This window comes from Panthera leo, chromosome D3, assembly GCF_018350215.1.
Source record: "Panthera leo isolate Ple1 chromosome D3, P.leo_Ple1_pat1.1, whole genome shotgun sequence".
NCBI lineage: Eukaryota > Metazoa > Chordata > Mammalia > Carnivora > Felidae > Panthera > Panthera leo.
In genome coordinates, this window is record NC_056690.1 from 89,706,428 (window position 1) to 89,850,606 (window position 144,179).

At 44.0% G+C, this 144,179-nt stretch overlaps 2 protein-coding genes and 1 long non-coding RNA gene across 10 annotated transcripts; 2 read left to right on the forward strand and 1 right to left on the reverse strand.

Annotated features, from left to right (window-relative positions):
• Positions 1-1,849: 1,849 nt before the first annotated feature.
• Positions 1,850-46,489, reverse strand: LOC122203736 (cytochrome b5). Its single transcript, XM_042910796.1, has 5 exons — positions 46,209-46,489; positions 10,703-10,831; positions 8,562-8,591; positions 3,960-3,994; positions 1,850-2,223 (listed from the first exon to the last, which is right to left on the reverse strand). The coding sequence occupies exons 1-5, from the start codon at positions 46,335-46,337 to the stop codon at positions 2,142-2,144; spliced, it is 405 nt and encodes a 134-aa protein (XP_042766730.1). The 5' UTR covers positions 46,338-46,489; the 3' UTR covers positions 1,850-2,141.
• A 13,831-nt stretch (positions 46,490-60,320) lies between these two features.
• Positions 60,321-98,054, forward strand: CD3H18orf63 (chromosome D3 C18orf63 homolog). 8 transcript variants are annotated; one of them, XR_006195331.1, is made up of 15 exons: positions 60,496-60,586; positions 62,284-62,452; positions 64,472-64,550; positions 66,382-66,438; positions 68,531-68,642; positions 69,221-69,262; positions 70,830-70,906; positions 76,096-76,205; positions 77,027-77,123; positions 77,236-77,321; positions 78,496-78,679; positions 87,884-88,909; positions 89,098-89,187; positions 96,073-96,246; positions 97,494-98,054. XR_006195331.1 is itself a non-coding variant. In XM_042910856.1 (14 exons), exons 2-13 carry the CDS (start codon positions 62,319-62,321, stop codon positions 89,152-89,154), a joined length of 2,061 nt encoding a protein of 686 aa, XP_042766790.1. In that variant the 5' UTR covers positions 60,321-60,347; positions 62,284-62,318; the 3' UTR covers positions 89,155-89,187; positions 90,511-90,921. The 8 variants fall into 8 exon arrangements, 7 of the variants coding, with proteins under 7 accessions (XP_042766790.1, XP_042766791.1, XP_042766788.1 ...); XM_042910856.1 differs by lacking the exons at positions 60,496-60,586; positions 96,073-96,246; positions 97,494-98,054 and adding exons at positions 60,321-60,347; positions 90,511-90,921; XM_042910857.1 differs by lacking the exons at positions 60,496-60,586; positions 96,073-96,246; positions 97,494-98,054 and adding exons at positions 60,381-60,461; positions 90,511-90,921.
• A 7,320-nt stretch (positions 98,055-105,374) lies between these two features.
• Positions 105,375-108,220, forward strand: LOC122203875. Its single transcript, XR_006195372.1, has 4 exons — positions 105,375-105,475; positions 106,765-107,005; positions 107,694-108,014; positions 108,133-108,220. It is a non-coding gene; the product is annotated as an uncharacterized LOC122203875 (long non-coding RNA).
• The last annotated feature ends 35,959 nt before the right edge of the window (positions 108,221-144,179 follow it).

Sequence of the window (144,179 nt, forward strand, 5' to 3'; positions counted from 1 at the left end):
GTTGGCAACTGCCAGCAATGGGACTGGGGACAGGACTAAGCCAGCAGACCCCAAACAAATGGAGAACTCTGGAATGAACCACCACCAACATGGAATCTGAGATTCAAGCAAGGGTAAGGATTCTGACCAGACAGGGAACTGCAGTCCCGACTGCCAGCACTTCTCAACATGGAATCAGGGACCGGAAGCAAACGACAGCTCAGAGAGCCAACAAGGTCAGGAGCTTGACACAGAGAGAGCAGAGCTCAGAACCAAGAAGAACTTACCCACGGCCCTCCGAAAGGGCTAGAAAGACAGAGGGTTTGTGGGTACGCAGCCTGTGTTTCTCGCCCCCAAAGCCGTGAGAGGCTTCCTTCAGATCCCATCCCTGCCACCAAATCTGTTCAAAGCCAAAATTCACCTGAATAAAATTTAAAGATCTTATTAGTTTTATTCAACAATTCACGACTGGGGTGGTACCCCACCTGGCACATAGAAAGAAGGGCCCAGGAGCTGCAGAAAACGTTAGAGTTACGGGCAGAAAGAGGTGGGACAGGGAAGTTATTTCAGCAGAGCCATCTTCCTTTGAGGGGACCGCAGCGGGGAAGAGGGATCCATCTCGGATTATCTCATTAGTGCTGGCCAGGTAATTCCAGACTGCCCGGCTTAAGATTCTACTCCTGGGAGAGGCTGAAACTGCAATCCATTTAGGTATTAAGCCTTTGTTTGGTGATGTGGGCTTAGCACCATTTGGGGCCTGTTGCCTCTTTTTAAATCATACTCTGTAATTTACAAAGTCCTTTCCAATGTGTTTTAGTTATTTCTGAAGAACTCCATTGCTTTTCAGTTGGCCAGCATGCCAATGGAAACTTGCAGTCACACGTAACTACAAAGCACTTAGAATCTAATTCGTCCTTCCAGTTTCCACATTCGGAAGAAAAATAGCATGAGGCCGAGGATAATAAACAAAGATGACAGAATTAGTCTCCTGGAACTCGAATGAGAAAATGAACACAGCCATACCAGAATTCCTCATGGCTCATCAGCACCAGCTAACTTTCTTCAAAACTCAGGTTCCAAATGTCCCATATCTCTTTCAAATTTTGTTTTTGCAAAGGAGGGAATGAACATTTTCTTACGTGAGCACATTAACATTTTTGGCCTCTGAAAGAGTAGTTTTTTTAAACTTTAGAACCTATACGACTGTGAACCTCTTCGGAATATTTTCAGTCTGTGAGAAGGGAGGGCTAAAATGTCCTCTCATGGTTCACAGGTTTTATTGTTTATAGTTCACAGGTTTCTTTCTTTTAATCAAAGACGAGATGGTCTCTTTTTTATAGGTCCTATAGGCTACCTTCTCCTTATCATCTGTTTCAAGTAGAATCATTAGAAATCTTACATTTTGGGAGTGCCTGGGTGGTTCAGTCGCTCAGTTAGGCATCTGGCTTCAGCTCAGGTCACGATCTCACAGTCCCTGAGTTCAAGCCCCGCATAGGGCTCTGTGCTGACAGCTCAGAGGCTAGAGCCTGCTTTGAATTCTATGTCTCCCTCTGTCTGCCCCTCCCCCGCTTGCACTCTCTCCTCTCTCTCTCTCTCAAAAACAAACATTAAAAAAATGAAAAGAAAAAAGAAATCTTTCATTTTTTAGACCTTCCTAATTCCCTCGAAAGGGAAACTCTGCTGGAAGAGGCAGAACTGGTTGTTCAGTGAGATAAGGAGGAGCACAAGGAGAGATCCAAGGACATTCCCTTCCTCACACCATAGGGACAACTTGGGTCTGAATGACTAGTGCATTAAATGACTCTGCTGAATAATCAGATTCTAAACGTTAAAGACAATTATGTACCAAATAGACAGACAAACGTGGTGGTATATTTTAAAAGCCAGATATATTTTTAAACGATCATGCCTACAATAAGTAAATTATGTAGTGATGGAACATCAAAAAAAAGTTGATGAACAAAAAGGCACATTCTAAGAGTTCAAGAGTAGAAAGAACAGAAGAGTTCCTTTTGGTTTGGTTCTAAGGTAAGAGAAAAGAGAAACAGGTGTACTAAAATGATATCTCGGGTGAAGGTTTCTGTCAGCTGAAGCAGTTAACATTGGCGTCTTTCTCCCTGGTCCGAAGCAGTCTTTTCTTTCATTGACTTCTGAGAGTGTGTTTAATCTTCCTTTGTGTACAGATGGTACATCAGGGCTACCACCAGCGCTGAGATGGCGGGGATCACCCAGTTGGTCCACCAGCTGGAAAGAAAGGGTAATGATGCTTGTACAGTGCTCGATACACAGGACTCAAAACCTCTGCTCTTCTGATTACCATGAAAGCCACTGTGGCATGTTTTTATTACCTCTCTAACGTACCTGGATGAAAAACCAACTAACTCGTTAAAAGAGACATGAGCACATCACATGCCCTAATATACCAGCACCTGCTCAGCTTTATAAGAAAATGAACGGCCCCACCCCTGTTCCACTTAAATCTATTTCTATAAACTTATGCAAAGAGCTATGAACCACTCACTCCCCCAATAGATGCTACCGATAACTAGTGACTTATCTAAGGACACGAACTCTGAGTTACAGATCGCAAGTTCATAAAAGCAAATATTCCTTACAGGTTTTATTCTACTCACATACACTAAGAATTTAAAATAGTACTAAACCGAGAACCAGAAAATCAAGTTTCTCATTTTGGCAGAGGCATCAACAGGTCTATAACTGGGAGAACAGCACATCTCCTCGACTGTGAAGTTAAGGACTTTGAACCACAGGATGATTAAGGTTGCTCTGTCCACCACAACTTTACATTCTCCGACTCTGTTCTGAAAATCTAATCTGTACAAATGCACAATAGACTTAACGCAGGAAGAAACAGCATGCCCAAACGACTTCATCTGTGGTCCACAGGTATAAACCCAGAAAACTCCCTAACTTACACACTGTTTCAGTCCTGGTGCAAAGAACTTCTGATCTACTATAAATGGCAGATGACAGATCAAATCAGGGACAAAGCTAGGATGATCTTCAATTTAGATATGAACCTTTAATTACTTAGAAAATAAAATATACAGCTTGTGGAATGTGAATTAAGCCAGACAATCACCTATGAAGACATACATTTTCTGGCATAAAGTTTCTACCCTGTAAAACTTCACACATCAACCCATACGAAGATGGAGTTCATTAACAAGATTTAACCTGCACAAGGGTTACAAATGCAATTTTCATCTTGGTGGGCTTTTCAGTTTTCATTTAGAAGGAAACTGACCTGCCCATGAAACATAGGATGAAGTGAGTACTAACCACTGCCTGAAGGCAGGTAATGTACTAGAACACCGACAGAGACTGGGGCGGTTACATTTGACAGGGTGAAAGAATAAATAAGCATAAATGTGTGGCTTTGAGCTTGGGGCCAAATATCTCTAGCTACCAGATACACAGATACATATAGTCCCAATTACACAAGTCAATATGCTAGAACTGCCAAAAATGTCAATACAACGTTGGACTATACCACAGAAATCCAGTCCCTAGAACAAGGGACTCATGTTACACCTGGAAGAACACTGAACCATGCCCAGAGGGACCTGATCACTACAATGTTAAAACCGGATCATATACTGAATGAGAAAGGAAAGAGATGTTTGCCTGGAGAGTAAAAGACTGTGCCGGCCACAGGACTACCGTGGAGAAAAGGAGACCCATTTGTTCAGTCGGTCCTATAGGGTAGATATGGCCAGAGGGTGAGATTCGGGGTCGTTCTGAAGAGGGTCCCGAGTCTGAGCTGACAGCCGAAGAGAGAGTGTCCTGAGTCATGTGGGTACCAAGTGGGGACAATCCTGGGATGTCCACTGATGGGGGGGGAGGGGGCACGGTGGACGCCTGCACCTCAAATGGGGGAGGGTCCCATAATCCCACTCTGACTCTGTGAGCCTTCTGATCACAATTACTTTAAAAGAAAACTACCACATATCACGTACCTGGAATTAGAATCAACAGTAGTAATGAGAGTCTCCTGAAACACGAGAGAAAAAGTAAACGTAAAGGGAACATCTAAACATTTATTCAATTGACTAAGGACTTCTTGTATAAGTAGGTCACAGTATTTTACTCAGTACATTCTTCCAAACACATTGAAAGGGAAAATTAACATCATAAACTTCTCACTAAAATGCCCAATTTCACCATTTTTTCAGAAGGAAAAAAATTTTAAGAATCATCTGTATGTAAATTACTTATAACCTAGATAATTTGAAAGAAAATGTTAAAAACAGCCTATATATAAAATATCCTGTACACAGTACACATCTGAATACTTTAATGGAGAAACTGAAAACAGATTATCATGTACACATACACATAACCCCACCACTACCTTCAGGAAGAGCAGTTTAATTTTTTAAAAGCACTGATGAAACATTCAATAAAAAACATTAGTTATTTCATTCAAATTTTATGTGAAGTAAAGTTACCCAAATTGTATTAAAAGACATGTCAAGCAAAAAGAGAGAAGTAAAAACAGTCATTTAAATTATAACACTCTGGGGGCACCTGGTTGGCGCAGTTAAGTGTCTGACTTGATTTCAGCTCAAGTCAAGATCTCAGGGTCATGAGATCAAGCCCCCAGTCAGGCTCTGCACTGACAGTACAGAGCCTGCTTGGGATTTTCTGTCTCTCCCTCTCTCTCTGCCCCTCCCCAACTTGTGTGTGCACACTCTCTCTCAAAATAAATAAGTAAACTTAAGAAAATAATTAAATTAATTAATTGTAACACTGTGGACCACCACCTTTCCTGGACTCCAACTCTGACAAGACGGCTCTAAAAAGATACGGGAGGCCTTAGGGACTGGTCTCTCACACCGTCACTGGCCAAGAGCCCTCTGAAAATAAGGACGCCCTGTGCGTGTGCTGGGGTCTTTCACAGTTGCAGCCTAATTTACCTTCCAGAACTTTCTGAGAGAAGTTCTTCTTGTCGGTACCATGAAAGTGAACTAATTTTGGCTCTGGAACAATACATACTTCCCCAAACAGCTGAATAACTAAGGCCTAAGAAAAAATAAACTGTTCTGGGCTTGAAAACTTAAGAAGCATTCTTTTGAAATTTCACACCAGCAGAAGTATTAGTGCCTCAAAGGAAGGTAAGTAAGGCAGCTTCCTCAGAGAGTTCATCTCCGCAGTTTCCCAAAGCACAAGACAAGCCAGTAGCAAAACAATCAGCAGTCTGCAGTGAGGCAAAGCGACACACAGCAGGGCGCATTAGAGAAACCCCATGAAAAGGCAGAAAACTTTTAGGGAAGGGCAAGCAAAACAGTTAGGAGACCCACAAACCTGGAAACATGGCCTTTAAGATTCCTGACACAATAGGAAGGAAAAAAATAAGTCATTTAAAAAGGAAACTTCACACATCTATTATCTCTTTAAGCAATGTTAAATCTTAGCGACTACACAAAGTATTCATAACAACAGCAAGGCTTTTCAAATTTTGTATATATGAATAAAATTAACAAGGATCACCAGAAGTCAGTGGACTATGCAAAATTATTATTCAGCGATTAGAAGACACAATGAGTTGTGAAAACCAGAGTGCAACAGTTCATTAAAGGTAAAATATTATCGTCACAATAGAAAGTTAAGCCCGGAAGAGTAAAACAGAACGCGAACACAGATCTGTTATTTGCTTATACCAAGTACATGCATTTTACCAAACATGCTGACAACTCTATGGAAACTAGGCTGGCCTGTCCTCACTCTCCAAACACTACCCTGAGTGCTCATGCTAAAACAAAAACTCTTAGGGTGTTTGATCCTCTAAAGAGCTGTACTTTGGGGCGACTAGGTGGCTCAGTCGGTTGAGCGTCCAACTTCGGCTCAGGTCATGATCTCATGGTCTGTGGGTTCGAGCCCCGTGTCGGGCTCTGTGCTGACATCTCAGAGCCTGGGCCCTGTTTCAGATTCTGTGTCTCCCTCTTTCTCTGACCCTCCCCTGTTCATGCTCTCTCTCTCTCTCTGTCTCAAAAATAAATGTTAAAAAAAAAAAAATTAAAAAAAAAAAAAGAGCTGTACTTTAAGAGATTATATATATTTCCAAGTGTTTATTTTCTGTTAGGCTCTTAACCCAGAGGTGCCTGGGAGTTACAGCAAAAGTCTGAATTATCACTTACCACAGTGCTGAAAAAGGAAACTGAAACAGTCTTGTCGATCCAGTGGTCTGAGGGGCCTAAGCTGGGTTTCTATGTGTAACTAACAAATACATCAAGACCAACAGGCAGAAAAGACTATGGCTTTTATTATAGGCTCTGCCACCTGCTCACTCCATGACCTTGAGGAGTTCAACTTCACATAGAAAGGTCAATAATTCAACCAGTGCAAGAGAAGCTCTATATAAAATAATGCAAAGCGCCTCGGGTCTTTGCGAATCAAAGTCCTCTCATTTATACATTCATCTTCCTTAGCCTAGTCCCTAAGTGGAAGGCTTTCCTAACCCATGCCTTTCCCGTGCAGAGCCCACACAAGAAGCTTCAAGAAACCGCACCTGCCAAGCTGGAGATGGGTGCTAGCCATGGTTCTGCAGCGTGTGACCTTTGACAAGGCCAACACTCAGAACAAGGTCTGAGCTTCACTGTTCTCACCCTCCCTGGAAGGTCTCTGGATCCCACAGGGACATCACAAGAACCAAATAAGGTCATTTAAACAGCAATGATTTGAAAACCACAACCAAGAAAAGGTATTGACACTCCTGACATCCTCCGTGTAAGCAAATGTGATAGGTACAAATTTGTTTAGGAACATGTCATTTCTGTCTACAAATATCTTACTTTGGCAACTAAACACCACGTTTTCCTTTGGGCAGGTTCAAACTAGTCATCTTTGTTGCATCTTATTTTACAATTCAACTAGATATTTTAAACAGGCAATGCTGAAAAAATTCAGAGCACAGCTTACATTGATCAGCCTGCAGAGACAGACAGATGGTTACACAGAGACACAACAACAGAAATATCTGAGGACTCTCGCCTGGCAAACTAGAAGCCCCAGAAAGAAAAATCCAGAAATGTGGTCACAAATTTTCCTTCACTGCATCTGCCTGCGGCCTCTAAGGAAGATGGCAAGTTCTCGGCCGCTTCCTCCACTTCTGCTGATAGAAGCAATGTCATGTGTGTTCTCAGAGAGGAAAGAGTCTGTCTTCCAGAAATGCGGCAGCGCGGTAGGGGACCCGCTGACCACCTCAGCCCTAATTTCTGTCTCTGGGCATCGTGGTTTGGGATACGGCTGGATCTACATTAAATCTAACTTGATATAATGAGCCTCATCAAACCTTTGTTTTATTACAGCTGAATGATTTGCCCCGAGATTACTAACATACTGAACACCTAACAGGAAAAAAAAAATGTATTTGTTCCCTGAGAGACTGTGGAGAAAAAGCAAAAACCACATGCATCACAGGATTTCACCTGCCCCAAACAAAAGTAGCCCCTCAAAAGCTGTTAATGTCGTATGAATGAACAGCAGGGACTGTTACAGAGGCAGCAACTGTTACAGAGGCAATTCAAATTCTGAAGTCCATTTCTTATCTTCCCAAGGTATTCGGATCACCAACACTGAACTTAAGCCTTTTGGAATAGGGAAAGAAGAGAATATAAATGAAGGTGCTGTGTAGGAAACAGCACGATGCAAGACTTTTATTGTACTACCTGGGGTATAAAGGTAAGCATGGCCTTCATGCTCTATTGGATTCACTGCTTGGATTTTGCTATAGATTAAAGACAACGTCTCGTCAACAGCAGCTGGTTCTTCATACAAGCCCCATGGAGTCCCACTGTTGTCCTCTAATAAAAGCAAGAGCAGAAACCAAAATGGAAAAACTATCCTTTGTTTCTGTGGCTTAAGCAAAACTTTCCTCCAGATCCTTTAATTACAGGCCAGCAACCATCCTGTCTGCTCGTACTTGTCAGGGATTCTGGTTGTTGGCATCAGTTCTCACTATGGGTTTACCTTCAGAGGTGTGAGATCATCAGCTCACAGAGAAGGGCTAGTGAACCAGGACGTAAAACTAGTGTCCCTAGAACTGTTTTCCTTTCCTAAGGAAAAATGCCCCCAAAAGTTATTATTTAATTTGACTAACATTAAATCCATGCAACCAATGTTTATTTTACACCTACTATGTGCCCCGGGGACACAGAGATGACGACGACACGGGTAGTGTTCTGCAAGGTTCAAGTACTAAGATCTGTCCTCAATCAGACTTTACGCTCTCTGAAAATCAGGTTTGTGTCAAATCTTTCAGATTAGAAGCACAGTGCTGCTTATAAAAAGAAGCTCTTGAAGAGGTAGCTACTGACATTCACGAGGAAAAAATTACATGTTGAGGGTCTTACGAAGAGAACACACAAGCTGTTCTAATGAAACACAATGGCTGATCCACACATGAAGTATTTTCCTGAGCCAACAGGTTACATATTCATCTAACCTAGAGAGACCTATGCTGGCCTCCAATATGTAAAAGACCTCTGTCCTCCAGTTTGACAGACATTAAATACAGTGGAGACACATACGGTCCTGAGACGCTGAGAGGATGCACTTACCGAAGGTTTGATTATCTTTGATCTGTCATCCTGCAAAGGAAAAAAAAGCACATCATGGAATGAAAGAAAGTTTACGAAAGCACCATGTCCAAAGCACTCGGTTTTACTGGGATGTTTTAAAAAACCTTACTCTTCGGTAATTATTAGCAATTTACGTTCATCTACCTAGGTTGTTATTCACATAGTTTGATCCATCTGAGTTGACTGCTAAAATTAACAACTGATTAAGTGATTAGTTTTCAATCTAGAGTTCCAAGGTTTAGAACATCATCCATGATAATTCTATTTCTATGTTGATGTGCATATATATTAGACTTGGATTTTGATCTTCAATTCAGAGAGCAGCTGGGATCTAATCAGATTCTTCTCTTCTATCCTCTGAAATGAGTCTGTGTGTGTGTGTGTGTGTGTGTGTGTGTGTGTGTGTGTGTGTAATTCTGTGTGATATCCTTAGTGAATTCCTGCAATCTCCCAGTTGCAGGGCCGTAATTTTCTTAAACCTCTGGTTGAGGGAGTCCAAATTAAGGGGCATCTAAAGGTGACCACAGAGGAGCCCAGTAGGCAGGTGAGGCAGAAATGCTGTAGTCACAGCCTGAAAACCCACCTGCTCTAAACCCACAAGTTTTGGAAAGGAAAGAATCAAACATTTTAAGGGAAGTCTCTCCAGTTACCAGGAACGTACCGCACTTTGATGAAGTGTGAAGATGAAGATGATAAAAACAGGTGGATGAATAAACTCCCCGAATAAGTGAGGGACACTTTCAGAGCACCACCTCCTGCCACCAAACAGCAAACAAAAAACCCCACCTCTCCCTTCAACTGAAATTGCTCTACAGCACATTTCTGATCTTCAGGCTTTCCATAAAAAGCCTACTTTATCCTTCATCCCTGATCGTCGTAAGAAACGTCAATCAACAAAACTTTTCATATGGGTTTTCATCTGTCAGGGGTCTCTCAGAGTGCCTGCTTGGGCTAGGGCCACACGCCTATGCTGCTTCTTGTTAGCCTGCTTCTAACAGCACCTCAGCCCCCTCTGGATGGCTCCTGGTGAGGCAGCATGAGCTGAGAAGCAGACTGGGGACCGTGCTGAGAGACCCCAGTGCTCTCCAGAGGTGAGAACAGCTGAATGCAGACTGTAGGATCCACTGCCTGCTTGGAGAACGACACTGCTTTTTCCCAAGTGTTCAGCCGCATTCAGATTAGCCGAGTTTCACATGCTCATTTGAAACTGCCACAGAAGGGCCTAAACTCATATTACTCCTCTAGGTTTATATAAAAGCTGAAGTAGGCCAACATTTTGCCAAAGTCAGTCCATGGACTGACACCAAAGGTAACATTCTCAAAGTTCTGGGGTGAAGTGAGAAAAAAAGAGGAGAACGTGTTGGTTTTATACAAGGTAGAGTGCACTCATTTAACAGAGGTGGGTTAAAATTTTTTTTTTTAATTTTTTTAGAATTAAAATATCCTCAGACTAATGAAAGCAGAAGGGAGTTTGTTAAGTAAAATATTTTACTCAAAAAAAACAAAAACTAAAACAAAAAAACCCATGGTGGATCAATGACCCCCCACTTTCTAAAATCTGCTGCTCCAAGGGGCACCTGGGTGGCTCAGTCGGTTGGGCATCCGACTACGGCTCAGGTCATGATCTCACAGTTCGTGAGTTCGAGCCCCGTGTCAGGCTCTGTGCTGACAGCTCGGAGGCTGGAGCCTGCTTCAGATTCTGTGTCTCCCTTACTCTCTGCCCCTGCCCTACTAACGCTCTGTCTCTGTCTCTCAAAAACGAATAGACGTTAAATAAATAAATAGATAGATAGTAGATAGGTAGGTGGGTGGGTAGGTAGGTAGGTAGGTAGGTAGGTAAATCAATCAATCAATCAATCTGCTGCTCTGAGAGACACTTCATAGTCTGAGAGACGCCATGGCCTTGGGGTAGAGAGTCCTGACCCCAAGTGCCAGTGAGAACTAAGCCAGGGAAATACAAAGAAATTTCCAGCTGATTTACGACAAGAATGGTGTTCTAAAATCAGGAGGAACTGTTTTTGCTTTACTCCTTCGATTTCGTAGTACACAAGTCTACCGTTTTGAGCAAGGTCAACTCACAACCTTAAAGAAAAGGAAAGGCCCCCCAAGAAGGTACTTACCGGATGAAGCTCTCCAATGATGTACGTTTTGGACAATTCTCTAGCATCTGTAGAGTGCCCGACATCCTCAAAGTTTTCAGTAGCATCCCCTCCAGCTTTTTCCCTTAGCACTTCTTCTCCACCAGGATGCTGTTTGAAGGAGATACAAAAAAAAAAACAAAAACGTTTTTTCCAAGCAAATGAGTTAAAAGGAAGTGGTCAGTTTATTTAACCAAATAGGCTACTTTAGAAGTCATAGATGACAATGTGTGAGTACAACTCATCCATAATGTGGGTGAGAACAGTATACTCTTTTGTATTCAATTTCCTTCTTGGAAATACAGAAAAACCTTTCTCCAATAGTAAAGATGTCCATTTCCCCAGGTATTCATATGGCAATACACACATTAGACACATATTTTTAATCCTGTGGGAATGTCTTCTTTGCTTTTCCAGAAAGCTCTCAAAATTGTTCTTCTTAATCTTTACCCAACCTAATTTTAATTCAGTCCTATATCCTGACCTTTGATTTCTTCGGTCCAAGTGTAGACTTATGCTACTACTCCTTAGATGATTAACTGTGTGATAATTCATCTTCAAAAAGCACCCCGTCTGCCCACCAAGCACAGGCAGAGGATAGCCTGTTGGACAGGCAAGCACATCCCCTGCCTCTCGCAGAACTTTCTAGGAGAAAGTTAAAGGAAAGCAAGCAGGTGCACCAGTGACTTGCTCAAGCTGCTGCCAGAGGGACAGATTACTGATGGGGACTGCGGAGACAAGGAAGAAAGAGGAGCACTCTACGTGGGGGTCAGGAAGAAGACCTCTGTGGAACGGAAGCATTTCAGTGCTCTTAGTTAGGTGCTTCAAATGGTAAAACAAAGGATGGTCACAAAGCAGCAAGGGGACTGACAAGAGCGGCCAAGGCACAAACACAGATGAAGTCCAGAGATCTTCAGGCAAGGAAAGGAGTTCTCATTCAAGTCAAAAGAAAGAGCTTGGTTATTAGCATCCTAAATACTTTCATCGGGAAAAAAGTCTTCTTAAATTGAGCCTCAGTATTACCTTAGTTCAAATTTACCCCACCCTTAAGCAAATCATCTATAAGTACGTGTCCAATAACTAAACAACTCTCCTTTGCATAACAGACTGCACTCTGTTCTTAATTTCTCCCAAGTGATGGAAAACATAGAGGTACATGACAAAGAAGGGTAGATGATTACTCTCTTTTGAAATCCATTTCTCCTCCTACTTTGTTTAAATATATCTACTGCTATAGAAATCTACCAGTTTTCTTTTCCTCTACTATTGTAAAAGTTATCCATCTACATTATAGAAAAACTGAAAGCACAAAGAAATAAATAAAAATCACCCAATCATGTATGGTCTTGCCATCTCAATAGGGCTGGATATACATATAGGTATATGTGTGAATAATTTTTACAAGAAAACTGTGATCATTACCTTATGCATACTGTTTTGTTAGGTAAAAAGCAGATTACAATACATGGTACTGAGAGCATTGCCTAGTGGTTACTTACTACTACTATGTACACTTAGGAAAATAATGGTATTGATCTCATAGTTTTTGAAGATTAAACATGTTGATATATGTGCCTAGCACATAACATACAACCAGTGAGCATGACCCAGCATTTTTATGAAATATTTTCCCAATGTCATCAAGCATCTTTCCTCAACATGACTTTTCCAACAGCTACATAATACTACATACCGCAGGAATTCCCAAACTTATTTAAATGTCTTCTACTGGGGGCACAGATCAGAAGTCCACTTTAAACAAACATGAGGGGCGCCTGGGTGGCTCAGTCGGTTAAGCTGCCGACTTCGGCTCAGGTCATGATCTCGCGGTCTGTGAGTTCGAGCCCCGCGTCGGGCTCTGTGCTGACCGCTCAGAGCCTGGAGCCTGCTTCGGATTCTGTGTCTCCCTCTCTCTCTGACCCTCCCCCGTTCATGCTCTGTCTCTGTCTCAAAAATAAATAAATGTTAAGATAATAATAATAATAATAAAAATAAACAAACATGAGAAGCCACACCAGGGGTACAGGCAGCTGACTGGCTCACTCTGAGAGCCAATCCGAAGTTTCCCGATGTACCTCCAAGGCTGTAGCAATGGAAACCATGGTCTGTTGATTCTGTAACAGTCTGTTTAATACTGGACATGGACTGAGGAGTACAGAAGCAAAACACAAGAGATATAAAATGACTAACTCAGCACCCACAAATTATGTAAGTTCACATAATATTCTTTCCATGTGGATGGCTGAACTCATGAGTTCCTTAACTTTTGGTTCCTGTTAAGGATATGTGAATATAGACAAATCTCCCAGAGCGAACCACTACTTTCCAGTTATAACCCATAATCTTCAAAGGAAATTTGCACATGAGATTAAAAACACAGACTGGCCTTTAACAAAGCATGATAAAACTAAACAAGTTTTTAAAATAGAGAATTCTGGGGCACCTGGGTGGCTCAGCTGGTTGAGCATCTGACTCTTGATTTCAGCTCAGGTCACGATCCCGAGGTCGTGGGATCGAGCTCCACGTCAGATTCCACACTGAGCATTGGAGCCTGCTTAAGATTCTCTCTCTCTCTCTCTCTCTGTCTGTCTCTGTCTCTCTGTCTCTCTGTCTCTCACTCTCTCTTCGCACCCTCACCCCTCCCCGGCTCACTCACACAAACTCTTAGAGCAACACAACAGTCCTCACCCAAAAAAAAGGGCAAGTTCTCAACTTAATTTCTGACCAAGCAAGGAAACAGGAGAGTATGTCTCTCCATGTACATAAGTGTGCATCTAGCTATGATTTAAGTAAGCTCTGCCTAAACCATCTCTGTGAGGTAGTTTTTTCAGGGGAAAAAAAAAAAGTAAAACATCTTGCGTTCCACTGGTTCCACTGACCACTATTTAAGAAAAATTATAGCATCAACAAACGGACACTAAAATATCTTTGGCCTTACTCTTAAGGATTTTTTAAACAGTAAACAAATACAAAAAACAAACTGGGTGACTCAGTCAGTTAAGCATCCACCTCTTGGTTTCAGCTCAGGTCGTAAGCTCAGGGTTCATGAGTTCGAGCCCCACATCAGGCTCTGCACTGAAAGCATGAAGTCTGCTTGGGATTCTGTCTCCCTCTCTCTGTCCCTCCCCTACTTGCTCTCTCTCTCTCTCAAAATAAATAAACTTTAAAACAAGTTCAAAAGTTGATTTTTTTTAATGTTTATTTTTGAGAGAGAAACAGAGCACAAGCAGGGGAGGGAGAGAGAGAGAAGAGGGAGACAAACAATCTGAAACAGGCTCCAGACTCCCAGCTATCAGCACAGAGCCCGACCCTGGGCTCAAACCCATGAACCCATGGGATCATGACCTGAGCCGAAGTCAGAGGCTTAACCGACTGAGCCACCCAGATGCCCCAAAAGTTGATTTTTTTTTTAAACAAAATAAGTCTTGATAAGACAGCAAAAGATACAGGACTGGCTCATTATAATATCAAATATTTTCCTTGAAACATATTTATGATGTGGGGAAGAGACACAGAGACACACACTTTGTAAAGTAAATCAAGTCTAATCACGACGGTTTGAAACTTGGTGATTCACCGTGTCACTCTCTTCACTCCTGTGAGCAGATTCACGCTGCAGTCTTTTTTTTTTTTAATTTTTTTTTAATGTTTATTTCTGAGACAGAGAGAAACGGAACATGAGTGGGGGAGGGGCAGAGAGGGAGACACAGAATCGGAAGCAGGCTCCAGGCTCTGAGCCATCAGCACAGAGCCCGACGCGGGGCTCGAACTCACAGACCGTGAGATCATGACCTGAGCCGAAGTCGGACGCTCAACCGACTGAGCCACCCAGGTGCCCCCACGCTGCAGTCTTAATACACACACATCTCACTGCACACATCTCATTTTAAGACTGTCAGCATTCTTAAGAGACAGACCTGGGGACACTGGCATTGGTGCCATCTTGGTTTCTCCCAGGGATGGTGTACAGCTATAGTTTCTGCCCAGAAACCCTGAGAAAACTTACTGCTATCTGTTAGGCAGCTTCTAGAACTGGAGAGTGACTCAAAGAAAAGGCAAGGCTTCAAAAGAGGTAAACAGTAGAATTAACAGGTGATGAAAATTATCTGAAGATTTTCTGAAAGATTTACGAAAAAGACCGAAGTACCTAGTCACACACACAGGCAAGATTAGAGGGAACAAAAGACGTGAGGCTCTCCTGAAGACTAAGCCAAGCACTGGTGAATTCTGTAACAAAAGTCTGTCCTCAGAAAGCAGCACTCACTGGGGCTCCCACCCATCCCACCATGTGGTGGCAGTCAGCAGCCCAAAGAGAGAGCGATGGGAGGGAACACCAGGGGTGACAGTAAGGAGGACACAGGAAGGACAGAACTGGGTGCAGCTATGGAAAAGCCAGCCATTTCCACCGGAGCTGGGTCCTTCTGACATAAAGTCTCCCATTTTTCCAGACGAAGATTTCTTTTTCCACTGGCAATATTACGTGCCAAAGTCAATTCACTCAACAAACACACAACAAATGTCTCTATGCGACAGACACCAGACATGGGGAGCAGAGAAGGTCCCAGCTCCTGCCTGGGGAATTTATAAACTAATAGGGACCTCACAGGAATAATCTGCAACTGTACCACTGCAGGTAAAAATCAATGTTCTGAAACAAAAGAGCACACCGCCATGAAGAATACAGCATGGACTCAGGAGTGGCTCCGCTGAGCTAAGATACAGAGCAGGAGTCAGGGTCGAGGAGGGGCAGAGACAGAGGGGTGAAGTGTCCCATGGGGGAGGGAACACAGTGAGCTCTGCGGCAGGGAGAGGCTGGCTCCGGGGAGGGCAGGCCACACAGGGCTCTAGATCTTTCTCCTGCAAGTGATGAGAAGCCATTGAGAAGATCTAAGAAGGGAAGGTGACAAAAGCAGAATTTTTTTTTTTAAATATAACCATAGTTTTAAAAATATAACCTAGGGGCGCCTGGGTGGCTCAGTCGGTTAAGCGTCCGACTTCAGCTCAGGTCACGATCTCACGGTCCGTGAGTTCGAGCCCCGTGTCGGGCTCTGGGCCGATGGCTCAGAGCCTAGAGCCTGCTTCCAATTCTGTGTCTCCCTCTCTCTCTGCCTCTCCCCTGTTCATGCTCTGTCTCTCTCTGTCTCAAAAATAAATAAACGTTTAAAAAATATATGGGGCGCCTGGGTGGCGCAGTCGGTTAAGCGTCCGACTTCAGCCAGGTCACGATCTCGCGGTCTGTGAGTTCGAGCCCCGCGTCAGGCTCTGGGCTGATGGCTCGGAGCCTGGAGCCTGTTTCCGATTCTGTGTCTCCCTCTCTCTCTGCCCCTCCCCCGTTCATGCTCTGTCTCTCTCTGTCCCAAATATAAATAAAAAACGTTGAAAAAAAAAAAAATATATATATATACAACCTAGTCTTCAGAGTGAACAACAGGTAGAAGGGCAGGAGAGGATTCGGGAAGGCAATTCGCCAAGGCCAATACAGTAATCTAGTGAGAGACAGCCTACGGAAGGCTGGTAGCAGCCAGGGACACGAACAGGTGTTAGAAGACACAGAACGCGAGAGAGGAAGGACGTCTCGGTGGAATGACGACGGTGGATGAGAGACAAGATGCAACGCGAGGCCACAGATTTGGGGCTGGCAAAATCGAACGAATGGACGTTGATGCCAACCACCGGGAACGGGAATCCTGGAGGCAGACCAGCTTCGGTGGGCAGGCTGGTTCCATCAGTGCCTCTGCGCACTCACCGTGTCCACATGCCTGGTGAGCCAGTCACCCCCTTGTCTGCCTCTGCAAAGTCTCCACCACACAAGTTATCCAAATACACATCGCTCTCACGGCATATGAAACCCCAGGTACAAACCAGGGAATACCCATAAAATAACTGGACCTAGCTTTTGCTCTTGGCATCCATAGTTGAAGGGTTATCTATAGGAAAATAGATTTGAAAAGATAAAAGACTGGCACAGCCATAATTCAGAAGACATTAACGGCCAGAGTCCCACCCCACTCCCAAGGACACTTTCCAGGAAGTCAAGGTGAACTTCCGTGGCGTCGACAGTAACGCTGGCAACCAGGGCCTGAAATTACAGGCCTCTCTACGGCTCACGGCATAAAAGCCCTCAGCACACGTGGCACGGTGGATGTCTTCATGAAATGCTGGCTTCTCGTGGCTGCTGGGACAGCAGGACCCCTGGCTGCACCCCCACTGGCCACTACTTTCTAGTCTCTTCGTCTCCAAGTCTCAACACGGGAGCACTCCAGGGCTCAAGGCCGTGGGCCCCACCCACTCTCTACCTGTACCAGCTCTCCCAGTGATTTCATCTGGTCTCCAACCCGGAAAATCACCGTTCCCTAGCGCGTGCGTGCAGTGGAATAACACCCGACCTCCCGAGCTCCGGGGTCCTCCCACCTGCAGCGGCCCCCACCTCACACGTGCACTCAGCATGTGATGCACGTCCCAAACACAACGTAAAAACAAATGCGCCGCGTCACAGAAGTTCCGCTCTCGGGAAACAGTGCCGCCATGCACCCAATCGCTACAGTCAAACCTTATTCCTCTTTCGTTCCCACTCCAATCCACCAGCAGGTCCAGGTGGCTCTCTTCAAAGCAGACTCAGGATCCAACCACACCAACACCAAGCGTGGATATCTACAACGGCCTCCTAACTGGTCTGCTTCCTTTTGCACCTTCTACAATCGGCTCCCTCACACTGTCACACCACGAGGGCTTTTAGAAGAAGATTAAGATAGTCCAGGGCGGTTAGTCATGGCAGAAGTGAGGAGAGTTAAAAGGGAAGTAGGAAACAGACACGCTTCGGTGACACGCTGAAGGCAGTGGATCCTGCCCACACTTGCAAATATCCCAAGTCCTTCCATCTTCCCACAGAGAGGGTGAGGGTGAAGTGAGTCCTCCCTCACTCAGTTCCAGCCAGTCTTGGGGCAGGTCCGCAGACTTGCCGAACTAGTTCTCCATGTCAGATCCCTCCCAACTGCCTCTGCTTGGAATGTTCCTCTCCCAACTTCTACGTGATTCCATCTACCCTCATTCATACTCAAGTCGGCTCTTCAGATCCTTCCGGGATTTCCCTATCTAAAGAGCCCCCACACACACCCTGTTCTCTACCCACCTCCTGGTTTGCCTTCACACCATTTATTACTATCTATATTTATATCAATTTCCTCGTAAGATTCAACGAGTACAGAGACTTTAATTGATCTTACTCACCCCTACTGCCCCAAACCCTTGTCCAGTGCCTGGCACGTGGCAGACACGAAGAAATATTTATAAGTAATCGTTGGATAACTAGAGGAGATGAACACAGGTCATTACACACGGACACACTAGTTTTGGAACCGTTACATATAACCAGTTACGTGGTTGATGACAACTTTTCATTTCAACTATTCTCTCTCCTTTTCCTGAACTATACTAGCTCTTCCCATTCAGAAACCATATAAGTTCATATTTAACTGCTGTCTAATTTACTTGATCAAAATATTTACTGTCTACTCTGAGCAAGACATTGTGTGGGACACCAAAAGTACAAGAAAAATCAATGTGACTTGATCCTGAAGAATCATGCACCTAAGTTGAGGTTCAAGAAATAAAATAACAGAGAAAAAACCCTTGGCCTCCATTGATACAGCCTCATGGTTCTGACTAATCATCAATGATCCACCAGGTCCTAAACATGCAGTAATATGCAACCCTGCTAACCATGGACTTGAGTCACTCTCCTTGAGGGTCAGGAGCAAATGAGGCACTTAGCTACTGCCCGGCATCCACAGCACAGTGATTCTGCAGCTCAGTGATTCTCAACTTCTTTTCAAGGCTGTGATTTGTGTCACGTGACAAAAGCCTTCTTCATAACAAGCAGCTCTGAAAAAAAGTCACGGGTTAATAATGGCGATGGAAGTGAAGAGAACATCAAGAGGAGTATAATAAAGCAATGGTTTTGTTACCAGATTTCACAAACGGCTACTGAACACTTGAAATGGGGGTGAGAAACTGAAGGGAAATTTCATTTATTTAAGTGTAAATAGCCACATATGCCCAGTAACTACCACACTGGACGCTGTAGCTACAGACAACACGAACCTTTTCCAAGACATAGAGACAACCTGGGTGAAAACTGCAAAGGCGTTTCATTTGCAGCGAAGGATATGTTTTTATTATATATGTGCGTGGTAGTACACCTCCTCTCAAGGTGAGAAGGCTCATAGGCAAGAGCCTCTGGACAAGAACGAGGGCTCAGCACAAACCAAAGTGCTTTGGAAGAAAAAGCTTTTGTCAACTGATTCATCCAAGAAGGAGAGGCCAAGATAAAAGCTGATAACGACCAAGGACCCAACAACTCTTCTCTGTGGTTTTGGCAGGTTGTAGGATCAAGCCTGACTTGTTTTACCAACCCCAGGGCACTACAGGGTAAGGATACTGAAGTTCTTGTCTGTATAATGACAATGCGATAAAGACTAGGCTCACACAGACTACTTTATTGATTTATGTTAATTTCACACAAATTACCAGTTTATTGGCTTTAGTCCTTTTACAATCACTAAGGGTCTCAGTCAGTCACATTCTATTTAACATGAGAAATACAGTTGCAATTATACTTGTGAATTTGAGGATTTATAAGGGACTCACAAATATATACAAAAATGAGAGGAATAAGGCAGAAAACACAGTGTTAAATAAGTATCAAAATGCAAGGAAAGGGTAGGTCATGCCAGAGGGAGGACAGGCAACAACAGAACCTTCCACGTGCCGAATGGGGATGGTGAGGTCACCCCTCCCTCATTAATGGCATTTGCTCAGCCTGTATGGTACTCGGTGATCTAATAGGTATATTACCTGTTTTCTTACAAATTTAAGAGCTCAAAAAGGGAGAAAATATTACAAACTTGATCAATATTTCTTCCCTGGGCACCAAGTATCAATAATAAGTTAATGAGTATTTACAGTCCTTTGGACAATACTAATAAATAGAAATAAACTCAGATTTTCGTTTCATCTTAAATGAACAGTACCATGGTAGTATTATTATCAGGTAAACCCTGCTGAGTCACGTGCTGTGAAAAATCCACACACTTTGGGGCACCTGGCTGGCTCAGTCCACAGAGCATGTGACTCCTGATCTTGGGATTCTTGTGTTCGAGACCCATGTTGGGGGTAGAGTTCATTTTAAAAAAGAGGGGGCGGGGGCACCTGGGTGATTCAGTCCAATGAGCATCCGACTCTTGATTTTGGCTCAGGTAATGTTCTTATGGTAGTACTATCAGGTAAACACTGTTGAGTCACGTGCTGTGAAAACTCCACACGCTTTGGGGCACCTGGCTGGCTCAGTCCATACAGCATGTGACTCTTGATCTCGGGATTCTTGTGTTGGAGCCTCATGTTGTGACTAGAGTTTATTTAAAACAAGAGGGGGTGGGGGTGCCTGGGTGGTTCAGTCTGACGAGCATCTGACTCTTGATTTTGGCCCGGGTCATGATCTCATGGTTCTTGAGATCAAGCCTTGCATCAGGTTCCACACCTGCTTGGGATTCTTTCTCTCTCAAAATAAATAAACAGAAAGAAGAAAGAAAAGAAAGAAAGAAAGGGTAGATCCACATACTTAAAACCAATGACCAACTTGTCACTCTTCACCTACAGAGCCAACCTAGCCATGACCCCACCCACCCACTCCTCTTTCCAAATATCTCCTACTGGTAAGAATTTGCTCTAATCTGAAAAACACTCAGGGCAGGCGGAGCTCAAGTACTCTTTCGACTGCTTTGCTCAGGAGGGACACCAAGGTTATCAGGGCTAACCCCACACTCACAGCCTCCCTTCAGAAAATGTGATAAGCTTCATTCATAACCAAAGTCTAAATAATCTCACTGAGAAGACATGTGGTCTATTTAACACTAAGCAGCTCAATGGTCTCCACCCCAGGTCATTACAAAAAAGAACGTGACCCAAACCCCATGGCAAGACTCCCATGGTCCACTGATGTCACAGCAGGACTGTTCAAGGGGTGAAGGCTGGTCCTAGGACAGCTTCTTTCTTGCACCTCATCCCCTAACCCCTGGATCTTCTACACTTCAGTAACAACCAGTCACTAGAGATACACATACAACGTGTAACTTTGTTCAAATGAGAATAAGTCTAATTTCCCCACACGGGGGGGGGGGGGGGGGGGGGGGGGAGTATCAGAGCAAACTACAAGGTGCTTCCCCAGAGCCCAACAGGACACACGTATCCGTGGTCAGGTACAGAATAAGTGCAGTCAATGAAGGCCAAGTCTCAGATTATTTGTGTTAAGAGGCCAAGAATTCTAGTATCGACATAATGAGAGCGAGGCCTCAAATCCTTTTTAGAATGAGGCCAAAGAGAAATGCTAAACAAAGGAATACATGCATAATTAGAGGATTTTTTTAAATTGCAGTAAAATTCTATTTCCTATTTAGTAATACACTAAATAATAATAATAGTAATACTATGCTAAGAAAAGGACCTATAAAAAATGGCAAGATAAAAAAGATAAACTTAGGTGCCTCTCCTGATGCAGATGTTTTCAATAAGTAATAAATTCTTATTGGGAAGGCAATAATCTTTTTTTTAAGGCATTCTTTTTCTACTTTTTTTCTCAAGAGTACTTTTTTAAAATTTGAATTTCCACTTTTATCACATGCAATAGCAACATTTTTAGAAATAGCTTAATATTCTTCAAATGATTATTGTCATTAGTTTTTCTTTTGTTGTTATTTAAACTCCATTAAGGTGGAAAGATCTGTTATATCCTTACTATGCCATAGTGTGATTTGCAAATTTTTTTTAGTTTTTATTTAAATTTTACTTAGTTAACATACAGTGTAATATTACTTTCAGGAGCACAGTACAGTGATTCAACATTTTCATACAACATCACAAGTGCGCTCATCACAAGTGCCCTCCTTAATCCCCACCACCTATTTAACTCATGTCCCCCCACCCATCTCCCCTGGGAAGGCAATAACCTGAATGAGAAAGAAAACATAAAATCGAAATCATTCTAGATTCAAATGTGCAGCCTGCGACTACTATTAATTCTTAAACTAATTACTGGTGAAAATACTCTCCAGGTCCATTTTGTGTGCCTACTATTTGTTTCTGCAGCCGTTTTTACAGTTCCTTGGATTCTCCTCCCAGAAAATTAAGATGGGTACAAATTATATTTTTGGGATTATTTTTGCTAGTGCTATCCCCCCTTAATAAAAACAATTTCATAAATGAGACAGTCTTAAGCTTGACACAAAATAACATTTTTGCTTAGTCTTTGACCTTAACTCCTAGAATTCCTATTTGTTAGTCAGTCTGGAAAAAGAAACTGTAAAATTTTGTAGTCAAAAGTTAGGTCTTGTTCACAGGACAGGAAAACCTTGCATTCTTGTAAATAAAACCAGGGATGGCTTCTCATCAAGTTCATGGCTCCAGCCACCAAACTGGTCCTCCTCTCCCCAACCCCTCTCCCATTCTTACCCATCTTCTGTACCACTGCTAGAATGTTCATCTTCAAATACCAACTGTTTCATGTATCCCGCTCCAAAATCTACAGTGGTGAATTTCTGCAGGCAAATCAAATGCCTTTGGAATATCTCAACAAAGAAAGCCTCAACGTCTGCCCAGCACAGGGGTGTCCTCAGCTACACGAGCACGCGTGGGGGGGCCAAAGCGGCTCCCTGTGTCTCTCTCTTCCCCCCACTGCATTTAAACTTTTCACTGGGAGACAGCTACCCAGAATAGAGATTTCGCCCAGCCTCCCCTGCAGCTGTGTTATGCCATGTGCTTAAATTCTGGCTGATGGAGTAGAAGTGGAAGTGTCAGAACCACCTTGTAGAGGTCTTCTCTTTAGAACAGTGTGTCCCTTTGCCCTTTCTCTTCATCCTGCTGTCTGGAATGGGAATGCTACCTTTGAACTGGCAGATGAGAACCAGACCCCTATGGACGGCCCAGAAATACACTAGAGGTATAGTGGTGAGGGCTTGATGGAACACAGCCAGCCCACTAGGCCTGGACTGCAAAGCTTGCTTCTTTATGACAGACGAATAAATTTCTTATTTAAGCACAGTTATTTGGAGTTCTTCTTTTTTTTTTTAACTTTTTTTAATGTTTATTATTTTGAGAGTGAGAGAGAGAGAGAGAGAGAGATGTGAGTGGGGGAGGGACAGAGAGAGAGGGAGACACAGAATCTGAAGCAGGCTCCAGCCACTGAGCCATCAGCACAGAGCCCGATGCGGGGCTCGAACTCACAGACCGCGAGATCATGACCCGAGCAGAAGTCCGATGCTTAACCGACTGAGTCACCCAGGGGCCCCTGGAGCTCATCTGAGATTAATTCTAACCACTACATCCATCATTTTGTCAATACCATGTGCCAGGCACTAAAGTCCTAAAGCATATAAAAGATGTGAATAAACATTATTCCCAGTGTCTAGAAACGTAAAACCAAGTTAGGACAATGATCTTCACATACGGTAAACAATTAGAGCAATATTAAGAGATTAACAGTATTAACTGTTGACTGAACAAAGAAGTCTGGAAAAGCAGGGGTTGTTAAAAAATAATCTAGGCAAGAGTTAGAATTTGGATAAACAGTGGATAAAGATGAATAAGTTTAACAAGAGTATGAATCCCAATGAACGCTTACTGGCTGAAATGTGCATGGCAGGCTTGGGTTTGTGAAGAGATCATTCTGAATAAAGCAAAACGTGTAAGGCTGTGGGATGGCTCATTTTGTGTGTCAGCCTGACTCGTCCAGGGATGCCCGGAGTAAACGGTATTTCTGGGTGTGTCTGAGAGGGTGTTTCTGGAGGAGATGAGCATTCGTATCAGCGGACTAGGGTAGGCTGCCCTCCTAATATGGGGGTGGGTCATCCATCCACGGAGGGCTTGAACAAAACAAAAAACAGGGGAAGGAGGAATCTGCCCCTTTCTTCCACCTCACGGATTGGGCTGAGCCAGGGCATCTCATCTTGGGCCGTCAGACGTGGGCCTTTCCAGCCTCCCACTGCCCTCAATCCGTTACAGCTCCAGCGTTCATAATAAAGCTCTCTCGGCTCCCTGAAAGTCCTGCCATCCTCCACCCTATCGGTGAGCCTGGCATCAAAAGCATAAAACTGAGCTGAAGATCTGGACTCAAAAAAGTAGACTGAAGGTTAAAATCTCAGAAGTGCAAGTCGGAAAGAACCTTCAGAGACTCCACATCTTGAGATTCACAGATGAGGACACCAGAACCCAGAGAAAGGAAGCCCAGCGTTACACTGACAGATCGTGGAGGAGGCGGGACCAGGACGCTGGTGCCTGACGTGTAGTTCAGTCTTCCCCCGCTCTTTTTTGAACATGCCAATTAAATGACCGTCTTTATGTTTCTGATCAGAGTGACCTTAGGTAAGATACCCTTAAAAATAAAGTGTCTCCATAAATTTCTGTTTGGGGAAGTTAGGGGAAAATCTCTCTCACTTTTTCTAGACCCCAAGAGATTCTGTTACCTGCTCCGACTTCTTGGGTTACCAACTAAGAAAGATTCACCAGACACAAACACACTTCTATCGCGGGGTTCTACCCGGTGTGAGGTTATCCCCGACAAAAAAAACTCAGGAGGGTACACGGATCTGCACTACCGAACCACAACGTGTCAGGTCAAAGTCATTCCCTCTGAGAGCTTGCTTAAACAAGCAAAACAAAGGCCATCAACAAAAAAACCCTTCCCACTTAAATGTAATGTTATGTGGCCCCAAAGTCCACCAGTTCTAAAGTTTCAAATAGGATCTCCCAATGCAAACACTTAACACTGCCAAAAAAAAAAAAAAAAAAAAAAAAAAGTCAAATAAACATATTGTCCATAAACAATGACTAGGCAAAAATATTTATTTAAAGAGATTATCTTTAATAATCTTAAAGCTCTTAATAGTTAAGTCAAAAATGAAAACAATTCAAAGGAGTTTGGAACGTAAACAATTTATACAAGATTTAGAAAAAAGAGCCCAACCATATGTTTTCTGTAATTTCTGGACAGTTTTTCTGCACCGCCTAGGGGCTCTCACTGAATCCTCAAAGCCCAGGGACCAGAGGCTTACAGCATCATCTGAATTATTTCTCCTGGTTTCCCTCGAAGATCACGGGATGGAACTTAAAACCAGGCCTATCCCTGTGTTCTCCCGCTAGCCTGAGACCCATCCTACTCACTCAAACATCTGCCAAGTGTCATGCCAAGTTCTGTCGCTTCCAAGATGGGTAAACGATGGCCCCCATCCTCAGGGAGCTACAGTCTAAGTGAGCAAACAGACATGTCGACAAACAGTAGCTAAGCACAGTAAGCACCTGCTACCGTTGCTAACGGCACAGCAGGTGGTGGGATCCCCTCACAGGAGCTGGAGGCCAACAAGGGCGCTAGGTAAGGAGGGATGCGGGAAGTAGGCCTGCGAAGAAGGTTCAGGAGCTGTTCCGCAGGGGCCCCCCGGAGGGACGCTCTATGCAAAGGAAACACAAGGGCACCCTGGAGGGACTGCAGGCACTAAAATAACCCGATTTCACCTGTACAAAGATGCCCTGTTTGATAGTTTTTTCACTTGTGTTTGTTATTGGATTGGGGGAGGCAATTAGAAGAATTAAGCACATATCACCTCCCATCGACTTTATAAATAATCCCTTCCCATATCACTTATCAAAATGCAAAATGAGACCCCTCTTCAGTCCCTGCAAGCCCCTTAACCTTTGTGACACCTCCCTGACCACCTCCGTGGGCTCCAACATCCACCTTCTTATACTCCTCAGGTCCCCATGTCATGGTCAGTATTCTAGAAGTTGTGATTTGTACCCCAGCTTTCACAGTTTCTGTGTCTGGGCAGTACTGTCACCCGCACAAGGTCCCGCTTTGCCACATCTCAGTGACGTGACCCAGGAAGGTGCCAGATCCTTCTGAGCTTCCATTTCCACATCATACATACCTTCCCAGGAGAGCAAACAATACAAGAAGAATGTCCGGCATGTAACAGGTGGACACAGAGAAGCTTGTCCAGAACCTAGCATGGTACCCGGCCCCCGTAAACTGCTGAAGGCCAGTTTACAAACCCAGAAGACCCCCAGCTCTTTCTACCCAGCCCTTCACCTTCAAGAGATTTCTGCGGATTAAATCACAGACGTGCTAAGCCTCACTGTCCGAAGCCATATAACCAAATGACAAGAGTTAACAGAAGCCACATGTTGCAAGGACAATGAACATTGCCTACATGAAAGCATTCTAAAGGTCATGAAGACGAGGACAGACAGGTGGTGCAGCTGTGAGCCTGCGATTATCCCACAGAATGCTGGGAAAACTTCCTCTCCTTGAAGAAAGAGAATGCCCTGTGGCCAATACTTTTCATTCTACCCTTACTAAACTCTCAGCCGTAGAATAAAGCAAGTACGTTAACTACACACGGAGCTAATCCTTGGATCTCTGAAAGGATCCTAAGTCCCTGATTCTGAGGTGAGGACCTCGGGGTAGAGGGAAGGGGCAGGACATGGAGCAAGGGAAAAGAGCGGGGGACACTGAGGCCAGGAGAGGAGTTGGAACAGTATACCGCTTGCCTCGCGCCCCATATGGCCCTCGTGAGAATAAGCACAGTCACCAAGCTTGAGGGCCCAGGGGCAGGCGGGCTGTGATCTGAGAGGCCGTTACTCAGTCTACGGTCTGTGATCCACCTCGGGTTAGAAGAGCCCAATGATGAGATGACAGGACAGCCTGCATCGAGAATGGGGGGAAGGAAAGGAGGGCTGATGGAGGCACCAGTTAGTTCTGTGTTTTCTCATTTTCTCCCTCAAATCCTTGGCCTAGTTTTCCTTTCATAGCTAGTGTTAAGAATGAATTTGGCGGGGCGCCTGGGTGGCTCAGTCGGTTAAGCAGCCGACTTCGGCTCAGGTCATGGTCTCACGGTCCGTGAGTTCGAGCCCCGCGTCGGGCTCTGTGCTGACAGCTAAGAGCCTGGAGCCTGTTTCAGATTCTGTGTCTCCCTCTCTCTGACCCTCCCCCGTTCATGCTCTGTCTCTCTCTGTCTCAAAAATAAATAAACGTTAAAAAAAAAAAAAGTTAAAAAAAAAAAAAAAGAATGAATTTGGCTCAAAGCGGTATCTGAGGGCAAGACAGAAATAAAACAAGCTGCCAGGACAGTATTTAAGCTAGCCCCATAGCCACTCTGCTGTATTTTCTAATATTTTACACTTACAAACTTTTAATTATTCATCCAATAAATACTCGTTGAGTCCTTTCTTTTTTTTTTTTTTTTTTTTTTTTTCAACGTTTTTTATTTATTTTTGGGACAGAGAGAGACAGAGCATGAACGGGGGAGGGGCAGAGAGAGAGGGAGACACAGAATCGGAAACAGGCTCCAGGCTCCGAGCCATCAGCCCAGAGCCTGACGCGGGGCTCGAACTCACGGACCGCGAGATCGTGACCTGGCTGAAGTCGGACGCTTAACCGACTGTGCCACCCAGGCGCCCCTCGTTGAGTCCTTTCTATTGTTGTCAGCACTGTTCGGGTTGCTGGGAAACATCAGAGAATAAGGCAGAAAAATACATGCTCCTCTGTATGCTGGAAAAACGTGTGCTACCAGACTCACGGAGCCCACGTCCTAGCAGAGGGAGGCAGATAAGCGAGACGTACAGTGAGGAAATTATACAGCTTGTCAGAAGGTGATGCAGCACGACGGGGTTGGGGGGCAGGGGGTGGAGGCGGACTTCCACTTTTAAATGGGGGGCAGGTCAAGACAAGCCTTATTGAGAAGGCAAACGGGTGAGCCGCGCAGGTATTCGCGGGAGTAAATTCCAGCACAAGGTACTTAAGGTGAGAGGGGTCGCGGCATGTCCACGGAAGAACAGGGGCATCAGTACACCTGGCGTGGGACAGGACGGGAAGAAGACAGCAGCACGAAAGAGCAGAGACAGAACCTGGCACCGAGTGACGTGGGACCTTGCAGCCATCAAGCAGACTCTGGCTTCACCCATGAAAGAGACGGCGAGCCAGCGAAGGTATTTTCTAACTGTATCGAAATACTTGTCCACAAGCAGCTGTGAAAACAGCACAGAGAGGTGCCACGAACCCATCCCCCGGACTTCTCCAGCGGATGACCTTACAGGCCTACAGAGCATTGTCAAAACCTAGGCTTCCTGGCAGAACACGGTCCACCAGACCGACTCCCAGGGAGCTGCTGCGGGCACTCGTGTGGTCCGGTGCGCCGGCATCCGGCCTGCAGCGCTGGGCCACGTGTCCATTGACGTAAGGCAGAATGGCTCTATCATCACAAAGGGTCCCCCCTGCCCGTCTGGTCACCCCCATAACTTACCGGTTCCTCGCTCTGTAATCAGGTCATTTTGAGAAGGTCCCGTAAATGGAACTGGCCCGTAGGCAATCTTTTGAGACGGTCTTTTTCCGCTTAGCGCACTGCCCTTGAGACCTGCTCAGCTTGCTCGGTTCCCTCTCCAGTGCGGAGTCATATTCTACTCCACTCGTGGAGCCTCGCTCACCAAAGAACACTGCAGTTGCTTCCAGTTTGGCGCTATTTCACATAAAGCTACTAGTCAGTAGCCATTTTGTATCAATTTTCCAATGGTTGACCGTTGCGAACTACGAATTATTCACCTCATAAACGCCAAGTCCTCTCCACACACCAGCGTTGTTCTAGTGGCTGAGACTTGTACACAGGCTTTCATGCAGACACAGTTTTCATCTCTGTAGGACAAATGCCTAGGAGTGTGATCTCTGGGTCACATCATGAGTGTACGTTTAACTTTTCGTTTTTTATTATTTTATTATTTTATTATTTTATTATTGAGAGACAGAGAGAGCGAGTGGGGGAAGGGCAGAGAGAAAGGGAGGGAGAGAGAGAATCCCAAGCAGGCTCTGCACCGTCAGCACAAAGCCCCATGTGGGGCTCAAACTCCCAAACCGTGAGATGGCGACCTGAGCCGAAACCAAGAATCGGACGCTTAACCGACTGAGCCACCCAGGCGCCCCTACGTTCAACTTCTTGAAAACAAGTTGAGTTCCAGAGTGTGCCAGTGTGCATTCTCAGAAGCAATTCCCACTGGAGTCAATACTGCCCCATCCTCGTCGGCACTTGGGTCACCAGTATTTTTTTTTTATCGCAGCCCTTCTAACAGGTTTCTGGTGGTATCTCACTGTGGTTTTAACTCGCATTTTCCTAGGGGCTAATGACGATGGACGACTTTTCGTGTGTTTATTTGCTATCCATCTGTCTTTTTGGAAGAAACGTCTATTCAAGTCTTTTGCCTTGGATTGCTTCCTTATTGTTGAATTTAGAGAATTCTTTATACATTCTGGATCTAAGTCCCTTGTCAGATGGGAAATTAGAAAGAATTTTCTGCCAGTCAGTGGCTTGTCATTTCATTCACTTAACAAGGTCTTTTAAAGAACAAATATTCTTCATTTTCATCAAGTCCCATTTATCCTTTTGTTCCTGTTTGGACCACACTTGCACCGTCATGTCTAAGAACCGTGCCTAAGTCTCTTCAAAATCTTTTACACTTTACATTTAGATCTATGATCTATATTTGGGTTATTTTTTTTTTTTTTATCAAGTGTGAGATTTAAGTCAGGATTTATTTTTCAACTACTGATGTCCAATTGTTCCAAAACCATTTCTTGAAAAGGCTGTCCTTCCCCCATCAAATTGCTTTTGTATCTTTGTCAAACCTCAGTTGAAAGTATGTGCATGGGTCCTTCTCTGGGTTCTCTACTCTGTTCCACTGATCTACTTATGTATATCTCTTTTGCAGGACCGCACTTTGATGGCTGTAGCCATAGCTTCAGTCTTAAATAGGGTGGTGTTATTAGCCATGGAAGGGTTTACACAGGAAAGTGACGTGCTCTGACTTAACATTTTAAAAGGTCACTCTAGCAGCACCTGGGTGGCTCGGTCAGTTGAGCACCCGACTTGGACTCAGGTCATGATCTCTCAGTTCACGAGTTTTGAGCCCCGTGTCGGGCTCTGTGCTGACAGCTCAGAGCCCAGAGCCTGCTTCAGATTCTGTGTCTCCCTCTCTCTCTGCCCCTCCCCCACTCACACACTGTTTCTCTCTCTCTCTCTCTCTCTCTCTCTCTCAAAATAATAAAAACATAATCAAATTAATTAATAAACGGTCACTCTACTATCGTGAGAGTAAGTTGTCCCAGCAAGGGACACCGGGCAAGGGGCAGTGGAGACAGACCAGGGAGGTAGCAGAAGAGGTGGGAAAAATCGGTCAAAACCTGACTACATCATAAAAGTGGAGCCCACAGAATGTCCTGCTGGACTCACGCAGGGTGTGACATGAGAAAAGGGTCAGACGTGACCTCCAGGCTCTTGACCTGAGCCAATGGACAGAACGGTCATGGAATGAAGTGGCTAAGAGTGACAACGGAGCCAGTTTTAGGAGGGACGGTCTGCTCAGTTTTCTTTACATCAGGTGTCAGGAGCCTAGAGGGCATCTAAGTGGAGATGTGAAGCAGGCCGGGAGTAGGAGAATCCCCACGTCTAGGTGAGAGGTCTTTTTGCCCTGGAGGTAAAATGCACAAGCTGCCAGCACGTTTCAAGTCAGGACACTGAATGAGGAGGCTCAGTTCAACACTGGGCCCGCGGGCACTCCCACCCTGAGGTCAGAGGGGACACAGAGAGCGGGGCGAGGCAGGTGGGAGGAAAACCAGGAGACAAGGGGCACCGGAGCCACGTGCAAAGAGCGTCTCCAAGAGAGGGGGACATCTGGTCACGGGGTGCAGGTGAATCGAGCAGAGGAGAGTTGCAAACGGACATCACTGGAGACCTTAGCAAGAACGGTTCTGGAAAATTGTTTAAAAGAGAAGAGCGAAGACGAACTGGGGACAGCAGGCCTAACAACCTTTTCAGAGGGTTTTACTAAGCAAGGGAGCGAAAAGAAGGAGGGCCAGGAGGGGAGCAGAGTCAAGACAGGCTGTGGGAATGTGTTTTAGGACAGCAGCAGTATCAGCATGTGTGACGGCCCAGGAGAACCACCCAGTGGGCCGGGGGGTGAGGGTTGTTAAGGCAGAAGAAAGAGCAGCAGGCAGCTGAAGAGGGAAGTGGGGTCATTAGCTCTGGGCAGGACCATGCCGCGAACCCGCAGCTTTGACTCTCCGCTTTCTTCTCCTTACTTCCTAGGTGTGGTGCTCAGGGCCATTCTTACACTCCACGCTCTGAGGCTATGTCATAATCTGAATGGTCTTAATAAAAACTCACCAGTTCCTAAATGTTAAGCTTCCGGGACAGAATTCCAGGCAAACATCTGTGGACCAAGAAAGGTCCACAGCATAATAAAACTAGTATGTACCATTTGTATGGAAAGAGAAAAAAGAAAAAAGAAGATAGTAGAGAGAATGGGTCTGTGTTCCTCCATCAGGCTCTCTTCCTCCACCCACTTAAGGAATATTTACTGATCACTTACTATGTGCCAGGATGAGATGGACAGGGGCCCTGCTGTCTGCTGGGAAGGGCTACAAACAAGCAAACAAGAAAAACAGCAGATACCGACTGAAGTATTCACAGAGAAGCACAGCCAGGTGAGAGGACAGAAGATTCCCCATCCTGGGAAAAGATACTGAGCTGCGATCTCAAGAGGGTAGTGATCAAGGGAATACACAGCACGCAGAGGGGAAGCCGTACACAAGTTTATAGCAGAAACAAGCCTGACTTTTCTGAGACACAGAGAGCCTGAGCGAGGGGTGGAGGGCAGGGGGATAGTGTTACCAGCTGAGGTGGGGGCCAGATCATGCAGACCTTATTAAACCAGGACACAGAGATGCAATTTTATTGTAAAGGCCACAGAAAGCCATTGAAAAGAATTCAACAGAGAAATGGCAATCTATTTACACAACACGAAGCTTCTGATTTTCTTGTAGAAATGACATCCTCTAATAAAATAACAACATACGTTCCTCAAACGGAAAACTCAAAGCAACCGCCAATTTGGTGAAAGCAGTAAAATCCCGGGGGCTACATGAGGATGTGCTGAGACTCTGGCCAATTCTGCAGCCGCGTGGCAGCTGCAACCGTAAAGGCCTAAGACCGAAGGGAAGGGGCAAGAAAGAGGGAGACCTTCCCAGGGCGGGGGGCCTCCTGTGGCTGAGACACTAAGTGGAAGGGTGACGCAGGCAGACAAGGCAAGGCCGGGTGTCACCTACAGCTCCAAGGACAAGGACCCACGATCAGCCAGGGGGTCGGAAGGGGCAAGGGGGGATTAGCTGAACCCATGCAGGGATTTTATCAGAGTAGTAACCTTATCAGATTTCCATTCAGAACAACCCCTCCCAGGGCACTTACTTAAGAGGCCTTTCCAAAACGACCTTTAACCTCTTCACATACCTAACATAATGTAAACAGCAATCTCTTCCTTAAACAAAAGGACGGGGGGGGGGGGGGGGGGGGGGCACATGGATTTGTAAGACCATCTAGGTGTCATCTGTGTTAGGAACAGAGTCACCTCCTGCGAAAAACCGGAACGGCTGCCTGTTTCCTTCACCTTCTGGAAGGCAACATAGTAAAATGCCAAAAGACGGAAAGAAAGGCACATTTTTGCCCTTGGACCTTCCAAGAGTTTTCCTTTTTTGTTCAATATTTCCATTCCCAACTACTCTCTGCTTTCCCCCTGGCTCCCACAGTGAGCTCCAGACACCGGGTGGAAATCTCAAAGCAAATACAGCAACTGGGTCCCAAATGGACGGCTCCAGTCTTCTAAAGCTCTCCCAGTTACCTTAGGCCCCACGCCCTGGTCAGGGAGTTAGCTGAAGAACGTGGGCTGGGAAGTCCTGCAACCTGCACTTAAATCCTGGCTTTGTCCTCACTGGCCTTGTGACTGGACCAAGACACTGACTCCGCCAGCCACATTTCTCTCATCTTTAAAAAGGAGAGGGGTGCCTGGGTGGCTCAGTGGGTGGAGCGTCCGACCTCGGCTCAGGTCATGATCTCGCAGTTCGTCAGTTCGAGCCCCGCGTCAGGCTCTGTGCTGACAACTCGGAGCCTGGAGCCTGCTTCGGATTCTGTGGCTCCCTCTCTTTCTGCCACTGCCTCACTTGCACTCTATCTCTTTCTCAAAAATAAATAAACATTAAAAAAATTAAGAAGGAGAATACCACCACCAACCCGGGAGGATCATCTTGAGCATTATAAGTGCAAATGCGAAGGAGGGCTCTGTGCACAAAAAGCATTCAGGAGACTCTCTAGCACATGCTCCATGCTAATCAACGTTCGGTAAGTGTCCACGGCTGTCCCTTTTACCGTTAGCCCACTGGGATTTCTACCAGGGGAGGGGGTAGGAAAGACATTTAGGAAACACTTTCTGAAGAAGGAAAGAGAGGAAAGCGCGCTGGGTATATTTTGTGTCCAATTTTCGGCAGAGCTGTGCAAGACTCAGTGAACAGCGTGTTCATGACAAGCAACAGCAGGCACCGCGAAAAGAACACTCCCTCGGCCTTTACTGCCAAAGTGCAACAGGTGGCCACCCCTAGAAAGTCAGTACAGAAGACCCCGGACGGAGCCCAAAGCCATTAATGCCGCCCTCCTCCTCCTCCCCCCGCACGCACTGGGCATCCCGCCCCTCCCCATCAGCAGGGCCAGCTCAGCGCCATCCTGGACACAGCTCTGGGCATGCAAGAAAGTGACTTCTTGCCGTCATCCGTGAGACGTCAGCTGCCACTAACCAGAGGTCGCTTACCAACAGGCTGAGACCGAATTCTACTCACCCTGAGGGAGCTGAGTCCCACATCTTGAACTCACTCTCCTGGTCCCCACACAGGGCTTAGTAAAAGACACAAGCAGCCAGTTAAGAAATACACACGCCAAGGAGGTTCCGGAAGATGGCGGCGTAGGAGGACGCGGGGCTCACAGCGCGTCCTGCCGATCACTTAGATTCCACCTACACCTGCCTAAAGAACCCAGAAAACCGCCAGAGGATTAGCAGAAGGGAGTCTCCAGAGTCAAGCGCAGACGAGAGGCCCACGGAAGAGGGTAGGAAGGGCGGCGAGGCGGTGCGCGCTCCACGGACTGGCGGGAGGGAGCCGGGGCGGAGGGGCGGCTCGCCGGCCAAGCGGAGCCCCCGAGTCTGGCTGGCAAAAGCGGAGGGGCCGGACGGACTGTGTTCCGACAGCAAGCGCGACTTAGCGTCTGGGAGGTCATAAGTTAACAGCTCTGCTCGGAAAGCGGGAAGGCTGGAGGACAAAGGGAGGGAGAGCTGCCGAGCCCCCGGACGGCAGAGCTCAGCTTGGCGGGGAACAAAGGCGCCAGCGCCATCTCCCCCGCCCATCCCCCAGCCAAAATCCCAAAGGGAACCAGTTCCTGCCAGGGAACTTGCTCGCTCCGCGCAAACACCCAACTCTGTGCTTCTGCGGAGCCAAACCTCTGGCAGCGGATCTGACTCCCTCCCGCTGCCACAGGGCTCCTCCTGAAGTGGATCACCTAAGGAGAAGCGATCTAAGCCTGCCCCTCCAGCCCCCGTGCACCTTGCCTACCCACCCCAGCTAATACGCCAGATCCCCAGCAACACAAGCCTGGCAGTGTGCAAGTAGCCCAGACGGGACACGCCACCCCACAGTGAATCCCACCCCTAGGAGAGGGGAAGAGAAGGCACACACCAGTCTGACTGTGGCCCCAGCAGTGGGCTGGGGGCAGACATCTGGTCGGACTGCGGCCCCGCCCACTAACTCCAGTTATACACCACAGCACAGGGGAAGTGCCCTGCAGGTCCTCACCACGCCAGGGACTCTCCAAAATGACCAAACGGAAGAATTCCCCTCGGAAGAATCTCCAGGAAATAACAACAGCTAATGAACTGATCAAAAAGGATTTAAATAATATAACAGAAAGTGAATTTAGAATAATAGTCATAAAATTAATCGCTGGGCTTGAAAACAGTATACAGGACAGCAGAGAATCTCTTGCCACAAAGATTGAGGGACTAAGGAACAGTCACGAGGAGCTGAAAAACGCTTTAAACGAAATGCAAAACAAAATGGAAACCACGATGGCTCGGCTTGAAGAGGCAGAGGAGAGAATAGGTGAACTAGAAGATAAAGTTATGGAGAAAGAGGAAGCTGAAAGAAAGATAAAAAAATCCAGGAGTATGAGGGGAAAATTAGAGAACTAAGTGATACACTAAAAAAAAATAATATACGCATAATTGGTATCCCAGAGGAGGAAGAGAGAGGGAAAGGTGCCGAAGGGGTACTTGAACAAATTATAGCTGAGAACTTCCCTGAACTGGGGAAGGAAAAAGGCATTGAAATCCAAGAGGCACAGAGAACTCCCTTCAGACGTAACCTGAATCGATCTTCTGCACGACATATCATAGTGAAACTGGCAAAATACAAGGATAAAGAGAAAATTCTGAAAGCAGCAAGGGATAAACGTGCCCTCACATATAAAGGGAGACCTATAAGACTCGTGACTGATCTCTCCTTTGAAACTTGGCAGGCCAGAAAGGCTTGGCACGATATCTACAGTGTGCTAAACAGAAAAAATATGCAGCCGAGAATCCTTTATCCAGCAAGTCTGTCATTTAGAATAGAAGGAGAGATAAAGGTCTTCCCAAACTAACAAAAACTGAAGGAATTTGTCACCACGAAACCAGCCCTACAAGAGATCCTAAGGGGGATCCTGTGAGACAAAGTACCAGAGACATCACTACAAGCATAAAACATACAGACATCACAATGACTCTAAACCCATATCTTTCTATAATAACACTGAATGTAAATGGATTAAATGCGCCAACTAAAAGACATAGGGTATCAGAATGGATAAAAAAACAAGACCCATCTATTTGCTGTCTACAAGACTCATTTTAGATCTGAGGACACCTTTAGATTGAGAGTGAGGGGATGGAGAACTATTTATCATGCTCCTGGAAGCCAAAAGAAAGCTGGAGTAGCCATACTTATATCAGACAAACTAGACTTTAAATTAAAGGCTGTAACAAGAGATGAAGAAGGGCATTATATAATAATAACAGGGTCTATCCACCAGGAAGAGCTAACTATTATAAATGTCTATGCGCCAAATACCCAAGCCCCCAGATATATAAAACAATTACTCATAAACATAAGCAACCTTATTGATAAGAATGTGGTCATTGCAGGGGACTTTAACACCCCACTTACAGAAATGGATAGATCATCTAGACACACAGTCAATAAAGAAACAAGGGCCCTGAATGATACATTGGATCAGATGGACTTGACAGATATATTTAGAACTCTGCATCCCAAAGCAACAGAATATACTTTCTTCTCGAGTGCACATGGAACATTCTCCAAGATAGATCATATACTGGGTCACAAAACAGCCCTTCATAAGTTTACAAGAATCGAAATTATACCATGCATACTTTCAGACCACAATGCTATGAAGCTTGAAATCAACCACAGGAAAAAGTCTGGAAAACCTCCAAAAGCATGGAGGTTAAAGAACATCCTACTAACGAATGAGTGGGTCAACCAGGCAATTAGAGAAGAAATTAAAATATATATGGAAACAAACGAAAATGAAAATACAACAATCCAAACGCTTTGGGATGCAGCGAAGGCAGTCCTGAGAGGAAAATACATTGCAATCCAGGCCTATCTCAAGAAACAAGAAAAATCCCAAATACAAAATCTAACAGCACACCTAAAGGAAATAGAAGCAGAACAGCAAAGGCAGCCTAAACCCAGCAGAAGAAGAGAAATAATAAAGATCAGAGCAGAAATAAACAATATAGAATCTAAAAAAACTGTAGAGCAGATCAACGAAACCAAGAGTTGGTTTTTTGAAAAAATAAACAAAATTGACAAACCTCTAGCCAGGCTCCTCAAAAAGAAAAGGGAGATGACCCAAATAGATAAAATCATGAATGAAAATGGAATGATTACAACCAATCCCTCAGAGATACAAACAATTATCAGGGAATACTATGAAAAATTATATGCCAGCAAATTGGACAACCTGGAAGAAATGGACAAATTTCTAAACACCCACACTCTTCCAAAACTCAATCAGGAGGAAATAGAAAGCTTGAACAGACCCATAACCAGCGAAGAAATTGAATCGGTTATCAAAAATCTCCCAACAAATAAGAGTCCAGGACCAGATGGCTTCCCAGGGGAGTTCTACCAGACGTTTAAAGCAGAGATAATACCTATCCTTCTCAAGCTATTCCAAGAAATAGAAAGGGAAGGAAAACTTCCAGACTCATTCTATGAAGCCAGTATTACTTTGATTCCTAAACCAGACAGAGACCCAGTAAAAAAAGAGAACTACAGGCCAATATCCCTGATGAATATGGATGCAAAAATTCTTAATAAGATACTAGCAAATCGAATTCAACAGCATATAAAAAGAATTATTCACCATGATCAAGTGGGATTCATTCCTGGGATGCAGGGCTGGTTCAACATTCGCAAATCGATCAACGTGATACATCACATTAACAAAAAAAAAGAGAAGAACCATATGATCCTGTCAATCGATGCAGAAAAGGCCTTTGACAAAATCCAGCACCCTTTCTTAATAAAAACCCTTGAGAAAGTCGGGATAGAAGGAACATACTTAAAGATCATAAAGGCCATTTATGAAAAGCCCACAGCTAACATCATCCTCAACGGGGAAAAACTGAGAGCTTTTTCCCTGAGATCAGGAACACGACAGGGATGCCCACTGTCACCGCTGCTGTTTAATATAGTGCTGGAAGTTCTAGCATCAGCAATCAGACAACAAAAGGAAATCAAAGGCATCAAAATTGGCAAAGATGAAGTCAAGCTTTCGCTTTTTGCAGATGACATGATATTATACATGGAAAATCCGATAGACTCCACCAAAAGTCTGCTAGAACTGATACATGAATTCAGCAAAGTTGCAGGATACAAAATCAATGTGCAGAAATCAGTTGCATTCTTATACACTAACAATGAAGCAACAGAAAGACAAATGAAGAAACTGATCCCATTCACAATTGCACCAAGAAGCATAAAATACCTAGGAATAAATCTAACCAAAGATGTAAAAGATCTGTATGCTGAAAACTATAGAAAGCTTATGCAGGTAATTGAAGAAGATATAAAGAAATGGAAAGACATTCCCTGCTCATGGATTGGAAGAATAAATATTGTCAAAATGTCAATACTACCCAAAGCTATCTACACATTCAATGCAATCCCAATCAAAATTGCACCAGCATTCTTCTCGAAACTAGAACAAGCAATCCTAAAATTCATATGGAACCACAAAAGGCCCCGAATAGCCAAAGTAATTTTGAAGAAGAAGACCAAAGCAGGAGGCATCACAATCCCAGACTTTAGCCTCTACTACAAAGCTGTCATCATCAAGACAGCATGGTATTGGCATAAAAACAGACACATAGACCAATGGAATAGAATAGAAACCCCAGAACTAGACCCACAAACGTATGGCCAACTCATCTTTGACAAAGCAGGAAAGAACATCCAATGGAAAAAAGACAGTCTCTTTAACAAATGGTGCTGGGAGAACTGGACAGCAACATGCAGAAGGTTGAAACTAGACCACTTTCTCACACCATTCACAAAAATAAACTCAAAATGGATAAAGGACCTGAATGTGAGACAGGAAACCATCAAAACCTTAGAGGAGAAAGCAGGAAAAGACCTCTCTGACCTCAGCCGTAGCAATCTCTTACTCGGCACATCCCCAAAGGCAAGGGAATTAAAAGCAAAGTGAATTACTGGGACCTTATGAAGATAAAAAGCTTCTGCACAGCAAAGGAAACAACCAACAAAACTAAAAGGCAACCAACGGAATGGGAAAAGATATTTGCAAATGACACATCGGACAAAGGGCTAGTATCCAAAATCTATAAAGAGCTCATCAAACTCCACACCCGAAAAACAAATAACCCAGTGAAGAAATGGGCAGAAAACATGAATAGACACTTCTCTAAAGAAGACATCCGGATGGCCAACGGGCACATGAAAAGATGTTCAACGTCGCTCCTTATCAGGGAAATACAAATCAAAACCACACTCAGATACCACCTCACGCCAGTCAGAGTGGCCAAAATGAAGAAATCAGGAGACTATAGATGCTGGAGAGGATGTGGAGAAACAGGAACCCTCTTGCACTGTTGGTGGGAATGCAAATTGGTGCAGCCGCTCTGGAAAGCAGTGTGGAGGTTCCTCAGAAAATTAAAAATAGACCTACCCTATGACCCAGCAATAGCACTGCTAGGAATTTATCCAAGGGATACAGGAGTACTGATGCATAGGGGCACCTGTACCCCAATGTTTATAGCGGCACTCTCAACAATAGCCAAATTATGGAAAGAGCCTAAATGTCCATCAACTGATGAATGGATAAAGAAATTGTGGTTTATATACACAATGGAATACTACGTGGCAATGAGAAAAAATGAAATATGGCCTTTTGTAGCAACATGGATGGAACTGGAGAGTGTGATGCTAAGTGAAATAAGCCATACAGAGAAAGACAGATACCATATGGTTTCACTCTTATGTGGATCCTGAGAAACGTAACAGAAATCCATGGGGGAGGGGAAGGAAAAAAAAAAAAAAAAAGAGGTTAGAGTGGGAGAGAGCCAAAGCATAAGAGACTGTTAAAAACTGAGAACAAACTGAGGGTTGATGGGGGGTGGGAGGGAGGGCAGGGTGGGTGATGGGTATTGAGGAGGGCACCTTTTGGGATGAGCACTGGGTGTTGTATGGAAACCAATTTGACAGTAAATTTCATATATTAAAAAATAAAAAAAAAAAAAAAAAAAAGAAATACACACGCCAAGTTCAAAGGTAACAGGGAATGGGGCGCCTGGGTGGCTCACTCGCTTGAGCGTCCGACTTCAGCTCAGGTCACGATCTCGCGGTTTGTGAGTTCGAGCCCCGCGTCGGGCTCTGTGCCGACAGCTCGGAGCCTGGAGCCTGCCTCGGATTCTGTGTCTCCCTCCCTCTCTCTACCCCTCTTCCGCTTGTGCTCTGTCTCTGTCCCTCAAAGAGGAATGAATGTAAAAAAAAAAAATTTAAATCAAAGGTAACGGAAAAGCAGCGGGCTTCATAAAGACACAGAGAAGGGCGGGGAGCCACTGCTACTGAAACCCTCCTTTAGCCCGCGGCTACCTCCGGCCACTTGCCTCGGGGCTTCAACACGCACAAGTGCTGAAAACACCAGGAGAAACGAGGTGTTACTGGGAACAGCTGCATTTCTAAGAAAATGTACACGCGAAAGGGGGGAAACACGTTTCCAGACACGACCCCTTCTGAGAAAAATACACACCCAAATCACACAGGAAAGGAGGAGGGGGATCTTCCCGGGGAAGGAGCAAAGTCTCCCCGGGGTGTACGCCCTGGTTGTGGCCACGAGGGTGATCACCAGGGGCCCCTCGGGAAGACGCAACCAGACGTGGAAAGCGTGCAACTCTTCACCCGGCAATCCCACTTATAAACACTTACGTGGACAACGAGATGTACGAGAAGAGAGGATTGCTTACGTGTGTTCTAGGACGCGTTTCGGTAAGACGGAAACAACCAGAAAGTGGGATTTGCTGAAGTAGAATGGTGCCCTCCACACACGGGGGGACGGGGACAGATTACAAAACAGCCCCCAGAGTATTCTATCATTGGTGTGAAACAAATCCACGTACAAGGGTGGGTGTGCACACAGCTCGCGGGGACAACGTTCACCAAGACGTTCACAGGGGTCACCTCGGGGAGTGGGACTCTGGGCAGTTTTGATGTTTCCCTTGCTCTTTTCCGCACTGTCCAATTCCTTCAGTAATCGTGTGTTCTTTTCCCCCAAAAGCAATAAAGTCATACTTTTAACAGCTCCAGAAAAGAGATGATATCCCATCAGGCCTAGCACATATTTCTAAAAAAATTATATTTCAAGTGAATTATTTGTACTTGGGCCCATTTTTGCTTTTCACATTATACTTTGATATATGTGCCTACTCCAGAAATATTGGACCATCCACACAACAAAAAATAATTATAATGCTTAACTTATAAGAAAACTTTATCCTAGTCAAAATACTTACTTTTCCAAGTGTTTTCACACATACTCTAATGTTCACAAACCTGATGCAGAAGACAGAATGTTCCCCATTTAAGAATAAAGAAATGATGTAGGGAATTGACCTGACTCATCCCAAATCAGGTCTAGTTTTCTTAACCCCCATCCAACACTTCCTATGGATGTCTAGTGGGACCTGCGTTGTTCAGACCCCATTATAGTAAAAGGTCTTCACTGGTGGTCTTCTATGGTTTGGGAGGACTTTTGGAATACCAGACAGCTGCACTAAGTAGAAAGGAGCGTGATTTGCCCCTTGATTTAGCCAAACTGGCCTGCATAATCTAGTCCCCCTTCCTTTGGAATTTCCATCCACCTTAAAGATAAATAAAAAACAAGAATTACCAAGTGTTGTTCTGTTGTTGTTCTGAATGTTCCAAAATAAAGTAACTCAAGGGCACTCTTGAAACCTCTTCTCAAAAGTAGCAAAAAGTTATCACAAAAAAAATAGAAAACAACAAATGTAGGAATATAAGAGGCTCTGCGCCCAGACTCACATTCCCCAAGTAGCCTTGTGAGATGTGGCTCTCTCCACCTGTTTCCCCAAGACGCCCGAGCCACCTTCACCCCTAAGGATCCCCTTACGTCTTCCTCCTAAAGACCTCATATTTTCTAAGTTTTATTTACCAAACTATGTATGTGAAATAATAACATTCCCATTTTATACTCATCCAAGACGTATTTGCAACCACTGTACCAGATTTAGAATATTATCAAAGTCCCTTGAAAAAAGGAAAGGTACTTAGGATTTTAGCCCTCAATATATATCACCCCATATCAAGGGTACATCTTCTGTGTTTCTCAGAATTTCAAGCACTTACACTCTCTTCCTGGGTCCAGGAGAACTGAGGTCCCCCAGACCCAGAACCACTGATTTCTGCAAAGTAGGTAGCCATGTTCAAAGAAAATAACAAAAAGTAAATCCCTACAACAAAACAAAAGTCTCTGAGCAAAAATGAGCCGACAGCTCTGTGAAGCAGAATGCTGTTAAGGAACATCCGTGGCACAGACACAGAGCATCAGCATCCAGGATGACCAGAAAATGGTCTGTAGAAACAAGTCTCCATTTTGATCCCGTCAAAAAGGGGGCAACGTGACACAAAGACGTTATTCTCTACCACATTTTTCAGGAAGAGATGGATTTCACAAATTAAACATCTATTGACTGGAACCAAAAGCAAGTTAACAGAACTTCATCGATTATCAGATACTTTCTTCTTGCCTCCCACAGCTCCTTCAAAAAAGGAACGCATACTGCCGCCCAAATCACAGAAAGGGAAAAGCAAACCATTTTCTTTGCCTGGCACCAAATGCCTACGTTTTCATTGCAAATCACTGTCCCTCAAAGTTCTATAATCGTTAGTCCTGCGACTGATGTAATCAGATGACAAAACCCAACTTCACAAATATAAATTCAAAAACTAGAACTCAGGGCTGAGAAACAAACAAAAAAAAAACCTAGTTCAAATGGAGGCAACAAAGCTCATAATTCTGTAGGTCAGCATCAGACAGTAACCAAACACCTCTGCTGTTTAACTTGCCATTAATAATGAGCCCGTCTTCCCTCTCAGGTGTCTACCCTCCTCTTGAACAACAAACCAGTTTTTTAAGGCCATTATTTCAAGAGATAAAGCTTGTTACACAACTTAGAAACTTCACCTGTGCCCTCGAGACTGGAAGGCTAGAATTTGGATAATCCTCTCTCATTTCAACATCACCTGCCAGATTTACACCTTTACCTACAATCTCCTATTGACCCTCAGCGACACAGGATACTACAGAAGAAAAGCCACCAGCCTACCCTGCCCCAAACTAGTACAGGAGTCTGCGTTTACCCGGGCATGGCCCATACGTCAGCTGTTGTGTTTTGTGTTTAACCCGAATTGCTGTTTAATTCCTACAATAACCCTGTGAAGTAGACGCTATCATCATCCTCCCATCTCACCTTAAAATAAGGCATCTGAGGCAGGGGGTGGGTGGTAGAGCAGTACCCCCTTCCACCCATCACACTACACATTTTCTCAACATGAATGGAGCTATGCATATAAACGTAGGATGTTCTGAAAGGAGAAGATACTCAGTCATGAAAAGTCTTGCTATCCATATGGATGTGTAAATTCATAGTACAGGGAGATCTCACCCATAATGATGGAAAGTTCCCTTTAGAGGTAGGAAGCCCCCTCCCCTTCCGAAATAGTGAAATACCTTTCATACTTAATACATAAATTAGGGAAAGCGGAACATTCTTTAATTAGCAAACAAAGGCTTCCTGAAATCTGGAACTTTTTAAATGATGGAAGAAAGGGGGCAGGGCAAGGAGGGAAGAGACAGATATCCTGGTCTCCTTTCTATGTCAAAAGGTAGGAGAGGGGCGCCTGGGTGGCTCAGTCAGTTGGGTGTCTGACTTTGGCTCAGGTCATGATCCCACAGCTCGTGGGTTCGAGCCCCACGTCGGGCTCTGTGCTGACAGCTCAGAGCCTGGAGCCTGCTTCAGATTCTGTGACTCTCCCTCTCTCGGCCCCTCCCATGCTCATGCTCTGTTTCTCTGTCTCTTAGTAGTAAATAAACGTTAAAAAAAAAAAAAAAAAAAGAAGGTAGGAGATCAACAGCACTGGCCTAATAAAATGATGGAAATAGGAGGGATCTAGGAAGAATTACACCTGGCAAAGTGTCCTGCGGAAGCTCTCTGAATGAGAGGAATTGTGTTCAAGATGCAGGAAGCTGGGGCGCCTGGGTGGCTCAGTCGGTTGAGAGACTGACTTCGGCTCAGGTCATGATCTCACGGTTTGTGAGTTTGAGCCCCGCGTCGGGCTCTGTGCTGGCAGCTCAGAGCCTGGAGCCTGCTTCTGATTCTGTGTCTCCCTCTCTCTCTGCCCCTCCCTCACTCATGCTCTGTCTCTCTCTGTCTCAGAAATGAATAAACATTAAAAAAAAAAATTAAAAAAAAAAAAAGATGCAGGAAGCAACAGGCAGGGATCCCAGAATGGGGTATCACCCCAGAGAGGCCCGCCATCCTGCCACTGTGTCCAACTTCAAAATGTGAGCCACCTTCCTTGGCTACCTTGATCCAGACCCCGCTCTGTGAGCCTATCTCGTCCTTTCCAGCCTGCCACTGTGGACTTCAGGCCCTGTTACAGAGTCCAAGGCCCCCCCGGGGTCCACTCCTTGCTGAACTAGACTCAAGTGACCCCAGCTTTTTCCTGTGCTATTCCTGTTTCTGCCAACGGAAGCTTCTGGAAACAAAATGATGTCTCTTCCTCTCAGGTGGTAGTCTTCTGAGAGATGTACCTCTAAGAGTCCAGAAGATACTGAACTTACTGGTCAAAAGCAAGAGCATAGCTACCAGAGAGCAGCGGGGCTCCAAACTCAGGTCACAGGCTACAATGGGGAGCATTTTACCAGGTATCAATTGAGAAAAGAAACCGGAACCACCATATACTCGTTTTCATTTACTGCACTGTAAGTAGCTTTTACTTATCTCACTGTGTTAGTTATCCAGTAATAGTGATAAACAGACATTCTCAGGCTACTTTGAGAGAGAGTACTGAAAGCAGGGAAATCATGGAATTGGCCGCCGGCTAACTTACCCACCCAACAGCTTGTGCCCGTCTCTTACAAGTTAGAAAATTTTGTGCAATGTCCTCTTTCCTGCCTCACCAGAATGAAATGTAAGTGGTTTAAAGTTTAATACTCTTCAGCTTCTTATGATCTCCCAAGAAATTTACCCTTAAAGTTATCCAGAATACATTTTATGACAGTGATTCTCCACTGGGACGGATTTGGGAGCATTTGGCAGCAATACCGGAGACATTTTGGTGGTCACAACTGGGGCAGGGAGTGCTGACAAGGGGGGTGGGGAGGGGTGAGCAGGCCAGGGAAGCCACCTGTACAACACAATGTACAGGACCGAACCGCCCAAAATAGGAAAAAGAAAAAATCCTTCAAAAAATATCCCATTACTCTTTCCGGAATGTTCTTTCTTTTACAGACAGAAACAAAGAAAGCACACGCTGAATCGTAAAACTCTTGAAGTACACACATACCATGGGAGAGGAACAAGAAACAGTTGCAAGCAGACCTTTGGCATCAATTAGCTCTGACTTTATGTTGCAGCAAACATGCCCGGGCTCAGTGGAAGGGGCAGATCAGATCTGCCTCCCCACTCTAAACCACTCCTAAATCGGGGCGCTATTTTATCTTCTGGCACGGCACCAAATGGCGATTTAGCAGTAAAATGTCTTATCAATAAATATCAGCTTCAACTCTTTTCAAAAGTTTAAAATATCTTTTCTGCAAAAGTCCTCTGATGTAAATTGTGATCCAGCTAAGACCAGGCCTCTATTTTCATTTTCCCCTCCAACTATATAAAAATGCCCTGCACTAAACATTCCCTGGGCAGGGGGAGATAAAGGAGGGGGAGTGTTGCGTTCAGATTTATGATTCAAACCCCCGCACAGTGACAAAAACAAATCCAGAGGTAGCAAAGAAAAGCGTCTTAGAATTTGCCGCAAAACTTATAACCTAATGCAAAGAATCTTATCAAAGGAATGTTTTCTTTTACGTTAGGCAAACTTATTTTATAACTTCCAAAGCTAAGGATCAAGTCCCACTGGCAGTTTTCACTACCCTATCCTTCTTCCTTCCTTCTTCACCAAAGCCTCCCACAGGCCGCGGGTTGACTTCCTAGTTCCCGGAGTCCAGCACTACCTCGCTGTAAAGTCCTCTCTGGATGCGGTTAACAATCACCGCGCTCCCTCCTGGGGAACAGGGTGGGCATGGACGGTGGGGGACGGGGGGCCCGGGGACACACCCCGACCTCTGAATTCAGGGTCCTCTCTTGTGGGATCCCACCGTTCTCAGGATGGGTGCTATCCAACCGGCCTCTCTCTACTGGAAATCCACTCCCGGAATAACAGAAATAGGACGATCCCTGTCTGCGATGGAGACCCCGTTTATGCAAACTCATAAAAGGATCCCTTCAAAATCCTTCCGCAGCTGCGCCCTCTCCTAGGGAAACAGCTCCAGACCGATTTCGCTTCCCGCTAAGTGCTAAGTGGTGCTTAGCACCCGCGAAGGGAGGCAGTTTCTGCCCGAAGTGGGCACGCCGCGGGCTGCTACAATGGCTCGCCGGCGGCGACGCTGGCCGAAGCGCCGCGGAACGCTCCCAAGTGTGCGCGCACAGGTGCGCAGACTCCGGGGGCGCGCTCCCAGGTGTGGACGCACAGGTATACACACGCAGATGTGCAGAAGCGAGGAACGTTCAGGTGTGCAGAGCCGGGCGCACACACGGGCGAGCACACTCCACACTGCCGCCCGCGTCAACCCCGCCGCGCCGCGAACGACAGACCGGTCGCCGCACGGAAACCCCAAACCCCAGGCGGCGTCACGTCTCACCAACTCACCTCCTCCAAAAACTTGGTCAAATCGTACACCTTGTGGTGCAGGATCAACCAGGTGCTCTTGCTGTGGTTGTGCTTCTGGATCTCTTCCAGGGTGTAGTACTTGACGGTCTGGTCCGACTGCTCGGCCATTTCGGAACGCGGTGGGCCTCAGGCCGCGCAGACACCAGCCGAGCCGGGCGAAGCGGGGCGCGCGTCTCAGCTAGCTGGGCCCGGGACATTCCCGGAGCCCCGGCCCAGCGCCCAGAGCGGGGCGGCCCGCGCCGCGGAGGGGGCGGTGGCGCACGGCCTCCGATGACTGGACGGAATTCCTGTCACTCAATGGGCCCGCCCACGGCCGACAACCTCCGCCAACCCGAGAGCGCCCCCGCCCAGCGCGCGGGTGTTGACTGGCTGCAGAAGGTTCCCTTCCCAAACCCTGTAGCTGGAGCGCGCTGAGGGCGTGGCCAGTGAGGCGGACCGCGCGGCGGGGTGGGGCGGGGCTTCCCGTGCGTTTGCGCAGAAGGCAGCGGGACGCGGGGCGGACAGCGCGGGAGAGAGAGAGTAGGAGGCGCCCGGCGGGAGCGGGGATGGGGGCAGCAGTGCGCGGGAAGATCCGGCCCCGCTGGGTGGCCGTCGGAGGAGGGTCAGCCAGGGCCAGCGCACTGCGCATCACTGCGACTTCGCCCTCGGATCAGATCAGCCAGTCCTGGCTGTCACTGTGTAACAAAGGCTCTCCGCAGCGAGTCTGTTAACTATTAAACTGTTAACTAGCCTCGGGGACGTAAAAACACATAGTGCCATCACTCCGCCTCAGCAAACAGTGTGCTGGCCAGAACCGTCGCTCTGTAATTTTGCTTGACACTCTCCGCACCCCAGGCTTGCCCATTTCTCACAGGGGAAAAAAAGGGGGGGGGGGGGAATTATTTGTTCTATACAAAGCAAAAAGTCCTAATTATTCCTAAAGATCTGAAGCACTTCTCCGCTTCAGATAGGCGAGTACTTGCATGAATGCCCTGTCTTGTCTCAACAGTATATTGTTTACATAAATCCTAAAGGATCCATAGCACTTTGAATGGACTCTGGAATACCAACTCCCTAGCTGAGCACTCCTAGTAAGATTTACAAACGTTTGATTAAAAAAAAAGGGGGGGGAGGGGGACTTGAAATCCCAGCCTGTGATAAAGTAATCCGACATTTATTAAGGCCCTTTTCAGCATTAATAGTTCATTCCAAAAAGACCTACACAAGTTACACATCCAGGTCATGGTTCTAGGGACTCAACACAGCTCTTCCACATTAGAGCCTCATAAATGTGAGTTCCCTTCCCCCCTGCTTACCTCCTCCATAGGAATACATGGCCATGGAGAAGGAAACACTTTTCCAAACATTCCAAACATTCTTTAGCCTTTACATATGACAGAATACATTGGATTTCACATATTGAACCATCCTTGCATCTCTGGAATAAACCCCACTTGTTTATTGCTAAATTATACTTTGTTAAAGAGGTTTTGAATCTGTGTTTATGAGAGATATTGGTGTGTAGTTTTCTTTCATGCATTGTATTTGTCTGGTTTGGGTATCAGAGTAATAGTGGCTTCATAGAATGACTTATTCCTTTTTTTCCATTTTTCTGGAAGAGATTGTGTAGAATTGGTCTTATTCTTTAAAAGTTTGGTAGAATTCTCCAGCGAAACCATATGGGCTTGCAAATTTCTTTTTCGGAAGGTTTTAATTCATGAATTTAATTTCCATAACAGCTCCAGGACTATTCAAATGATCTATTTCAGACTGGGTGACTTGTGATAGTTTATACTTCTTGAGGAATTGATCCATTTCACCTAAATTGTCAAATCTATGTGTGTTGTTGTTCATAATAGTCCCTTACTATCCTTTTAATGTCTGCAGGGTTTATATTGATATCCTGTTTAATTCCTGATACTAGTAATTTGTGACTTCTCTCATTTTTTTGTTGTCAGCCTTACTAGAGGTTTGTCAGTCTTGCTGATCTTTTCAAAGAGCCAGCTTTTTGTCTCTGATTTTCTCTATTTTTCTTTTTTCAATTTCATTAATTTCTGTTCTTTATTATTCCTTCTGCTTGCTTTGTGTTTGTTTTCCCTTTTTTTTTTTTTCTAGTTGCTACAGGGCAAGAGTTTAAATTATTGATCTGAGATGTTTTCTCTTTTCAAATGTATACATTTAGTGTTATACCTTTCCTATACACTTTAAAAATAGTAAACCAGATTATACTAACAGATTCCCTAACAGTTCTCAAAACTGCTGATTCTCCCCATGACTTCTAGCAGAGCAATGAGCCTCTTGAAGTCATGGCTACATCTGTAATACAACGTCAATACTGTTCCAGATTTCAGTCCCAGTTCCAACTCCAGAAGTGGTTAAAAACAAAACTTCAGCTATAGTGATCTGGATCAGCCCCTGGTTGAGTGACTTATCAGATACATAACTGTTCAGTTGATCCATGAGTTAGTCAGTTAACTGTTCTAAGCCAATGCTTGTAAAATGCTTAGCACAAGGTTTGGCATATAGAAATCAATCAATAGATTTTAGCTAGTGCTATGATTATTACTCAACAAGACTTCTTTGTTCTAAAACACAGGTATGAGGAAACATTTTATCTGGCAGGTACTCCAAAGTGAAGTAAATCTAGGCAAATTTGCAAACAAACCTGAGAAATTGAAGGAACACAAACATTCACAAACTCCTCCTGACTTCCCCCGGCAAAGACATTTTTATAAACATTTACAAAAGCCAAATCCACTCCTAAATTTCCTCAGATAAAAATACACCATAAAAAGCAGTCAGTCTTCTTCCACTGTAGGGCAAAAATAAGCAATCCTGATTATATTTTTTTTTTTAATTTTTTTTTCAATGTTTTTTATTTATTTTTGGGACAGAGAGAGACAGAGCATGAAAGGGGGAGGGGCAGAGAGAGAGGGAGACACAGAATCTGAAACAGGCTCCAGGCTCTGAGCCATCAGCCCAGAGCCCGACGCGGGGCTCGAACTCACAGACCGCGAGATCGTGACCTGGCTGAAGTCGGAGGCTCAACCGACTGCGCCACCCAGGCGCCCCTGATTGTATTTTTAATGTTCTAATTCTTTCTGTCACTCATGCATAAAATGTGCTTGAACAGCCTTTTCCTACCCATTGATAATTATATTTGTCATTATATAGGTATAACCATAGAGAGCTGGTTCCCTCAAACAAATGGACACTTCAGCAAAGATGGAATCCCAATACAAATACAATATCTACACAGATAATTTGCATTATTTCCAGGTCTTTTTTTTTCTTCAAATTTTTATTTAAATTCTAGTTAGTTAACATATAGTGTAATATTGTTTTCAGGAGTAGGATTTAGTGATTCACCACTTACCTAAAACACCCAGTGCTCATCACAACCAGTAGCCTCCTTAATGCCCATCACCCATTTCGCGCTCTCGCCCCCCCCCCCACCTGCTTCCCTTCATCAACCCTCAGGTGGTTCTCTATCGTAAAGAGACTCTTACGGTGTGTTTCCCTCTTTTTCTCCCCCTTCCCATATGTTCATCTGTTTTGTTTCTTAAATTCCACATATGAGTGAAATCATACTATATTTGTATTTCTCTAACTTATTTCGCTCAGCATAATACATTCTAGCTCCATCCACTTTGTTGCAAATGACAAGATTTCATTCCTTTTGATGGCCGAGCAATACTCCATTGTGTATACACATCTTCTTTATCCATTCATCAGTCCATGGACATTTGGGCTCTTTCCATAGTTTGACTATTGTTGATAATGCTGCTATAAACATTGGGGTACATGTTACCCCTCCAAATATGTATTTTTGTATCTTTTGGGTAAATACCTAGTAGTGCAATTGCTGGGTCATAGGGTAGTTCTACTTTTAACTTTTTGAGGAACCTCCATACTGTTTTCCAGAGTGGCTGCACCAGTTTGCATTCCCACCAACAGTGCAAAGAGGGTTCCTCTTTCTCTGCATCCTTGCCAACACTTGTTTGTGTTGTTAATTTTAGCCATTCTGACAGGTGTGAGGTGGTATCTCATCTTGACTTTGATTTGTATTTCCCTGATGAGTGATGTTGACATTGTTTTCATATGTCTGGTTAGCCATCTAGCTGTCTTCTTTGGAAAAATGTCTACTCGTGTTCTTCCCATTTCTTAACTGGATTATTTGTTTTTAGGGTGTTGAGTTTGATAAATTCTTTATAGGTTTTGGATAGTAATCCTTTATCAGATGTGCCATTTACAAATATCTTCTCCCATTCAATACACTGCCTTTCAGTCTTGTTGATGGTTTCTTTCACTGTGCAGAAGCTTTTTCCTGAAGTCCCAATAGGTCATTTTTGCTTTTGTTGCCCTTGCCTCCAGTGACATGTCTAGTAAGAAGTTGCTGCAACCAAAGTCAAAGAGCCCACCTCTGTTCTCCTCTAGGATTTTGATAGTTTTCTGTCTCACAGTTAGGTCTTTCACCCATTTTGAATTTATTTTTGTGTATGGTATAAAGAAGTAGTCCAGTTTCCTAGCACCACTTGCTGAAGAGACAGTCTTTTTTCCATTGGGTATTCTCTTCTGCTTTGTTGAAGATTAGTTGACCATACAGTTATGGGTCCATTTCTGGGTTTTCTATTCTGTTCTATTGATCTATGTTTCTGTTTTTTGTGCTAATACTATACTGTCTTGACGATAACAGCTTTGTAATGTAGCTTGAAGTACAGAATTCTGATGCCTCCTGCTTTGCTTTTCTTTTTCAGGATTGCTTTGGCTAGTCAGGGTCTTTCATGGTTCCATACAAATTTTAGGATTGTTTGTTCTAGCTCTGAAAAAAATGCTGGTGTTATTTTGATCGGGACTTCATTAATGTGCAGATTGCTTTGGATAGTATAGACATTTTAACAATGTTTGTTCTTCCAATCCGTGTGCATGGAATGTCTTTCCATTTCCTTGTGTCATTATCAGTTTCTTTCATAAGTGTTCTATAGTTTTCAGCATACAGATCTTTTACCTCTTTGTTAGGTTTCTTGCTAGGTATCTTATGGGTTTTGGTGCAATTGTAAATGGGATTGATTCCTTGATTTATTTTTCTGCTACTTCATTATTGGTATATAGAAATGCAACAGATTTCCATACATTTATTTTATATCCTGTGACTTTGCTGAATATGTGTATTACTTGTAGCAATATTTTGGTGGCATCTTTCAGGTTTTCTATGTAGTATCATGTTGTCTGCAAGTAGTGAAAGTTTGACTTCTTTCTTGCCCACTTGGATGCCTTTTATTTCTTTTTGTTGTCTGATTGCTGAGGCTAAGACTTCCAGTACTACGTTAAATAATAATGGTGAGAGTTTATTTCCCTATCTTCTTCCTGACTGTAGATAAATCTTAGTTTTTCCCCAAGGAGGATATTAGCTGTGAGTCTTTCGTGTATGGCTTTTATGATGTTGAGGTGTGTTCCATCTATCCCTACTTTGTTGAGGATTTTAATCAAGAATTGATGCTGTATTTTGTCAAATGTTTTTCCTATATCTATTGAGAGGATCATATAGTTCTTATCCTTTATTAATGTAGTGTATCACACTGGTTGATTTGCAAATATTGAACCACCCCTGCAGCCCAAGAATAAATCCCACTGATCATAGTGAATAATTCTTTTCATGTATATTGCATTCCATTTGCTAATTCCTTGTTGAAATTTTTTGCATCCATGTTCATCAGGGATATTGGCCTATAATTCTCCCTTTTAGTTGGGTCTTTGTCTGGTTTGGGAATCAAGGTAATGCTGGACTCGTAGAATGAGTTTGTAAGTTTTCCTTCCATTTCTATTTTTTTGGAACAGTTTGAGAAGAATTGATATTAACTCTTCTGTAAATGTCTGGTAGAATTACCCTGGGAAGCCATCTGGCTCTGTACTTCTGTTTGATGGGAGATTTTTGATTACCAAATCAATTTCTTTGCTGGTTATGGGTTTGTTCAAATTATCTATTTCTTCCTGTTTCAGTTTTGGTGGTTTGTACATTTCTAGGAATTTGTCCATTTCTTCCAGATTGCCCAATTTGTTGGCATATAACTTTTCATAATATCCTTACAATTGTTTGTATTTCTATGGTGTTGGTTGTAATCTCTTCCATTCATGACTTTATTCATTTGGGTTCTTTCCCTTTTCTTTTTGATAAGTCTGGCTGGGGGTTATCAATTTTATTAATTCTTTCAAAGAACCAGCTCTTAGTTTCATTGATCTGTTCTACCATTATCTTTGTTTCTATTGTCATTTAATTTCTGTTCTAATCTTTATTATTTTCCTTCTTCTGCTGGCTTTAGGCTTTATTTGCCGTTCCTTTGCTAGCTCCTTTAGGTGTTAGGTTAGGTTGTGTATTTGAGACTTTTCTTCCTTCTTGAGGTAAGCCTGTATTGCATTATACTTCCCTTTTAGGACTGTTTTTGCCTCATTCCTAAGGTTTTGGACAGTTGTGTTTTCATTTTCATTTGCTTTCATGTACTTTTTAATTTCTTATTTAACTTCCTGGTTAACCCATTCATTCGTTGGTAGGATGTTCTTTAACCTCCATACATTGATGGTCTTTACAAATTTTTTCTTGTGGTTGACTTCAAGTTTCATAGCATTGCAGTCTGAAAGTATGCAAGGTATGATCTCAATCTTTTTGTACTTGTTGAGGGATGATTTATGAACCAATATGTGATATAATCTGGAGAATATTCCATGTGCACTTGAAAAGTATGTGATTCTGCTGCTTGAAGATGAAATACTCTGAATATACCTCCTAAGTGCATCTGGTCCAGTGTGTCATTCAAAGCCATTGTTTCCTTGTTGAATTTCTGTCCATTGCTGTAAGCAGGGTGTTAAAGTCCCCTACTATTATTGTATTATTATCAATGAGTTTATGTTTGTGATTAATTGATTTATATATTTGGTTTCTATCAAGTTAGGGGCATAAATATCTACAATTGTTAGATCTTCTTGATAGACAGACTCCTTAATTATGATGTAATGCCCTTCATCTCTTGTTAGTCTTTGGTTTAAAATCTAGTTTGTCTGATATAAGTATTGCTACTCTGGCTTTCTTTTGACATCCATTAGCATGATAGATGGTTCTCCATCCCTTCACTTTCAATCTGTGGGTGTCTCTAGGTCTAAAATGAGTATCTTCTGGGTAGCATATAGATGGGTCTTGTTTTTGTTATCCATTCTGATACCCTATGTCTTTTGATTGGAGCATTTATTCCATTTACATTCAGAGTGATTATTGATAGATATTAACATAGTGCCTTGTGTAAAGTTGGTGTTTCTGGTGATGTTCTCTGTTACTTTCTAGTTTTTGTTGTTTTTGGTCCTTTTTTCCCCAAAGAGTCCCCTTTAATATTTCTTGTAAGGCTGGTTTAGTGGTCACAAATTCCTTTAGTTTTTCTTTCTGTTTGTCCAGAAAACTATCCAGGTCTTTTAAGTACTATATTAGCATACGTTAACTTTTTCCTTCAAAAATATCTAAATCTCTAATATGTATAGACTATTTGGTTGATCCCTCAATAATTTCCTATCTATTAACAATAATATCTAAAATTTTCTAAATTTTGTATATTTTTATTCACTTTCAAATAAAGCACCTATGACTGAAGTTGTTTTTATCCATGTATATTTATAATACCAAATGTCAATTGAGAATCTCTGATCAATTGGACTGCAGCAGCAGAAATGAAAAGTAGAGAGCAATGGGTATTATCTGACCACAAATCTCATACAAATGTCTGAAGTTCATTGCACAGGTAGGGCAATTTTCCTCACCGACTTCAAACAATGACAAGTTAATTATATGCAGGTTATCTTATTGTAAATACATTCTTAGGCACATTTTCCTTATAAATACATCTTTAGGAGTAGGCAAATAATGAGAGTAAATATTTGATTGTAGAACATGGCTGCAATATTAAACTTATTTTTAAAAATCTCTTTTTGTCTCTACCACAAGTAAATAGAACAAGAGTAAGATGGTATAGATAAGGAAAATTCCAGATATCCTATTTAACTTTGTAAAGGGTTTAGGGTTCCAGACAGTTCTATGAAATTCAGTTGCTGGTGTTCCTAAGTCAGAAGCTTGTGAATCATCCAGGTCATCCTCAAAATTGATTCTATCACTGCATCCCAGAGATTTTTCCTCATAAACATCTAATGAGTGCTCTTCTCTTTTATTCCTAGTACCATTTTGCCAGATCTGCCTTTCATGATTAGTTGCCTACTACCTGCTTACAATATCTCAACAGGTTCTTCTTCCTTCTAGTCTCCAATTCCTCAGTCTCATATTCCATAGAACAGTGAGTCTAAAATTAAAATCTGATCACATCACTTCTTGCCTAAGACTTTCCAATGTCTTCCAATAACTAAAGTTCCAATTCCTTACCAGAGCATCCAAAATCTTCCTCTCTCCAGCTTTATCATTTGCCATTTCCATCCCAAGCCTACAGCCTAGCAACAGTGAGCTATTTTTAGATCCCTGGAGCTAGAGCATCCTTTCCTCACTTCCATACCCTTGCTCAAGCCCCCTTCTCTACCAGAGTATCGTTCTTACTCCTTCCTCCCAACTCCTTTTTCTTGGTCTAGGACTCAGGACCCTTTCTGATTCAGCCTAGGGGTCACCAATGGAGGAGGCATGTGCTGATCACACTTTCCCTCCCACTAGTGCCCTCTCAGTATTCCTTGATTCTCTGATCATCTCTATCACACACTCACTAAGTCGTCATTCTACGGGTCTGTCTTTCTCACTGGGCCCAGAGTTCCTTGAGGGAAGGTACAGTTTGGTCATAGCTATGTCTCCAGCACAGGGCCTAGCACTTAGTATGTGCTCCATAAGCATTTTTGAATGAACATAGGTACAAATGTGATATAGAAGATGGCATGTAAGAACCTGGAAATATACTTTTATTACAACCATACAGAAAAACGTGAACTAATTTATTTATCTGTCACTAGCAAGAGAACTAGCCAAGTTTTCTAGCTTTTCCTGAGACATCTACTAAAGGTAAAATTGTTTTCTTTCTTTCCCAGCCTAGGAAACAGAGAGAGTCTAAAATTGCTGCAGCAGCATGATAACAGTTAAAATGAAAAATGTGCACATATAGGACCTACCCAAAGTGCTCAATGCATCCGCATAAGTGTACAAGTAATGTGAATGATGAAGAGGGCAATGGAGTTCTTGCAAGCTGGAATCCCCATGTCAGAAAGTTCCCTACCCGAACAAAAATATCATTTAGGACCTGTAAGGTTGATGCTAGAAGGAAGTAAAGATTAGTCTCTAGGTATCCTTCTTTTCCTGATTCTATCACTGATTACTGTATCACTCCCTGCCACCTGCCATCACCCTACTCTCTTCCTCGGCACTCTGGCAGAAATATGGATAAATAGCTCTCTCTTTGCTTTCTTATAGCAGGGCCAGAATATTCAAATGAACTTTGCTAAAGGAAGCAAAAACATAATTTACCACCATGTACTATGATCCTAGAGCCTGATATAGTCTATTCATCTTTAATAAATGAAGCAGCAATGTTATCAATAAGTTCGTCAAATTCTCAAATCTCCTTAAGTGATTATGAGGTGCACACCCAGTAAGTCCCAGGCTCCCTCCATATATTTGAGGACAGCTGATTATGCTCTACCCATAAATACAATCTTAGACATCCAAACTCTTCAAATTCCAGGCAAAGGTGCATGGTAAACACAGCCTCAACCCCCACCTGGGGCTTATCATCATATGCCAGCTTCCTGACTAAAGACCTGACTCTTCCTCATGTAATCTTTCTTAGAAATGACTTCATTTTCTGGGGTGCCTGGGTGGCTAAGTTAGTTGGGCGTCTAACTTTGGCTCAGGTCATGATCTCACAGTTTGTGAGTTTGAGCCCTGCATTGGGCTCTGTGCTGACAGTTCAGAGCCTGGTGCCTTCTTTGGATTCTGTGTCTCCCTCTCTCTCTGCTCCTCCTCTGCTCACATATTCTCTCTCTCAAAAATAAACATTAAAAAATTGTTTTTTAAAAAATAAATGGCTTTATTTTCATGTGGTACTAGCTTACCAAAAAAAATGGCCTAATTTTTGTATGTCCAGACAATTTAAACATGATTTAATACAATGCAACAACCTTAATCGTCATAAAAGAGATACATGCAGTCAAGCTGGAGGTGGAATCTTTGAGGATTCTTTCCCATCTGGAATGCCTGTGAGTGATAAACAGAAACATAAGTAACTCGTATACCTGGTAAATTAGCCTGTCCACAAGCTTGTCATCAAAATGTATTCTGTCAGCAAAGTTTTTCCCAGGATAAAAATTCTGGTTGGTCCTATGACATTATGTGCCTTATTAATTAAAAATTATGATTTAATGTTTAGTATAAGTGGAGGTACATATATGTTTTGAAATTTAATAATATAAATGAGCACCAGTGAACCCTTCACTTGACTTGGGGACTACAGTTCCTCCCATATCCCATCCTTCTGCCATCCAAAAATCATTATCCTGAATTCTGTTTAACATTTCCTTGCTTGTAGAAAAAATAGTTATGCACATATACCAATAATTCATTGTTCAGCTTTAAGTTTATTTATTTTGAGAGAGACAGAGATAGCATGAGTGGGGGAGGGGCAGAGAAAGAAGGAGAAAGAGAATCCCAACCTGGCTCCTCTGTGCTGCCAACACAGAGCCCAACATGGGGTTTGAACTCATGAAACCATGAGATCATGACCTAAGCCAAAACCTGGAGTCAGACACTTAACCGACTGAGTCATCCAGGAGCCCCCATTGTTTAGCTTTGCTTGGAGAACTACTGAGCTTTACAAAAATGGGATTACAATGTATGTAGCCTTCTAGGACTTTTTTTTTTTCTTTTTTTTTAATGTTTTATTTTTGAGAGAGAGAGAGAGAGACAGGCAGAACATGAGCAGGGAAGGGGCAGAGAGAGAGGGAGACACAGAATCCGAAGCAGGCTCCAGGTTCTGAGCTGTCAGCACACAGTCTGACGTGGGGCTCGAACCCACAGACCATGAGATCATGACCTGAGCCGAAGTCAGACGCCTGACTGGGCCACCCAGGCGCCCCAGACTTTTTTTCTTAATAAGAATTCTCTTCACAACATTCTTCATAATAATCCCAAACTGGCAGCAATCTAATTGCCCATTTAACCTCAGAAAGGATAAAATGAAGCATATATACACACAATGGAACACTATCCATTATGTAATGGAAATGAAATGTAAGTAATGAAAATAAGACACTGCTACTCTCAACAATATGGATCTCATGGACATGTTTATGAGCGAATCTAGACATAAAAGAATTCATGTTGTATGCTTCCATTAATAGAAATGTTCAAAATTAACAAGATTAGCTTAACGATTTTCGCAGTTGGGACAGTGATTACTTCTGGAGGAAGTGGGTAAATGCCTGGGAGAAGGCATGAAGGGGAATGTTGGAGATGCATGAAGGTAATGTTCTATTTTTAGATATGACTGGTGGGTAAACAAGGATGGGCATTTTCAAAAAAACCATACAACTGTCTACTTATGACTTATTCACATTTTGAAAGATTTGTCCATGTTTTCACAAAAAGCAGTATTTCATCTTCATGGAATAGAACTGGATATTTAGTACTTGGGTGTTACGTGATTTCAAATATTTTTAATTCTGCCATGTTAAAATTGTTGAAGTCAGAGGCCGTAAGTTCAATAGCAGAGATATTAAGAACAGGAAGGGTTGACAGGTGTGCTTTTCAGAATGAGGAACACTAGGTTTATCTTTATTTAAATATATAAGAAAGACCAGGGAGAAATATGCATTTATTGTTAGATGTAAGCTGAATCTATATTTATTTTTGACATTGTCTTCATGCAGTTGTTTTTTTCCCTATGTGTATATCCCAGGTAGGATAAAGAGCTTTTCCGTAATCTTCAGCGGTTTAATAATTCCAATGATTGCTGACATAAAACCAGAGTATAAAAGTTTAGGACAAAAAGTTTATTTGTTGGAATGTTTGTTTCAGAAGATTTTATTTTGTTCACTTAATGTTGCAAACTACATTTGTCATAGGGCGCTGATTTTGCTCATCAATCTCGTGATAATTAATTACTTACTATGATCTCCCAGCTGGTTATAAGTAACCAAACAATTAAGTATTGAGCACTTTCTTACTGAGTTAGGAATATACCTAAAAGGACTCCTCTTTGCCAAAGTTTATTTTACAAATACAAAATAAGTAATGATTCCAATAGATCAAACATCAATCACGAAACGAAATCTCATCCTTTCACGATAGAACTTCCGGAAGCTGGTAAGATGTGAGGTTGAAACATGGCTCTTTGCTTAATACAAAATATCCTGGCATTCCACACAGGAGGTTCCTCCTCTTCTCCAGGAACTTATATTGGAGTCTGCCAGGATTCAGTGTAAGGGCTTCTTTTCTTCCTACACTCTCTCGGTGATCTGGTCTTGTGGCTCTATTTATTTTATTTTTTTAAGATTAGCTTTTTTTTAATGCTGATTTTTGAGAGAGAAAGAGACAGAGCGTGAGCAGGGGAGGGGCAGAGAGAGACACAGACACAGAATCGGAAGCAGGCTCCAGGCTCTGAGCTGTCAGCACAGAGCCCGACGCGGGGCTTGAACTCAGGAGCTGTGAGATCATGACCTGAGCCGAATCTGGAGGCTTAACCGACCGAGCCCCCCAGGCGGCCCTCGGGGTTTTAAATACCATCTATTACACACACATCTTTCCCCAGACCTCCTCCTCTTCACTTCTCAAGGTCAACATGTCCAGAACGGAACTCCTCTTGATCTTCATCCCCAAACTTGCTCCTCCCACGGTCATCCCCCTCTCAGATGATGGCAACCCTATCCTCCCAAGTCATTAGTACAAAAACCTTGGAGTTAAGCTTGACTCCTCTCTCTCAGACCCCACATCATACCATGTCCAAAATGTATTAAACTTCAAGTATCTTGGGGCGCCTGGATGGCTCAGTCGGTTACGTGTTGGACCCTTGATTCCCACCCAGGTCATGATCTCAGCGTTCGTTGAGCTCAAGCCCCGCATCAGGCCCTGCGCACTGACAGTTTGGATCCTGCCAGGATTCTTTCCCTCTCTGTCCCTGCCCCTCCCCCCCGGCCGATTCTGTCTCTGTCTCTCCAGATCAACCTAAAAAACCCCAAAAAGAATTAGGTACAACTTCAAGTAGCTTCACAGCCCAATCCAACCTCGTCGCCCCTCTCCTGAACCTAGCACATCGCCTCTCTCTCCCGGATTCCTGCCATTGCCTCCTGACCACTCTCCTCCCTGTCCCTGTGTCCCCAGCAGCCCCCTCTGAGCACAGCAGCCCGGTGCGCCTATTGCAACATGCACAGCTTGGGCCTGATGCCCTCTGTCCGGCTTCGGCTTCGGCTTCAACCTCTCCGGACCCACTGCGCCCCTGGTCACCTCCTGCCTCAGGCCCTTGCCCTCGCTCTCCTCTCCCCCGCAACCTTGTCCCCTAACATCCGAGTGGCCACCCACTCCCACCGCCTTCATGTCTTACTCCCGTGCCGCTTGCTCCACGAGGCCTGCTGGCCTCTGTCACCGCCTCTCCCCACACTCCGTCTTCCCGGCCCGCGTTATGTTCCTCCCATGCGCCTGGCACCATCTCCCATCCTCGTATGTTGCTCCTTTATCCCATTTCCTGTTCCTCGAGGAACAGGAACTTGTGAGGCGCAAGCAACGTGTGAGGTCCATAACGCCCCGTCGCTAACTCCTGGAAAAGCTCCGGGCACACAGCAGGCGCTTAATAAATACCTGTCAAACGGACGGGAGGCTCGCCTAAGGCGCCTGCGCCCTGCCGCCCCTCCGCGGCACGCGGCAGAACGTTCCGGCCAGGGCCGACGCGTCCGCCGCGGGCCTTGCGGGCGACGCAAAAGGCTCGCTTGCCTCTGTGACGGCCGGCCGGGAAAGCGGCCCGCGCGGCGTCGGCGCCTGCGGCTCCCCCGCGGCCGCACTCCGCCCACACGGCCGTGCGCTTCCTCCGGGGCCGCCGGGCCTCGCGCCTGAGCCCCGCGGACGTCAACCCCGGCCCTTCCCTCCCGGACCGGCCGGGACGCCGGGCGGGCGCCGGCGTCGGCAACGTAGGCGGGAAACGCTGGGCGCCCGGGGCACGCCGGGAGCACCCGATACGTGGGGCGGGCTGCGCACGTGACACGCGGCAGGCCGGGACGCTCGGGGCACGCCGGGAGCGTGTGGTGCGCGGGGCACGCTGGGAGGGCGGAGAGGGGAGCGCGGGAGAGGCGGCCGAGGAGCGCGGGCCCTGAGGCCGTGAGGCGAACGGCCCTCGAAGGCGAACCCGGGCCGACCGGGAGACATCGGGGTGAGGGAGCCGGGCAGGGAGCGGGGAGGCCGCTGCAGGCCCTGCCGTCTCCCCTCCCGCGAGAAGGGAGAAGGCTCGTGCTTCTCCCTCGGGAGGCCGTGGCTTCCACGCGTTTTACAAACGTGCGCCCGGACGTGGTTCCCCTCCAGGAAGCGATCCGCGGCGGCGGGGGGGGAGGGGGGACCCCGTGCCAGCGCCCGGAGCAGAGCGAGCCGCGAGCCGACCTTGTGGGCCAGTGGTGATGGCGGAGGTGGCGGGGGGAGGACGGGCCCCAGGTTCCCATCTTCAGGGCACCTTTTTTGACGCGTTAGTCACAGGGTCGGCGCTTACACCCTGGATTTCAGCCGAATGAAGGCCTTGGCCATGTTTCCACCGCGGTCCTCTAGCCTCCGGGCCGCAGTTTGGCCCGCGGGCCCCACAGGCCGAGGGCTGCTCAGACCCCGGCCCCGGGGCCAGGCTTGCTTGCCAGTGGGCTCTGCGAGCCGTCGAGGGCGGGCCCCTGCGGGCCCCTGCTGCTGGGTGATCGCCCCGAGCAGCAGGAGGGCAGTGTGGAACCCCGGTTCCCGAACAACACGTGAGCGCCGGCGGCAGGGTATCCGGGGGAAAAGAGAAGACGCTCTCTATCTGCGACTTGTCCTGGTCGCGAACTCGAAAACCAGATTTCTGCGCGCTCCTGAACAGAGCAGTGCGGTCTGCGTGCTTTTTTCTGGCTAGTCTTGGAAGACAGGCGGAAGAGGAGGGGGACTGCTCGAGGGGCGGAGAGATGGGGACAGAGGATCTGAAGCCCACGGGCTGACAGCAAAGAGCCCCGTGGAACTCAGAAACCCGGAGATCGTGACCTGAGTGGAACCCAAGAGTCAGAGGCTTAACTGAGCCACCCAGGCGCCCCATCTGCCAGAAGATATTTAAAGGAAGAACGACAAAGTCATTTTCGTGGGAAATGTGTTTTAGAAATAAAAGTAGCGAATCACAAACTTTCGCCTGTGTCTTTGACTGGACTTCTTTAAAATATGCACAACACAGGGGCGCCTGGGTGGCTCAGTCGGTTCAGCATCTGACTTCGGCTCAGGTCATGGTCTCACGGCTCGTGAGTTCGAGCCCCGCATCAGGCTGTGTGCTGACAGCTCGGAGCCTGGAGCCTGCCTTGGATTCTGTGCCTCCCTCTCTCCCTGCCCCTCACCTGTCATATTCTCTCTCTCTCTCTCTCTCTCTCTCTCAAATGTTAAAAAAAAATAGGAACATTAGAGAAGTTTATTAAAGACAATGTGATAGAAATAGATCTAGTACCTAGATTAGAGGAGGCATTTAAATAGCTGGTTTTTGTATTATTATATTCAAATTGTTTAGGATATAAAACTTCGGGCTTAAAATTCTAGACTATCTTTTTGAAATGATGAAAATTTTCTAATGTGTACGGTGATGGTTGCATAACGGCAAACATAGTAAAAACCATTGAATTGTATAATATAAATAGGTGCGTTGGAGGTTATTTGCACTATATCTTAATAAAACTTGTACCAAAAAGTTCTAGCAGGTAAAAAATTCTTAAAATGTTAGTGATATTTAAATGCTGAAGTCTGCTCATTTGTTTTTACTGACTTATTCCGACACAATATCAAATGTTCTGTGGTGGGTTGGTATTAAATCCGTATTGGTAAGAGAATTTATTACCGCTTTATTGTTGTTTATCTTTAAAGGCCTGGTAGCTGAGACATTCAGTCAACAGGAAAATATGAATGATTCGAGGCAGCAGTCATTGTTCTTCATCACATCTCCAGATTTACACAAACTCTGTGCCGTCAGGATAATACTGAGTAATGGGGTGGCGGATACTGAGATTAGGAGTACGCAAATGAAGATGTGCAGGTAAAAAGTACACTTTATGACTGAGGCTTTCTAAATTTTTTGAGACGTCTACGCGCTGTTTTAGAAGTATCTCCTTTAAAGCAAACTACTCTTCTGCTCCATCTGTGTATATAGTTTTAAATAAAGGAGTTCAGTTTTCTTCCGACCAGGTATATCGGATTACATTTGGGGAAGGACTTAAAATACTTGAGATGGAATATCACACTATTGAGTTTTTGTATTTGTGACTTCTTGTGTGATGTTTTTAATTTAAATTTTTTACGGACATTGATGAATTAGATCAGACTCCCCAAAACTTAGAGATAGAAATTAATAAATATTTATTGAGTACCTACTGTTTATGGACACTTTAGGAGATACTGTAAACAGCTCAGATGACAGTTTCTTTTTTTTTAAATTTTTTTTTCAACGTTTTTAATTTATTTTTGGGACAGAGAGAGACAGAGCATGAACGGGGGAGGGGCAGAGAGAGAGGGAGACTCAGAATCGGAAACAGGCTCCAGGCTCCGAGCCATCAGCCCAGAGCCTGACGCGGGGCTCGAACTCACGGACCGCGAGATCGTGACCTGGCTGAAGTCGGACGCTTAACCGACTGCGCCACCCAGGCGCCCCAGATGACCGTTTCTCTTAATTTTCGGGTCAGCATAAGATCACTTCTGAAGACTGTTTCTCCAAGAACTATCTTGAAATATCTGACCCAAGGTAGTCTGAAAAACAGCTTGGTTGAAGCCTAAAGTATAACTCCATGATTGTTGAGGACCCAGCGTGTATTAGTCCCCTAACTTGTTTGAGGCACTCAAAGAAGGACTCTTAGAAAGCGTGACAAGATCACATCTGTAGCTGCCTTTCTTGGAGAGGAGCAAACAATATTGCTAGGAGCCAGAAATAAAGACACTCGCGAGTTGTCCTCCCATTTTGTTCTTAATTACAAAACTTTCCTTCTTCCCTTTGTATATTCTCCCACTCAAGTGCATCCAGGAGCCTGTACCCTTCCTGCTAAGGTGTAGTTTGAAACCTATTGAACATTTACCTGTGACTCCTTTTGGAAACAAATAGTGGGAAACCTGAGATTTTCTGCTGTTTACTCTCAAACCATGCCCACAGAGTGGGACGTCTTGACTCAGTCCCAGTAGCTGACAAAGAGGCTGGAACAGATTGAGAGGAGACTTCACATGTGAGACAAAGGCAGGCACTGCAAATTCAAGTGCTTGCCGCACTTGGTTCTGCACCCGCGTTCTGAGGACAAACAGGTTGGCCCATCTTACTTTTTGAGGAAACCCCTCCCCCCTCCCCCCACACACACTCATGTCTTTTAAAGTTTGTTTTCCTGATGATGAATTTTGAAATTTTTCATTCTTCGTTTCTAGTCCCTTTTGTGTTTTCTCCACCTTTTCCTTGATCTTTGAAACAAAATTGATGGTAATTTGAGTTGTGATGATTTTTGTTATGAGTTCATTTGGCTGTTGAATGCTAAACTGAAACAACCACCCTCTTCATTTTGGCTTGGAAAACGTTTTCTTTTTAAAGGAAAAGCATCCAGTCGATAGTTGCAACGGTGAAGTATTTGGTAACTTCACTGATAGATGAATCCTTATAGTCTTGTCTCTAATGCCTCCTGATCACCACTTAAAAAAAGGAAAACAGAAGAAACAGAAGTTAAAAGAGCTGGATTCTTAACAATGTTTAGACATCTTCAAATCTATACTTGGACAGAAACGGAGTTTTAAATGAGGAATCTAAGTTCACAGATGAAAGAGATTGGGAAACTCAGATGCAGGGACATGTTTTCATATTAGTATCAATATTTGGAACCTAACATTCTTAAATCCTGGATGAATACCTAAATATTCAAGTTACCATGTTAAGTGTGGGGAGAGATCCAGAAGTCTGTAACACAGTCCTTCCCTAGAAGAAATGTAAACTTTTGAATAGAACTAAGCAATTTTCTAAATATTCTGATAAAGTGAAACCAGACAGTGGGCAAATCCACTTTACAATTAATACATTTCATCTCCACAGGCAATTGCTGTTTTTGCACCAAGATATTCTTGCATCACCTGTGCCTGGAATATTAAACCAAATTTGGGTAGTGATGGCGGTTAGTATTTTAAAATTTTATGAAGTGTTATTACTAATTATTGGGAGCAATATTGATAAGAGAATTAATCATAGCTCAAATTGAATGTGGTTTATGAAGCCAAATTACCTGTATTATAGTTTGAGTGAATCAATTATAGACTTTAACTTTGATATACCTGATATTTAAAATTCATTTTCATGGTTCTAATTTAATATTTTTTTTCTGTCATAAATACTAAGATAAAGACTATTAATGAGTAAAATAATATAGCATAATTTTTTGAAAATAGCATGGGCTTAATATTTTTCTTATATTTTTTTCCTTAGAATTCCATTAAAGTAAAGGAAGAAGTTTCCCATTCCAACATATGTCCAATTGTTTTTAAAGGACTTAGATCGACAGTGTTTTTAATTTGGAAACTGTATTTAAAATTTTTTTTTACACTTAATAAAATTAGAATGAATTTTCCCAGTGCTGTATGTTACTGGGAATGATAATGAAATGCCAAAAATCTTTATAAAAATTATGTTATTCTGTGATTTTTGTCAAAAATCTTTGAGAAAAGATCCTCTTACTCTCAGATTTCAATTCCTCAGAATCCAGTGAAATGAACATTTATTAATATTAATAAGCTATCAATAAAGTAACATAGAAGAAACTTAAGCTAAAGTAAGTTCTTACGAGAATAATAATTTCCTTTATTTTTTCTTCTATGTTATATGGTTATATATTCATCTTATCTTTTCATTCTTGATATCATTTTTAAGAAGGATAAGCTGTTTGTAGACAAGTAAACACTAATAACTCTTATTTGTGTTCTTTTCTACCTGAAAATCTTTATGGAACAAGGAGGACATTGTTTCAGAGTTCTCATAAATTCAAATACCCTAATCTTGGCAAGAATACTAAGAGGAAAGCAGGCATATAAAAATATGTTTTGCTTTCTTACAAAGATATTACATAGTTTTTTTTATACTTAAAGTAGAAAATGGAATTATTACACATACTATTTTAAACTTGCCATCCATTTCCCCTTGAACAGCCTCTCCTGGATGTTATTCTGGTTCATGGTTGAGGCTGTGAAATATTTTATTGTGTATAATTTTATGGTGTATAATAATTTAATATTTTCTAATGCACATCTGAATTTCTAGTTGTACTACTATAGCGCTTCAGAAAGCATCATTGAAATTATATCATTTTTATTGGTCTGGAAGTTTCTATGGGTCAAATTCCTAGAAGAGGGATTGCAGTGCATTTTATACTATATACATTTATACATTTTATACTATAATCTAGATAATGCTAAATTACTCTCTGAAAAGCTTGTGCTGGATGGCATTTTCATAAAGAGTATATTGAGAGAACCTATATTTCCATATCCTCATAAACACTAGATATTAGCAGCCTTTACATATCTGCCAATCTGTTAGGTTAAAAATAGTATCTTCTTTGAATTTCTGTCTCTTTCATTGGTTAGTTAAAGCACTTTGGCCTTTTGAACTTTCTCTTGCTCTTACAGTTGTGTCCATTTTCTTTATTCATGCCTAGAAATTTACTGTGTATTAAGAGAGATGTTAAATATTATAGAAATGTATTAGCCTTTTCCTTTTCTAGGTTTGTATCACTCCCAAAAAGGCTTTCTTAACTTTGAGAATGTACCTACAGATTCTGTTTTAGGGAGAGAATGATTATCACTTGCTTCTCCAACACATAGGAACTGTTAGGATGATGGCCTGATGATGTGTCCTCTGCTGTATAATGTTTAAATTCTTTTTGTATTTCTTTAATTAATAGTATATTTAAGTAATTTTTATAAATGTGGATTTTTGTTGTTTTGTTGTTGTAGATAACATTTTATAAAGCTGGAAAACTTAATGCCTATATTGAAAAACACGGAGCTAAAGTAAGTTCTTAAGAGAATAATAATTCCAAATACTATTTATAATGATTTTGTATTCAACTTCTTTTTGTCATCAAACAAAACTTAAAGTATCTTTCTCATAAGTTATTGCCATGCATGTGAAAGAACCTGCCTTTTTGGTTTTTGAAGTTTGTGTCGAATTTTTATTCTTTCTTCCATACATTCTTGATAAAATTCATCAATCAAATTATCAGGGTCAGGCATTTTCCTTGTGGGAAGGTTTTTAACTATAATTTCAATATCATTAATAGATAAGAGAACTATTCAAGTTATCTAATTCAAGGAATGTGTTCATTTCATCTAACTTGTCACTTGTACTGACATAAAGTTGCTTCTAATACTCCCTTAATTTCCTTTGCTGTAGAATCTGTAGTGATGTTAGCTCTCTCATCCTGATACTGGTAACGTGTGTCTTTTTTCCCCCCTCCCTAATCAGTCTTCCTAGAGGCTTAGCAAGCCTGTTGATTACAAAAAACAAGCTTTTGGTTTTGTAGATTTTCTCAGCTGTTTTATTGTTTTGTATGTCATTGATAATTCATTTTGGTCTTCATTGTTTGTTTTCTTATGCTTATTTTGGATTTAGTTTACTCTTCATGTTTTAGTTGCTTCAGGTGGAAGCTGAGGTCATTGATTTGAGAACATTCTTTTCTAATATAGAGACATTTAGTGCTACAGATTTTCTGTAAAATATATGTTTTGTTTTTATTTTTTCTCTAATTCTCCTTTGATTTCTTCTTTGAACTATGGGTTAGAAATGTGTTATGTAGTTTCCATATATTTGGGGATTTTCCAAGGATACTTCTATTATTGTTTTCTAATTTAATTGTAGTTAGAGAACATGTTTTGTATAACTTGAACCTTTTTTTAATTTATTGAGGCTTATTTTATGGCCCCAAATATGGTCTTTCTCTGAGTTCATGTTTGAGTTTAATGTTGCAAGTTGGCCTGCTTGAAGTCCTATTGATAGTATCCTTAATTAAAATATCTGTGAAACAAATTGAACAGATTTGGTCTTCTTCCTTGCCAGCAAATTGTTACTTATATCTTGGGAAAATTCGCCAGACCAAAAGGTCACAAAAATGAGGGGTGAATAATCTTTGGGAGACAATTCTCTTTGGCATGTCTTGCTAAGAGAGGCAGTGGCAGCATCTTCTTCTAGGCTATATTTGCAAGGATATTTGTATAGAAAACAACCTTGGTTCTTTCCTCAGCCCTGGGTATTTTCCTTACATGCACGTGCTAATCCGTACTTAGCTGATGACTCAAGACGGACTCTGCTGATCTCAGAGTTTGCTCTCTGTTCAGTTCTCTCCCTCTAATGCTTTGCCCTCAACACCAGCTCACTTGGCTTCTTGGACTCTCAGCTGGCTCCTCAATGAAAGGAACCCATGGCTCTTCCAGGGTTCTCCTTCCCTGCACCACAGCCTAGAAACCCTCCTTAATCAATACACAGCGGGTAATTGTAGGTTTCCCATCTCTTAAGGATTGCTCGTCTTTATTGCTAGATGCCCAATGTCTTGTGAACCATTGTTTTATATAACTTGCCCAGTTTTTTAGTTATTCTAGGGGGAGGATAAATCTGAGCCTATTACTTCTTACTACTCAGAAGTAAAAGTCGTGATTTTTCAAAATTCTCTACAAGTAGAGACAGGGTGCTGGTTTCATGTGTGCCTATGTAAGTATTTAATTGTTTTCTGATGTTGAATTAAAGTGAACAACAAGGAAAATTATTATAGTATAGTTCTGGGCTGGTTTCCTCTGTGCAAAGCAAAATGCAAAGTAAAGTGTAAGGTCCTACCTAGCACAGGAGTTCAAAACTTTAGGTTTATTGGGCCAGGATAAGGAGGGAGAATTTGGGCATTGTAGCATGATAGTCTTCCTGGTTTCAAAGCAAATATGTTTTAACACTTCTTTAGCTTTAGAACAAGATAGGATTACCTATAGTGATGACTATAACTCATATCCAAAATAACCCAGTTTGTTTGGTGGTGATGTAAACAAACATTTTCTTTGAGTTTACAGGGGCATGCCAATTGCTGTGAATTTGCCCATGTTTTTTCTTTAATATGTTTAGGTGGAGGCTCCACAGAGAGTAATCCCTGTAATTCTTCAAAACTGCCTTTCATACTCACTCATGGCTAGGCTTGCTCCAGCCTGGAATAAAACTGGCCATCTCTTGGTGCAAGGTGACTTTATCTCTTTCAGTCATCAGGGGTTTCTGAACTAGATTATTTCTATTATGGGCATCTGTTTTAAATTTCAAGATATATCATTTTTAGGGAATAGTTTTTAAAGTTTCACCCCAACTAAGCCTTCTTAGGCAAGTCCACAACAATATAAATGTCCTCTCCTTACCTAGGATGGTATCCAGAGGCCACTGATGTTTTTTCAAATAATTTTTAAAAATTATATAATACTTGATGTTTGGAAAGGAATAACTATAAGTTATGGAGAATTATGATAAAATGAACACAAATTACCAACATTGTTGGAATCAAAAGGCTCTTCTGGATTTTGTGTTGAGGTCTGTCCATTTTCTAAGTATTTTATGCCCGGAAATAAATATTAAAAAGAAGAATTTCTGAACTTGGATACTTTTTGAGTGATTGTATTTTTTTCCGAACTGTCTTCAGATATTCCTTTGTGTAAAACTGCATTTTAAAATATTTTGCTTAGCTTTGATAATTACACAGAAAGAGATTTTATTTATCAAGCATGATTTATAAGTTATAATAATAAAGCATGTCCTATGAATTTTTTTAAGGACGAGAATTTCTTTCTCAGATGGGAAAGCAAAGTGCTGTTGGTAAGTAAAAATGTATAAGCCAATAGATAAAACATTAATATGGTCAACAGTTGTTAAATAAAACAATGTTACAGATCGTTGGGTTGTTACAATCAATGATTAGGTTATGTCATAATTGAATCGGTTGTTAATATAATCACAATTTACCCAGGACATCACCTCTGGGTCAAAATATATGTTCTTACCTATAAGAGAAAAAGTTAACTTCTCTTAATTGGAATAAAATCTACATTTTTAATTTCTCTACTTAGTTAAAATTATGACCCTGAAGGAATTTAATTCTACAGGCATTTGTAATGTATAGTTTCCAGAATCATATAATTAAAAATTGTTAGTATCGTTGTAAGGAAAAGATTTATTTCTTATGAGAACGCAATTCTTCTCCTTAAAAGAGTAAAGAAAGATTGTCTAAAGAGACAAAGATGATCTAAAATACACAGTTTACAGTATAGTCTAATTTGTTATTGATAAGCATGGCTGTTGGGCAGGTAGACCTGTTCCTAAACAGTAGTCTAGAGAGAGCAGAGAGGTGGAAATCCTAAATCCAAGGAGACATTGATCAATCATGGTAGCTTTCACCACAATTTGTTCATCGCCTTAAATCCTGAGCTAGCACCTCTAATCCAGAACTATTCGCTTTGAGTTAACTTTCAGGCTGAAGCCTATTTGCCTTCCTTACACTGGTTTCATTTTTAAGTTGCACAGTGGCAGTCACTGTGCTCTAGCTCTGAACAAATGGGTTCATTACAGAAATTCAGTTTCATCCCCACTGTCAAGAGACTATAGCTGCCAGAGATTAAAGATAAAAGTTTAGGAGAGCAAAATCCCTCACTCTTGTATTACAGTTTTTCTTTTAGTTTTACCAAATGTAATATTCTACAGCAAAACTGACAAATTGTTAAGTGTATATAGCTCATTGGATTTTCACAGACTACACGTATCCTCATAACCAGTTCTCAGATCAAGAAACGGAACATAACCAGTTCCCTGGAAATCCCCTCATGCTTTCATCCAGGTACTACCCCTTCCCAAGATAACCACTCTCTGACTTACATAAGTAATTTTGATTATGAGAAAGCAAGGTAGAAGCTTTGGGTCTCTATGAAATCTGTATTTTATCTGCTGGTATATTGATAAGCATTTGTTAGGAAAAGACTATGAAGTCAGGAGCTCTGCGTGGTACCTCTCCTGATTTAAGAAGACAGTGTCCATTTTTCACATATAATATATAATAATAGACACGAGGCTTGTAAAAGGTATTTATTGAATTTTTCACTCAACTGTAGGATGACTCGCTGTTTTATTGTAACCCTGCCCTATGACCCCTCAACACATACATGGCCATATATCAGTGTTGTTTCAGGCCTCTGTCTCATCTGCAGACTCTCAATTATTATATGGTGATTTTTAAAAATTTTACCACATGAGGAAAAAATACATATTCTTAACTGAGTTTCTAACGTGGATAAACTAAGTTAAAGTCCTTTCTTTCATTACTAAAATAGTTAACTTGATAAGATGGGGGTAATAGTTCTATAAAATTCACAGTTAAATATTTTATTTTCAGTATTAGACATCAATGTAACTGAAACTCAAGTTTGTCTAAGTATAGAAGCTTACACAATCAGACTGCCACCACCTGAGGTACCACATATTTTGATTTCTATAATTTACTAGATTTATTATATACTTAATGTACTATTATTATTACCAACATGCTAGTAGATTTTGGTTTTTAATAAGAAGAGTGATAAGAGCTTTTTATTATCAATATCCATAGTATTAAATGCTTAATATGTTGATATTGTTCTAAATCTTTTACTCAAAGAAAACAACATACTGTCAGCTTAACACAGATTTAATCATATTTTCTTGTTCAAAAAATCTCTTTAGATGACTTTCAAGACTCTCCACAACCCTCCCTTGCCTCAGCATTCACTACTTGCCTCTGTTTTCACCTCCAAATATTAAAAGCACTGTTTCGGTTCATACTAAATATCATATCCCCTCATTAGCATTCTAGTAGCATTTTTTTTGCATCTATTTTCTTATAATGGTTTTTGCCTTCCTAGTAGAAGGATATGTCTTTTCTTTTACTAATTCTCATAACACCCAGCATAGACACAGATTAATAGTAACTCAATAAATATTATTTTCTTTCTTCTGTTTCAGTGGTTCTCAGTAGAGGGGGGGGGTGGAGAAGGAAATGAATGATTTTGCTCCCCAGGAGATATTTGGTAATGTCTGGAGAAAAATTTGATTATGACAAAGGGGGAGGGTTGTGTTGCTACTGGCGTTTAGTGGTTTGAGGTCAGGGATGCTGCTAAAAAATCCTATAGTGCGTGGGATATCACTATAACTCCACCCTAACAAAGAGTTATCCAGCCCAAAGTGTCAGTAGTGTCCAAGTTGAGACGGATGACTCCTCCTTTGCTTAGAGTGACCCTCTGATTAGTTATAGATCATACTCATATTTTAAGACCCAGCTCCAATGCTACTCCATATTTCTCTTTAATTTTTTGATTACCTGTTATATTGAGGCACTAGGCAAGTCAAAAGTAAATAAGATCTAGTTTCTGGCCCTTAAGAATTGTGTAAGCAAATAGGGAAACTGACCTGCATAAAAATAAATGGAATGGACAGCATGACATGAATATCTTGTACTGAGAGGAAACGTCCCAAAGCCTGGAGCCATGGTGACCTCCCAGCCTCTTTTAAACCTTCATGCTATTATGCAGCATACTCACATACTTATTTGTGTGTTTATTATAATTATACTCATTTTTCATATTGCCAATTTACTTTATAATAAGCTTCTTAAGGACTAATATCATGCTTTACTGCCCTTTGAATTTTCTATAGATTATACTTGTGTTTTATATACCCGAGTTTCGAATCAATTAGAGATTGACAAAGAAGAATAAGACATATAGAAATCAGAATACCACCTTTATTATTAGGATGAGAATATAATTTATGGTCCAAAATGGATACTTTTGAGAGTGAAAGGGGCACTAACCTAATAGAATACTGGCCCAACCTGTATGAACTGGAGTCTGTTAAAAGTAAAATCAGATCAGTTAAAGTTGTATGTATTGTATTTATTGCATTTATTGCACATAAAAGAATAATTTGTGAACCAGGAGTCTTCAAGCCAACAGGGGAATAAAGCTCAGAAGGGTGTTGTGACAGGACAGCTTATATAATGAAAATGTGGAAACTATTTTATCTTTATAATAATTGGTTATAGTAATGGAGTTTTCAAAATGACAGGTAACTGGTTAAAAGTTATTATCTTACTCTGTTTTGGAAAACAATTTAAGTTTTATGATTTTTAGAGTATTTACAAGAAATAATTGAAATTAAATTTCACTTGTTATACAATGAGGTAAATTAGGTTTTACTTGCATGGCTTAACTGGTTTTTTCAAGTTTGGTCTCCATTTTATTTAATTCATATATGGTCACACTGTTTATTATTGAAAAAAAAAAACAGTTGTTAAAGAATGTAGCCTATCTGAACCCTAGAATTAAGTAGATTCCCCACCTATGTATGAGAGTAGTGGAAACCCAGAGCTCCCTTGGGAGATCAGGCACCAACCCCAATATGACAGAATGTAGTACACTACTCTTTGCCAGCAGGCCAGCTCCCAAGAGGAGGAAGAAGGAATTGTCCCAATTTTATCAACCAGGTAAGTCACCCCATCTGCCCTAGGGAGGAATGAATGAAAGGGTAGGGAGCTATCAGGAATATGTGTTAGAGCTTTCTCAACATGGAAGCAAACACCAGAAATGGAGAAGATGTACTTCTGTCTTCTACTCAACATTATGTATTCAACGCACACTTGTTCTATTGATTCCCTAAATTATAATTGATCATTAGCTCCTCTAAATCTCACTGTACCTAAATTTTTGATATGGCATTTTTCACATTCCTTTATAAAAATTGGTTTCATACATGTCTGTGTTCCTACTAAGTTGTAATCCCTTTGAGAGTGTTGGTTTTGCCTTATTTGTCTTTGTTCCCCATGTAGACTAAAAGATAATTACATTGAATTTTCCTTTTATCAAAATCTAGTATTGGTTATAGGTCAGGTGAGGGGAATAAAAGTGAGGAGGAGGATGTTTATCATCTCACCCCTTTCTAGTTTATTTTCTATACTTTCATTCCCCTTACGGAAGCAAATTGGGACAGAGGTTAAGTAACTTGCTCTGGGTCATGAAGGGTAGTAAGAAAGAGATTCAGGATTTACAGTTTTTCCTTTGACTCTGTTCATTCTTCTACACTGCATCATACTTCCTTCACCTAGCCTTAGGTTTCTTGACTCAGATTTGTACGTCCAATAGAGCCTGACAGGAGTGGATACTTAAAATGTATTGAAAAAAAAAAATACAACAATTAAACAACCATGTTTGACAATCTAGTATCAAACTAAGTGTCGTAGGAACTACATGACTTTAGAGTTCAGAGAAAAAGGAGATGTTTGAGGGAATTCATATTTGAAACCTTTGGAACTTAGTGTTTTCTACCCTTTCCTTCTTGAAATCATCTGAAATTTGATTTCCCTGAAATTGCTTTATCCAGAATTTCGCACCATTCATTCGTGGTTCTTCTTTCTCTTATCACACTTTAAGTGTTACTATTCCCTAGGGTTCCATTTTCAGCATGCCTGTCTTTTCCTTAGCAGGTTCAACTAGTTCAGTGGTGAGCTGGTGCACTGGTACCTCCCTAATACTCTCGTATAGTTGCAGCTTGCCCTCTCAGAAACTGTCACAGGAGTGTACTCATGATGTGCAGTCTTGGTTATGTGTAACACTGAATTATTTATTTGTCACCCTCCCTCGCTTCAACTGTGTTCTTCCTTTGTACTTATTCTTGGTTACTGGCATCAACAGCCAATAAGTTACCCAGCTACAGACTTCAGAGTTATCCTTGGCTCTTGCTTCCTGTATCCAATCAGCCATTAAAGCCTCCCTTGATCTCTGAAATCTCTTCCTCTCTCTCCATTTCCATTGCTCTAATTTAGGCCCTCTTGTTTGCCCAAACTATTAAAATTGGTCTCCATATTGGCCTTTTTTCTAGCCTTTCCTCTTATTTACTCTCTAATTCTTCACAGTGTCAGCAGAGTTCTCTTCCTAAAACAGACAGCCCCAACCTAAATATCTCTAGTATCTCAACATTGCTTAGAGAAAATAAAGTCCAAATTCTTTAGATTGGTGTTATAAGGAAGAAGTGATATTTACCGAGTACTTTCTTGTTAGTGAAGGTCTGTTCACATAAGGACATGTTATAAATATTTGTTAAGTAAATACATATAAGAGGTTAAATGTCTTTGGGGGGGTGTGTATGGTGAACACTTGGGTAGTTTTCCAGTCTTCAGAAAAATCTGTGTTGAGAAAATCCAATATAGACCTTAAGTGCTGGTACCGTGGAGGTCTCTGCAGCAATTTTCTTGGGTCTCTGAATAGTGTTGAGATAGGCAGAAGAATATAAACTCAAGCTAATGTAAGTGGGTGTATATGAGGACCCATAAACTGTGAACATTTGGACATATCTATCCTCTCTGGATTCAGTTTTGGGTTCTGTTTTCTCTCAAATAATCTACTTATTCACCTGTAGTCAGTCTTTCCTGATGTTCATAGCCATCCCAGTACTGACCATCCTTTCTTCTGTCACAGATTAGACAACTCATCTCTTACGCACAGCATGTCACAGTGCAAGATTTATCTCCAGTGCACGGAACAATATTCATTCTTAGTGTCTTTGCTCTCTTACCTCACAACATAACCAGCACATCTTATCTTCCTGTTTCTACATTCATGTTTTCCTGCTCTGCCCTGTTCCCTCATTTCCAGTAGTCTTAATAAACGCTGTCAGAATTCAGAGAAGGATCAATCACTGAACATAGAGGAGATGGGTCTAGCTCTAGGCCTATAAGGCTTTTACTGGTAGAACTCAGATAAATCAGAGTAAGGGCAATGCTTTCAGCAAGTGTATTGTTATGACCTGTCTAGGCAACAACAAAAAAATTGGCCTGTTTAGTTGAAGTTTAGTGAAAAGCAGTAGAGAATGAAGTTAGGCCATTATTTCGCAAAAGCTGTATGATGATATGTTAAAAAGGGGATGAGGGATTATGAAATTATGAACCATTCTCTCTGACCCTAATACAGTGTCCTCTTAGGAGGACATTAATACTTTATTCTTCACTTCAACGAAGTCCCTCCTTATCTTTGACTCACTGTATTAAAATGTCCCAGAGGGTGAGGAAATGTAAATGAAGAATTCTTGGCAAACTATAAGCTTAAATACCCTGCAGATAGGGCACCTGAGGACCAGAGGAAAAGCATTCCAGGAGATAGAGAAAGGATACAGAAGGAGAGTTGAGTATTGGCTCTCCCTCCCAAAGACCAAATAGAGGAACAACTCTCTGACTCATTCTCCAGTTAAAAAAATTTTTAAAAGTAAAGAAAAAATTAGTAAAGATGCTATTCTGACAAAATGTAAATACCTTCCTTTAGAAAGAATTCAACTTCCTATAAACTAACATCATCAAAACATTGAAAACCATTTGAAATAAGTACAAGATAGGCATTGAGGTTGGAAAGTGAGAGAAAGCATAAAATACGTGATGTGTTGTATAGAGAGAAGCAGGGTGAACTGAAACACTGATTGCATTATGTGAGGTGTCATGCACCTCCAATGTAACCAAGCCTTTAACACGACTTTGTAATTGACTGTGTGCACATGTGTGTGAGATATGTGTTTTTTAATGTTCCTTTTGTTTCACAAAATCTTTTGAGGACTAAAGCATTAAATCTTATTTCTATTAAAAGCTAAGAGAATTTGATATTTCTCAGAGTGTTATCAAGGATTTTGATACTAACAAGAATGCCATCATTGAAGGACATTCAATTTTAAGCAACTGGTGCTACGTTTTGCCAAGGTGAGATTTCAATTTGTAGCATCTGGGGTGGGTCCAAGGTGTAGTGGTTCTCTCTCATTTTGCTTCGACATCAATGTGTACGAAAGTATAAAGGAATTTTTGAAACTGACTTGTAACTTGAAAAGTGTTTTCATACTTACAGAAGTCATCAATTTCCTTTATCAAATTAGTAAAATAATTTTATTATACACTTAAATTTTTGTTAAATATAATTTTTACAAAAGTAAAATTTCTAGATAGCTCATTATGAAATTACAACTATTATAATATCAATAAAACCTTATAAACTTTACGTATAATTAACGATTCATTATCATTTGACATGAGCTGTTTTTTAAGATTGTACCATCTGTAGGGGAAAAATGGCTTATTATTTATATAAATAGGACTATTGGGATGAAATTTTAACCTGCTTAGGAAAAAGAACTTTAATTAACTAAGAGAATATGCATGATAATTTAATCATCAAAGCAGGGAAGAGGTAGATAGGGAACACGGGTTTGACTCTGATTCATTCAACTCTTAATAGACTTTTCCCTAATGTCTAACAGTTATAGGCACGCTTCTGTGTGGCAACATTTTATTAGTCATTATTTTGTGTTTATAACTGGCATGTTGTTTTTATCAATTCAATTTCACTTTTTCCTAACAATTCTGGTTGTTGAGATTTACTACAGTGTGTGTTAGGAACTAGGAGCAAATGATTAGTTTTTACTTACGTAAAGAGAGTTGCTAAATCTTTTTGAATACTTCCTAAATTAAGTTACATAGTTAAATAAAATGATATCCAAGAATGTTTTATCAACTCTTATTTTTCATAGTATGAAAAGGGGACAAATAATAAGTATTCTTCACACCATACCCCCTGACTGTCCTTTTCATTCATATGAAGATTTCCAGATGCACTGGGATGACCTGGTAAGGAATAGAAACGTGTATTATGTTAGAAGCTATTTGATTTTGCTTCTTATGATTTAACCCAAGTTTAGCTTTCTCTTGAGAGAATTTCAGCTTGGTTCTTAATTTTCAGTATGGCTATAAACTTCCAGAAGATTGTGGAAATATTAAAATATACTGCAGCATCTACTTCAAAATGATAGGAGAAAGGATCTTCACATATCCTTTACACATCATGTATAACAGAAGCCCCCTGCCAGCCTCATGATCCAGTCTTGCTTCTGGCCCTGATGTGCATCATCCTTTTCAATCTTCTCTGCATCTAAATGAAACTGCTTTCCCCTCTAACTTCTTTTTCTTCTGCTTGAGTGTTTCTTGTTTTCCTTAGTTTTTTTAAATTAAGGATGAGCTTAATAATGATGTTTTTTCTCTTAAACGCCATTGCAACATTTTAGGCAACAAAAGGAACTTCAGAGTACCTAGAAAAATGTTTACATGATTGCTAGTAGACAGTAAATAATCCTAGAAAATAACCCTAGAATTCTCCTTAGTCAGGGGCTCCCTCCAGTGGCATTTTGGATATTACTGAAAGGGTGGAATTAAAAGAATTTGTCTTTTAACAGAGATTTTTCTTTTTGGAAGATTATTTCATCTCACAGGCAAAATTTAGAGGATCTCACTTGCACTTAATGCACCTGAATGATTTAAGAAAATGTCTTTCTTAACATTATTTTAAATTTAATAATGATTACATGTGTTCAGGTGAAACTCTTCAATTGTAATTGATACTGATTTCACATTCCTGTCTCTGTATTCCGACCTGCTAGAGTTTCAGACTGGAAGAAGGAAGAGCCATTATGTTCTCTTTCTGCATTCTACACTTCCTAGCCCAAATCTTAATGTAAAATTGAGGCTGACAGAGATCAACTGCTCCCTTTCATTAGATGCAAAGAATTGTTCCAAGTCCTCAGAATATTTTTCATTAGAAAAGTAACCACTTTTCTCAAAGCTCTGCTTTTGGAGCTTGAATACAATCTGTATGTGTTGTTTCTCTGTACCGAATTTTTACGGCATATTGTTTATTATAAATACTTATTTTTGTAATCTATAAAGGTCATAGTGTCTTTGTTATAAATCATTTTTGGAATATCTTAGTCTGCCAGCTCTGTGATAAGGACACAATAAGCAGTCTGGAGTGTTAAAATAGAAGGAATCAAGATCCCTGTGATAAAACATACTTTTAGCTTTGGAAAATATGAAATAAGAAATGTATAAAATAGGATTTAGTTATGCGTGCCTTTTAACAGTTACTATTGTAATTACTTTTTAATTCCATAGAATTTGCTCTCTCTTAAGTACAAAAACTGTTCTATTATTCGTTAACATTGTTCAGATACCCTCTCAGCTGCATCAGAAGTCAGCCTATACAGTTCTTTCCAAGAGTAGATTTGGAAGGTGTGTTGCAAAGTTTCCTTTCAGATTTAAAATCTAAACTGCCTCATATATGTGGCTTTCCCATAAAGATGACAACGAAACCATGCTACTACACACAAGAACTAATGAAGCCTCATGTACAGGTAAGAGATTTCATATCCTACTGAGTTTTCCAAGACTTAGTATGCACCTATCTTACTTGGATCTCTTGCTGTCTGTGAGGGACTACCTAGCCCATTGTGCTAGAATTCTTTTCTCTCAGGTCAGTGTTTCCCTAATGCTATTTGATGTGATTGTACTTGATCATTTGTCACTGACATTTATTGTTATTACTGTATTTAACATAGTAATATAGTAATAGTTGCTTACTGGTCTATTCTAATTTAGCATGAACTCCTGGAGGACAAATATCATATTCATTTTCTTATACCAAGTACCTGGTACAAAATAGATGTTCATTAAAAGTTTTTTTTTTTCAATAAATAAATGATCTTATAGTATAGTTTGGAAACATTCGCCTCATACAAATCCAAGTGTACTTTGAATTGCCACTTCATTTGAGTCTGGTTGATGAAAAAAGCCTTTGTATAATTCTGTTTACAGAAATCGAATTAAATCAATAACGTTTTCATTGTAAGAGGATACGGGAAGTGAAATCTTGTGAAGAAGTACCAGCAATTAAGTAATACTGATGAAGAAAGTATTCTGGGCTATCTTTACACTCACCAGAATATGATTTCTTTGTCAACGGATAACAAAATTGAAAGGGAAGTTTTTGAGAAACAAATATAAGGAAACTTCATTAAAAAATCTCATCAATGATCTTTCTTATAAATGATAATTGTGTTTTCATAAAAGGGAAAGAAGAAAGTTTGAACAATTTGAGTAGTCTGAATTGTAATATGAATTATATGAATATTTGTATTGTCTGCTTAATCTCTTTTCTTGGTTCGCTGTGTCCTCTGTTTATTGTAGTTTCCACTGCTCCAATGATTTCAGGTTTCCCGTGGCATTGACTTGCTGTGGCTTGTGGCATTCTTTCAGTTTTTGTTTCTATTGTCATTCTCTTACAATCCTCAACTACATTTGCCAGCGCTAGTATCTGATAGTCCCCATTTATCTTTTCAGACCAGGCTGCACTTTCTGTCCCTGGTGAGCATGGGGCTTTGGTACCCTTGAGTCAGGGACACCTCAGGGACACCCCATGTAAATGGTGTGAAAACATGGCAGCCCATTTAGGTGTCAGGGCCAATAGCCAAGGCCATTTTCGAAGAAAAGAACGTCAGTGAACCAATTCCAACTGACATCCTTATGATAACGAATCGTAAGTTTTGCCCAGACGTAACATTTTTAGAAGTTTAGTTGCTGGCCAAGTCCATATCTGTGGAATTAAGAAGAAAATACGTCAATACATAATGCGTTTTTATTGGGTATATTTATTGAATACTTAATTATTTCCATCCCATGTCTGTTTTAGAAATAGTGAATCTGGACAGTATACTTGTTCAGATTTGCTTTTTCAATGTAAAACAACACTTAATTGGAAACCCTGGTCTTTATATTCCTCTTGACAGTAAGAATTTATCATTCTCAGTTTTATTGAATGCCTTCTGTGTGCCAGCTGCTTTTATGTGTATTATTTCATGTTAATCATAAAAACACAGTCTTGGAATAAAGAATTGTTTTCCAAGTTTTGCAGAAGAAACTGAAGCTCAGAGCATCCAAGTAATTTAACCAAAGCCACACAGTTAAATACATTGCAGAATTAGAACTGAAACCCCAGAGGCAGATTCTTAGTCACAAAACGGGGGAAAGTTTACATCTGTGGTTAAGAGCTCTGGCTCTAGAACCCTTACTATGTGCATAAGCTTAGGCAAGTTATTTGATCTCCTTGTGCCTCAGTTGCCTTGTAAAACAAGGCATGGTAGTGGCGGTGATAATAACATTTGTTGCAAATTGGGCTCTCTAGGAAGCGGACTCTGGAGTCTAGTGCATGCGATGTTTACTGGGGCTGAACCTGGAACACTTGCAGAACGTGAGGATAGAAGAACATGGGGTCAAGGGAGAAGGTCAAAGGCAAAGCAGGTAGCAGGTAGCCTTGGCCAACCTTCTGAGGAACTCGAAGGCTAAAACAGCTCATCATGGTGGTTTTTTATCCAAATAGCCAGGCCTTTGTGCCCCCTCCTGCATCTGCCATTGGATTTGCACCACTCGGGGACAGGCATGTCCTATGATGAGGTAGGTTGGCCCATGCAGGGGCCAACTCCCAGGAGTGGGGGCAGCAGCCCTTCTGTGAAGGGGATCTGAGCAACCTGTCACTGTGTCCTTACTTTGCGGTATTTTGTTTTTTGCTTTGGGATCAGATAATACCTAGAACTGTTCCTTGTACTCAGTGAGCTCTCAGTAAATGTTAGTTCCTGTTATTGCTACACCACATGTTAGCTCTAAGATTCAGGTAGTCTAAAATGCGGAAGTTTAAAAAATAGAAAATAGCGGTACCTAGGTGGCTCAGTCCCCATGTCGGTTAAGTGTCCGACTTTGGCTTAGGTCATGATCTCACAGTTTGTAGGTTTAGGCCCTGCCTTGGACTCTGTGCTGACAGCTCAGAGCCTGGACCCTGGTTTTGATTCTGTGTCTCCCTCTCTCCCAGCCCCTCCCCACGTCTGCAACTTTGTGTCTCTGTCTCTCAAAAATGAATAAACATTAAAAAAATTTTTTTTAATTTTTTTTAATGTGTATTTTTGAGAGAGAGAGAGAGAGAGTGAGTGAGCATGAGCGGGGGAGGGGCAGAGAGACAGGGAGACACAGAATCGGAAGCAGGCTCCAGGCTCCGAGCTGTCAGCACAGAGCCTGACATGGGGCTCGAACCCACGAACTGTGAGATCATGACCTGAGCTGAAGTCGGACACTCAACCGACTGAGCCACCCAGGCGCCCCTAAAAAAAATTTTTTTAAGTAAAAAATAAATTGATCAGACTATTTGATAAAACTCAGCTGACTTTTTAAAACATTAAATTAACAGGAGTGCTTTACCAGACTAGATTTTTTTAATAAACTGATTGAAATTCTCAAAGATAGGTAAAAGAAATTACTATAACAAACTCTCATATGTCTAGCATCTAGCCCTTCTTTGACATATTTTTGGGTGGGGAGTAAACTGGAGTATTATTTTAAAAGAAACCCAAGATGTGGGACTTCTGAATGACTCAGTTAAGCATCCGACTTCAGCTCAGGTCATGATCTCACAGTTTGTGGGTTCAAGCTCTGCATCAGGCTCCATGCTGATGGGTGGAGACTGCTTGGGACTCTCTCCCCCTCCCCAACTCACACTTTGTGTCTCTCTCTCTCTCTCTCTCTCTCTCTCTCTCTCTCTCTCTCTCTCCCTCTCTCTCCCTCCCTCTCTCCCTCTCTCCCTCTCTCCCTCTCTCCCTCTCTTTCTCTCTATCTCTCAAAATAAATAAATAAATAAACTTAAAAAAAAAAAAACAACCCAACATGTGATGTTGTTTCATCTGTAAAGACTTTAGTATGCATTTCTATCTGACAGGAGCTTTTAAAAAATTATCCAATAATTCTTTAGTATCATGTAGTATCAGCCCATATTCCAATTCCCTATTAATCTCAAAGATTAATTTTAGAGGTTTTGTTTAAATCATAATCCAATCAAGGTCCACGTAATTTCATTTGGTTGTTATCTCTTAAGTCTCTTTTATTCTATAATATTCCAACCCCCTTCCCCACTTTCCTTTTATTTATGTCAGTTATTTGCTGGAAGAACTGGACCATTTGCCCTGGAGAATGTACCATATTCTGGAACTGACTGTTGCTTTCTTAGGTCATGTCATTTGAAGTTAACATATTCTTCTAAACCTCATATTTCCTACAAGCCTGTGGTTAGATCTAAGCTTAACTGAATTCTGGTTCAACTTTTTTTTTAATTTTTTTTAACTTACATCCAAATTAGTTAACCTATATTACAACAATGATTTCAGGAATAGATTCCTTAATGCCCCTTCCCATTTAAGCCCACCCCCACTCCCACAACCCCTCTGTTTGTTCTCCATATTTAAGAGTCTCTTATGTTTTGTCCCCCTCCCTGTTTTTATATTATTTTTGTTTCCCTTCCCTTATGTTCATCTGTTTTGTCTCTTAAAGCAAAATTAGTCAGTCAGAGAAAGACAAATATCATATGACTTCACTCATATGGTTCAACTTTAATCAAGAAACACTCAGGTGGTATAGTACACAGAACCAGATTTTAGTAAAACACATTTGATCAGTCATTTCGGTCAGTCCTCAAGTTTCATTTAATCATGACCTTAATTCTAGGATTCCATTAAATGACATCTATTCATATCTAAATATAGGTTAAGGCTTTTGGTTTTCCTCTACACTTTATGTTAATGCATCAAGTTATGTAAATTGTATGTAGAGTTCTAGAAGTTAAAAGTCAACTTAGCCACATTTGCCAGTGATACCTGGCAGAATAATGATAATAATGTAGTAAAGCATATGATTTTTGTTCAGCTATGACTTCATAAAGCTTTGGTTTTTGACCATTTAAGTATTTTAAGTTCTATGAATTATTTATGATCTCATCTGCTCTTTACATAGTACTTTTTTGTAGTCTTTTTATAAATTTTGAATATAAACCTAGAGGTTTCACCCTTTGGGCTATTTATTTTAGGAGTTGAAAGAATGAGGAAATAATACATTGACAAGCTAGGGGGCAAAACAAGTCCTTGGAAGTTATTTTCATCAGATGTATGTTCCTAACACAGGTGAAAACAAAACAGGGTGTGAATATAAGCATATTTCAGACACATATTCTATGTAAGTTTTATGTCAGAATACAAGTAATCTATTCTCATATGAATCTGCTTAGAACAAGTTTTTCTTTTGGAATCTCAAGTAGTAGGTATGTTGTTTAAAAGTTACTATAGTTTATGAAACCCAAGGGTCAAAAAATGGCTTAGTTCTTCAACCCTTTTTTCATCAAATGGAGATCTATACATATTGAAACATTTTAAGATGACCCAGTCACTTCTGATAAAAGCTCTCTTTGAGGCAGAATTTCATTGAAATTTAAGAATTCTTATTTTCCTCATGGTAGTATCTATACAAGAAAAGGCTGTGTAGGCTGAGGACATTTGGTGTATTTGCTTAATATGGTCCATGAGAATGAATGCCCTAAGCTCTGTTTCTGGACACCTACAAAAATGATGCGTGGATACTTAACTTCTGCTAACTCTGCAACTAAAATAGCAAAGGCATTCATAATTGAACAACTTTCCAGCAGAAACTGCAGAAGTGTGGTTTTATCTCACTTCTTCCTTCCAAATAATGTATGATTGTGTCTGATTAGTTGATCCTAAATTGTATTCTGAACCCTAGCTGCAAAGGAGAAAATGTCCATTTTAGATTTCCAGGCACCGGTTTAGGAAGGAACACTAGACAGAGGATAGGCTGGACGATGAACTTCAGTCCACCATACCCATCACACGGTCACAGCTGGGTAATGCAGGGGTGAGGGAGGCATTCCCTTCTTGACCTAGATTGGTCTGATGTTTGTGGTCTCTGCTCATGAAGTATCTTGACGAAGATAGTGTGCAGGGTTTTCTCCTAGCTCCCTTGTACAGAGGGCCTTCAGAAGGACACATCACACCCTGTTATGGGTTGAATTGTGTCCTCCTTGCCCCATATTCATGTGTTGAAGTCCTAACCCCAGTATCTCAGGATTTTATCTTGTTCAAAATAGGATCACTGCAGATATAATTAGTTAAGATCAGGTCATATTGGAATAGAATGGGCCTCTAATCCAATATGACTGGTAATGTTATATAAAATAGAAATTTGGAGACAGGCACATGTACAGGGAGACCTCCATGTGAACATGAAGATGACCATCTACAAGTCAAGAGGAGAGGCTTGGAACAGATACTTTCTTCATGGCCCCAATCCTAACAACACCTTGATTTCAGACTTCTAGCCTCCTTAACTTTGAGTCAATACATTTCTGTTGCTTAAGCCACTCAGTCATGGTAGTGGCATCCCCATCCATAGGGACAGCATCGCTATCAAACTAATACAAACCCCTTTGTGACGCATGCTTTTTCATTCAAGGTAGCAATCTGCAGGGGTTATAAGCCAGCTCTTATTCCTTGGTCAGCCTCTGTATCCCTTCACTCAGGGTCATGAAACCTGTCTGGGTCTTTGGTGCCCTCTGAAAATTATGGGGAAGTAAAGTGTATTCTTGCCCTACTGACATGGATAAGCCTCCAACTTGAGAAATATACAGACAAACAAGAAGTGAGCCCTCCTCATCTGTTTTTAGCATCAACTCAAACCTCACCCCAAATTTTTCTTAGAGTCTTCCCACTTCTCCCAAGAATAACCAGGGTAGGAGAATGAATATTGTTCTCCATGTAGACTTTGTGTTATGTCAACTTAAGTATGCTAGAAGTCTATTTTTCTGAATTCCTGTCTCTACGTAGTTCTGGCTTGGGGTAACATGTGATGAGAAAGGTGGAAGTGAAGCAAGAACCATATTTACACTTGGAATTTCCATCTCTGTGAGGCCTGTATGGCAACTCAGCCCCTTGGGGAATATCCTATGGCACCTTGTTGGTGTGGAGACATAATTGGGCCATGGTTCCTTCATCTCCCACCATATCTCCTCTTTAAGCCTCTCTAAAGCCTGCATCAGATTTTTGTGCAACTTCATTGCAAAGTGCACCAGTCCTTTGGTACTGTGACATTGGAGGCTTGAAGTCAGTAAGGGATGACATAGGTTCTGGCCAGAGACAGAATGCTTTTTGACATGGCCGTGAGATTGTCCATTCACGTGCCCTTATGACCAATGACAACACTCAGGCTATTGCAGGGTGGAGTCTATGTTCCCTCCTCCTGGGTCTGGGCAGGACTGTGGCAGAGGTGATGCTGTGTGGCTTCCAAGGCTAGGTCAGGTAGAAACTGTCTCTCTCAGGACACTTGCTCTGGGATCTCAGGCAAAATGAGGGGCTGCTTGAAGTTAATCCAGTTTACAGCCAGGATCCACCATCACACGCAAGTGAAGAAGTGACGCCAGCCCCAGGGTCATCTCACTGTAGCTCCGTGAGAGACTCCAAACTAAGCCAAGTCAGCTCCCAGAATCATGAGAGAGAAGACAAGTATTGTTTTGAGCCACTAAGTTTTAGTGTGATTTATTCTGCCTAATCAATAAATGGATTGCTGTCTTACGTTTTCTTTGCCTATTTCCAATGCTTATTTCCAGTAGTGGAGAGAGGTAAGTCAGTTGCACTGGGTTTGCACATTATTTCTATAAGTTTTTAAAATTTTTAAGTTGTGACTTTATGGGTTTTTGATGCCAGAGAGTGAGAAAAGAACTCCCATTCCATGTTTCAGATTATTGTCACACGTCACTTTTTTACAGACACTAGGACTCGATAGATACATATTTTAAAAGACTATAGGGGCACCTGGGTGGCTCAGTTGGTTGAGCTTCCAACTTTGGCTCAGGTCATTATCTCACATTCATGGGTTCGAGCCCTATGCCAGGCTCTGTGCTGACAGCTCAGAGCCTGGAGCCTACTTTGGATTCTGCGTTTCCCTCTCTCTCTGCCCCTCCCCTGCTTGTGCTCTCTGTTTCTCAAAAAATAAAGTAAAATGTTTAAAAAAATAAAAGACTGAACACTTCCCATTAACAGGTGGCTAGATAAACAAAATGTGGGATTTCCATGCAGTGGAATATCATTCAGCCATAGAAAGAAAGGAAATTTTGACACCTGCTACAACACGGATGAACCTTGAAAACATGCAGAGTGAAATAAGCCAGACATAAAAAAGTCATCAAATATTGTATGATTCCACTTATACAGGATACCTGGAGTGGGCAAATTCATAGACCTAGAGAGAGAATAGAGGTTCCTAGGAGCTGCAAGGAGAGAGAACAGGAATTGCTGCCGAAGACCACACAGTTTCTGTTTGGAATGAAGAAAAAGTTGTGGAAACAGATAGTGGTGATGGTTACACACCTTAAGTTCAATGAAGAATGCACTCAGGGCCACTGAATTGTATACTTAAAAATGGTTAAAATGGTAAACTTTATGTTTTATCTATATTACCATAATTTCTTTAAAAATTTTTTTAATGTTTATTTTTGAGACAGAGAGAGACAGAGCATGAACAGGGGAGGGTCAGAGAGAGAGAGACACAGAATCTGAAGCAGGCTCCAGGCTCTGAACTGTCCGCACAGAGCCCGACGCGGGGCTTGAACTCACGGACCGTGAGATGATGACCTGAGCCGAAGTCAGACGTTTAACTGACTGAGCCACCCAGGCACCCCCATAATTTCTTTTAAAAGACTATAAATACTTGGCTCTCTTTGGGGTATCTGACAAGTCAGTCTGACAGATCCTTGTTGAGTTGCTACCAGGCACCAGCACTTTTTAGACAATGAAAATACAAATGATAGCCACTGCCCTACAGTCAAAATCCTACTAAAGGCCTGGTATAGATGCAGCCACCTCTTCCATTCATTTAATTTCTTGGAATAAGTATTTTGTAGTAACTGTGTGAAGGGTTTAAGAATGTGAAGTACAGGGGCACCTGCATGGCTCAGTCGGTTAAGCTCCAACTTCACTCAGGTCGTGATCTCACAGCTCGTGAGTTTGAGTCCCGAGTCGGGCTCTGTGCTCACAGCTCAGAGCCTGGAGCCTGCTTTGGATTCTGTGTCTCCCTCTCTCACTCTGCACCTCCCCCGCTCATGCTCTGTCTCTGTCTCTTACTCATTAAAAAAACATTTTTTTATAAAAGAATGTAAAGTATGTAAGAATAAATAAGTAATGGTTCCTACCCTCAAAGGGTGATGGAACATGCACGCTGAAAGTTACAAACACCACCTTTTACTGTTTTGTGTGTGTGTGTGTGTGTGTGTGTGTGTGTGTGTGTGTGTGTGTGTGCGCGCGCCTAATACTGATAGTAGAAACAAGGGAAGTTGAAAAGGAAAAAAGTGTACACAAGAAAGAAAGACATTCTGCATGAGAACAGCGTGGACATACTTGGAGGGCAATGGGCAGCTAATTGTAGTTTTCATAGTCAATTTGTATAGAATGTAGAGCCTATCTTCATCTTAAAATATCTTGAAAGGTTGGCATGTAAAAAAGGATGCAGACCATAAGAAGTGTACATGTTTCCTCAAGAAGGCTCATTTGTTTTTTTGTTTTTCTTTTCTATTTTATATATTGTAGTGTTATTTGGTATTCTTATTTTGATGATATTTTATATATTATTTCTTTTCCATTAACATTTTTTACATTTTAAATTTTTCCTAATCTCTATCCTTTTAGGAAAACAAAGTCAAGGCACCTAATCTGACCACTAAACAAGTGTTTAGGTCCTCTCTGACTCGGGCCCCTTGCACCAGACCTGTCCTGGCTCAGTGTCTTGTACCAGGTTCAGGAGCCATGAACCACAGGATGGAGCTTCCAGGCAGCCAGCTGAAGAAAATCTGGGTGTCCTCAGCACTGCATCTCCAGCAGCAGTCTGTTCAGAGCGGAAAAATATCCCCGTCTGACAAGGCACCACAAGTACATTTGGAAGCACCAAAGCCCAACACAGGAAACCTTCAAGTTCAAGGCACAGACTTAAGCTCCCAGAATAATACTGCCCCTACATTCATACCAGTTTTCAAAAATCGATCCTTGCAGATGAATAAAAAGATCTTAGAACCTGGCAACCTGAAAAGGGAACAGCATGTTGTTAGAGAATCTAAATTCTTTTCACTTAAAACTAGTGTGATCCAAAATGACAAGCTGAATTTAGATCCAGCTATTAAAAAAAGACCTAATCATAACATTCAGATGAATGCTAGAAATTTAAATCAGAAGATTTCCAGACTTCTGCAAGGAAAAAATACTGACTCCTGTGAAAATATGACAAAATATCCCTCTTCTAATGGAGAATCACCAACTGTGAGTTTAAATGAAAGTAAACACCTCTCTAATAGTTCAGTATCTCATATATCAAATAACAGTTTAGGTGTAATAAAAAGTGCGGTTGACTTCCAAGTGAATAGAAAAGAAAATTTAACAAGGAAATATATAACACAAATTTTGGGGAAAGGCCGCGAATCACTAAAAATGAAAAAACAACCATACATTTTTGAATCAGACACAGAAACAGAAGATCCCCAACTACTGCAGCCACAATCAATAAATCAGACTATAAAAGCTGATGTAAGTGACCACAAACTGATGATAAGCAAAACATCCCAGAGGTCTAAAAGAAGATTGTGTCAAGAATCTTCAAAAGCTTCAAAGAGACCTCATTCCAATACTATCCATTATGGACAGTCCAGTTTTCCTAGGAGCAAGGTAAAAAAAAATTTTTTTAATCTGGGGTATTTACCATATGGTGGGCCCCTAAAATCCCTAAATAAAGATTTAAGTGATTTGCCCAAGATCATCTAGAAACATAATGAGAAATAGAATATCTGCTCTAACACAACTGCAAGTATATACAGTTCATTTTCACCAAGTGTGATTCTTCAATCTGATTACAGATACATGATGGGGACAAATCAAAAGTTCAGAAATCTCTCATCATTCCTAAAACTTAGAACATGGATGTGAAGGAAGGACATGACTACCAGGTAACTTAGGTGACCTATTTTCCTTTATTTTTCATTACATTATCTGAACTGGAATTGCCACATTTAGGGATCTCCAACCTCTTGGTAAGAAGGAGCTACTTTTAAATTCTTTGAAGCTTTATAATCAACAAGGAAATAGGAAATGTTGGGAACAGTGCAGTCCGTTAATAAGGGCCATACACAGGGTCTGCTGCAAACCGTAAATGACCCCACAGAGGGATGAGGTGGATAGAGGTCCCACTGTGGCTGCCTCCCACTCTGCTCCATGGTCTTTGCAGACTAAGAGGTCATAGCAGTAGCAGATGGCCCAAAGATCCAAGATTCCACAACCACTGGAACATGTACCTTTGGGACTTTTACCCAAGATAATGTTAGTCATTAAAATGTACGCCACAAAATTGCAGCGCTGGCTAAAGACAAACTTGAGATTTAACTGATAGTGCTGAGTCCACGTCACCGAATTCAGAAAACCATGCATCTGGAAATTACATTTTATTCCATTCTGCCATCTGTTTTATTCTAAGAACAAACGTATTACTAAAATATCCACAAATACTTTTTTTGCACAGAACTGTTGGAATATTTTCAATTCAAATTCCTTATGAACAAAATAGAAAACATTTTCTTCTTCTATATATGCTATTTCTTTCTGTAATTAATAGAATTTCAGCCTGATTTCAATTAACTGAAAGGTACATAATTATATTCTTTTTTTTAAAAAATCATGTAGTTCATGTAGTTTTTGACATCTTACATTTTAATACACTCAGTAGGTGGTTGAGGAAAAAAAGTGTGTTTGTTAAAATGCCTTAAATGTTTTCATTTTAAAAATAAATCTATTCCAGATTTCATAATTTTTTACAAGTATAGAACTTCCCCACTTTGAATTACTTAAGAACTAACATAATTTTTAAAACTTTTTTCAATGTTTACTTATTTTTGAAAGAGAGAGAGAGCATGAGCGGGCAAGGAGCAGAGAGAGAGGGAGACACAGAATCCAAAGCAGGCTCCAGGCTCTGAGCTGTCAGCACAGAGCCCGACGCGGGGCTCGAACTCACAAACCGTGAGATCATGACCTGAGCCAAAGTTGGATGCCTAACCGACTGAGCTACCCAGGCGCCCCAAGACCTAAGATAATTTTTAAGTTAAAAAAAATCATTCCATCACCTAGAAATAATAGCATAATGAGAAAAACTACAGGATATCATTATAGAAAATAATTTCTGCCCAATATAAAGTTAATGTATACCTTGTAAAAAATTGAATAATACAAAACAGTTTCAAGAGAAAAGTTAAAAAATAATCTGTAATTCCTCTTTGCAGACATAACCCTCTGAATGTGGATGGACATTCACACACTCCTATGAACATGAAATCAGGTTCTGTGCACTGCTGTGGAACCTCCTTTATCACCTGACACTCATTATTCTCATGGGCACATAGGATTCATTCTGTAGCATGGGGGTGTTACTACATTAACTGTCCCTACTGATTGACATTTAAGTTGTTTCCAACTTTTCACTGTGGTTACAATATTGTATAAACCATTTTGTAAAAGATAGACAAGTATAGAAATGTTTTTGTTAGTTGAAAATGTCTTTATTTTGCCCTTAACCATTTTTGTTGAAATTTCTTTGAATTTATTATTTTTATCATTGAAGATTTCAAGCTATACAAAGTATAGGTAATAGTGTAAAGAGCCTCTGGGGCACCTGGGGGACTGGGTCAGTTGAGTGTCCGACTCTTGATTTTGGCTCAGGTCATGATCCTACGGTCGTGGGATCAAAACCCTGCGTTGGGCTTTGCACTGAGTGAGGAACCTGCTTAAGATTGTCTCTCGCTCGCTCTGTCCTTCTCTCCCACTCACGTGCTCTCTAAATAAATAAACAAATAAATAAGTTTTAAAAAACAGTGTAAAAAGTAGTTATCACCCAGCTTCAATAATTATTATTTTGCCACTATATTTCACCTATTTCTCGCAGATTCACTTTTCTTACTGAATTATTTTTTATGTTTATTTATTTATTTTCAGAGAGAGAGAGCAAGGGAGGGACAGGGAGAGAGAGGGAAAGAGTGAATCCTAAGCAGGCTCCGCACTGTCAGCGCAGAACCCAACACGGGAATCAGTCTCACAAACCATGAGATCTTGACCTGAGCTGAAATCAAGAGTCGGATGCCTACCTGAGTGAGCCACCCAGGTGTCTCTTTACTGTACTATTTTAAAACAGATTCAGTACGGCATAAAGTTCACCCATAAACACCTTGATACAGCTCTCTACCCGACGAGGGATAGCATAAAGAAAAAAATATGTGTACGTACTGTGAACCGTATACAGTGTCTTCACTGACTCACTAAATTTTACTTTAGTCTAACATGCAAACTGACAGGAAGTCCTCAGTAAACATAAGATCTATTTCACAGAAGAACTAGAGCCTTCAGTCAAACAACCAAAATACTGGCGTGAAGATTTATTTGTTCAGCTGTATGTGTGTGATCTGTGCAAGGCAGTGGGCTGAGCACCGTGTCCCTGAAATCACAGAACTGCCATTGGCTGTGTAGTCTAGTCCCCAACCAACCCACTCTGGGCTCCTGGCAAAGATGTAGGAGCCTGAGAGTAAGGAAGCAAATGCAACAGTGACGTTTTGGTCCATGTTACAAAAATTACTGAGCGTATAAAAAATGAGGAACAGAAATAGAACTTCTCACCTAATTAGTATTTTTCTGGCTTTCAAACATTTGAGATGTTTAATTTACAAAATGGGATACAATAGCTGTGGTAAGATATTTAAAAGAAATGAAAACCCTCACTAATATTGCACTGAAATAATTCTTCATTAAATTTAAAAAAATAAGCAGAGAACCAAGTATAACTTGAACTTTGATTTTTTAAAATGAGATTCACTATTTTTGCTCCTTCGCTAAACATTACAATTAAAGGCAAAAGCGAATACGAACTCTACTTGAAGACTGTAAATATGGTTCTTGCTCTTGGAATTGTGCCTGGCTAATTCATTTACTGTGTGTCTTTTACCATAAGCATGTCTTTTTTCCAGAGTCTATTTTATAATATTATTTTACCATTTTCATAGGGAAACACACCCGGTTTAAAGCCCATTTTGAGTGTGCCTTGCTTATTCTAGAACTGGTATGGTAGATAACGAGTAGACTGCAGTAAGAAGTGGTATATCATTGTGTTTGTGAGGCTGTGCTGAAAATACCTGTTAATGAAAATACTATGAGTAAGGATATGTATTCGGTCACTCGGTCATCCACAGGATGTACTTTCTTGAAACGAGTCTTTCCCTCTGCCCCACACATTCCCCGCTGCCTTCCTGCCGCTCTCCTGCTGCTGTCCAGTCTTCATGCCTGAGGTAATAAAGACTTGTTTGATTCTAAGACTAAGTGGAAGAATTGAAAAGATAAATCCACTGCTTGGTGTGTAGTATCTCCCAGTTCTTTATATAAATAATCTTGCTAGCTCCTCCTGCACTCCATTAGTGTCTAAAACTAATTTATAGGATACTATTTCATTTAGATAAATTTAACCTACATGACAAAGCCTGCTTGTGTTAGGATCAGCCTATTTTCTGGTGTAAAGTAGGTTTATTTTTGCTCTTACAATATTTATCCTAATGAAAACTTACCACAAAAATATATGTGATATATATGTATATAACATATATATGTACAGATGATTTACTATAGAGATACTTGAACAGATTGATTGATTATTTACTATTCCATGTTCAGAGAAGAGGTCCCAGGGAGAATTACTGGCTCAGACTCCCTGAAGAAATTAATGAAGATTTTGTTTCATTTTAAAGATTATAATTTTGAAAGCCAGGATAATTCCAAACCTAATTAGGGAAAACTAAATTGTACTTCCTTGTTTAAATTTTGGTTTATATGCATCATGGCCACCACCCCCACCCTGCCCTCAAATCATTCTTCATATTCCAGCTGTGAGTTTTAGAACCATTACAATTTTAAAAAATTTTGTGTTTGCCTATATACAGAAACTTAAAAGATTAGCCATTTCATTTAAAAACCTGTGGCAATATGCCAAACTAATGCTAAAGAATCATCTTCATAGAAATGTAAATATCCTTTCTTGAACGATTTATAGTTTAAATTTCACAGTATTTTTTGCTTACTATATTTGAATTTTTTCTGTTTATATTTTTTATTATATATTTCTGAAATTATACATTATTATATATCATTTTATTTGCATTTGCTTACCATAGCAAATAGGTAAAAAATACGGGTTTGTCAATGATTATTAACCAGTTCATGAACCAGTTTCGCTCTCTTTTTCAAATTGCACATCGTCAGGTGTTATGACGGAACTGACAATATATTGATAGTTATTGATACTTAGCAATGGTTAGTATTTATAAATGTTTAAAGATGTCACGGTCATTTATTGGTGCTTAAAATGTCCATTGTTGTTGTATCCTACGTAGTGTCTTAGTTAAAATAAGAAAATAAAGGTATTCAAATAGGCGTATTTTCCATGTGTTGGAGTGACTGCATATAGGAATGGAAAGACTTGGATAAATTCCAAACTATTTTACATTTATGGTTTCCTTTCTTCACATGTATTTGCTGCCACATCCATGTAAACTAGTTAGGTCATCACCACTTCACAAAAGTTTCATTCTCAAAAGTTCTTCATCATTTCATTCAATAGATATTTATTTAGTATCTGCTATGTGCCAAGCACTATTGTAGATGCTTGGGATATATCCATGAACACTGACCTTGGGATATATCAGTGACCACTGAGAGAGATAGATGATAAACATGACAAATAAATAATGTAATGTATTAGAAAGTGACAAGTATATGAAAAATAGAGAAAAGTAAAGGATATGGTTAAGGTAGGCTTCCTTGAGCAAAGATGTGAAGGAGGTGAACTCTGCAGGCTGTTATGTTCAAGAGACATCAGGGAGCCCGGAGTGGCTAGAGTAAAAAGAGCCAGATGGGGGAGACCAGAAGATAAGATCTGATGGTATTGGCAAGGATAGTTACTTTCACACTAACGGAGATAGGGTTGGGACCAGAGGGGGACAAGGCCTGACCTGGGTTTTAGCAGGCTCATTCTGCTGCATTTAGAAGAGACTGAGGCCAGAGGGGAGCGCAAGAGAAGAAATAGGGGGACCAGCCCAGACGCTGTTGACGTCATCCAGGCAAAGATGGAGAGGTGTGCCACATGGCAGCCGGGGGGGAGATGAGGAGTGGCTAATTCTGGGTGTGTTGTGAAAGCTACCATCCACTGGATTAGGGTTTGAGAGAAAGGGGGGTGCTGAGGATGCCTCACGTGTTTGCCTTGGTCACATCTAACTTGAGATGAAAAGGAGCAGGCTTTGGAGCAGGAGGAAGACTGGGGATTGACCATCACATTTCACAATGTGGAGGCCCTTGATGATGAGCAACTCCATGGAGTGTCAGAGGCAAAAGCCTGACAGGGTTTAAGGGAGAAGAGAGGAGGGAGAATTGGAAATCATGAGTGTAGACGGCTCTTTCAAGTGTCATCAGTGGACTTCTCAGAATCCTTATTTTCTTTTACCTTTAACAATACTGTCCTTTGATTATCCCCTTCTTGAAAGACTATTCTCCCACAGCCTCTATAATCTTACATCTCTGAACACGAACTTTCTGTTTCTCTTAATGACGGGCATTGAGTACCCAAGGACCTGGAAGGATGAACAGTGGTTATGCCAGACACAGTTGGGACACAGAAGGAATGGAAAGAAGGGCATTCCAAAGAGAAACCAAATGAGAAAAGGCACAAAGAGGTACATGTGTTTAGGAACAGTGAATACTGGTTCTGGTGTGGTTAGCATGTGCTTTATACAGGGACCAGAATGAGTGCAGACCAGGCTAGGGAGATAAAGGAGAGTTTTAGGGCAGGCAGTGAAATCATCTGGAGGCTGTTCCAGAAGCCTAATCCGGGCAGTAGAGAACAGAAAATAAGACACTACTGACAGACCTAGAAGTGGCCACCAGGGATACTGGCTGTCGATGACAAATGCTGGAGGTAGGGTCAGAGGTGAAGCTGGATTTTCAATCCTGAACCACTACAAGAAGAATGTCACCTTTTAAAAATACGGAAAGTGGAAGAGTGGTGGGGAAAATGTAACAGGGAGATGGTGGGTTCAGTCCATCGTGAACTGAGCTGGCGGTGTTAGTAGAAGCTCCAGGTAAAGACAGCCACAGCCAACAGACGACTATATTAAAGCTCAAAGAAATGTAGTTGGGGTATCATCCACACAGAACTATCAGCTGAAGGTTTGTGTGAGAGTGTAGGAAGTGAAGAGAAGAGCATGTGTAAGGAATGGGGGAAGGGAGAAGGTCAGAAAGCGGGGAGGGGCCCCAGAGCCAAGGAAAGGGGAGTGTGGGCATGACAAGGTCAGCAGCCCTGCCTGTCCAGGAGGAGACCTGAGACACAGCGGGCTCTGGTCTCCCAGGTCCCCAGTGTCTGCTACAGTTCCAAGGTGACCCAGAGGGCATGGTCAGGTGCAGAGGAAACAAGTGCTGGGGTCCTCTGCAGAAAGGACACCTGCACCATGTGTCTGATGGCTTGAAGGGATGGCAAGAAGAAAGGGACATTTGTGCACTGAAACAAAAGGATAAAACTCTTCGATACAACCAGGAACAAATAGCTGGTGAGATTATATCAAAGTGATAGGATTTTTCCATCTTAAGCTTTTCCTCTATAATTTTTTTGAAATCCTGGAACCTACAGCCCCTAAATATTAACAGAAAAAATCATAAATAGTTGATCATCTTCGCTTATTAGCTTTTGTTTTTAAGAGGAATGTTCATTAATGAAGACGAGAAAGGTAAACAGAGAATTCAAAATCACTTTTGTTCTTAAGATATTTGATAACCCAGATGGAAATGGAGCTGTGTTTTGATGATGTGGAGGAGTAAGGGGAACAGAAATGTAAAACACGAGTGCCTGCCAAAGCCCGGGAGCCTAACGGAGATGCCCACCTCACTCGGCAGTGGACGTGTTTCCTGGGACCCTGAAGACAGTGCCCAAGGTTAAGGTGAGCCAATCAGCCACCACCCCCAGGAGACTGTGGGGGTGCATAGCTGTAGTGTGAGAAGAGTAGGGGGAACTCATGCCCCATTGTCTCTGCCCAAATTCACCAAGATCATCCAGAGAACCCAAACCACGAATTTAATTTAAAATAATATCAGAAATATAAAAGTGCCAGAAATACCAAAAACTTTAGGGAGAAAACTAAATGGCATTTGAATGGCATTAAAGAATATCAAAGTAAATGGAGCCCTGTGCATACGTTCAGAGATTGGAAACTCGATAATGGAAAGATTCAGTTGTGATTTTGAGCCAAACTTCAACATGTTTATTTCTAGAACTTGATTGGCTTATTCTAAAATTGTTATGGGCATGCAGAAGTCAAGAATAAACAAAGACTCTTCTAGAAAAACAAGAAGAGAGAGAACTTGCTCTCCAGATAGCAAGATTTCTACAAAGCTAGAATAACTAAAACAATATGGTATTGGTATTCAGGTTGACAAAACCACTGAAGCAAAAGAGCCCAAAAATAGACTGTAAATAAATAAGATTTCATACAATTACTCTTCATAATGGCCCACACGCCACAAATGGCCTTTATGAATCTTACTAACATGGTAAGAAGTGAGATGGGAATGAGCTTCCATTCGTATGAAGTTCAAAAACAGGAAAAATCCAACCATATTGTTTAAGGATTTTTTTTTTGCTATAATTAATATTTTATTCTTCCTTTCAATGCTTTTTAAAGGCTGAGATATATTAGACAAAGAAATCTTTGATAATATAAGTGCTAATTCTCTGCAGACAACCATATAATCCTTTAAGAAATCACATAAACAAGATAAAGGTTTCTGCAGCCTACAAATGCCTCTTTTGGGAAAAAAGAAAAAGGGGTTTATCGACAACAATTTAATTATAGCTTTAAAAAATGGTTTTCCTACCAAACTTTAATGTGTAGTAAATGAACCCATCATCTGTTAGAGCAGTGAACCCAAGTCAGATCAAGCACAAGAAAAGTAGAACAGTTATGAAGAAAAGCAAGGGAATTATTACTTAAATATTCAGCATAATGGTGCATTGTGAGAGAGAGTAGTGGGGGCAGGTGGATGGTAGGGCCGTCCTTCTGAAATACTGATAACATCTGTTTTATTTCTTGTCCCGGGTGGTAGTTACACAGGCATTGACTTCATTGTTGCTCCTTAAACAGTACCTATATGTTTATGTACTTTTCAATGTGTGTGTTACATTACACAGGGTTTTGTTCTTTAAAGAGAAAAATAAAATGGAAACAATAAAAACAACCTTCACCCAGTGCAGAGGACTGAAGGGGCTTTCGTCTGGGACCGTAAGACGGCAATACGGAGCTGTGGGTCATAAGGATCGCTTTCTGACAGTTCTCAGAAGGATGGTGGACGTCCAAGACTCTCAGTGTAACTGTGGCTTGATGGCAGAGTGAGCTGCTTTACAGAGGTGTGTGGGATGAGGTAAGGGCAGAGGGCACCCGAAATGCAGCAGGATAGCATGGAACCAAGTGGTGGAATCAGGTCAGACACTTGGCAAAGTTCCAATTAGGCACGGCTAGTGAAATGAACCGTGAATCGAGCTTCAGTCTACAATGGTCATATTGCATGGTTTTTCCCTTGTGGACCTCAGTTTTAAAGTCAATTCATGTGAGTTCCGAAATTAGAAACTCGTTTAGAATCTCTGCTTCCGACTTAGTTTTATTCAACACACATCCACGTAATGAGGATGCTGAGAGGTGGTCCCGAGGAAAAAAGCAAGGAGGGAAGTTCCGTGACAGCTGTGCGTGACCAATATGAGCCTAAGGCATTCTTTTTTTTTTTTTTAATTTTTTTTTTTTTAACGTTTATTTATTTTTGAGACAGAGAGAGAGAGCATGAACGGGGGAGGGTCAGAGAGAGAGGGAGACACAGAATCCGAAACAGGCTCTAGGCTCTGAGCAGTCAGCACAGAGCCTGACGCGGGGCTCGAACTCACGGACCGCGAGGTCATGACCTGAGCCGAAGTCGGCCGCTTAACCGACTGAGCCACCCAGGCGCCCCAGAGCCTAAGGCATTCTTATTTTTATTTCGTGGATTTGCTTCAGGGTTAAGTATAAAGAACAACAGTGCATGAGAAAGCGATTCCTTTATTAACGTGGAAAGCAAGTATAAGTAACAATACTGTGCGGTAGGAAGCGTTATTAAGAAATAGCCATGTCCTAGCATATCACGTAAACTTCAAAGGGAGAGGAAATGCCCCCACCTCTGCCCTTCCCCCCAAAGAAGACCCAGAGAAACAGGAAATATGTAGTTACCAAAAAGCTACGTTGTTTGAGAATGGGGTATGGGGGAACAGAATTCACAGTTACTGTCAGTAGTACAAGTTGGAGGGGGAGAGTCCGTGGGAAATAGACTTCATTCAGCATTTCAGGAGCATTATTAGGAACCTCGCTCCCAGGGAGTCTCTCCTTCTGCTGCTCGTGGCCCCTGGAATCTCTTCCCACAGCCAAGCCAGTCTGGAAGCCCAGACACCCACGCATCACGAGAGAGAGAGATTCACGGTGGTTTTAAGCCACTGGGTTTCAGGGTTAGCGTGTCACACAGCAACAGGTGACCCATAGAGCAGGCCAGTTTGGAAATGAGGACAAAGAACAGGGCTCACAAGCAAAACTGCCAGGCAAGCACCGAGAACATGAACATGACAGATGCAAGCAAACTTCCATGCAGAGTCACTGGGCTCTCACTGCAGTGCTCCCCATGTGTGCAAGAGGAGGGCATTTCAGTGACGCAGAGCTGTGAGGCCTGGAGTCAGATGGCCCAGCACATTGGGACACGTGTTTTTCTCACGCTCTGCTGCACGGTGGGAAACACCGATCTAACTGTAATGGGGGCGGGGGAGGGGGGGCGGTCAGCGGTGGCAGACCACCAGGTCCTTGTCCTTGGTGATCGCCCGCCAGTATTTCCAACACCTGTCCCTCCGGGGAAGACTGTGGACCCCCTAAACCAGGGTGGGCAACCCTCCCAGGCACCCCGGGACTTTTCAGTGTTGTGATGGCCCTTTGACTCCCCTCCCTGGCCGTCTGCAGGGGAGGGGGGGTACTGGCATTCCCTGCCTGTACCTTGGAGCCACGTGGGGGGCAGGTGACGCAAAGGGACCAGATCCACTGGCCTGGACGATCAGAGCACTCGGGGCAGCGATCTCTCTGCTGAACCTCGTTGCTTCACAACGTGCAAGATTTTCTTAACATGCGATATAAAAGAAGGATTTCGAAGACATGCTGATGTGATCCTTTCCATGAGTATCCGTGATCTGCAAACACATGCAGTGTTTCAAAACCTTTCTTCAATTAGTAGTTCTCACTCTGTCCTCTGCCTCACCGCCCCCGTGTAAACTCGCTCCCTTTAGAACACGTGTGACCCCCACAGTGAGTCTCCAGATGGAGGGAGGGTTTGGCGGTGGCGCCTGGAGCTTTGCCATTTGAAGAGGCCCCTCAAGAGCCGAGGGGTGTAGGAGAGGAATCCTCCCCCTCCCCTCTGTTTCCCTTGAGAATCACTCTTAGTCGGGTGAGGCCGGCACCCCCAAATCCTCCCAGCTTACAGCGCTGAGAGCTCTTTGAGAAACCAGTGTAGGCGTCTCTCAGAAGCAGAAAGGCCTGTGTCCTCAGAGATCACGCGTCCATCTGGTGATCCCACATTTCCGTGCTAACCTCACCCAGGCCGTGCGAATGCCTGTGGATGACGAAGATGTCCCAGGCCTGGCAGAGTGACTGCGGCCCGCACCATCTACCAGCTCCAGAGGTCCCTGCGAACTTGAGCGAGCTTGCTTTGGGCCCCGGTATAAATGGCAGGTAATGATTATGACCCAGACTTCCATGGCATGTCTATAACACAAAGAGCTCCTATGTTATAAAATTGAGGAAGCTCCGTGGTTTCCCACAGCAATAAATTCAGCTTGCCTTTTTCCTCCTTAGAACCGGCGTTAGGACTTTGTAAAATAAAGTAAGCCACGCTATATATGGGGCTGCTAAGATGAAACAAAGGAAAAGTATTTTTAGCCCTATTTCTCTTTAACCACATTTACCACATTTCATTACTTTGCTGCCTACTATTGCTCTGTGGTCCCTAAGGAAATAACCAGATGAAATTGAGAATAAAAACAACATAAAGTAGGATATTCAATACGCCAGGTTGCATGTACCCAGTCGGGTCACACAATGATTAAATTTAGCTCTAGTTAACCTGATTTCAAGTGCAGTTCAATCCTGGGGGCTATGAGAAACAGAATGCTTCTTCCACATTATCAGAAAATAGTTATATTGAAACACATGAATCTGTGCGTCCCTTCCATATAAGAACATTGACGTGCATCAGACAGGTTCTCCTCTGAGAGACTGCTGAACGTTGTATTTGCAGCAGCAACTTGACAGAGATTTTATTTGGCCAAAGAGAGCATTAGCCCCGTGTCCCTCTCCACACACGCATACTACCTGCCACATCTCTGCGCTGTTGTGCTCTAGGAATGGGTATAGGGTTCCATCTGGGTGTTGGGAACCATGACATTTCTGATAGGCAGCTCCATTTAGACTTAGCATCCCCAGACTTTTCAACTTTGAATGTATTGTATCATTGTTTGAAAAGAGGCCCCAGAGTGTAAACCATCTGTATAGGTCAGAAGGAAGAATTTTCAGATATTTAAAGTTAATTATATAACAAGGCTGTGTAATTTCTTCCTGGGGAGAGGGAGAGTGGGATTTCCAAATCAAACTGGTTCACTTTTGCCTGGACTGGTTTTAATTAACTGGCAATTTTCTGGAAAGTATGGAGACAGACCAGATGTCCTCTCAAGGTCCCTTCAAATCAGCCTGCTCTTTGCTGAATGATAGAATGTAAGAACAGAAGGAGGTCCAGTCCATTCCCTTCACTCAACAGTGAGGGAACCAAGATACACAGAGTGAGCGTAGTTCACATTATTATTATAATTATAAGGAAAAAATAATGCTGTTGCTTTACAGTCCCATCTTGCTCTTTTTTTTTTTTTTTTTTTTAAAGAAAGAGCATGCATGCAGGACAGAGAGAGAATCCTAAGCAGGCTCCATGCTCATTGTGGAGTCCCACGTGGCATTCAGTCTCACAACCATGAGATCATGACCTGAGCTGAAATCAAGAGTTGGACGCCCAACCAACTGAGCCACTCAGGCGCCTCCCCATCTTAAAAAAACTTAAACTTAAAAAACTTAAACTTAAAAAAACTTTTTTTCATAAAGAAATACCCTGAACTCAAAAGCATTTATAAAGTATACACATGCAACTTAAAGATTAAAAATAAAGCAAAGACCTTATCCTACCGTCCAAGTTCAGAGACACAGCCTCACTTGTACTCCAGGAAGGGAAGTAACCACCCCCCTGAATACTTTGTTAATCTTTTATTTATAGTTTTTCTTTATAGTTTTACCACATATGTGGCTATATCCCCATACAATATATTTGTAGGTTGTGTGGGTTGATTCAACACCAAGTGCATCCTCTGTGACTTCTTTCTCACATTCATCATTATGATTTGAGGTCCAACCAGGCTGATGCCCTGTTCTTGTCTATTCCTTTTCCTTTTGCTGTACTATCCCATTGCATGAATATACCACAATCTATCCATTCCACCATTGATGGACTTTGGATTCTTTCCAGTTGGCATTTTTCTTTGGGTTTTTTTTTTGTTTTGTTTTGTTTTTTTGTGTGTGTGTATGATTTGCCTATGTGCAAGTTTCTCAGGCTCTGGAGTTGACACATGAAAGGAGAGCCAACTTTAAATTGGAAAATGACATTTGAGTTGAGTCTCGGGTGGTGGGAAGGAGGCGGTCATGTGAAGCTTGGGAGCAGAATGTCCTGAGGGGGAGAAACAACAAACACAAAGGCTCTAGGGTGAGAGATTGTGGAGTGGTAGAGGAAGGGCAAGACGGCCCAGGTGGCGGGAGTATGAGAGCCATGGGTGAGCGGTAGGAGATGAGATGTAAGAGAGAGCAGAAGCCACATGGTTTAGACACCATGGCAAGGTAGATGTGTGGGAGGCTGGCAAACAGGCCACTCAGGGTGATGTGTGGAGAATGGGTCATACATGGACAAGACATCAGGTCATTCTGATGTCATCTAGGTCACCCAAGTGAGACCTGGCGAAGGCTTAGATAAGAAAAGGAGTGGAGATGGAGAGACAGACTGAACTCAGAAATATTTTGGACATAGACACATGAACTTCATAGTAGGTTGGATGTGAAGGTGAGAAACAGAGAAGTCAGCTTGAGTCCTACATTTTTTCCTTAAAAAAGCAGCAACTCATGGGATTTACTGAGATGCAGAAGGCCAGAGGAAGGACAGACATATTTTCAAGACATGGAGAAAATAAATGTTTTTGTTTTAGCAGCATTAGGCTAGAGATGCCTAAAAGACGTCTGGGGGAAAGTATCAGGCAGGCAGTTCATCTGCAAATCTGGAGAAAGGTCTGGCCTAGGGAGGTATGTCTGCAGTCACCAGCATTATCGCTGGCAGTTAAAATCCTGGGAGAAAATAAGATTACCCACACAAGGTGTTGAAGGGAAGAGGTCCGAGTTCTGGCCCTAGGGTACCCCCAACATTCTTGCACAAACTGAAGGAGAAGAGCCACCAAAGAATGTGGAAGTAAGGGAACCAAAAAGTTGGTATTGTGGGAGCCAGGAGATGGGACTGTTTCTCGAAGGAAGGTATGCTCACTGAATGGTGCCAAAAGGTGAAGTACAATTGAGGACAGAGAAATGCACAGACATGTGGTCACCTTCAAAAATCCCTTTTCCCTGAGGGGTGGGGCCACACCCTCCCAGAGCAGATGCAAGTAAAAACGAGATAAGGAAGTGGAGGCCAAATCTAGGACCAGATAAAGGGGAATCGGTCAGCAATGGGTACAGAGAGGGCAGCTGGGGAGGGTATGGGGTGAGAAGGGCTTTTCTTTGTGCAAGATGGAGGGTACTAGAGAGTGTCTGCACCTTGATGGCATGGGTTCTCCAGTGGGGACCTCTGAGGTAGCAGGAGTGTCCTTGAGAAAGTGAGAGGGGCTCCAAACACAAGAGGAGAAGCTGACCTGTGATTTGAGCAGAGGGGATCGTGAAGATTAATATTCAGGGTGCTCACCACCAAATAACTTATAACAGTAAATACTTAGAAACCAACATGTCCAGCAGTAGGAGAAGAGTTTCCTAGAAGTTATAGCAGATCTGCAAAATGGAAGATTACTCAAATCGCTCTTGGGGGTCCTGTGTGCACACAAGTGATCTACAGAAACATACATTCGAATTTTGAAAGGGAAAATACACATCGGTATTACATGTGTGAAAACTTCTGAAAGGAAAATGCATTGGAACATTACCAGTGGCTACTTTGCGTACTGTTTTGGGTGATCTTTCTCTTTCATATACCTTTTTAAAATGTCCCCAGTGTTTATAATGAACATGAATTACTGGTATTTTTAGGAAAAAGACAAATCATGTTAGTATTTTGATGTAGCAACTCACAGCATTTTCTCTTTTGGCCAGACAGCCATTTCCTTTTGCTTGAAATGTGCAAAAATATCACAGGACTGATACTGTTTAAATTTAGGTTAATTCTACGTTGGTTTTCCTTTTTTACTCTTATCTGTTGCATCTCCTCATGGTGTTAGGCATGTTTCACTCTGACATGTGCCAAGTTGTTGTCTATGCTCTTTCTAGAGCACTAGGCAATCGCCCAGATAGTTCTAAATAGTCCTGCCAGGAAACATAACAGGAATATTGCCAGTGAAGTCACCCAGCACGTTAGTGATATGAAGATGGAGAAATAGGAGGGCCCCAGAGCCTTTTAGGAAACCCCAATAACTAATTTAATTGAGAAATTGCAGCTTCCAGCAGTTGAAACCACAAGAGCAGATCAGTTTTCTCAATGGAGAATATTTCAGTAACTGCTGGAGCCAGGCTAAGTATATGCTTCCCAGGAACCACGCAGATTCCCAAACAGAATTTAGAGCTGTCATCAAGCTGGAAGCTCCAAGTGGATACCAGGAAACAACTGATGTTGACCACAAGCCGTAATCCAAAAATCCTGACCTCATCAACATGGAACCACAAATGTAGTGGTATATTTCCACTAAAATAGGAGTTCATTCATTTGCCACATATTTATTCAGCACCTACCATGTGCAGGAGCTATGCTAGGGGCCTGATACACAATACCTCATGTAAAAGCCACAGTTGCTGTGTCCAGTGGAGAAGAGACACAAATTCGACATGCTGTGAGAATGCGTCAAATGCTACCACAAAGGAAGCACAATGAACTTTCATGGAAGCAATAGCAGGGGCGTGGCTTCCAGAAAGAAGGGAAGTTTAAGCTAGGATATTTCTATGGGTGAGAATTAGTGGTGTGAACTGGAGGTGTGTGGGCAGAGGAACTGTGTTAGTGTGTGTGTGTGTGTGTGTGTGTGTGTGTGTGTGTGTGTGTGTGAAGACCCAGAGGAAGGCAGGAGAACCCCAAGGAGCCAGAAGGTTGGCAGGCCTGGAATGCAAGGCAGGAGGAGCAGTGAGAGCAGCTGGGCAGGAGGGACTGGAGATTTAGGTGGGAGGAACACAAGACTGGAGGCGGGGGATCATGTAGGGACTCAGTGGCATGATGCAGAGAAATACACTGGTTAAGAAACATCCAGGAAGTACAGCTGCCAGGACTTAGTGGTTAACTGATACAATGGAAGCTTAGATCACGGGCATCCAATCTTTCTCTTTTCTGATATAAGCATTCAGTGCTATTCCTGTCCCTCTAAGCACTGCTTTAGCTGCATCCCACAATTTTCACATGTTGTGTTTTTATCTTCATTCAGCTTAAAATACTTTCAAATTCTATTTAGAAGCTTGCTCCCTAATTTTCAAATATTTGTGGCTTTGGCAGGTCTCTTTCTGTCATTGTTTTCTAATTCAATGCTACTGTCGTCATTCATTTTAAATGTATTTACCAAGACTTGTTTTGTAGCCCAGTATATGGTCTGTGTACTGGGCCCGAAACCCAGTTGATTCCCTTCCCTTTTTTATCTGACTTTACCTTGCCTTACATGACTTCTTCTTTGCCTTTTTCTTTTTCAATCCTTCAGTGCATAGGAGTGAAGAGAAGGTCAAGCCTGCATGCATTTCCTGCCGTCTGCGGATTTTTTTTCTCGACACTGCCTGTGAGGAATTATGCACCAACTCCACAAAAGTAAGCAATAAAATATTGGCACGTTGTAGTGCAAATCTATATTTGGGAAAGAAAATTACTCTAAAGAATCACAGTCTGCAGAAATAAGACGTTGGCCACAATAATTACAGCCTTTACATTATTATGCAGAGGAAGTTTAGCCTCCCTGGAGCCAGAGCCACATGGTTTCAAACATCTCCTTCCTGGAAGAGGGTCTCTCCCCACTGGGGTGGCTTCCCAGAAGAAAAAAACATTCAGCTTCAAAGACCAATTCAACCTCCCATCTCTTAAGACATTGCAGGAGCTTGAGGATTACAGTTGCCATTCTCTCTTCTTTAAGGATAAGCACATATAACTCGGTATCTACCGGGTCTCACCCAGGGCATCACCCTTTATTGTTCAGTGAGGAAGAGAATCACGTATCGAGCTGGGAACATGAGCTGGGAATTGTGGGTTCTGCCTTGTCTGCCGTGAGTAGCTAGAACATAAGCACAGCCTCTGAATCCACGAGGGTTCTTCTTGATATCTAAAGCCATCTCCTAACCCCTCTACCTTTTGCCCTTCTCTAACCGGAATAGCATCTGGAAAGTGGTTGTTCAACTTCTTTGTCACAGCACTGTAGTCCTGCTAAGTTTCGAGACTCTGGTCATTTCTCTCATTACAGAGATGGAATCCTCTTTAATGGGATCAAAGCCATCCTCAGGAAGCCCTGTACAAAGAAGCAACTGATAAAATAAGTGAGGAAATTCTGGAGTTGGTAGTTTGAATTCCTCAAATTCCTTAAAGTCACGAATTCTAGGGAATTTAGTAGTATGTAAAGGGAAGAAAGCAAGGAGGATTTTCTTCTGTCATTCAGAGCACTGCACTTTGAAAGAGGGCGTGGAATAGAACAGGGTCTAAACAGAGGGTTAAGAAGTTGTGTGGTAGCCTGAAGCAACTTTAATTGAGACCAGCTTGAGGGCACTTTTTATTCTCTGTGGAGGGTTATTTCTTCTTGGGGGACTTAAAAACCATGATGTCCACCCACGCTCCTTAACTGGAAACTTCTAGCCACATCTGTCCCACATCTGAGAAGATCACGTGTGCCTCTGTGGGCATCTTGAGTGCTGTGCTAACCCTCGCGTTTCATTTTAGTTCCCCCATCAGGCTCCGGTTTTGAATTCCACAAGCCCTGCCTTAACCACAGCCTAATGAGAGAAGATGTCATACATTCTCGAGTGGCAATGTGGGAACCCCCACATCCCATGAGGCTCCCAAGCCAGGGCAACAAGTCAGCTTCTCTGCAAGTGACTATCTGTCTCTGTCCTTAGGCCACCGGCCCTGCTCCTGTCACATCACCACCCAGGAGCCACCAGCTACCAACGGCTGCCAGGGCCCCAGCCATCATCACGGAGGACTTCGGCAGTAAGATTGTTCTCTAAATGTCACTGTCTACCCCCTCACCGTGCAAGTTCTTTAGTCTGTGCTGGTGCCTTAAAAGCTTCTGCTGGCTTTGTGTTGAGCAAGCCTCGTCTCTACTCCAGGTGGATCTGGTAGTTTGATCGGCGCAAGGTAAGACGCGGGAGCCTGGACCGTTTATTCTGGAAGAAATCCAGAAAAGACAATGTGTTTTTCGGAAAGAGTGGTGGAAATTACTGCAGAGGCAGTGGCATCCACAGGGCCCGCCCTGGCGGCCGCTTCCTCCGCCCTTGAGAGCAGAGTCGTCGCCCCAAATGTGGACAGTGTGGAGGCTGGGAGACCCCGAGCGAGCCAAGCTACGGGGGGCTTCCTGACCATGGGCTCCGGGCGGTGACGGCGCTGCAAGACCTGTGCTTTCTGTAACCCAGAGTCACAAGAGCCCGGGGCCTCTTTCACAGGGTGTGTCCACACGGGGAAAAGGCTTGAACTCTCAGCACACCCAGTGAAGCCTAGTGAGTGGCCCAGCCAGCAGTGCCGGACGGGTGCAGGCGTTCCCCCTGGGGTGGTTGAGGGGCCCGAGGGAAGCCTCCGGAAACGGACAGGATGCCGGAAGGTTACAGGTGTATCCGGTCGCTGACCCACGTGGGGGTGGTGAGGAGACGCTGCAGGGCAGAGGGTGTAAAGGCGGGCTGGGGTCCAAATAGGGGGGCCCTGAAGGGGCTCCGGACTTTATGGGTACCTGGTAACTTTGTAAAGTCAAAGGCAAAGGGAAGAAGGAAGACGTGGCTCTCAACTTCCCCTCCACCCCAGTCATGTGGCCCCTACGGCTTCTATTTCACAGGCTGCTGCTTTCCCTGTAGACACCGAAAAGTAGACTTTCTCACTCTCCCGGCAAGAGACCGCAGTGCGGAAAATAAAGATGTTTTCCACAGTGGGAGCTGCCGGCGGGGGACTGCTGTCCCCAGAACCCCGCATTCCATCCTCCAACAAATACTGACTGGGGGTCTACCGTGTTCCAGGGGCTTCCAACGCTAGTTCCTTAGGGAAGCAAATCTCTGGTGCCAGGTGAAAACGAACCTGACCTGCAATCCGGGACCTCGAGAAACCTGACAACAAAGACACCTGTGGCTTGGGGGAGCTCCCGGAGCCGCCACAAGAGTAGGTGAGTCTGGCGTCCCTGCCTGTGGCTGGAGAACACAGGCGAGCCGTGGGCCCGTGGGGGCCGAGCTTGGGAGCCAAGCCCCGGCCCCAGGGGGTTGTTACTGGGACATTGTCGCTAGGCCGCGCCACCGGCTCCTTGCGAGCTTGCAGACCACAGACGCAGCACAGGCTGGAGCTGTTGGCGCATCAGACCCTGGATGCGAGTAACCCCGAACCCCGAGTCCAGCCCCGGGTCGCGCGCCCACTGGTCAGTGCAGGCGGCCGTGCCGCGGGAAAATCAGAGCCGAGCGGAGCGCGCTCCCGACGGAGGCGCAAAGCACGCACAGGGCCACGGCCACGGCGCCCACGCAAGGACCGGCTGCTCGTGTGAGGTCACCGTACGAACCGAGGAGCGGCGCCTTCCTTATATGGGGGGGACCAAACCCAGGGAACGAGGAGGAGGGAAGAAACGTCGCCCCAGGACTCATGCAGCTAACTGCAGGTGCAGCCGCGGCCCGGCTTCCGGGGACTCGGTAAGAGGAGGTGCAAACGCCGCCACACATCGTCCGCTGAGGCTGGGGGTGGGGTGAGGCGGGTCCCGCTGGTCGGTGGGGGGGGGGGGGGCGCGGGCGGGAGGGGGGAGGCGGTCCCCCCCCCCCCCCCCCCCCCCCCCCCCCGCAGCCGTGCCACCTGGGAGCGCTGGTGATGGGACACACCAGCTTCTCCCTCCACTTCTGGAGCCATGTTCGAATTGTTGCTTTCTTCACAAATGCGCCTCAAATCTGCCGCCCACGGTGCGGTCAGCTCCGCTGGGCGCCGCTCGGAAGGCTCCTTCCTGCCGCCTAGTCCACTGCCCGGCTTTCAGGCCTGCACTCGTGCGGGCAAGTTTCTTTCGGGTCCTTTAAGATGCAGCCCTGACCGTTTGGAGACGTCAGTCTCACGGTTGACCCACGGCCCTACTCGTCCACAGTGCAGGCCAGATTGGTGGCCCCAGCGGGGTTGCGGGATGCGTGTGTGTGCACGGGCCCGTGTACGTGTGCACGTGTGCATGCGTGAGTGTGGCGAGCGTGTGCTCGTCCGCATGCGTGTGCGCGTGAGTGCGGATGCATGTATGTGTGTGATTGCGTGTGCGTGCGGATGCATGTGTGCACGTGTGCATGGCTGTGTGTGTGCTTGAGTGTGTGTGCGTGCGTGCAGATAGATGCATGTGTATACACGTGCGGATGCATGTGTGTATGTGTGTGCTTGCACATGCGTGCGTGTGCATGTTTGTGTGTGTGTGCGTGTGTGCATATGCATGTGTGTAGGTGTGCACATGCATGTGTGTATGTGTGCATGCTTTGTGTGGTGGGCAAGGGTGAGGAGGAAAGTGGGGGCAGCTTCTGCTCTTCCCCCCATTGCTCCTTCCTGGCTTACTCTCTGAGACAGGGTCAGAGACAAAGAGGGAACCGGACAAAGCCACAAAGCCGGGTCCTCATGCGGGGCTGGCAGGCTAGCACCCCACCCACCTTGGCGGATCTGCCTGCAGGTGCAGCCTCTCGGGAGAGCTGATGCGCCAGCTAATGGCCAGCCACCCTGTGTGTCTAGCAAAGCCTGGTGAAACCCTGCAGCCTTATACCGTCAGCCCCTCTGATGTCTGGTGCAGCAGGGTCAGGGAAGCCTGGAGCTTTCTCTAGCCCCATTGTCCCTGCCTTTAGGAACTAGGACCTCAGGGCAGGTATTACATATGTGATCATATCTGATGTATATTGTATATAGTATAATACACATATAGTTATGTAACTAGATGTCATATATACCTGCCTCTTCACTCCTGTACCTTTGAGAATCTATCTCTTTGGTCAGAAGTGTGTGTCTCTACATGGCACCACTAAAACCCAGCCCCTACACCCCCCTCTTTCCCTCCCACATATCCACTCACTTCCCTGGAACAGGATACACTGTCCCTCCCAGGCCATCAGCTCCTGGAGGGCTGGCCCTGCTCTTAATAGATTGTTTTTGCCCCCAGCACCTGAGGACATATTAAAAGAGCTTCAGAAATCTTGTAACCATTATGTTTAGATATATCATGCACTGTTTGTGTTAATTCCACTGGCGGTATGACCCGCCAGACGGTCTCCTTGTACCGTTAGCTATGCAGCCAGCACAGGTGCATTCACAGAATGGAGGAACATTTACTGATTTACTGATCTACTACTACTACTACTACTACTACTACTACTACTAGTACTACTACTACTACTACTACTACTCCAGTAGTAATGTGATTTTAAAAATCTGGAAAGCATCTGGGCAGGTGACATATGACTTTGCATGCCTAGGATGGAGTGGGGGCAAAGTGAGGCAATAAAAAAGAGGTTTGTCTACCAGCAAACCCACTTCCTTTCCGATTCTGCCTTCCAGAGGTCCTGACTCTCCACTCCCCAGTGAGTCTGACCTCCTGTGCTCTGCAGGGTACAAACAGGCTGTCCTGCGGGGCACCACGCACAGCTGAGAGCAGATTCTTCTTCATATCGAAGAGAAGATTAAAGGCCAAGACAATAGACTGGCGACTCAATAAATATTTATTGAATTAATTATTATTTATTGATGAATTAATTATAACTTTATCAGATAAGAAGACTTATGGCTATGGATGGGTCAGCGTGGCTAAGCCATAGTCCCTGGTCAAACACTAAGTGTTGCTGTGAACATGCTGTGTAGATGTGGTTATAACACCTACAAGCAGTTGACGTTCAGTAAAGCAGATTAGAATGTGGATGGGCCTCACCCAATCAGCTGGAGGCCTTAAGAGCAAAACTGAGGTTTCTAGGAAAGAAAGAAATCCTGCTTCAAGCTGCCTGAGTGTGCAGCCTGCCAGCCTGCCCTGTGGACTTCAGACCTGTGGACTGCCAGCCCCACAACCACAGAAGCCAATTCCTTAGACTAAATCTCTGAACATTTATAGGTTAATCCTACTGGTTACTGCTTCCCTGGAGAACCCTGATGGGCACAGAGATCCTCAGCTCTTCTCCTCCACCTTGTTCGTAGAACTAAGTTCCCGGGAAAGAGATTGAAAAGCACATTACTGGGGAAGCTGACCAGCTCAAGAGGAAGTTCCTAAACACGAATACTGGCATCACTGACTCCCCCAGTTACAGAGCTTAGCAGGTCTCCCCACGGCGAACCCTACACCCACAAAAGCCACCCAGATACTCAGAGCTCACCACCAGCTTCTCAGCCCCAACCCTTAAATCTGAAGATACCAGACATCTGCCCTCTGACAGGAAAGAGAGACCAACACAGGAGACAACCAAGGAAGAAGAAAACTTCAGAAATACTACCTTTGGTATTCTCAGGGAGACAAGGGAAAATACTTTAACTGTGAACAAGATACCATTTTGCAAAAAAAAGGAAAACTGAGAGAACAACAACAAAAAAAGAACCCTTGATATTAAAATGCCCTAGCAAGATGGAAAACTCAGTAGAAGTATTAGGAAGTAAAATTCAGGAAATCGAGCAAAAAGAGAAATATGGGAAAAAGGAGAGAAAAGGTAAGAAAAGAGAGAATAAGTTCAGAAGACTAATATCTGAAAAGAAAATGCAAACAATGTGTTTAAGAGAGAAAATCATCAAAGAAATAATTCAAGAAAATTTCCTGGAAATACAAGATATGAGTTTCCTGATGAGAAGGATCCACTGATGGACCCAACTGAGAAGGACCCAACATGATGACTGACATTTCACAATATTGGGGGCAAAAAAAAAAGGGGGGGGGGGGAAATCCTACAAATGTCCAGAGAGAAAAAATAGGTAACATTCACACAAGCAGGAATCAGAAAAGCTTCATAACTCAACAGCAGAAGCTAAAAGGCAACGAAGTCAATTCTCCAGTGTTCTGAAGGAAAATTAAATTTCCAATTTAGACGTCTGTGTGCAGCCAAACTGTCAACCAGGCTTCAGAGAGATCAAGACATTTCAGACATGCAAGGGGGACATAGACTAACTCCCGTGCTCCCTTTCTTGGAAAGCTACCGGAAAATGTGTCCTCCCCCCCCTCCCCAGATGAGAAAGCAGAAGATGTGGGCTACAGGAAGTAAGACACCCCGGACAGAAAGGAGATGACAGTCTGCCGTGCGCCAGCAAAGGGCGGTCCCCGGTTCGAGCCCGGAGGTGACCACAAGGCCCGGGCTGAGTAGAGGGATCTCAGACAGGCTCAGAAAAATGAAATCAGTGCTCCCACGTGTCTTGAGAGGAGATTTGGACAAATGGAGAACAGTTTGAGGGTGAATTCATAATGAAAACGTGAAAACCAAACAAATGAAAAAAGATAATTACAAAGTTCAGGGAAAACAAAACTTTGTACAGCAAATTGCTCATGGCTCATCTATGAATATTCTTTAGTCATAGTAACATAAATATTAAACCCTGACCTAAAGACATCACAGTAGGCCAGAATTGGGTGCTCGGGTGCAGTTAAATCCCAGGGCACTACACACTCACCTCTAGACCAACCTGGGGCTCCAAACCCCCTGGGAAAGAATGAGGGAGAGATCCCAACACCATGAGAAAATGAAGGAAAGAAAAATACTTCAAACTTCTAATGCAAACCATATTCTCTTGTTAGACTTGGAGAACATTTGCCCAGCTCCAGATCTCTGGGCATATTCTCAAGAAACATCACCACTTACATCTATTAGAAGAGCTCCCAGGGAGAGCATGGCTGAGTACTTAGGATTCCAATTTATATATTATGGTCTCGTGTTTCCCAGCTCAAAACACCACGGTTAATGTATCAACGTGGAAAATGCAGCACTCAAGGTATTTGCTAATGTTTAATTTAATCTTGCATTTCTCTGGCACCTGGAGAAATTAAGAGCCTGGGGAAAACAATGGTTAGCAAGCATTTGTGAGTTCGAGTGCCCTGCACTTGCAAAAACCAATTTTGAGTGCTTTTAAGATATTTGTGCTTCAGCACCTCTCAGTGAGAAGTTGGTTCTGCCCCAGACAAGTTAAGCTATGTGATTCCCACAAACCCCATGGACTATGTGAGGGAGATCGGAACTTTCGCGGTCTTCTGGTTTGTCTGTGTGTGTGAAACTTGGGGAGCACTTCCTCAGCACAAAACTGTGTATAACCCAGTATCAGGTGGTGACTGCAGCCATCCACCCGATTAGCAACAAAAGAGGAAACCTTTCACCCCGGTGGACTTTCCAGACAGAACGTGCAAATTACTTGTATTATTTTCCTCTGACATATAAATCCTGTCTTCTTCATACTTCTACATCTCATTCGTAACATTAAATAGTATTGTGTAGAAACCCATTCCTTTTATTTATTTTTTAAACTTTTTTTTTTTTTTTTTGAGAGAGAGAGAGGGACAGAGAGAATCCTGATGTGGGGCTCGAACTCACAAAACAGAGATCATGACCTGAGCCAAAATCAAAATTCGGACACTTAACCAACTGAGCCCCCAGGCACCCGGAAAGCGCCTGTGACCCTTTCTCTTCAAAGTAGCTGCTGCTGTGAGGGATGCCCTGGCAGGTCCCCAAAAGACCACAGCATATGTGACAGTGTTTCTCAATCTCTTCTATTTTGAAAAGAGGAGGTAATGCTTAATCTAAAAGGAATGCATTGCTGATTGTGGAACTTCATGTGTCCACGTGGTTGGGGAAAGGCAAGAAGAAGGATCCTGCTGTTGAATCTCCCAACTGAGGCATGGAAGGTGGCCCTGAAGGCGACACTGGCTTCTGCAGACCAGATTCCCTGAGTGTCAGTTGGGGTCCCAACCGGCATCTCTCTCCAGGTCCCAGGTGACACCGCAGGGTGGGTGCAGGGACCAGGGTGCTCAGAGCCTCGGGGCAGACAGCACCTTTCCCACGTAACCTCAAGCAGGTGTGGAAGCATCTAAGCCTGACTTCCGTCCTTAACCGCTGTTGTCAAGTGCGGGGTTTCATCCACGGTGTGTGTGGCAATTCCCACCCCCACCCCCATATTTCAGTTCGCTGTATTTAAAGTGTCTAAGCAGAATCATTTGGGAGAAAGAAGAGCTTTGAAGGTAAAAACAAAACAAAACAAAACAGAGAGAGCCTATGAACTGCTTTGGATTTTGTTTTTAAATTGTTTTTTTTAAAGTTTATTTTTGAGACAGAGAGAGACAGAGCATGAACGGGGGAGGGTCACAGAGAGGGAGACACAGAATCCGAAACAGGCTCCAGGCTCCGAGCTGTCAGCACAGAGCCCGACGCGGGGCTTGAACCCACAGACCGCGAGATCATGACCTGAGCCAAAGTCGGATGCCTAACCGACTGAGTCACCCAGGCGCCCCGGATTTTGTTTTTAAAGAAAATTCCTAGGCTTTGAAAATGTCACCTTTAAGACAGAATAGTGCCCATATATTCCTATTGAGAATCTCCAGCTACCCAAGCAACATGTTCTTTTTTTTTTTTTTTTTTTTTTTTTTTTTGCATCCTAATCTTAAAATTCACATTTCTTAAACAACCAGTGGGCTTATTTTGTCTTTCCAGCCACAGAGTTATGTGAAGGCTATTATTTTTCAAGAGAAGAGCACAGGATGATTAAAGAAGCCAGGCTAAAAGAGGAAGAAGCCAGCAGAGGTAGCAATAATTTGAAGTTCTAGCGCATTTCTGTGCTTAAAATAATCCACTCCCAGACTGCCCCACTTGCCACAGAACTGCGTCCTCACTGCCTGCCCACAGCTGCAGTTGGGGAACAGAACCAGAAGAAACCGTGCTCCTCGGCAAGTAGCCCTTCCCGTTTGTTTCCTCTGCCAACACTGCAGGTTTCTCACGCAACCAAAAACACATAAAAATGAGGTGGAAGGTTGATAATAGAGAAACCAAGATAAAAACCAAAGAAGGCGGGGGGAAAGGATGTGGGCTTTCTGCAGATAGCACAGCCATCATTCCAGAAGCGGAAAATCAACGGCCAAGAGAAGTTTTTATTGGACTTAGGCAACCAACACCTGACCAGTCCTGTGGCCACTGGATGTAGTTCCTGTGTGGGGTTGGGATGTGAAATTAGAGGAAGCAGCATGGGACTCGCCTCCAGGATCTCACGGTGCACAAGGGGTGATGGTAGACACAACGCTGGCCCGCCCACCCTACTTTCCAGAATCTGTGACATGTTGCCTTGTGTGGCATAAAGCACTTTGCAGATGTGATTAAGTTAAGGGTCTTAGGTGCGGACACCATCTTGGAATATTCGGGTGGGTCCAATGTAATCACAAGGGTCCTTCTAAGGGAAAGAGGGAGGAAGGAGTGCGAGAGAAGATGTGATGATCAGGCAGAGGGGAGAGAAAGAGAGACTTGGAGATGGTACATTTCTGGCTCAAGAAAGAGGAAGGAGCCATGAGCCAAGGAACTGAAGGGCCTCTAGATGCTGGAAAAAGCAAGGAAGTGAATTCCCCCCTAGAGCTCTTGGCTGGAACACGATCCTGTCGACATCTTGATTTTAGCCCACTGGGCCCATATCAGACTTCTCCACAACTGTAGGACAATTAATCTAGGTTGTCTTAAGCCACTACAGTGTGGTTATTTGCTACAGCAGCAGTAGGAAATTATACAGAAGGAGAAGAAATTAGAGAGAGTATGTGCCCCAGCCTGAGTCCCCCCCACCCAGCCCCCGACCAGGGCACCAGCCTGAGTGCCCCCATAGTCACAACCTGATCAGGGCCTGGAAATAATAGTCTCTCCTTACCTGTCGCAGGGTGGTCACTGACCTCTGTTCCCACTTGCGGTGGGAGCGCCCTGCCCAAGGGTTTTCTTCACTCCAAAAACATGTGGTTGACCCCTTTACCTCCATTATTGACCACAAATCTTAAGAGACTCAAAAGGCCTTATGCTAGTCTGGAGAGATTGAATATTGTGGAAATCCTACTAGAGTATTTTTCAGTACCTTCCCCTTCTGTGGAAATAGGCGTGAGAATCAGCTCCTCCGGTGGAGAACCCACTTAGAATTCTCCGTCGGGCTAGGCACGTAGTGTTTATGCTGCACCCACATGGCAGCAACTGATTAGAGACAGAAAGATTTACTCACAAGAGACACTTTCCAATAATACTACGAAAAATACATGTGGACAAGCCCTATATTAAGCATTTGGAACAGAAAAAGTTGATTTAAAGCCATTCACTGAAGGAGCCAAAAATAATTGCCCAAGAGGCTTGGGATAAAGCCAAAGAAAGCACAGAGCAAAGCCCACAAGAAACACACAAAGCCTAGATGTACATTAACTTCAAAATGTGTAGCTTACACACCAATTGAAGTTGGTCTTCCTGTCTTGCACCCTCTTTAGAAAGAAACCAGAAAGGAGGTAATATACAGCCCCCCAAGTGCAAGTCAAGAGGTGTGAAGAACCCCCAGTGGCTCAGGGTGTAATCTGTACAGCAGGTTCTTTATGTGGCAAAGACAGAGCAGACTTCATTTACTCTGCAGGCTTTGATGGCAGGTGTGGCCACAAGAAAGGTGGCCAGGTGGTACCGGACGGAGCTCTGCCCATCATTTGTGCCCCAGGGTGCCAAGTGCCATGCTGAGCAGTGGGGACCCGCGGGTGCACGCGGCCATCCTGCACACCGCAGACCCCCACCAAGTGAGTAGGGGGTCGCAAGTGGAGCAGCTGCAGAGATGTAAGTAGTTAATTACAATCTTGAATGTGGAAGAATGACTTGAGGCCCCACGGGACACACTTGGTGCACAATTGGTGGTCTTGTCGTACTCAGCAGATGGCTAAGCTAGAGTGTTTAGGTTGACGAAACTTTGAGGGTGGGGCTGGGGAAGAGAGGGGCTGATTAAGCTTAAAGGATTTGGAGGGAGTGAGAGAATAAATAGGGATGAAACAGCAGCTGTAGGGAAAAGAATCTTGAAGAAGGAACAGAAATGTTTTAAAGGGGATTTTAGGAATTCATGTGATTTGCGATATAACATCCTTCTCCAGCATTCAGTAAAATGAACATCATTCATCCATCCTTCTGGAATTTGTGGGAGAATTTTGAGTTGCAAAGATGTGCAGGTGAACCACCTAACACTCATTTGGGCAGCGCAGAATGGAAATACCCAAGATAATAGTGGCTTAAATGAAATACACATGTATTCTTCTCTCATGTAAAGGAAGTCCGTAAGCTGTCCAAGGCTGGTCCCTGATGGTCCATGATGATAAGATCCAAGGACCTTGCAATCTTCTCCATTTTTCAAGTGGTGGCTTCCATACTCAAGAACACTTTGTTATCCAAATAGCTGCTGGAACTCCGTTCATCACGTCAGCCTTCCAGGCAGCTGGAACCTGGAAGGTGCGAAGGGCCAAAAAAGCGAACCAGTTCTTTTCAATAAAATTAGGATTCTATTATTAAGGAAGAAGAGAATGGCCATGGCACACCAGCGGAGCGGTCTCTCACACACTTACTCTGGCCTGAGAGCGGGAGTGGAGTGAAAAGCAAGAATCTCTGTGAGTTACTAATGTGACAAAGCTGCCGTGAGGAGATACAGAAAGGTCCATGAGCCATAGAGGTAAGTGGGCTGGATTCTGGCTGGGCACGCGCTGAGGGGTTCCCCAGGGGCTCCCATTGGAATTGAGTCTTGAGGCATGAACAAGAGTGTGCGGGCAAGAGGGGGGTGGCACTGCGGCAGGGAAAACGGGACGCCCCCACTGTTCAGACTGGCATCCCTCCGGCTCTGACTCCAACTCTGTCCTCTTCCTCCCGGCACATTTCCGGGAGGGGAGACTCGTGCACCACCGGCCCCTGCACCAGCGCCCTCCAAAGCGACCACAGCTTTCTCCGTCCAGCTCTGCAGGGTCCAGAGCGCGTGCTGCCCTCCCATCCTCTCCCCACCTCCATCACTGCTGCCTCTCCTTCTGAAGAGGGGCCAACTCCCATTTTTCACTCCCAGACACTTCTGGAAATTCCGCCCCAAGTGATCAAGGATTCGAACCAACCTGCTCAGTGGAACCCACGGACCCTTGGCTACCCAAGAGCTCTCAGTTGGAAAATTAGGCTCTACGTGTATGAAATAAAGCTTTGGTTTCTGTTTTGGGGTGGTGGGGGTTGTATTTTTTGTTTGGTTTTGTTTGGCATGAGGCACAGCAGCAGGGTCTCTGCGCTCTGGTCTGGAAGTTGTAGCCGGATTCTCACACAGGGAGTCATGACATGAGGCTTTTCTTTCCGGGAAGCGACTTTATTCCCGCCGGCAACGCCCAGATGGGTTCGTACCCAAAGAGCTGAGCCCCGAATGCCACGTGGCGTAGTTTTTCAATATATTTTTTACTTCTTTGTCTCCCATATCTGGTAACACGCAAACATGGAGTCTGATTAAGTGGTCTCATGTTACAAGGTCATGAGGGATGTTGTCACGTGGGCATATAGCCAGGTTGCCTTGAGGTTTGTTTTTTTTTCTCTCCTTAAGGAGGGGATCCTACCACATTCCCCCCTTTGATGCTCGGACCCCTCTATTTAGGGTCCAAGAGCATGATCTTGGTTTAGAGGTTTATATTTTTATAACATCATTACACGAGTGGCCCTCTTTTTTTAAATTATGGCCTCAGTGAGACTGGAGGCAGACCGTACCACCAGAGGACCAAAGGAGGGTGAGATTAAGCAGCCTCCTAAATGAGGAGGAGCATTGATTTCCATGAGGGTTTTGGATCCCCGGAGAGTTGAAAACTATCCTCCAGATAACTTGCCAGGGTTCCAACCGGTCCAGGTCCGGACGGGGACATGAGGAACCTTTTTTCTTTGATCTGTGATCTCCTCTAGGACTCTCCCATCATCATCTCTCTGTGGGCAACAGTTGCTCAGGTTAAGTTTTCCACAAACACCTCTCTCAGAAGCAATCAGGTAATGTAAGGCCAAGCAATCTTGATAGACGGCGTTGAACATTTGGGTTTGCTGCTTGGCTGGTAAGTTAAGGGTTCTGGCAGTTTCATTGGTTATAATTTCTATTAACTGCTTGCAGTCTGATTATGCAGTTTAGCATGTAAATGGGGGTGCGGCCATCCTCTGCCAAGGTGGCAGGCCCATAATACTGGATTATATGCTCGGGAGGCCATTTATTATCTTTTTAATTGTTAATTTTTAAGGCACGCTGCTTTCTTTGAGTCTCCCTTGTGCCCATACATTTGGACTCCCAAATGTTTCCCTCTGGCAAGTGGGAGCAGGAAGAAAGATGGACGAAGAGTTCCCAGCACATATGACCCTGACCAGACTGAGGGAAGTACCACATAGGCTGTCCTTTCATATATCTAGGACAGTCCACCTGGACCCGCCATTTGATGGCTGCATTGACATTGTCTCAGGCCTCTCGGAGATGATAGAAGTCAGACAAGGAGTGGGGATCTGGTTCAAGGTGATCTGGGGGTCCCCCACCATTGGGTTTTCTGGGCAGTCGAGTTATAAAATGTTTGGCCTAGGCATGTTAAGTTTTTAACAAAGACGACGATGAACTTTTTCCCCACAAGGCAAGACGGTTTTTCCCAATAATTGAGTTTTTGAGAAGCCAAATCCCGGTAGTAGAACTGGGGTATTTTGCTTTAGCATAAGGTTTGTGGGAATCTAATTTTCTAGTCTCTTATCGCCACTGTTTCCCCGTGTTGGTACCAACGAAGCATCCTGTCCACAAAAGGAGGGTGAGTGTTAACAGCCAAGGCGGCCTCGGCCAATCCTATGACAAAGAGTACAGCAAGAATCGCAATAATAGTGGGCAACAAGGCGTGACAGTGCCTCACAGCAAGGAAACCTATAAAAATACGGACCGTCTTTTGTTTCATTGGACCGTCGGTTCCTCAAGCTTCTGCCGTGCGTAGATCAGTCAGCTTCCAGAGTGACTGAAGCAGGGCTGTGGTCTCCTGGAGCCTCTGGAGTTGCAGAACCTTCCGTGTGGTCAGCTTGCACGGCGTGGATGGATCAGGAAGGCACTCCCAGTTTCGAGATGCCGGCTTCACTCTGCCGTAGTGAATCCAGGGACCCGCTTCAGCTACTTTCCTGCATAAGGGTGGACAAAATGACAGTGAACGGTCCTCTCCAGAGGGGTTTTAGGGGTTGGACACTCTGCTCCTTCACCCATACAGCATCTCCTGGTTTAAAGGGGTGAGCGTCTGTGGTCAGACTCACAGGTAATCGCTCCCTGACCCAGCGGTATAAGGTGGTTAGGGTAGAGGCAAGGGCTCACATCTGTTGTCTTAGGGTTAGACTGCCTGTCTCATTTAGATCCCCCCCTTATGCCCTTGATAATGGGGGGAGGGTGCCCATAAAGGATCTCATAAAGGGAGAACCCCGTCTGCTTCTTCAGCCTCCCACCTGCAGCTGTAGTCTGCCTCCCTGAAGGCCCCTTCTCTCCCCCTGCCTAATGTTCACCCTTTCCCTATTTATTTCTCCCCTGGAACAGGGCCTGTGTCTGCTGTTAGGGAACAGGGACGATGACTGTTCTGGCTTCTTCAAGCTGATAAGGGACAGTGTACGGGTACAGCAGTTAGAGTCTACCCAAGGGTCGGTCGAGTGGTCCCCCATGTGGTTTTACAGGAAGGCTGACGGGCATGAGGCGGCATAAACATCAGCAGACACAAAGGGAAAAAGACAAAGTGAAGATTCTACCGACCAACAAGATGGCATCTTAAGATAATGTCTACGGTCTGCAAACCTGTCAACCTAGGAGAGACCCTGACTTCGCAAACAACATACGTCAAGGAATCTCTCGCTAACCCAGGTGATGGAGAAGCAGGCGAGCAGTAAGTAATCAATGGTGGCCCTATTTCTGAGAGTTTGGCCCTAACTTAATTAAAATAATTTTTTTAATTTGATGTTTCTGAGGTGTTATAGTTTTGCCTAGTATAAGCAGTCTGCTTTATTTTGATGTGTAAAACTTTTAGGTAAATTTTTAGCAAGCCAAACCTGGGTATTATTTTATAAAGCAGAATTTGTGTTACTTTTTGTGCCTTCTCTGTCTTGTAGAAGAAGGCCTTTACCCAATTAGTAAAAGTATTAACCCATACAGATGTTGGAATGTTTAGTTTTGTTTTGTGTTTTTACCTTGGCATCTGAGTGAGACCTAATTGTTAGTCTTTCCTGGATAGTCTCCAGTTCTTTGATTGTCTGGGAGAGCAAGTTTGTGGTTGGAAGGATTATTTCTAAGACATACTTCACAGCCTGATTACTACGTGCAGAACTGTCCTTGATGAATTTTTTTAGTAAACATCCTTTGGGCCATTTGATAAATTTTGTCCCTCCCTCAATGAAAGGCCTGATGCTGTGTTTTAACAATCTTTTAGCTCTGTGAACTTGGTAATGGTAATTGCCCTGCTCTGTTTGTAACCATTCCAAGGGCTGGAGACAGTGTCTAGAAGTCAGACCCCAGTTTATCTGGGGGGAGAGAGTAGGTGGGATTGAGTGTCCTTTAATAATTGATATAGCAGCAACTATTTTCCTGAGCCCAGGTACCTATAGCCTACAATGTCCAGTAATTTTCAAAAACTCACATAATTGTTTATCTGTCCTGGAGTTAGTAGCACCATAGTCCTCATTTCGTTATACTGTTGCTTTCTAGCAAGGGCGTAAGGCTCTCTGGCATTATCAGGAAAGAATGAGAAAAAATTAGGTTTCCCCACATACATCCCAAGGGCTGAGAGAAAAATTCAGTTAGAAGTTTTTCGAAGATGTCTCTAATCATCATGCGGCATTTGGATAGTTGGCCTGGAGTGGAAAGGGTGACAGAAAAGGTAGCTCTGGTGTTAAGAAGGAAATCAACCAGTTTTCCTTCTATATTTAGAGTTACCCGAGGCTCTGGGTTTGATATACAGTTGGTTTAGGGGTGGTTTAACCATGAAGAGCCCCAGGTCCCGGTTAGTCCCTTCTAGGGACATTGGTTATCTGAGCCGTGGCAGATAGAGGTCCCCGAGGGCATTCAGATCTCCAGCGATTGTCTCCACAAAAGGGGCAGGGTTTACGCGGTTTTCATTTTGGTTGTCCCCTCTGAGGAAGTTCCTGTTTTAGTGCTCTGAATGGCCATATAAATGGCACTTGGTGCCAGGACCTCGGGAAGTCCCATCTGACATGGTATATAAGGCCACAACTGAGGCCTCAGGTTTTTTTTTTAAGCTTCCTTTTCTGTTTTGTTTGTAATATACCCAACTGGCAGCTTGAAAGCGCTCCTCCAGGGTCCCTTCAAGGCCAACAGCCAAGTTTTGCATTTTCTCTTAGTGTCTAGGGCTGATTGACAAATTTGTCCTTTAAAATCATCTCAGCCATAGGGGTGCCAGGGTAGTAGCCATATATTTAATGAGAACCTCCCTCAACCTCTCCAGCAAGGCCATTGGGCTTTCATTTTGTGTTTCTAAAATAGTGGCTAATTTGGCATAATTTAAGGGCTAAATATTAGATTTCCTTAATTTTTTTTTTTAAATATATAGATTGAGGACCCGAGGAGGAGGAGGTTGAGGTGGGAGACTTCCTTTCCTCCTTTTCTAGGTCTGTTTTGGGTACAGGTATGGGGCCCTTAATTTCATCCCCTCCTGATTCCTGGACTTTAGAAAGGGTTGCCATTAAATTAGGATACACCTTACATTGCTTACATATATCTCGCTTTCTTTTCTTAAGGCCCCAAAACAACGAACATAGGGGAATTCTCCCCCATTTCCCTTCACATTTGCAAAACACGTCCAGTTGTAGGATAGTATTGTCCTCGATAATTTCCTCTGGCAGTCAGGTTCCCTCTTCCAATTTGTATTGGGGCCAAGCCTTTGGGCAAAAGCAAATGAATTATAATGCATTCCAAAGGAGTAATGGCCTTGGCTGGGGAATTACCCATCTATAGGAAAAAGGAAGAAAATTGTCCCTTATCTCAGTTTCCTATAGCTGGCCAGGAGAAACCTCATCTCCTAGCCCTTCATTTTGGCTGGCTATGTGACTGGCAGCCAGAAGCCCTGTCAGTCTCATGAGGTGCTGGGAGTAGTCATTCTTACCCAGGCTTCACCTACCTCTGAGAGCTGGCCTGGTCTTTCCTGTTTTTTCTTCTTACCCCTTCATTTCTGGCCTGTAGGACCTTGGGGGTATGGACTGTGACCAAGCAAGATGTTCCTGGTTGTCGTAGAATGCACTAATTTTATTTTGGTCCAACAGAAACTTACATATTGATCATTGGCCGTTGAGGGAGGGAGCTAAAGAGCCGGAGTCAAGGTCTATTCTCTTCCCCTGCCTTTCTCAGCAATGCCCACATAAATATGTTTCATCTATGTGGGTATCCATTTTTGGCATACAGTGGGCTAAGTTTAGTAAAATGGCTCCCATGTATCTTAGTAAAAGCTCTTTATATGTTATCTATCCCTCCTACGGCAGAGGCATCCAGTCCTCTGCTGAACAGGAACAACACAAAAGTAAAGGATTTGGAGGCCAGCACCAAGGGTATTGCCATCATTTTCCCAGCCTTTGGACCAAAGGGTGAGGAATTTTAATCTTAACCCCGCGTACTTTTAAAATCCATTTATTTTAACCTTAGTCCGCCCTGACCACACATAAAATTTCTCTTTAAAGATTTTCCTTCACGAACCTTCCACAACTTTTCTTTGCGTTTACACTTGGTCCCAAGCCATTTCTCTCCAAATAACTAGTCTCACTTAGGACAAAATTACTTCCTTTTACCTTCAGCAAAAATATATTTCCAGTTCTTATACCGTTTATATATATCCTACTTTTTTACATACAGAGTTATTTTTCTTATTTTTATCAGTTTTAACTATAGTTAACAGAATTTTAACTCTTAGAAGCCTTAGTCTTCTGTGAAAACTAAGTAGCAACCAATTGTAAACTCTATGTTACTTTAGAATTTTTTAAATGGCAAACTTATGAATCCATTAAGCACAAAGCCTGTTTTTCAACAGTTCCAAATATCCTTAGTTTTTTGCAACAAATCAACAGCACAGACCCACATCTAGTAATTAGTGCTTTAGCCTCTTATCTCATTAGATATCCAATAAATTTAATCTCAATTTATCATGCAGGCAAAACTTTAACCTTTTAGGTTACCAAGGACTTTGAAAGCTATCTGAACAATTACCCATGACTTTGAGACAGACACAATTAGCCATCACTTTAAGTCATCCTTTTGTTAACAAATTGAAACGGAGGTAACTTGAGCTCATTTGACCTTCAGCAAATCTAGGTAGAATAAAAGGGGTTTTTTTCAATGTTGATAAACATTGTGTATCTCAAATCAGCAAACTTAAATTAGCTTAAATACGTTTTACTTGAGTCCACCTAAGACAGTTTGTTCCCCATGATTAATTTTTACCTGGAACATTGGTGGGGAAATCTGACTTTGGGGGACTTCACTCCTCAACATCTAGGGGGGAAGGAGAAGCCGGTTCTGCAGGCCATCCCCCAGGTGGTACAGAAACAGGAGGGAGGGAAGGAAAGGCAGAAGAGACGAGGTACCAGCAGAAGGCAGAGAAAGAGAATTCCCAGTTTTAAATCTTGTCAGCTCAGACAAAGGAGCAGACTCCAGGTTTCCTTTGTTTTGTTCTCCACCGGTGCAATTAGGCAGTGCATGTCAGTCTGGAGAAGACAGGGAATTTCCCCGAAACAAAAGGAGTTTTGGCACCTGCTTGGGAATGCTCCTTATAGTCCCCGTTCTGAAATAGAGTAACCAGAGACAGTTGGCTCTAATTATCATAGTCATTGACCCAGGAAATGAAGGAGAGACAAGTCCCCACACAGTCACATGGCGACTCCAACCTGCCACCCAGTGCCCAACGCTTTAGAGATGCAGCTTCATTCCTCATCCCTTGTGGAATTACTACGGCAACTCTGGGAGGTGATCAGGCTCCCCTTCTGCCTCTCATGGGCAGGTCTGCCAAAATGAACCGGGTTCTTACCAGTCTGATGGCAGCTCCCTGAGCTGATTCCTGGGCCACACAGGTCCTTGCCCCCACGTGCCTGAAGGGTTAATCTCTTGCAGATCAAGCGGTCCACCTCTCCCAGGGCCCTGCAGTTCGAATCCCTGGTGGCAAAGGAGGTGTAAATGCACTGTCTCTGAATCCCGGACGAGCCCCCAAGTAATGTAGCAGGATTCTCACACAGAGTCGTGACCCTGAGACTTTTCTTTCTAGGAAGCAACTTTATTCATGCTGGCATTGCTCAGTTGGTTTTGTACCCAAAGAACTGAGCCCTGAATGCCACGTGGCGTAGTTTTTTATGTTTTAACTTCTGTGTCTCCCATATAGGGTAACACACAAACATGTAGCCTGATTAAGTGATTTCGTGTTACAAGGTCATGAGGGATGTTGTCTCATACACATATAGCCAGGTTACCTTGAAGTTTCTTTTTTCCTTTCCTTAGGAAGGGGACCCTACCACAAAGTAGTCCAGTGTCCCATGCCCAGCCAGAGGGCAACCGTCTCCGGGGAAGCCTGTCCAGGGAACTTTGTCTACCCTGAGTTGCCTAATGGAAAAATACTGCATCTCTGCTTTCTGATCTGCAATTATTTTATTGTAGCAAAATACACACTACATAAAATGTACCCTCTGAACCACTTAAGGTGTATAATTCGGTGGCATTCAGGGCATTCACTACCTAGTTCCAGAACGTCTTCATCACCCCACAACAAAACCCCTACCCATTCAGCAGTCACTCCCCTTCTCCCTGTCGCACCCCCCCCCCACCCCCAACTGCAGCTACTGGTGTGTTCTCTGTCTCCCTGGATCTGCTGGCTCTGGACATATCCCAAAGGAGGAATCATTACAGCATATGGCCATTGGGATCTGGTGGGATCTGGCTTCTTTCACGTAGCAGAGTGGCTTTGAGGTTCATCCACATGGTAGCATATGTCAGTGTCTCATTCCCTTTTCATGGCTGAGTGATATTCTGTTTGTGGAGAGACCACACTGGGTTTACCTACCCACCCGCTGATGGACATTTTGGTTGTTTCTGCCTCCGGGAGATTGTTCATAGAGCTGCTAAGAACATCTGTGTGCAAGTGTTTGTTTGAACACCTGTTTCCAATTCTTTTCAGTACATACCTAGGAGTGGAATGGCTGGAGCATATGTTAACTCTTGTTTCATTTTGTGACGAGCTGCCAAACCATTTTACACAGAAGCTGCCCATTTGCAGTCCCCCCAGCAGTGTTATGAGGGGCCAGGTTTTCCACATCCTTGCCAGCATTTGTTATTTTCCATTGTGTTTGTGTAAAGTGTATCTCACTGTGCGTGTAAAGTGGTACCTCGCTGTGGTGGTTTGTTTTTTTCTTAAGTAGGCTCCACACGTAACGTGGGGCTTGAGACCCTGAGCTTCAGGGTCGTGTGCTCCACTGACTAAGCCAGGTGGCTGCCCCTCACTGTGGTTTTGACTTGCGTTTCCTCACGGCCAGAAGATGTTCCACATCTTCTCCTGTGCTTCTCAGCAATTTTCAAAAGCTGCTGTTTCATCACATTTAAAGGTCATCTGAGAGAAAATTAATTTAATTTGTGCCACTGTTTCTTTTCACTATTTTTTTCTAAAAGACAAGAAGTTAAGTCCTTTCATGTTGAGGACTTTTTCTCAAAGCAGATACATATTTATTGTAACCATGAAGGAAAGGTAAGAGAATGCCTTCCACTGAGCAATAGCCAATTTTGTAAAAACCCTGGACATTTTATTACCCGAACATTTGACTACACATTTTCTCAATTTCCAGGAAAGGAGCAGAAAGGCTTTCTTTTATCGTGTGTTTTCCAGCCTTGTCCTGTGTAGTACCTTCCCCTGCAAGAGAGCAATCAGCAGATCTATAAACTTGTAGTCTATAAACCTGTAATTAGCATGCACGGAAGTCGTCTCTGCCATTCTAGAAATGCCACTGGCATTTTCTCTCCGGTGGCTTCATACCGTGCCTGTTCTCTGTTTTCCAAGGCAGGGAATAAATACGCATTTTTACCTTAAATAAAAATTGAACAAATCAAGAAGATAAACAGGCTACTTAGGTTTACAATACACACACATCCACTCATGCTCATCTCTCCAACAATGGAAAGATTGCAGGTGGTACCTGAGCGCGGGTGACTAACCCCCTCGTCGCAGTGCACACATGTGTGTTACTAATAGGACATTCGCTTTTGCTACCTAGGACCGCTTCGTTTTTCTTTGAACACTATGGAAGGGATATCGGTAAGAAGAACGTTCTTGCACCAGGAAGACCAAGAACTTTCTACCTTGGGATGAAATGCCACCTGCAGGCTCCTGCTCAGAACACAGTGCAGCTAGGAGAAGGCCAAACCCCGACAAGACCACGTGCAGGTGACCAGGGCCACACTGAGACCAGGACCAGACCCTGAGCGATGGGGCCAGCTAGGAACTGGGTCCTCCCGCCTCACAGAAGGTGGGCTTTCCAGGTGGTAACGCCCAGGATCTGTGAGTGGGGGAGGAGGCAATGGCTGCTTTTTATGCCATCAAGTTCAAGGAGTTTCTAACACACCAGTACCAACTATGAGGGGAAATTGACATATTTATAATGTCTTTGAATACACAGTCTTTGTAGGTCTTTACACCAAAGTCTTCTTTATGCCCCTAAAATGGTATTTTCTTCATAAAGGATATACACGTCTCTTACTAAATTTATTGCTAAGTATTTTGTTGCTAGTTTGCTATTATAAACACCATTTCTATCAATTACATTTTCTAATCATTTGTTGCTTCTTGCAAAATGGCTAAATTTTATATTAATTATAATTAATTCTCGGTTCTTTTTTATTCTTTAATCCTCTTGGTTTTCTAAATCCTAAATTCTTTCCAGCTTTCTACATATGTGATCATATTACTAAAAAATAATGACTGTTTTATTACTTGCTTCCCATTTTTACCATTTTTTATTTGTCCCTCTTACATGGTGGCATTGTCTCTGACCTCCGTGCAGTTCGGCGGGGACTCCTTCCGGCCTGGCATCCTATTCCCCATTAGCCTGCTGTTTTATTTGGTTCCCTTTTCCTGCATTTCTATTTTCCATTGGATTTATCAAATTCTCTTCAGTTCCCTTGTCTTTTCTCTCCTGGTTGGGAAGTTACAGTTAGTATTTCTATTCCACTTTAATATGCATTCTTAAAAAACAGGCTCTTATAAAAGCTCTGAGTGTGAATTCCCGATTTATCTGCCCCCCTGGGCAGGCCCAGCGCCCCACAATACTCTGGACGGCTCTGGATCAAGCCATTCTGAACTACAGCTCGTCATGGGTAGCTTCAGCCTCTTCCAATCCAGGGAATTCTGGTTTCAGGGAGCTTTCCACACAGTGATGCCACAGACAGCAAATGAGACAGTGGGGAGTCACAGTACCCTGACTGGGGATCTAAGGCTTGCCAGGCGGTTCTGGAAGCTGCCCCTCCTTCTCTCAGTGGTCCCATCTTCCCCAGGAGAGTGAAGGGATTGGCCTCTGGTTAGCCACTGCAAAACTCCACCAAAAAGTCTGTGACACATTCCATTCCCCCCCCACCCCCGGCTTCCACGAAAATCCTGGCGAGTGTGAACACTGATGCTGAAGCCTTCCTAGCTGAGCTAAACCAACACAACCCACATTTCCCTCCAGTTGCCTCCAGGTGGCCGACATCCACTTGAATGTTATTGCCCAAACAGAAGACTGGAATTCTAATTTTCATAACAGGGTGAAGCTTGGCTTTTCTCCCCAGAAAGTCTGGTTGACTTGAACTTCCTGATTTAAGTCCTATAAATTTCAGTAGCTAAAGTAAATGCCACTCTCTCCCCCTCCCTCCTCCCCCTCCCCCCTCCCCCTCCCTCCTTTCTCCCAAACCTCCCCCTTACTCCCCTCCCTTCTAGCCCTCCTCCCTCCATCCTCCTCACCACCTCCTTTTCTCCCTCTCTCTCTCTCTCTCCCCCCTCTCTCCCTCTCTCCTAACAAATAGGGTTTTCCATGAAATCTCCCTGCAATTCCTTCTTCACATTCAAAATTAAATTTAGTTCAAATTCCTATTCTTTTCTGGAACAAAATCACTCCCTCCGAATGTCTTCATTCCCCATTCCTTCTCATTTTCCACATTATTTTTAATTCATTTATTTTAATCCCACCTTGTTTTTAAGTTTCCCCAAATTTGTCCTTTTAACAAATGGTCCCATCGTCCTTCAGGGGGTCCATTCCCTTCTCATCGGACACACCCTTTAGTACTTTTTTCAGAAAGGGCTTGGCCTGGCAAATGCCATAGGGAGAGGTGTTATTTCATGGTTGTTCTTGACAGAGAAGGTCAGCTGAGGCTGACAATTACTTTCTTTCAACATGGTTGATTGGCATTTATTATTACCGATGAAAAATCTGGGTTTTTTTAGTTTTTTTAAATGTTCATTTATTTTTGAGAAAGAGAGAGAGAGAGACAGAGCACGAGCGGGGGAGGGGCAGAGAGAGAGGGAGACACAGAATCCAAAGCAGGCCCCAGGTTCTAAGCTGTCAGCACAGAGCCCGACGCGGGGCTCGAACTCCTGAACCGTGAGGTCATAACCTGAGCCAAAGTCAGACGCTTAACCAACTGAGCCACCCAGGAGCCCCTGAAAAATCTGTTTTTAGTCAAATTGTCATCCCTTTGTAAGGGGATGTTACCTCTCTCTAAAGTTTGTCTTTATCTTTAATATTCACAGTTTCATTGTGATGAATCTGAAAGTGGAGTTGTATTTATTTTTCCTATTTGGGACATTGTGTGCTTCATCAACCTCAAGATTTATCTTCCTTAAATTCTAAAAATGCTCAGGCTTCATTTCTTCAAATAATTCACCTTCCCCATACTCTGCACGCCTTCCTTCTGAAGGAAGGGATCCTCACTTGTGGGCCAGTTGACATACCCCGTAGGCGTGCGTTGAAAGTCTTCGTTTTGCCTTGTGGGACGCTCCATTTCCCTCACATTCTCCCTCTCTTTGGCTCTCTGTGCCGGCAGGGGACTTCCCCAGCTCACTCTTCCATTCACCAATGCTCTCTTCCGTGGCATCTAGCTCATTGTGCTGCCATCCGGTGACTCTTCGTTAGAATAACCATCCGTCCCATTCCTAGAGTTTCTTCTCATTCCTTGCTAGGTCTTCCTGTGCTTGTTTCAGCGCCTCCTGTGTTGTGAGACGTTGAGCACACGTACACTGACGTCTCTTCTGGATTTTTCTGTCGCTGGTGCTCCTGGGGAGGTTCTCTGTCTTCACCGCCGCATCTGTTTGCTCTCACGCGGCACCTTGTTTCTTTGCGTGCTGCATACTACTTGGCTATGAGGTCAGTTTAGTGTGAGCTGTCTCCACATGCAGTCCTGCACCTGCCCCAGGATGTGGGGGTACTCTTTGGGGCTCCCCAGGTTTCAGTATTTCCGGACCAGGCTCACATGTTGATTTCTGCCCCTCACAGGTGGTATGATTCGAACCCTACCTGCAAGTGGCCCAGAACTCTGCTCTTTTCCCACCTGTGACCCAGAGTGAGAGGCATGCTTCTGAGCCACATCCCCAGGCAGATGGGCAGAATTTTCTTAACTCCTGCTCACAGATGGGACAGCCTTCCCTGGCTCCCCAGGAATGTCAAATTCCAACTCGGCGCTGTACTTGGCGGATGGGGCAGCGGAGAGAGGGCACCTGCGGTCTCATCTCCTTCCTTCCTGCAGGTGAGGCAGATTCAGAGAGCCCGTCAGGCCTCTAAGTTGCCATCCTGCTTCCCAGCTGTATCTTTGAGTTCCCCTGTCTTTGGGCCTGGAGAATTTTCCACTTGGATCTGCACTTCCAACTATGTTATGTTATCAAGCATTTTTCTGTGTTTGGAGAGGGGCCACCATGTGGGGGGAGAGGGGGTCTCTCATATCAGCTCCACCCACATGTCATGTCGACCAGAAGTCTGAGATCAGGGGGCAGAGTTGGAATCTTCAATTAATAAAACAACCAAGTCCAGCTCGACAAACAAAAACCCAAAGATGCTGTCTGAGTGCCAGCAGCCTACTCGTCAAGCCTGGAGCCAGCTGTGCCCCCCTGGCTGGGAAGGAAATCAGCCTCTGTGCCTCCTTTGAACCCCAGGATCCAACACCGCACCAGGCCCCCCCGGGGGCTCAACCGATGGGCAGCTGCTTCCTGCAGGTGCCTCACAGACGCCTCCCACGATTCTCAGAGCTTCTGCAAGGAGGCATGTCTTTAAACCCCACTTAGAAATGCAGACTAAAAAAAGTCACTTGCCCAGGTCATTCACTAGAAAATGGCAAAGCTGGGAATTGTGTCTGAGGTCCATCCGGGTCCAAAGTCCACGTTCTTGGCCACTATGGAAGGCACTCTGGGGCCTTCCGAATGTTTGCGGGGCAAACGAGTATGGAAGCAGGAGAATTAGTCTGCATGGCTTCAGGGGTAAAATAAGATTCACGGGCAGAAGCCAATGGCAAACTGATTTTGACTCGTGAGAAATTTTTATATCACTTAGAACACCCTTACGGGCCTGCTTGGACGGTATTGAGTTCCGGGCACTAGGAAAGCTCAGGTGGATGGGGCAACCTGGGAGGGGTCCTGCGGACAGAATTCCAACAAGTAGCTGATCTGAGCGATTAGACAGATGGCTTTAGGTCCTTCCGACCCTGGATTCTGGAACGCTGGGACTCTAGCAAAAGCTATTTTCACATCTATTCAGAGCCTGCCATTCACCGGACTATAATGCCTCCTTTGATCTAATTGATGACCCAAATAGCTTGAAGCGGCTCTCGGCGGGTGGCCTATCATGGTGCAGGGTATCCAGTTCCCAGAGCCTCGTACACTGGGTGTGTTTTCTCTCCACCGTGGGCACCGCGATCAGGATAAAGGCGATCTCTCCGGGTGGGCCCCCAGCCGGTCCCCACGTGACAGTCTCACGGCCTCGCTAGGGAGGAAAGGGGAGCAGAACTGAGAAGGGGAGGAGGAAAGAGAAGAAAGGACAGAGGGGTGGGGTAGAGGGTGTGGGGGCCCAGGAAGGAGGGAGAGACAGAGCTTTTTGAACTGTTTCCCAGCAATTGATTTTGATTACCTTCTGCCTCCACCACTGCAGAGGGGAGCTCCATATGCCTGTGCTGACTCAGGGGCTCAGGTGACAGGATTGATGCCCACTCGGTCCCCAATCTAAGGAGACTGATTAGCTCCCTGCTCTGGGGTCCACGAGGCAGGACGTGAGTCACCAGGGTGAGTGAGGGCGAAGCCGCGAGTGTGAATGTCCACGGGGATCATCAGTGAGTAGGGTCGCTACATCAGCTCCGGCAGCCCCTTTCAGCCTTCCAGAGATTTCTGCTCCCGTGTCCACATCGTACGCGAGCCTGTGGCTGAGCCCACCGGCCAGGGCCCTGGTGGGAACCAGTCCCCCACCAGGCCCGTTGTCCTGTGCTGGCTGTTGCCTTCACCTCCACAGCTCTGCCTTCCCAAGGGCCCTGGGCTCTGTCCATCCCCCACCCACCAAGGGGCCTCAACTCTGGGAAAGCACTTCTGCCCTCTCAGAACCCCCAAGACATGGGCACCCTGACCCGCCCCCAGAGGGCTGTGGGTGAAGAACAAGAAAAAAGTAACAGCCACCACCAACAGGTGACAGCACCAAAAGGGCCTCTTCTGCTGGTTATCCATGAAGGAAGAGGACAGATCAGGAATTATTACTAAATCCCTCCTGGGGCTGTCGTTTTCACTATCATGCCCCCCCCCCCCCATGCACAGTTCACCCTAGAAGCCAACCAGGAAGCCTGCACTTGAGAGGCCCGGTGGTGACCCCAGGAGCAGTCCTGCTACACACCCAGCCTCCCAGGGCAGACGGGTGTTCATACAGGATGGTGCACCTGCTGTGGAGGGGAGAAGGCTGTAAATGGTGCCGCTGCTTCTGTCTTAGGGAGGGGCCTGCACAGGATGGAAGCTTTGAGCATTAGCGTTTTAGAGAGGATATCACTACGGTCTGAATGTTCGCGTTAGCATTTTGTTTTCATTTTATTTTATTTTATTTTATTTTATTTTATTTTATTTTATTTTATTTTATTTTATGGGGGGAGGGGCAGAGGGAAAGGGAGAGATAATCCCAAGCAGGCTCCACACTCAGCATGGTGCCTGATGTAGGCCTCCATCCCACAATCCCAAGATTATGACCTGAGCTGAAATCAGGTTGGACACTTAACCGACTGAGCCACCCAGGTGCCCAGTGTCCACTGAGGATTAGCATGTTAACAATTTCTTTTTTTTTTTTTAATGTTTATTTATTCTTTAGAGAGAGACAGAGAGACAGACAGACAGAGCACGAGCAGGGTAGGGGTAGAGAGAGAGGGAGACACAGAATCCGAAGCAGGCCCCAGGCTCTGAGCTGTCAGCACAGAGCCCGACGCGGCGCTCGAACTCACGAATGATGAGATCACGACCTGAGCCGAAGTCGGACACCCAGCCAACTGAGCCACCCATGGGCTGTCCCCTCAGAATTCATAACTTGAAGCCTAACCCCCAAGCTGATGGCATTAGCAGCCGGTGCCTTGGGAAGGGATGAGGCTGTGAGGGTGGAGCCCCATGAATGGCTCAGTGCCTTTGCAGGAGGCCCCACAGCACCGCCTCGCCCCTCCCACCATGCGAGGACGCAGCGAGAAGACGGCCAGACGGCCACCATGAACCAGGAAGTGGGTCCTCCCCAGACGGAATCTGCCAGATCGTGGGCTGCCAGCCTCCAGAACTGTTGGAAATGAGCGTCGTTTGCAGACCCCCAGCGTGTGGCATTCTGTGCTGGCCGCCCAAGTGGACGCAGACAGGTGTAGAGCCCTGGCCGAATTTCTTGGGTGCTCATCTTCAGATCTGCGGTATCCCGAGGCCGTCCACAAACACTTAAATATTCCCTGCTGCTCACTGAGCCCAAGGTCCCTGCACAACACCCAGCTCCTCTGTGTCATCCGATCTGAGCACCGGCCCAGACTAAACAGGAAGAAGCAGGGGACACACGGTTCCAACATGGAGCACGCCCGCCCCCCTTCTACCCTGTACCTGGGCCAACATCATCTCGGCAGAAATCACGTCTGGGCTGCAGGGTCTCCTAGAGAAAAAGGCGCAGGTCGCCCTAGGTCCCCCGGGAGGCCCCCAAGGTCAGGGTCAAGGTCCTCTTGGCCTTTGCCGCCCCAGGGCTGGCACGGTGGGTGCCCAGGGGCCCCCACGTGTTGTCCGGCCAATCTCTGTGTTAGAAGAGCCGGCCCGGGTTTGAAATTTGTAGGACGTAAACCCTGTGAGCCCTGCCAGGCCGCTGGGGGCCCCAAGGGTGCGGGTTTCCTGTGTTGATGTGCCCCCTGAGCTCCTGGCAGATGGTGTTGGGCTCTCGCTCACGCTCAGGGGCCGGGGGCCGGGTGGAACCCCTAGCATGTTACACACCTGTTCCCTTGCCAAGTACACACCTATGTCCTCCAGGCACGGTATTGTGAACTGTTCGCCACACGCACTGAGCAAAGCCTTGCATTTTCGTGGGTGAAACCCGTTTGTAACCCAAGGCGGGGCCTCCCCCAAAGCTCTCCAGGCCGCCTGGCAGCTCGGATTGAGGAAGACGCCTCAGTAACAACACAGACGGGATCATCTGTTTTCACGTGTTTTCTCAGTCAGATTCTGCTGGCCCCGCAGACTTGCTTCTCTTTGACCCCACAGCCTGGCCTGTACTTTCCCCTGATTTCTGCCGTTTGACTTGGATGAGGACCAGACCCCAGAGCGTCTCTCCACTGTTGTCATTGGTGTCCAGCCACAGGGCCACTCTCTAGATAAAACCTCCGGAGCACAGAGCCAGGACGTGGAAGGTTCCAGATGGAGTCATTTCACACGGACACAAGAATCTGGGCGACGTCAGCTGTGGGGCCACAGCAGCTTTTCCTCTGGCCAGGGCCCCCTTGCAGGAGCTCTGCAGACAGGAGCCGCCAACTAGAGGAAGGGACCCCCGGCCCACTTCCCCAGTTTCAGAGCTGGGATCGGCTGGGAGCGTGTCCTACAAGATGGCCAGATTGAAATGATGGCCTTCACGTTGCCATGTTGGATAAAGACAATAACCATCAATGCAGGCAGGAAACAAGTTGGAGAGGCCATTCCCAAATGGCAAGGTCAAGTCCTCGGATGCTAGGAGCTACCCGAACTGCAGGCCTCACATCAACACTGTCTCTCTGTTCACGGGGGCTCCAGTCTGGAAAACGCTGTTCTCCAAAGCCACTCAGCATTCATTCGCGTCCCACCTCCATCCGTGCCAGGCTCTGTGTCGTCCTGAGGTGTAGACGGCCGCAAGCCCTGGGGGCCCTGGCTGCATGACGGGCTCTGTGCTGAGTGCCTCTCATGGGGACAGCATCTGCAGCCAGACAGAGAGACTGGGGCTCGCATGCATGAGTGGTGACGCCATCTGAATCCACCTGTGTATTTCAGCACGTGCTTTGTTGCCTTCAGGCCCCAGTGAAGTCTGGGAGCGCCAGATCCCATCTCTGTTTGGTTCAAGGGAAACCACCTAGGCAACAGTGGTCTGGGTGTCCTGATCTGCTCCGTGGGCCTCTCATGTGGACACCAGTGCGTGGTCCGGACCCCAAGCCGGCAGGCTCCTTAAGTACTCCGTGCAACGTAGGGTGAATCGCCTCCAGCTGAGAGCAGCCGGAGGAACTGGGATTGTGCTAGAGAGGACTAGGGGCTGCTCCAGGGGCCCAGGGACACACGTCATCATTCCTGCATTTTCCATTCCGACACAAACACAGACGGCTCCTTGAGACTCTGCGCCGTCTCCAGAGGCCCCTGATGGCGATAACCTCCCTAGGGGTCTCCTCTTGGCTTCATGCCGGTCCCACAGCTTTGCAAAGCTCGCGGAGAAGGAACGCGTTCCCACACACTCAGAGTAGGGGCTACAGACACCCATTTTTAAGCCGGTTCCAAGCATTAGCTGCTCAGAGGAACTTTCCAGCTCAAGTGACTTTATTTGGTCTCGGAGACAAAAACATTATTCACTTCTTGCTTTAAGGGAAAAAAAAGGCTTCTCTTTTTTTAGTTATTTAAGGTCAATGACTTGCTGTTCATAATCTTGAGGTACTTTTAAAAGATACCGCCTTTCTTTCAACCTCACCAACGAGACCTTGCGGAAAGGCTCTGGCTGTGATTTGCCATCTTCTAGTCTCGCTTCGGATCCCTCCCTGCCCGTTCACCTTCGTGAAATCTGGCTTCGCAGAAGAATGCAGTTTCTCGGGGCAGTGGGGCTTTAGGTGAAAAGGACAACATCGACCAAGTGAAAATCGAGGATTCCCTTTTGGGAACTCGCGAGCTCAGCAGAGAACCGACTTCTGTGGACAGGTTGAAGCAATGATGACAGCTGGCGTGGGGCTGCACGTCCCTGTGCCCCCAGCGCTCGCCACCATCCGTGCCCGTCAGCCTCGCAGTCACTCACAGAGGGGGGCAGGCATGCATGGCGCACGCACCTCTCCCTCAGACACATCCCCGCAGAAGCAGGTGACGCTTCTCCCTGGAGCTTTCCTGCCCTTGTCCCCCACCCCCATGCCCTCCCTGGGCTTTGCTTTCTCACACCGGTGGCCCTCGCTTGCATACACAGTCCTATCCTCCGCTCCAAAGTTCACTTGCTCGTCAAACAGAATGGTCACCACTCTGTGCAGATGATTTTAGTCACATTTAGGAGGTTAGTGAATTTGTTAAATGCCTGCATTTAGACTGGCGTTATGCTGGGCTGGCTGGTGACCCCCTCGGATGTCCGAGTCCTAACTCCCAGAAGCTGTGAACGCTTCCTTATATGACGGGAGGGGCTTTGCAGGTGTGACCAGACCTTGAGATGGGGAGGTGACCCTGGAGGTTCGGTGGCCTGTAGAGCATCACAGGTGTCCTTGTTTATAGGGGAGGCAGGTCAGCCTGTGGAAGAGAAGGAGGTGACCAGGGGGACAGAGGCAGGTGTGGAGAGGCCACAAGCCAAGGGATGCAGCAGCCACCGGAAGCTGGAGGGGGTGAGGAAGGGGCTCCCCCCGGGAACCTCAGGAGGAACCAGCCAACACCTTGACTCCAGCCCAGTGAGGCTGGTTTGGCACCTGTTACAGCAGCCACAGGAGACTAAAGCAGGGTGGCATGATGTGTGAGCTCCCTGAAACGAGTGTTTACTTCTCTGGAGGCCAGTCCTTGGGACTGGGAATTAATCTGCACGTGGCGGGGTGCGGTAGAATGCAAGGCAGATTCGTAAGGGGCCCCTCACCCACGCCCAGTGGACCCCGCGTCGGCTGACTTACACAAACGTCACTTCACACTGATTAACATTAGTCCGTTTTTAAGACGTCCTACTTGATGATCTTCCTGTACCAGCATCTGGCAAACCAACCAGCTGATCGTCAGAATCATGTGGGGAAGTTTTTGTGGTTTTTTTAGCAGATTCCGGAGTCACCCCCAGGGATCTGATTTGGAAGGTTCGGGGCCTGTGCACTTGCTCTCCGGGGAAGTCTCACGCTGAGCCAGCCTGGGGAAACTCAGCTGCACACGCTTCCGTGGTTACTCACTTCTGACCACCCTGCCCCCTCTGTGTTTAAAGCTAACTGTGTATCTGCTGCTTTCCTAGATTGGATAATATAAGAAACCATTTGTTTACTTCCAAACACCCTGCATTTATAGCCCTGATGAAATCTGTGTTGAATTGGGCCCAGCTCCAGAGACTTGATTCCCTCCAGAGGTAGCATTTCGTGATCAGTTCCAGAGGCTGGTAACAATCCTGGCTGAGAAAGCCTTCATCACCCTCAACTTAAAGTCCCTGTTCTTTAGGTTAAGTCTGGCTCGTCATCTGACATGTTTATTGAGCACCTACTGTGTGCCAGGCACTGGAATATGAAAGAGAACTAAACAGATAAAAAGCCCTGGCCTTTGAATCTACATTTGGCCATCCCATCCTGTCACCCACCAATCCGAAAGGCTCCCGAAAGGTGCCGACCACTGTGTATCAGATTTGTCCTCTCAGGGTTGGGGAAATAGAACCCACCCTATCCTCTTCAGTCATTTCTAGCCCGCCTCTGACCCTGACCTGCTCATCAGCCTTTGGCCCTTCTCTGCCTTCCCTGCGAGCTGCCCTCTTCCTACTGGACCAGGCGGCACACGGACGATTTCTCGGGCAGTGAAACTACTACATGGGAGCATGTCATTATATATCTGTCCAGACCCGCAGAGTGGACCCTAATACAGCAGCTGGTGGGGTGTTGATAGCAGTGGGGGCTGTGCATGTGTGGGGCAGGGAGTCTTGGAAACTCTGCACTTTCAGTTTTGCTGTAAACCTAAAACTACTCCTAAAAAATAGCCTTTTCTTAAATATTTTTATTTTATTTTATTTTTTTATTTTTAGAGGCAGAGAGAGAGTCAGAGGAAGAGAGAGAGAGAGAGAAAGAGAATCCCAAGCAGGCTCCACACTCAGCTTGGAGCCCAACCTGCAGCTTCATCCCACGACCCTGGGATCATGACGTGAGTTGAAATCAAGAGTCTGATGCTGAACTGACTGAGCCCCTGACGTGCCCCCCAAAATAGTCTTTCTTTTATTTTTTAATAACATGGCTTGGTGCAGAGCTAAGATGATTCAATTCAACACAGACTAACTCTAAAATCTCACACAAACTTGTATAGACAATGGGGATTTTATTTTATTTTTTATTTTTTATTTTAGAGAGAGACAGAGAGAGAGAGAGAGAGAGTGAATGGAGGAAAGGCAGAGAGAGAGGGAGAGAGAGAGAGGATCCCAAGGAGGCTCTGCGCTGTCAGTGCAAAGCCCAACACAGGGCTTGATCTCACAAACCATGAGATCGTGACCTGAGCCAAAATCAAGTCTGACGCTCAACAGACTGAGCCCCACAGGCTCCTGACAAAGGGGATTTTAAAGTAGAAAGCTGGTGAGATCTTTGGTGGGTGTTGGGAAGACGGCTGTGGGGGGTTCATTGAGCCAGCATGGAATTGTGGGACCCATGAGGACCGTGTGGAGACAGCAGCCCCTCCGGCCTCACTGCTCCCAAATCATCTACCTTCAGAAAGTGCGGGACCAGCAAATTCCTTCACAGACCTGCGGAAAGCATCAGCCCACCTCCTCTTACCACTGAGTTTTGCCGAGACAGGTTCCAGGCACCGCCCTTCTGGGCTTGGAGGGGGGAGCAGCTCAGCAGTCCGCCGGTGACCCCCCCCCCCCACCCCGCCAGGAGGCAGGGAACTCTACCCAGAGGCCTTCTGGGCAGACTGCGCAGAACACAACCTCTCCGGGGGCAGATAGTTTGCCTTCCCTTATGAATGACCAGTAGGCTCCAGCCGCTGCGTTAGGCACCCAGACAGGGTCTCGTATGCTGTGCGTCTCTCTCCTTGACTCTTGTCCACTCACACATCCATAGGAACCATTTTCATCTGCTGTTTTCACTGTCCTTTCCCGGCCAGTTTCTTTGTTTAGGCCCCGATGAGCCTTCTTTTACTGACTGCCATGTATTTCTTGCAAGGAATCAGAAGGCTCACCGTCAATTTCAATTTCCAAAGCTGGTAGCAATTGAGGTAAGTGCTCTCTTCAGATCAATACTTCCTCCTGTCTTGACATCAAGCTATTAATAATTACTTGGTGTATGATTTCACTGGGAAAAAAAATAGAAGCCAGTGGGACTACAGCACGTGGCTATAAAACTAGCTGGTTTTCTCTGAGACGGGTTTTATGGAGAAGCCACAAACGCTCACAAGAAGCAGAGACATGCTCCAGTTTACTGCATCCCCATTAGCCACTGGGCTTATTATCACATCGCCCGAAATCAGGTCCCTTTTGCGAGAATCCCTTGAGTGACTCTTCCTGCCACCTATGGAAAACGGAACGCCCATTTTTCTCTCCACGGTTTCAAATGGTTGGTTTTTCTGGCCTTCAGCAATTTATCCAGCATTATATGTTATTTACGATCGCTAATTGACTGTTGGGGTCCCTTCCTACTTGACTGAAAGGTTTCCTTCATGTGAATGAAGAATGAATTCCACTCTTCAGTTATTCCTCCAGGGGCTGCCCCGGTGCCCCTGCAGCCACTCCTCTGTTGGGCCCCCCACATCAGGATTGCCCCCCAAAACCCCAGTCCCAGCGGTGGGGACACCAGGCACCCCTCTCCCAGGCCTGCCCCAGCCCTCCATTCTCCACACGGCCACCTCATGAAAGAGCCTCCCAAGGTTTTAGAACAACAACGAAGGGGAATTACCAGGTAGTGAGGGACATTTGTCAACGGGGCAAGGTGGCACCACTGCGAAGGTCGAAGGGGAAGAGGGCGCCAGAAGATGCTGAGATCCTCGCAAAGCTACCTGCCCAGCAGCAGGCTGGCTTATGAGCCCAGTGGCCGGGACGTGTCCCCCCTGCTGGAGCTGGCCTTCAGAATCCATCCTGAGGGTGTTGGCAGACCAGGTGAGGCCGGTGTGGGCTCCCCTCAGTGGCCCCCTCAGTGCCTCCCCAACCTTTTCTTCCAAACATGGAGCTGCCAGAAACTGGTGCGATTCACGCACACACACGCGCACACACGCTCCCATCTCAGCCCCAACGAGGAGCGGCCGTCAAACCCGAACGAAAGATGCCAACTTTTCCCCAAGGACGATTTACGAGGTCATGATGTGTAGGGAGCTGGGAGTGCGTCCCCACACCATGGGCAGAGCAGTGCAAAACATTTCCGGATTCTGCTTCCTCGCACCTGCCGAGGATAAGAAACGGACCCATTTCTAAGGCATCTCCCTCTGAAGGGTGGCTGTCTTGACTTCACAAAACCCAGGCAAAGCTTTAAAACGGTGCTTACATGCTCTCAGCTCATGGGTGGAGGTGGGGGGTGCTGGGGGAATGTGATTTGCCCCTTTCACTCCCACACAAAAGGTCTGCAGTTTAAAAGGAAACTCCCCTGATGGGGAGAGGGTTGGGAAGGACCCCACGTCTGCTCGTAACCGCCCCCCCCCCCGACTCCTGACTGTCTCACTCCCAGCACTGAATGTTCTGCAAATTTTGGCTGATGGGCTCTGCTGGTGTGGCTGTGACGATGTGGCACCCCACTGGGAATGGTCCCCAATTCCCACGCGAACCTGTGTCATTTATACGTGCAGCACCTCCATGAACATCATTTTCCAGAAACAGTGCTGTGAACTTGAAACTGTCTTCTCAACCTCTTTGCAAGCTATTTCTTTTTTGAGGAAATAGTATCTAGATAGATAGATAGACAGATAGATGATAGATAGATAGACAGACAGACAGGGATAGATGATAGATGGATCCGTGGATGGATAAATGAACAGCTAAGATAACAGATCCTTCCCCAAACCAAACACATTCCAGCTATTTGCTTACAGCAGACACCTAAAGCTTCTGTTTTGTTAGTTTATTAGTTAAAACCGAGCCTCCTGTTTTAATCTTCAGACTCCGCTGCTCAGTCGAGTTGTGCTGACAACTTCATCAGAGATCCCAGGCCTAGATGTTCCAAGGAAAACCCACATCAGAATTTATTATGAGCCCACACGGACCCTGGGAAGCAGCAGCAAGAACAGCTGTCTTCTGACGTCCTTGCCGACGGACCTGAAAATTAGTTGCACCTTTGACCTTGAGTCACCCACCCTGCCGTGAACTTTCCAAGTCACCATATGGTGCTTCCTGTCCTCCCGTGAGCCCCTCCCATTGTGGTCCCCCCGTGGGGAGGTTACAGTCCCAGGGAGCTCTTAAGAATAGCTTCTCGAAGGTGGATCCAAGAACAGAGGTATGACCGAGACACAGATGTGCTTATGAACATTTCCAGCCGACTCTCGCACACCAGCTAATGTTGGGCCCAAACACATGGGCTTAGTCATACCTCTCCTCCGTCCAGAAAGGATTTCAGATACATCACCATAACCTTTGCTTGTGGTTCTAGAGTTAATATATTTTCTCAAGTATCCACAAGCAGAAAAACCAAAAACCAAACCGAAGCAAAATAAAACAGCAAAGACGCCAAATTGGCCAATTACTGTCATAAGTTTTACCAACCTTTCTTTGCCTGCTTTGATCTGTTTTTTCTTTTTTAACTGTATCTTGAAAGCCTTAAGAAAACGATTCACAACTGCAATGTCCTTGGTCCGTTACACTCTCATGACAGCCAGAAACTTGCCCCATCTTTGTGGAGAGAGAAAAAGATTTTAAAGACACATAATTTGTCTCTATTTATATTTAGGTATATAGCTTACTTACAAAAAATAAAATAGGAGATTAATTACTTCAGAAAACTACAAAACAAAAACAGAAGCCATATCAAGAGTAAAGTCAAATTTCATCTAGTACACGTCTTGGAGTTCAGTGCTTTAAATCTTGAAGCATTTCAAGAATGAAAGGTAGGTTCAAATACAGTTGACTCTTGAACAGCACAGGGCTTAGGGACTCCAACGTCCTGTGCAGTTGAAAATCCATGTTTAACTTTTGACTCCCCTGAAACATAACCTACTGTTGACCAGAAGCCTTCCCAATGACAGCTAACACATCTCCTGTACATCGTATGTGTCATATACTGTATCCTTACAACAAGCTAGAGGAGAGAAAGTGTTATTAAAAATATCATGAGGAAGGGGGCGCCTGGGTGGCTCAGTCGATTAAATTTCCAGCTCTTGATCTCAGCTCAGGTATTAATCTCAGGGTGGAGAGTTCAAGCCCCGCATTGGGCTCCGCCCTGGGGGTGAAGCCTATTAAATATATGTATATGTATATCATGAGGAAGAGAAAATACATTTACAGTACTGTCTGTATTTATAGAAAAACATCCACGTATAAGTAGACCCATGCGGTTCGAGCCCGTGTTGTTCAAGGGTCCACGGTACTACGGTTTTCTCCCCAAAGGAGCACAGTCCACCACAGAAGGGCCCTATTCACAAGCATAATTGTCAGTTTCGGGAAACATGACATCAAACCTCTCGCATGAAAACAAATAGCGATGCCCCACTGGTGCCTTATGAAGGCAGGTAGCACGCACTCTGAGCGTGAGAGCCGAACTGCTTTGCTTCCCAACTCATGGAACTGCACTAAGGATTCGGGCAAAAATAACCTTGATTTTTATAGACGTATTTTTTTCCAAGGCCTTGGCCCATAATCTTATTAAATTCAACAGTTCAAAATAAGTTTCCCTGGGAAACTGAAAACCGAGTCTTGGAAAACTTTGAAAACCTCTACTTTTAAAATACGTTGTCACCCGTTTTCAATGGCCAAAATGACTATTATGGAACATCAGAAACAGGCAACGTAGCAGAATATAATTTATGAAGTAAATATCCATCCTTCCCCACCCTCTCTGAGATAATCAGAATCAGTAGTTTTGTGTATATACTGTCAGAGTTTTAAATATATGTATTTGTGTATGCACACACACAGACACACAGACAGATAAGGGGTTTGTCCCCTTTAATAAAAATTGAATTGTATGCTAAAAGACTAGGTCTTAATTGTTCCCACCGCAAAAAAGAAATGATAATTATGTAACACAACAGGGGTGTTAGCCAAGGCTGTGATGGTAGCCATGTGGCAAAATATGTAACATAGAAATATAATGTATCAACATGCCGTGTACCTTAAACCCACACAATGTTACATGCCAATCACACTTCAATTTTTAGAAATGGAAAAAGAATTGAGTTGTAATAGACCATTTTGTTCTGCAGCTTGCTGTTTTCTTTGAAGGATTTATCAAGGACATGTCTCCAAGGTGATGGAGTCTAAGACACTGATGTCATCCAGGGCAGGGTGAGCACCTAGGGCTCTGACCCTGGCGGAAACAGAGCGGTGGGGGTGGGGAGATGAGAGTCACTGCTGCAGACGCAGGCCTGAGGATGTCCTTAACAGAGATGCTTCTGGAAGTGGTCATGCCTTGAATGAGGCAGAAAGCCTCCCCCAGGTGGGAGGCCAGGCAAGCAGGTCTGCTCCTGGATACCAATGGAAGTAACCCCCTCAAGGTGCACACTCTTGCCCTTAGCAAACCGGATTGTAAATACTCCAAAATGGCCAGATGACTTGTAAAGTTGTGTCTTGTTATGCTATTAAAGATAATTGGCCATTTTCCATCCAAGAGGCTGCATAAATTATTGTGGAGAGCAAAGCGGTGTAATCGTTTTGTTTTTTTACAGGCTACGAAGTGTTCTCGTGAAGAGGCTGCATTCGTAAGGTGCTCCCGTCTTCTGGGGTGTCGGCAGCTCTTACAACACAGGTAAACCATGCCTCGGGTTTTCATACAGGGCTTTGCCCCTTTGCCCTTTCCCGGGTCTCCGGTCGCTGAAGCCTCGCGCTCTAAATGACTGTGATGCCCTCGC

What these genes read in the sequence shown, in the direction of transcription:
- LOC122203736 (XM_042910796.1), bottom strand. Translation starts at nt 46,337, where the DNA reads ATGGCCGAGCAGTCGGACCAGACCGTCAAGTACTACACCCTGGAAGAG. An exon ending in CAAAGATAATCAAACCTTCG is followed by an intron (nt 3,995 to 8,561) that starts GTAAGTGCATCC and finishes CTCGTGTTTCAG; the next exon opens with GAGACTCTCATTACTACTGT. An exon ending in ACTGTTGATTCTAATTCCAG is followed by an intron (nt 2,224 to 3,959) that starts GTACGTGATATG and finishes CTTTCTTTCCAG; the next exon opens with CTGGTGGACCAACTGGGTGA.
- CD3H18orf63 (XM_042910856.1), top strand. Translation starts at nt 62,319, where the DNA reads ATGAATGATTCGAGGCAGCAGTCATTGTTCTTCATCACATCTCCAGAT. An exon ending in TCAGACTGCCACCACCTGAG is followed by an intron (nt 70,907 to 76,095) that starts GTACCACATATT and finishes TTCTATTAAAAG; the next exon opens with CTAAGAGAATTTGATATTTC. An exon ending in TGGTGCTACGTTTTGCCAAG is followed by an intron (nt 76,206 to 77,026) that starts GTGAGATTTCAA and finishes TATTTTTCATAG; the next exon opens with TATGAAAAGGGGACAAATAA.